This window comes from Ranitomeya imitator, chromosome 5, assembly GCF_032444005.1.
Source record: "Ranitomeya imitator isolate aRanImi1 chromosome 5, aRanImi1.pri, whole genome shotgun sequence".
NCBI lineage: Eukaryota > Metazoa > Chordata > Amphibia > Anura > Dendrobatidae > Ranitomeya > Ranitomeya imitator.
Window position 1 is genome coordinate 360,500,139 of NC_091286.1, and position 144,179 is coordinate 360,644,317.

A 144,179-nucleotide genomic window follows, 5' to 3' on the forward strand; every position below is an offset into this window, starting at 1 on the left:
ATGTCGGTGCGGCCGGGGGTCACACTGGTGTCAGTGCGGCCGGGTATCACAGATGTCGGTGCGGCCGGGGGTCACACTGGTGTCAGTACGGGGATCACACTGGTGACGGTGCGGGGATCACACTGGTGTCGGTGCGGGGATCACACTGATGTCGGTGCGGAGATCACACTGGTGTCGGTGCGGGGATCACACTGATGTCGGTGCGGCTGGGGATCACACTGGTGTCGGTGCGGGGATCACACTGGTGACGGTGCGGGGATCACACTGGTGTCAGTACGGGGATCACACTGGTGACGGTGCGGGGATCACACTGGTGTCGGTGCGGGGATCACACTGATGTCGGTGCGGCTGGGGATCACACTGGTGTCGGTGCGGCTGGGGATCACACTGGTGTCGGTGCGGGGATCACACTGGTGTCGGTGCGGAGATCACACTGGTGTCGGTGCGGGGATCACACTGGTGTCAGTGCGGGGATCACACTGGTGTCAGTGCGGGGATCACACTGGTGTCAGTGCGGGGATCACACTGGTGTCGGTGCGGCTGGGGATCACACTGGTGTCAGTGCGGCCGGGGATCACACTGGTGTCGGTGCGGCCGGGGATCACACTGGTGTCGGTGCGGGGATCACACTGGTGTCGGTGCGGGGATCACACTGGTGTCGGTGCGGGGATCACACTGATGTCGGTACGGGGATCACACTGGTGTCGGTGCGGGAATCACACTGGTGTCAGTACGGGGATCACACTGGTGACGGTGCGGGGATCACACTGGTGTCGGTGCGGGGATCACACTGATGTCGGTGCGGCTGGGGATCACACTGGTGTCGGTGCGGGGATCACACTGGTGTCGGTGCGGGGATCACACTGATGTCGGTACGGGGATCACACTGGTGTCGGTGCGGGGATCACACTGGTGTGATCCTGTGGGGATATGTGACAGTATGGGGGCTGTGACAGTAATATTTTTCCCCAATGCTGCCCAATAGTCGCGTGAGATGAGAGGCGCAGCAGTGTAATGTGAGGACGGAGGATGCGGCGAGCGTCACGTGCAGCTCTCTGGTCTCCTCAGTAGCGGCTCCGCCTGAGGAAGTGGCCCGGAAGGAGAGATCAGCAGGCGCGAGGAGGAGTCTCCGGTGTTTGCACTTTGCTGGCTGCTGCTGACTCAGACATGGGGCTCCTGAGCACAGGACCCGGCTGAGCGGTGGACAGTACCCAGCTGCCGCCGCACCATGAGGACGTGGGGAAGCGACAGCGACGAGGACAGGAGCCCTCTGCTAGGAGAACCGGCGACCGGCAGCATCCAGCGCAGCCCTCCTGCCCGAGGTATGGGGTCAGCTGACTGACACGTGACTGTGTGTACATGTTCATGCAGTGTGTGTATGTATTGTGTGTACGTGTTCATGCAGTGTGTGTATGTATTGTGTGTACGTGTTCATGCAGTGTGTGTATATGTATTGTGTGTACGTGTTCATGCAGTGTGTGTATATGTATTGTGTGTACGTGTTCATGCAGTGTGTGTATGTATTGTGTGTACGTGTTCATGCAGTGTGTGTATGTATTGTGTGTACGTGTTCATGCAGTGTGTGTGTATTGTGTGTACGTGTTCATGCAGTGTGTGTGTATTGTGTGTACGTGTTCATGCAGTGTGTATGTATTGTGTGTGCATGTTCATGCAGTGTGTGTATGTATTGTGTGTACATGTTCATGCAGTGTGTGTATGTATTGTGTGTACGTGTTCATGCAGTGTGTGTATATGTATTGTGTGTACGTGTTCATGCAGTGTGTGTATGTATTGTGTGTACGTGTTCATGCAGTGTGTGTGTATTGTGTGTACGTGTTCATGCAGTGTGTGTGTATTGTGTGTACGTGTTCATGCAGTGTGTATGTATTGTGTGTACGTGTTCATGCAGTGTGTATGTATTGTGTGTACGTGTTCATGCAGTGTGTATGTGTTGTGTGTACGTGTTCATGCAGTGTGTGTGTATGTGTTGTGTGTACGTGTTCATGCAGTGTGTATGTATTGTGTGTACGTGTTCATGCAGTGTGTATATGTGTTGTGTGTACGTGTTCATGCAGTGTGTGCATGTACCAGGGCCAGACACATCATTAGTGCGGGCACGGGGCACCTCCAGGTGGATGTCTGCAGTGGGATGGGCTATTGACCTGTAGCGGGCCCATGTATTGTTCTCGCACAGTGCCTTCTTCTGTCCGCCAGTGACATGTATCCATAAAGTGTGTAATATCTGCTGATTTGCATGTTTGCTCCTGTCACATTGTGTAATTGCTTCCTCATTCTGTAGCTCCCTGGATCCTCCACGTTGGCACTTTGGCTTTTGGGTCACCTGCTGGTCTCCTGGCATAAGTAATGTCATGTGACGACTGATTGGCTGCAGCCATCATGTGACATTGTCTTTGATAGGAGACCGGTGGGAAACATGAAAGCCAATGCAGAGGAGCGGCAGTGATCCAGGGGGCGAGTGCAGGTTTTCTATATTCCTTCCCTAACCTTGGACTATACCGGACACGTTCTCCAGTAGGTGAGACCCCCATTACTCGTGTAGTTTGAGACTTGTTACTGGGTTATGTACCATAACAGCGGGGCGGTCCTTGATGACGTGGAGGTGCTCATGTCTACCCTTCCTCCAGAACCTGCATAGACCACAATAAGAATCTGATTGGTTGCAATGATGGGGTCTTTTTGCGGTAAGGTACAACACAGTGGTCTAAAGAAATGTTGCCCAATCACTTGATTTTGCAGGTGAACAGCTGGCAAATCATCCATGAAACCGTGCGGCAGCCGGTGGTCCGTATGAGGAGCCGATTGTGCCCGCCATTATCGGTAATCAGCACTGTAGCCATTCCTGTGTGTTGGAGGGATGGGCTGCGGACTAATTGGCCTCATTATGGCTTTACTTGGGGAGATACTTTTATGGCTATTAGAATATGGAATTTTGTGCATATTTCTTCAAATCTCAGTATAAAGGTCCATGTATATTGTGCCACACAGTAAAGGTATCTATTTGCTTCATTATGTCCCTTCTGTACAAATCCTGTGTAAACAATGTAGCCTCTTCCATAGCCCGCAGTATTCTGGAGCTTCTCTCCTGTCACTGAATTTCATCAAGAGAGAATCCGACCCACAATCCAGGATTCCAGTAACGATAGGTCAGAATTAGGGTTTTATTTAGAATGCAAGCATCTACTAATCCGACGTGTGAAGAGTGGCGACAGGTCGTTCTCTAGGGTATGTTCACATGCAGCAGTTTTTGTTGCCTTTTTTTTCAGTACCAGCAAAAGCTCCAAGATTCCTGAAATCTCATGCACACACTTGTTGTTTGTTTTTTTTCTGACTGAATTTGAGCACCGCAGCGGTTTTAAAATCTGTAGAATGTCACTTCTTTCAGCGTTTTTGCAGCATTTTTCACCCATAGAAATGTGACATTGCAAAAAATGCAACAAACGGGTCTTGCAGCAATTTTTGCTCCGTTTTGTTTTAAACGTGTACTATAGACAAATCATTCATGTAATCTGCACCGGAAACACAGCAAAGCCAAGAAATCTGTTTTTCGGGGTCGCGTTAAACGTCCCCGCTCTCACAGATCCCCGATCTGCGAGAGCGGGGAACGGACCTCGGGCGCGCCGCGGACGCTGCAAGCAGCGTCCGAGGCGCGCTACAAAAGAACGGCACATCGCTAGCGCGTGCCGAAAATGACACGCGCTAGCAATGCGCTTTAACATTGCGGGCAATGGGAGCGCTAACGGACGCGTTGCACGGCGTTAATTTCGCCGTGCAACACTGTCCGCTAGCGCTCACATTAAAACGCAATGTGAACCTAGCCTTAGGCCGGTTTCAGGCGTCTCTGGTACGTGTAGTGACAAGTGACAGTTTTCTCACGTACCAGAGACACTGACACGTAGACCCATTCAAATGAATGGGTCTATGCACATGTCCGCAAGTTTTCACGGACCGTGTGTAAAACACGGAGACATGTCCGTTTTTTACCGCAATACGTCCCGTACGCGTGCACACGGAGAACCTTGCACACTGTCGTCCATGTGCACGGACGGCCACAGGAGAAACAGCTGTAAACACTGTTCCCCTGCGTGTGGTGCTGAAGCCGGCTGTCATCCGCTCTCCCCTGCTCGGCCGAAAGCAGCGCACGTGTGCCACACGGATGTACCATGTGAGTACACGGACATCTCCGGTACTGGAAATATCTGGACGTGTGAAACCGGCCTCAGGGAAACTGCACTGTGTGAACAAGTATCTCTCCAAATCCTCCATTTTACATAAAAAAAACAGCAAAACCCAAATGCAGAAAACATTTTTCTTTAACATCTTTTTATAGCCATATTCCGATAAAAGACATACTCTGAAGTGCAGCAACAGAAAACAAAATATTCACCCCAACAATGATCGAGTCCTATAGAAGATCCTCGTCCCTTACAAACATGATACAGAGGAGGAAAATAGAGATGCAGTTGGCGGGAAGAATGTATAACACAACACGCCATCTTGATACAACGTTTCGGAGACATGCCCCTACCCCAGGGGACCCAAATCTACATGGATTAGGAAATGTTCACATGGATTTTTTTTTTAAAATATGGATTTTAAAGCAGAACTGCTTCAAAATATGTCAAAAAATTAAAAAAGAATGAGGAAGTGGCTTTTGATGTGGATTAGTTTCAATATTCAACCAAAACAACTAAGGCCAAGTTCAATCGCAGCATTTTTTTCTACAGCAAAAAAAAGACATTGCGTTAGCGCAACCCGCTAGCGCTTAGCGCTAAACGGGTTGCACTAACGCAGTGTGACCCCAGCCTTAGAATGCAGTTGATGGTCTTTACATACCTTTGTGAACACAAAATCTGTGTGTGTGTGTATGTATATATATATATATATATATATATATATATATATATATATATATATATATATATATATATATATATACACACCGTATATACTCGAGTATAAGCCGAGATTTTTGGGCTGAAAGTGCCCCTCTCGGCTTATACTCGAGTCACGGTCTGTGGCAGGGTCGGCGGGTGAGGGGGAGAGGGCGCTGAGGCATACTTACCTAGTCCCAGCGATCCTGGTGCTCCCCCTGCCTGTCACACTGTCTTCGGGTGCCGCAGCTCTTCCCCTGTTCAGCGGTCACATAGGACCGCTCATTAAAGAAATGAATATGGACTCCACTCCCATATGGGTGGAGCGACATATTCATTCCTCTGAGCGGTGCCAGTGACCGCTGACAGGAAGAGCTGCGGCACCCGAAGACCGTGTGACAGGCAGGGGCAGCGTCAGGAGCGCCGGGACTAGGTGAGTATTTTATATTCACCTGTCCGCGTTCCACACGCCGGGCGCCGCTCCATCTTCCCGGCGTCTCTCCGCACTGACTGTGCAGGTCAGAGGGCGCGATGACGCATATAGTGTGCGCGGCGCCCTCTGCCTGATCAGTCAGTGCAGAGAGACGCCGGGACGAGACGCCGGGAGCTGCAAGCAAGAGAGGTGAGTATGGCATTTTTTTTTTTTATTATTGCAGCAGCAGCAATGGCACAGCTTTATATGGAGCATCTATGGGGCAAAAATGAATGGTGCAGAGCACTATATGGCACAGCTATGGGGCAAGAATGAACGGTGCAGAGCACTATATGGCACAGCTATGGGGCAAGAATGAACGGTGCAGAGCACTATATGGCACAGCTATGGGGCAAGAATGAACGGTGCAGAGCACTATATGGCACAGCTATGGGACAAGAATGAATGGTGCAGAGCACTATATGGCACAGCTATGGGACAATAATGAACGGTGCAGAGCACTATATGGCACAGCTATGGGACAAGAATGAACGGTGCAGAGCACTATATGACACAGCTATGGGACAATAATGAACGGTGCAGAGCACTATATGGCACAGCTATGGGACAAGAATGAACGGTGCAGAGCACTATATGGCACAGCTATGGGACAAGAATGAATGGTGCAGAGCACTATATGGCACAGCTATGGGACAAGAATGAATGGTGCAGAGCACTATATGGCACAGCTATGGGGCAAGAATGAACGGTGCAGAGCACTATGTGGCACAGCTATGGGACAAAAATGAACGGTGCAGAGCACTATATGGCACAGCTATGGGACAATAATGAACGGTGCAGAGCACTATATGGCACAGCTATGGGGCAACAATGACTGGTGCAGAGCACTATATGGCACAGCTATGGGGCAAGAATGAACGGTGCAGAGCACTATATGGCACAGCTATGGGACAATAATGAACGGTGCAGAGCACTATGTGGCACAGCTATGGGACAAAAATGAACGGTGCAGAGCACTATATGGCACAGCTATGGGACAATAATGAACGGTGCAGAGCACTATATGGCACAGCTATGGGGCAACAATGACTGGTGCAGAGCACTATATGGCACAGCTGTGGGGCAATAATGAACGGTGCAGAGCACTATATGGCACAGCTATGGGACAATAATGAACGGTGCAGAGCACTATATGGCACAGCTATGGGGCAAGAATGAACGGTGCAGAGCACTATGTGGCACAGCTATGGGACAAAAATGAACGGTGCAGAGCACTATATGGCACAGCTATGGGACAATAATGAACGGTGCAGAGCACTATATGGCACAGCTATGGGGCAATAATGAACGGTGCAGAGCACTATATGGCACAGCTATGGGGCAATAATGAACGGTATGGAGCATCTATTTTTATTTTTGAAATTCACCGGTAGCTGCTGCATTTCCTACCCTAGGCTTATACTCGAGTATGTGTGTGTGTGTATATTATTATTAGATAGGCCATGCCCACAACAAGCAAAAACACTGGGCACAGATCAGTCTTCAGATTTTGCTGAAAAATCTGTGTAAAGCTTATGTAAATACTTATTCAGCTGTGAGCTTTTCTGTGTTTTTCACATATGGCACTCTGTGATGGTCTGTGGCATAGTTCACAATTCCGATTTTTTTTTTTTTTTTTTTTTTTTTTTTTTTTTTCGTTGGACCGAGCGGTCCGCACGAAAGATTGGAGACTCGTCTTATGTTGAGCTGAGTGTTGGATAAAACTCGCCAATGCAAGTGTATAGGACCGTGAAAAAGTCAGATGCTATCTGTGTGCTGTCTTTTCTTCACATACTGATAGAAGCTTGAGAAACCTCCATCAGTTTTTCTTTTTTTTTTTTTTTTTTACTTTTATTCAGTAGTGATGAGCGAACGTCCTCTGGTGTTATCTGAGCATGCTCGGGTGTTATCTGAGTATCTTGGGCGTGCTCGTATATTATGTTCGAGTCCCTGTGGTGCATGATTTGTGGCTGTTAGACAGTCGCAACATGCGGGGATTGCCTGTTTGTTAGGCAATCCCCACATGTCTAACAGCCACAAATCATGCAACTGCAGGGAGTAGAACATATTATACGAGCACGCCCAAGATACTCGGATAAGGGTAGTTTTGAGCTCTGCGGCACACGTAGTTTTGAGCTCTGCGGATTTTTCCGCAGCGGATTTGAGAAATCCTCAGGTAAAAGGCACTGTGTTTTACCTGCGGATTTACTGCTTATTTACTGCAGATTTTATGCGGATATCACCTGCGGTTATACACCTGCGGATTCCTATTATGGAGCAGGTGTAAAGCGCTGCGGAATCCGCACAAAGAATTTACATGCTGCGGAGTGTAACACGCAGCATTTCCGCTCGTTTTTTTCTGCAGCATGTGCACTGCGGATTGCGTTTTCCATAGGTTTACATGGTACTGTAAATTCATGGTAAACTGCTGCAGATCCGCTGTGGATCCGCAGCAAAATCCGCAACATGCTCGGATATCACCAGAGTACAATCACTCATCACCAGGGCCGTATTTGCCACTAGGCACTCGAGGGCACGTGCCTAGGGCGGCGACATGGCAGGAAGCGGCACCTGAGCAAGGATTTTTTTTTTTTAGTCCCGGGTCACAAACGCGACCGACCCGCCCCCCCGCCTCCGAGTCCCACCCACCCTCCTTGAAGACGATACTCACCTGCTCCAGCGATGCTTGGTCTCAGCGTCTGTAGCGCGTCCTGAGTGAGCGGTCATGTGCTACCGCTGATTAAGGTCATGAATATGCGAATATTCATGACCTTAATCAGCGGTACCACATGACCGCTCACTCAGGAAGAAGGCGATGCGGCGGGACAGAGCCAGAGGGATGTCGGCGGCGGGCGTGCGGTGTGTGGGACAGGCAGCTGACAGGTGAATATGGGGGGCGGGGGGATGAAGGAGGAAGGTAAGCCCGGCCGCCTGCGCCATGCAAGATGGCCCAGGAGAAGGAGAAGGGGAGGGGGTGGAGAGATGAGCCATGCATGGGGGGGGGGGGTGCTGGTGTTTATAGCACAGCAGCACTGTGTGAAAATGAAAGCTGAACTCTGATTGGTTGCTATGGGCAACAAAGCCCCATTTTCTCTTTTAGATGCTTTTGATAAATAAGACGCATTGAATTAGTAACCCTGGCGTGTCTCCAATCAGTGCGCCGCTACGTAACGTTAGTGGAGCATGCGCCATAGTGGTGCCTGATGGGCTTCACACACTGTTTCAGTGTTCTTCCCTATTGATATGAGACACGTTGCCCACTTCACAAGTTTCGCCTCCTTTTTCTCACACTACACAAGTTTTAGCAAAAAGTTGGATAAATATGGAGTCCATTGGCCCCGCTGCAAATATGCCCAATATTATGTACCGTAATTTGTTTTATGCAGCAAGTTATTTCTACTCCAGTACATCAAATCCGCAAATTATTGCAATATATACATATCCTATTGTGGACCCCCTATATTTTATTTATGGATATTGTTTAAAATCAATATTCAATACATTTTGCCGACTTTAGCCTGGTCTAAGCACAACCCTACCCGTACCTCTGAAACTGCAGGGGGGCTGAGCAGGGTCCCCTCAAATCAAAGTTTTGGGGCCAATTAATCTAAGCCCCCGTCCGAGTGCGATCCATCATGTGTGGCCATTATACAGTATACACATGTATAATGTGTGGCCATTATACAGTATGGAGCATCATGTGTGGCCCTTATACAGTATGGAGCATCATGTGTGGCCCTTATACAGTATGGAGCATCATGTATGGCCATTATACAGTATGGAGCATCATGTGTGGCCACTATACAGTATGGAACATCATGTGTGGCCATTATACAGTATGGAACATCATGTGTGGCCATTATACAGTATGGAGCGCTATGTGTGGCCATTATACAGTATGGAGCGCTATGTGTAGCCATTATACAGTATGGAGTGCTATGTGTAGCCATTATACAGTATGGAGCACTATGTGGCCATTATACAGTATGGAGCACTGCGTAGCCATTATACAGTATGGAGCACTGCGTGGCCATATTTTTGGGGGCTTTAATGTATATGAAACCGTGTGATCAGCAGTGCTAAATGGGTGTGGTTGGGACTTGGATATGGGTGTGACTAGTTGTGAAATGGGTGTGGTCAACCTTTAGACCTTTTTCCCTTCAAAAGTTGGGAGGTATGGCACCACATTTCCCAGATCACAGCAAGTACCGCAAATCCCATAGGGAATGAATGAGACCAAACACAGTGTTGCCCGTAAGTGATCCATTACGTGGCAGATGCAGAAAAACTGCCCGATCTGCTACAAAAGGCTACTTTCACATCAGCGATTCTTGACAAAGTCACTGCTGATAGTGTCATACTCTCCAATGGGGGAGGCAGCACTAAAAGTGCCTAGGGCAGCAGAAACTCTAAATACGGCCCTGCTCATCACTATCATTCAAGAAAAAACGATGAAAAATTTGACCTATCTCCATTTTTTAAAAATGACACACTGACTAAACTCTGATCAAAAACACTGGTGAAACTTGGACCTTTTTTTAAAAAAAATCCCTGACGTGATTGAGCACGAACAGTGAAGATTAGCAACAGAAATGAATTTGCCGCAGATTTTCAAAGTTTCACAGCAGGTTATTTTCTGTGTTAAAAATTTTAAAAGGAAAAAAAGATATTTGTTCATGTCTCATCTGAAAGGCTGTAAATGGAATCGGCTGTGAGTTTTCCGTGCACAAATCCAAAGTGAATATCCAAATCTACAGCAATCCGGCCACATGTTAAAACAGTATAACGTTGCTTTTACATTTTTGTAAGTTTCACAACCATGTTAACAACTGAAAGCTGCTTAAAAAGGAAATAGTGCAAAGAATAACTAGTAATCAGTTGTGTCAAGTGTGGAGTCTGCTTTCATCAACTGTCCCATAAAGAATGAAGGAGTGCATGCTCCATTTTGTCCCAATCATAAGTGGCTCTTCGGAGCTTCATTCTCGGGATCTGTGGGGGGATCCAGCAGTTGGACCCCCAGTGAACAGGATGATGTTCTCCATGCTATTCATAGGGGATAACTTTCAATCTTGATATAAACCCTTTAATTCGGGTCTTACAGACAACATTACATGCATGCTCATTCAGTGAATCATTGACCTTCGCTAATGATCGGTCGCAGCAGTCTCATCATATTTTTACAATTTCATGTTCTTGGGCTAGCGTGAAATCCTCAACAACTTGAGAACATGGAGCAAAGTGTTCTCTTGCACAAGAACGTTTTAGTGTTTATACAACCCAAAGCAAATAAGATCTGTTCCAAGCAGCAGGGAGGATCTCTACATTTCTATCTTACTTTAGCTGTAATGAGCAACAATTTTTTTTTTTTTTTTTTTACTGGGGTGTAGTATGTAGCCAATCTTCTTCATTAGTAATCATGATAATTACGGCACATAAAACTATATACTGTTCACATCAAGTTTCAGAGGAATTGTTGTTGTTTTTTATAAGGGGGGATATAGCAATTGTGATGGGGTTGTCAGAGTAGGTAGTGGTGAACCCCTTTAAGGCTAAATTACTGTATACAAATATAAATGGCTCTATAAAATAACTATTAAACTCTATATATTGTGCAGTTTACAGATTGACGTTAAATCTCTGTTAGGCCATGTTCACACCATCCTTTTTTTAATGCGGAACCGCCGCGATTTTGCCGCTGCGGGTCCGCAGCTGTTTTCCATGCACCCTATGGAAAAAAGGAATGCTGTGCCCACATTGCGGAAAATCGCGAAAAAAGCCGCGCTGAATAGCCGCGGTAAAAAAGAAGTACCATGTCACTTCTTTTTGCGGAACTGCAGCGGTTCTGCACCCATAGACCTCCATTGTGAGGTCAAACCCGCAGTAAAACCCGCAGATGAAAAAAATATCTGCGGGTTTTCTGCGGTTTGTGGTGCAGAACCACTGCAGTGTGGCTGCCCCCCCCGTGCTCCGACGCCCCCCCCCCCCCGTGCCCTCATCTCCCCCCCTTATACTTACCCGGCCTCCCGGTGTCCGTCCGGCCGTCTTCTCCCTGGGCGCCGCCATCTTGCAAAATGGCAGGCGCATGCGCAGTGCGCCCGCCGGCAGATTCGTTCCAAAGTGCATTTTGATCACTGAGATAGGTTATATCTCAGTGATCAAAATAAAAAAAATAGTAAATGACCCCCCCCCTTTGTCACCCCCATAGGTAGGGACAATAAAAAAATAAAGATTTTTTTTTTTTTTTTTACTACGGTTAGAGTAGGGTTAGGGTATTTTCAGCCATTTTAACCCTAAAAAACTTCCTTTCATGAAATCCCGTCTCCACTATGCGGTAAAACACGGAAGCGGCAGACCGGCGTAAACGGACATGCGGCGCGTCTTTTCAGAACGCAGCATGTTTGTTTACAAAGCGGCGACGCTCCGTCGCCGCGCCATATATTTACCATATCTTTTAAAAAAAATATTTACCATAGACTATCATTAGATGCGATTTTATCGCATCTAATGATTAGTCACATGCGTAGAAACTGCGTTAAAGCAGCTTGCTACGCATGTCTGCCGGCTCACCTCTCCTTCCCCCGGAAGTCCCTCGTCCACTGCAGTTCTCGCAATAACTTATGTTATCGCAAGAACTGCCAAGCACGTGACAGGGACTTATCTCCGGTCACTAGTCTGGTTCTCGCAAACAGCTGATCAGCTGTTTGCGAGAACGCTGTAGTGTAGTTGATTATCTCCGGCGATCATCTACTGGCTCTGCTACATCTAGATGTCAGGCATCCAGATGTAGCAGAGCCGGACTGCTCTACACTGTGTGCACATACAACATACAGCATGCACCATGCAACATACACCATGCAACATGCGACGACATGCAACATGCGATGACATGCTGCAACATGCAACGTGTGACGGCATGCAACATACGACGACATGCGGCAACATGCGACAACATACAACATGCGTCATGCGACTTGCACCGTACAACATGCAACATACACCATACAACACATACATACAGTACATACATACAACATACATATAGACATACAGTACATTAAACATAGAGTACATACTCACCATCACTTGTCACTTTGATCCCCGAAGCCATTGTCGCCTGTAAAAAAAATATTAAAATAATAAACAATATACTTCCTGATCCACAGAAATCCAATTAAAACGAGTGTCCCACGATGATCTCCCATGGAGAGCAGCAGCATCAGCTGATGCGACCGCTCTCCAGGGGCTCCAGGAATACAATGGAGGGTATCCTTCCACAATGTATTCCTCACAATGTGTGTGAGAAAGTTCCCACGCAGCAATTGCCATAAAGTGAGACCAGTGAACTAGAGTAACCTCTCAGTGATGCACTGCAGGAGCCATTGTCTCCTGTCAGTGGAGTCCTATAGAGCAGTGACATCACCCGATGTCACTGTTCTATAGGGGAGATCGTCGTGGGACACTCGTTATTAATTGGACTGCGTCGGACAGGGAGTATACGGTTTATTATTTTACGTTTTTTTGCAGGCGATCGAGTATGGTAAGAATGGTGAAATTAAGAATAATAAAATACTTTTTTCTGGCTGTGTCTTTATTTATTTTTAACACTTTCACTACTCTAGGATTAATAATGGATAGGCATCTTATTGGCGCCTCTCCATTATTAACCCTGCTTAATGTCACCTTACAATAGCAAGGTGACATTAACCCCTTATTACACCATGTCCCACCACTACACAGGAGTGGGAAGAGAGGGGCTAAGTGCCGGAATTGGCGCATCTTACAGATGCGCCATTTCTGGGGCAGCTGTGGGCTGGTATTTGTAGCCAGGGGGAAGGGCAATATCCATGGCCCCTCTCTAGGCTATGAATATCAGCCCGCAGCTGTCTGCATAGCCTTTCTGGCTATTTTAATAGCCAGTAAAGGCTACGCAGACAGCTGCGAGCTGATATTCATAGCCAGGGAGGGGCCATGGGTATTACCCCCTTCCCAGGCTATAAATATTGGCCCCCGGCTGTCGGATTTCCCCCTCTGGCCCAGAAAATTGCGTGAGAGCCCACGACATTTTTTTCCAATTATTTATTTATTTTTTTTTAATTGTTCATTCATAAACATCGGCCTTGCTATTATATATCTACTAGATAGTGGCCCGATTCTAACGCATCGGGTATTCTAGATGTTCTGTCTTCCTCCACGTAGGATGCTGTGTGGATTCCAACATACGGCTAAACCTTCATCCACATCCCAGTAAACAGACTGTGTTGATGCTTAAGTCTTATTTATTAGGGTGATGATAACCAAAACTATAACGTTGAACAACAATGGTGGACAGTATTCATAGTAGATGATCGAATAGTGAATGATGTTGATGTACAAAGTGGATGTTCAGTGAATAATCATAGTGGATGACTGATCATAGTGGATGACTGGTGAAAAACTGTAAAGAATAACAGCATTTCAGTATATGCACATACAGGGTGCAATCACATAAATAACTGGGACATAACAGCAAGAATTATACAGAGTGCATTACACAGTAATTCTAACAGCACTGCCCTATTCTATACAAGATTGCATCTATCTAAATGCAGAGTACACATTAACCTAACTGCAAGCTGCAAAGCACATCTGCCTAACTATATCTGACTATAGGAGCTGCATAAGGCTTAAATACTAACACAAACATAAGATGCATTAAACCTTTATAAACGTACCGAGATCCGTTAGGACAGGGGTAAGAAAGTAAGTGAGACAGGAGCACGTGTGCCTCTCTGCAGATCTGAGGAAAAATGGCTACTGAAGCTTGTCTTCACAAGAAGAATGTGGGCGGAACTAACCCATAAGACATTGCTCTTAGGAGGGAAAGGTTGGTAAATAACATGAAAAGTAGGCAACTGATGACCTCCAGTGGCCACAACTTGAATAACATGATAATTAACTCTGCACATTAAGATGGGCAGAACACTAGAATATGTGTGTACTTTATTTACGAAGTTGTGTTTAAATCCCGCTGCAATATCGGTGATTGGTCGCGGCCGGCCGCGATCAGCAAAGCGTGGTTTAAATCCCGCACCAATTCACGGCCTGACTGCACCTGTTGCTGATTGGTCGCGAGCGGCTGGCGCGACCAATCAGCAACGTGGGATTTCCGTTACAGACAAACAGACCCTTAGACGAATATAGATAGATATAGATATAGATAGATAGATATAGATATATATATATATATATATATATATATATATATATATATATATATATATATATATATATATATATATATATATATATATATATATATATATATATATATATTGTAGCATGGCTAAAGGGTTTGTAGTCGATGGGAGGTATGTGCCACATAAGTGCCTGGTTGCTGTAATGTAGCCCGGAGTATTCCTTTCTTGCACATAATCTTGTATATGTGTTTCAGGACCTGTGGTAATGTCAGACCACATGGCTAATCATGTGATGGGTTACTGGGTGGGGTTAGCTCTTTATAAGACTGGCTAATCCTTTACACAGCAGATATGTGTGGAGGTGAAACCCTCCTGAGTGTGTTACGGCTTCAGGACTGAGCCGGATGAACTGGACACTTGCTTTTCTTTGCCTGAACCAAAGGCCCATTTTGCTTTCTGTTATTTGCCACATGGTTTATGAAGCAATAAACCCAGTGAACTTTAAAGGAACACGCCTCCTGAGTGTCAGCCGTCGCAGCTGAGTGAGTGAAATCCTTACAATTGGTGGTAGACGTGCGAGCAGCGATCCCAGCGGAGACGTGAGTTTATTTTTGAATGTCCTGGGTCAAGGCTGTTGCAAGCCAGCAAGCATTGCCGGAGAAAATGGAGGACCTGCTGAAACACTTGGTCCAGATGCAGTCACAGCAGGAGAAAAGGCAGAGCCAGCAGGAGCAAAGGCAGCAAGAGACCAACAGGCTGTTGATGCAGCAGATACAACAGAGCCAGCAGCAGATACAACAGAGCCAGCAGGAGCAACGGCAGCAGATGCAGCAAAACCAGCAGGAGCAACGGCAGCAGATGCAGCAGAGCCAGCAGGAGCATCAGCAGCAGATGCAGCTTCTGGCAACCGCCATCCAGGGCAAGGCAAGCGCCCCAACCCCAGGTTTGGCTGATGACACCCACGTCCGGAAGACGATAAGACGCGCATTGCAGAAAATGACTCCCGGGGATGATGTTGAGGCCTTCCTGACGGTGTTTGAGAGGGTCGCTGAGAGGGAAAAACTTCCGCCAGAGCAGTGGGCAGAGGTACTTGCGCCATACCTGACGGGAGAACCCCAGAAGGCGTACTATGATTTGACCTTGCAGGATGCCAAAGAGTATCACAAATTGAAAGCCGAGATTCTCGCACGTTTGGGGGTGACACTGACTGTCAGGGCACAGCGAGTTCACTCCTGGGGCTATCACCGGGACAAACCACCTCGTTCCCAAATGTTTGATCTGTTGCACCTGGTCCAGAAATGGCTACAGCCAGAATCCTCTGCGCCTGCACAGATGGTAGAACGGGTGATGATGGATCGGTTTGTCCATTCCCTCCCGAGGCCTATACAGTCTTGGGTTGCCCAGGGTGATCCCCAGAATGCCGACGAGCTGATCGGACTGTTTGAGAGATACCAAGGGTTGGAAGGCTCCTTCGGGAGGCAGCCCATGCCGTACTGGGGGTCCCAGAAGGCAGCTGAGTCCCAAAAAGGGGTGGTGCGTCCAAGGTCACAAAGGGCGGGGGAGGTGGTGCCCAAGGTCCCCACGGGTGATATGATTTGTTGGAAGTGCCACAAGCCAGGACACATAGCTGCCCGTTGTTCCCAAACCACTGAGCAGATGGACTGCAGCATGGGACGCCGTTGTTCATACTATGCGTATCCAGCCTGTAGTGTGAACTCTCCATCCAACGAGGGACCTCAAGCGTGTCCCGTAAAGGTGAACGGTCGAGCAGTAACGGCACTATTAGACTCGGGGAGCCTAGTGACCCTGGTGAGGGCCACTTTTCCTCTCCACCTGCTCCCAGGAAAGAAGGTCGGAGTGCGGTGCATACATGGTGATGCAAAGGACTACCCTATGGCCAGGGTGGACATTGAAACGGCATGTGGCACTGAGTCCCACATAGTCGGCGTGGTTCAGGACTTGTTGCACCCTATAATTATTGGCCGGGATTTCTGTTTGTTTTGGGATTTGTGGGGAAATGGTTCTGAGCTGCCTGGCAGGGAACCAGTGAACCCTGGAAGGGTATCGCCACACCCAGAGGCAGACAGTTTTCCTTTTTGTGTTCTGGTTGGGGATGAGGAGGAAGTATCCCCTACATCTGACATTCTGGAGTTAGAAGTTACCGGTGAAAATTTTGGGACTGCCCAACATAGGGACCCCACTCTGAGGGAAGCCTTTAATAATGTCACAGTTATTGACGGGGTGGTACAGGAGCCGGGGGCAGACACAAGATTTCCCCATTTTCTGTTGAGGGGGGAGTTGTTGTACCGTGTCACGAAAATACGGGAGGAGTTGGTAGAGCAGTTGATAGTGCCGGGTCCGTATAGACGGAAAGTGTTGGACATGGCCCATTCACACATCTTGGGTGGACACCTGGGGGTGGAAAAAACGCAGGAACGGGTTGTGCAGAGGTTCTATTGGCCTGGGTGTCACCGGGAAATAGTGAACTATTGCAGGTCCTGCCCTACATGTCAGCTAACTGCTCCTACTCCTCATTTCCGGAACCCCCTTGTGCCACTGCCCTTTATTGAGGTACCGTTCGAGAGAATTGCCATGGACTTGGTCGGTCCCTTAGTTAAATCAGCTCGGGGCCATCAGTATATATTAGTCATCCTGGACTATGCCACACGCTATCCTGAGGCAATTCCCTTGAGAAATTCTTCCTCAAAAAGCATAGCCCGCGAGTTGGTCCATGTCTTTTCCCGGACAGGTCTGCCAAAGGAGATCCTGACTGACCAGGGTACACCTTTCATGAGCAAGGTGATGAGGGAGTTATGCAAAGCCCTGAAGATCTCCCAGTTGAGGACCTCGGTGTACCATCCCCAGTCAGATGGCCTTGTTGAGAGGTTTAACAAGACACTAAAGAGCATGCTGAGAAAAGCTATAGAGAAAGACGGTAGAGACTGGGATTGTCTCTTACCCTATCTGATGTTTTCCATTCGTGAAGTTCCACAGGCCTCCACAGGGTTCTCACCGTTTGAGCTTCTATATGGCCGACATCCACGAGGACTCCTGGATATAGCCAAGGAAACCTGGGAGGCCGAAGTCACACCCCACAGAAGCGTCATTGAGCATGTGGCCCTGATGCACCAGAGGATTGCAAAGGTGATGCCTATCGTGAAAGAACACCTTCTCCAAGCACAAGAAGCTCAAGCCAGGGTCTACAACCGGTCTGCAAGAGTGAGGCAGTTCAATCCGGGAGACCGAGTTCTTGTGTTAGTTCCAACGGTGGAAAGCAAGTTCTTGGCCAAATGGCAAGGGCCATATGAGGTTGTCGAGAAACTTGGTGAGGTAAATTATAAAATTCACCAACCAGGAAGACGGAAACCATTCCAAGTTTACCATGTCAACCTCATCAAGCCATGGCAAGATAGAGAGCCGACAGCAACTCCGTCATTGTTAAGCAACCCAGAAGGTGAGGTTGGAGCGGTTACTATAGCAGAGACGCTATCAAAGACCCAGAAACAGCAGTGCCGGGAGTTACTCCAGAAAAACAGGGACCTGTTTTCAGAATTGCCAGGATACACGAAGGTCATAGAGCACGAGGTCCTAACAGAGCCACATGTGCGGGTGAATGTGAAACCTTATCGTATTCCTGAGGCTCGTCGAGAAGTTATCTCCAAGGAAGTGGAGCGTATGTTGAGGCTTGGGGTCATTGAGGAATCCAAGAGCGGTTGGTCGAGCCCAATTGTCCTGGTCCCAAAACCTGATGGAGAGTGGAGGTTTTGCAACGACTATCGGAAGTTGAATGAAGTCTCCAAGTTCGACGCTTATCCCATGCCCCGTATTGATGAGCTCATCGAAAGGCTTGGGCACGCCAGATATATATCCACCTTGGATTTGACAAAGGGGTATTGGCAGATCCCCATGGCACAGGAAGCCAAGGAGAAGACGGCCTTTTCGACACCTGATGGATGTTTCCAATATGCCCGGATGCCGTTTGGCCTACAGGGAGCTCCGGCGACCTTCCAGAGGGCTATGGATAGAGTCCTTGCACCCCATAAGGCCTACGCTGCTGCGTACCTAGATGATATCGTCATCTTTAGCCCGGACTGGGAGAGTCATCTGGAGAAAGTCCAAGCGGTGTTGGATGCTATAAGAGAGGCCGGATTTACTATAAACCCGAAGAAGTGCGCCTTGGGTAAAGAAGAAGCTAAGTACCTTGGATACATAGTGGGTCATGGAGAAATAAAACCCCAAATCAATAAAGTGGAGGCAATCCAAACATGGCCAAAACCAGTTTCCAAGAAACAAGTTAAAGCCTTCCTGGGAATCGTGGGATATTACAGGAGGTTCATCCCAAACTTCGCCACGATGGCTGCGCCTCTGACTGACCTGCTAAAAGGGACAAAATCAGTAATGGTTAAGTGGTCCGAAGAAACAGAGTCAGCCTTCCAAGAAATGAAAAACGCTTTGTGTAAGCAACCCGTTCTGATGGCCCCAAACTTCAAGAAAGAGTTTATTCTTCAGACAGATGCCTCAGATGTTGGGGTGGGAGCAGTCCTTTCCCAAGAACTACATGGGGAGGAGCATCCTGTTCTCTATCTGAGTAGGAAGCTGTCCTCATCTGAAAAGAACTACTCAGTCGTTGAGAAGGAGTGCTTGGCCATAAGATGGGCAGTGGACACATTGCGGTACTATCTGCTGGGACGTAAATTTAGACTGGTATCTGACCATGCCCCGCTTAGGTGGATGAGAGAAACGAAAGGAAGAAATGCTAGAGTCACCCGTTGGTTCTTAGCCCTGCAGGACTTCAGTTTCCATGTGGAACATAGGGCCGGAAAGCTGCACGGTAATGCGGATGCCCTATCAAGAATCCCTTGTTTAGTGGGGGAAAGTGCCAAGCCCCACGGCTTTAGGCAGAGGGGGGAGGTATGTAGCATGGCTAAAGGGTTTGTAGTCGATGGGAGGTATGTGCCACATAAGTGCCTGGTTGCTGTAATGTAGCCCGGAGTATTCCTTTCTTGCACATAATCTTGTATATGTGTTTCAGGACCTGTGGTAATGTCAGACCACATGGCTAATCATGTGATGGGTTACTGGGTGGGGTTAGCTCTTTATAAGACTGGCTAATCCTTTACACAGCAGATATGTGTGGAGGTGAAACCCTCCTGAGTGTGTTACGGCTTCAGGACTGAGCCGGATGAACTGGACACTTGCTTTTCTTTGCCTGAACCAAAGGCCCATTTTGCTTTCTGTTATTTGCCACATGGTTTATGAAGCAATAAACCCAGTGAACTTTAAAGGAACACGTCTCCTGAGTGTCAGCCGTCGCAGCTGAGTGAGTGAAATCCTTACAATATATATATGTATATATACATATACACTAGATGGGGGCTCAATTCTAACGCATTGGGTATTCTAGTAGTATATAGCACAGCCACGTAGTATATAGCACAGCCATGTAGTATATAGCACAGTGAGGTAGTAAATAACACAGCCCACGCAGTAGATAACACAGCCCGCGTAGTATCTTACACAGCCCGCGTAGTATCTAACACAGCCCGCGTAGTATCTAACACAGCCCACGTAGTATCTAACACAGCCCACGTAGTATCTAACACAGCCCACGTAGTATCTAACACAGCCCACGTAATATATAGCAATGTGGGCACCATATCCCTGTTAAAAAAAAAGAATTAAAATAAAAAATAGTTCTATACTCACCCTCCGTCGGCCCCCGGATCCAGGCGAGGCGTTTACTGATACTCCTCGCGACGCTCCGATCCCAAGAGTGCATTGCAGTCTCGCAAGATGAGAGACCGCAATGCATGGACCAGTCTCCAGAGCGTCGCGAGGAGCGGGAAAGGCCTCAGCTGGATCCAGGGGCTGACGGAGGGTGAGTATATAATGTTTTTTTTATTATTTTTAACATTAGATCTTTTTACTATTGATGCTGCATAGGCAGCATCAATAGTAAAAAAGTTGGTCACACAGGGTTAATAGCAGCGTTAACGGAGTGCGTTACACCGCGGCATAGCCCGGTCCGTTAACGCTGCCATTAACCCTGTGTGAGCGCTGACTGGAGGGGGCACTGACTGCAGGGGAGTAGGGAGCGGCCATTTCACCGCCAGACTGTGCCCGTTGCTGATTGGTCGTGGCCGTTTTGCAGCGACCAATCAGCGACTTGGGATTTCCGTGACAGACAGACAGAATAAAGATACATAGATATACTAAACATCGGGCTTGGTATTATCTATCTATTATCTATCTATCATCTATCTAGCTATCTATAGATATATCTATCGATAGATATATTTATAGATAATAGATACAATAGATCTATCTATTAACTATCATCTATCTATCTATCATCTGTCTGTGTGTGTAAACATTATTCTTCAATGAAGTATGTAAATGAAGAGGTTGGACAAGAAATGACATCACCGTGGCGCAGTGGTTAGTACTGCAGCCTTGCAGCGCTGGAGTCCTGGCAGAGGCGTAGCTAGGGTTTCAGCTTAGGGGCGGCGAAAAATCTGTGTGGGCCCCTAACGAGGTACCCCTGACTACAGCTACATGGTGCACCCTAATTATGAGCATAGGGGAATATCAGCAGTTGACCGCACTGTGAGTGAAAATACATCTACGGTATACAAAAATAAACACTGATACTATTATATGAGGACCATGTATTGGTAGCCATATATTGGTAGATACCAGTCCTATAGACCATATAAGAGATCACAGCACAGTTATAGATAATAACTTACAGATGACGTTCTTTCTGATGGAATCGTTCACTTTTCTCGTCTTTCCCATCTGGCCCAGACCGACATGACAACTTCTCCACCCAGGACTCGTCTGCAGAAATTATGATGTAAAGGCACAGATGATTGGCCTCGGGGAGACCAAAACATCCAACACCGCGGAGACGCCATCACGTGTTTCTCAACGCAGTGATTCCAGAACACTGCCCCCATCCCTTATGGGAATTATATGCATCTGCAGAAATTATGATGACACATCAGACTTCTCACATTTCCAGCCCTGTCCCCATCTATCCCCAACCTGCACAAACTCCTCATTCTGCTGATACCCCAATACTGAGCCGCTGCTGCCATATGTGTCCTACAGCACCTGCTGTGTGGTACAATAATGGTGCTGCCCCACATAGTAATGCCACCACTGTGCCCCTTACACAGTAATAATGACTCTTTTGTGCTCTCTAGATAATAAAATTCACCCCTAGAAAACATTAATGCCCTGTGCTACTGCCCGTCTACATTTTGTCCCTAAAAAGTAGTAATATCACACATGAAATTTTGATGGTCTCAGTGCTCTGAGTGCCCATATAACAATAATGTTTAAGTTCCCACTTAACATTTAATAATGTCCCCTAAGTAGCCTCCGTGTACAGCTTGACTATACACAGTATGGTGAGCCCACAGCTTTCCTATGCACAGTATAATTCCCCCACAGCTCCCCTATACACAATATTTTGAACCCACAGCCCCCCTACAGACAGCATGATGTCACCACTGCTCCCCTATACACAGTATGATGAGCCCACAGCTTCCCTATACACAGTATAATGCCCCCACAGCTCCCCTATACACAATAGGATGATCCCACAGCTCCCCTATACACAATAGGATGATCCCACAGCTCCCCTATACACAGTATGTCACCACTGCTCCCCTCTACACAGTATGATGAGCCCCACTGCTCCCCTCTACACAGTATGATCAGCCCACAGCTCCCCTATACACAGTACGATGAGCCCACAGCTCCCCTATACACAGTTTTATGCCGACAGAGCAGAGAGAAAGTATAATACCCCCCAGAGCTCACCTATATACAGTATAATGGGCCAACAGCTCACCTATGCACGGTATAATGCCTTCATAGCTCCCCTATACATAGTATGATGGGCCCACAGCTCCTGTATATACAGTATGATGTCCCCCACAATTCCCCTGTACACAGTATAATGAGCTAACTGCTCCCTTATACACAGTATAATGCCCTCACGGCTCCCCTATACACAGTATGGTGTGCTCACGGCACTCTTATACACAGTATGATGTCCATTAGAGTTCCCCTATACATAGAATGATGTCCCCATTGGTCCCCCAAAACACAATATAATAGTTAAGTGTTCTGACACTGTGTGTCTCCTGCACTGAGAGTCACACTGCCAGGAGGAAATTAGCTTTATTCCTCACTGCAGCCTTGGGGGAGGCGCTGGCACGGTTTCAGTCACCGCTCTGAGTATAGAGCAGCAGCTGTAACTGGACCTCTTAGGGTATGTGCAAACATTGCGGATTCCCTACGGATTTACTGCGAATTTTGTTGGTTTTGTGTGGATTTCACCTGCGGTTTTACACCTCCAGACTCCTATTAAGGAATAGGTGTAAAACGCTGCGGAATCCGCACAAAGAATTGACATGCTGCGGAAAATAAACCGCTGCATTTCCACACGGTATTTTCCGCAGCATGTGCACTGCGGATTTTGTTTTCCATAGGTTTACATGGTACTGTTCACCGCATGGAAAACTGCTGCGAATCCACAGCCAAATCCACAATATGTGAACATACCCTTAACGCGCCACTCCAGCAGTCAAATAAAAAAAAATGCTGGAGTGATGCTTAAATGTGATGTAGCTTATGGCTTACCCAACTGGTTAGTATAATAAGCCCCCTAGCGCCCCATCCCAGAGAACATCTATTACATGTGATGGAGTACATATAATCTGGTAACCATCTAATAATCAGCCCCCCAGTGCCCTGTCCCCCTCCCCCACCTAAGCCCCCACAACACCCCATCCTCTCACATTTACCACCCAGGGACTATGACTATAATTTTAATGCATTTTATCCCCACTTACCAAAGACGTTTGCAGCAGGACCAGGAAGTATCTGCGTGAGTGAAATGAAGGTGGGCACTAGGACCCAGCGTGCCTGCCCTGAGCCAGTCCCAGCGTGCAGGCAGAGGGAAGAAACCTGCAGCCTGGGAGAAGCTCCTGAGGTCGGTCAGCACAATACACTGCAGGAGGGAGATTTTGCAACAGGCCACTGTGCTGCCAGCGTGCAGAATCTCCGTCAGGCAGGAGAGAAGGCATTTTGCTGCTCTCCTCCTGTGCTGTATTGTGCCTCATGACGGAAGTGGCAGTGCCGGCTCTCAGTGGGCCCCTTCATGTGACAGGGCCCGGGGCGATGGCCCCCTCTGCCCCCCCAGTAGCTACGCTACTGAGTCCTGGGTTCTAATCCCACCCAGGACAACATCTGCAAAGAGTTTGTATGTTCTCTCCGTGTTTGCGTGGGTTTCCTCTGGGTACTCCGGTTTCCTCCCACATTCCAAAGACCTACTGATAGGATATTTAGATTGTGAGCCCCATCGGGGACGGTGCTGATGTGTGCAAACTGTAAAGCACTGCGGAATATGTTAGCGCTGTATAAAAATAAAGATTATTATTATCACCCTTTTTTTTGTATATATTTTGCATGAAAAATGCAGGTGACCTGCCAGTGACCTCAGGTGCAGATTTGGTGCAGATTTTACCTTCGTCAAATCCTGATGCGATCCTGAACGTGGACACATACCCTTAGGCAACTTCCTTTCCTTTGGCAAAATGGGTCAGAAGAGCGATTTGGCGGGCTCTGAAAAGTCCATAATTGTGAGATGTTTTGCAGAGGGATGTAGCAGTCTTGAAATCGCCAAACTTTTGAAGCGTGATCCCCAAACAATCAAGCGTTTCATGGCAAATAGCAAACAGGGTCGCAAGAAGCGTCTGGGCAAAGAAGGCGCAAAATAACTGCCCATGAATTGAGGAAAATCAAGTGTGAAGCTGCCAAGATGCCATTTGCCACCAGTTTTGCCATATTTCAGAGCTGCAACGTTACTGGAGTCACAAAAAGCACAAGGTGTGCGATACTCAGGGACATGGCCAAGATAAGGAAGGCTGAAAACGACCACCTATGAACAAGAAACATAAGATAAAACGTCAAGACTGGGCCAAGAAATATCTTAAGACTGACTTTTCAAAGGTTTTATGGACTGATGAAATGAGTGACTCTTGATGAGCCAGATGGATGGGCCAGAGGCTGGATCAGTAAAAGGCAGAGAGCTCCACTCCGACTCAGACGCCAGCAAGGTGGAGGTAGGGTACTGGTATGGGCTGGTATCATCAAAGATGAACTTGTGGGACCTTTTCGGGTGGAGGATGGAGTGAAGTGCAACTCCCAGACCTACTGCCAGTTTCTGGAAGACAACTTCTTCAAGCAGTGGTACAGGAAGATGTCGGTGTCGTTCAAGAAAAACATGATTTTCATGCAGGACACTGCTTCATCACATGCCTCCAACTACTCCACAGCGTGGCTGGCCAGTAAAGGTCTCAAAGAAGAAAATATAATGACATGGCACCCTTGTTCACCTGATCTGAACCCCATGGAGAACCTGTGGTCCCTCATGAAATGTGATATCTACAGGGAGGGAAAACAGTCCACCTCTCGAAACAGTGTCTGGGAGGCTGTGGTGGCTGCGGCACGCAATATTGATCATAAACAGATCAAGCAACTGACAGAATCTATGGATGGAAGGCTGCTGAGTGTCATCATAAAGAAAGGTGGCTGTATTGATCACTAATTTTTTGGGGTTTTGTTTTTGCATGTCAGAAATGTTTATTTCTAAATTTTGTGCAGTGCTATTGGTGTACCTGGTGAAAATAAACAGGTGAGATGGGAATATATTTGGTTTCTATTAAGTTGCCTAATAATTCTGCACAGTAATAGTTACCTCCACAAACAGATATCCTCCTAAGATAGCCAAATCTAAAAAAAAAACCCACTCCAACTTCCAAAAATATTAAGCTTTGATATTTGAGTCTTTTGGGTTAATTGAGAACGTAGTTGTTGATCAATAATAAAAATAATCCTCTAAAATACAACTTGCCTAATAATTCTACACGCAGTGTAGTGTTCCGCCTGAGGTTTAAAAATTGTAGATGAATTCTTGGAGGTGTAGATTAAAAAAATGGGGTAATTTCTGGGGGTTTCTGCTGTTTTGGCATGTTAGGGGCTGTTCAAATGTGACATGACATCTGCAATCTATTCCACCCAAAATGGCGCTCCAAAATTGAAATGAATCTCCTTCCCTTCCGAGCCTGTCTGTGCAACCAAACAGTAATGCAGTCAATATTTTCCTGTTGCTCTTGTGAAAATGAATAATATGAGGCCAAAACGACATTTTTGTGGGAAAAATATATAGTTTTATTTACACGGCTCAACGTTATAAAATTCTATGAGGCACATGTGGGTTCAAGGTGCTCAGCACACCTTCAAATAAATTCCTTGAGGAGTGTAGTTTCCAAAATGACATCTCCTGTGGTGGGTTTTCACTGTTTAAGCACCTCAGGGGCTCTGCAAATGTGACTTGGCGTTCGCCGTCTGTTCCAGCCAATTTTGTGTTTCAAAAATCAAACGGCGCTCCTTCACGTCCAAGCCCTGCTGTGCACCCAAACAGTAGTTTTTTACCACATAGGGGATATCGGTGTACTCAGGAGAAATCACTCAACAAATTGTATGGCCCATTTTCTCCTGTTACCCTTGCTAAAGTGAAAAGTTTGAGGCTAAAGTTTAACAACATTTTTGTGGGAAAAGGTAAAATTTTCATTTTTTTCTTCCACATTGCTTTAATTCAGTGACACACCTGAAGGGTTAATAAACTTCTTGAAGGTGGTTTTGAGCACTTTGAGAGGTGCAGTATTTAAAATGTTGTCACTTCTGGGAATTCACATAGCCCCTCAAACCCACTTCAAAGTTGTTTTATTGGAAAAATGAGAAATTGCTGATCAACTTTTAACCCTGGAGATACAGGGACAACAAGCAGGTAGGAAGGTGTATTTAAATGATTGGCCCTGCCATGAAGCCCCGAGTGGCGGAACTTAGTTTGAGCAATCAGTCTGTGCTGACAGTCTTTAAAATTGCTCTTCATCATTCACACATAGAAAAAAGGCAGTTTGTCTCACATTTTCATATCTTTAAACAAACAGTAACTGTCATATTTCATTAACCTTGTAAGATAAACCAGACCTGCCGGTTTCCCTTTTTAATTAGCTTCTCGGTTCCTCTGCAACGTTCAGCCCATTGCTAAGCATTAACTAGTGCGATGAAACCAGTAAAGTATTCAGTTAGCAGATGATGCGCCAATATGATCCTCTGCAAGAGCCAAAAAAGTAAGACAAAATTATTTAATTCTGTGATAATTGTTTATTACATAATAATTCTGAATTAGTTGCGACAGCTTCTCAATCTCGTAGTATATAGCAAAATGCACAGGCAAATCCAGCAGATGGCTCATCTGATGGCTGCGACCCTTAATGGCTCCTGTGTCCTCATATTGATGGGCAGCTTTATGGACGATGCAGTCTTTATGGTTTTATGTTTACTGCTCATTTTATCTGGTCAATAAAATTATTCTTAGCTACTTTTTGAACAGCATTTATTAACAATGCCTGCTTATTTCCTATCTGTAAAAATTCAGACACTTGTGCTGAGTTTACTACGAATATACAGAAATCATTCATATTATATGAAAATGTATATTATTTAAGGACAGGTTTTTAAAAATGATTCTGATTGAAATGTTTAGTGTTTGTGGCTTGATTAAAAATGTATGCCTACCCCTGAATACTCTACGAAAATACACGAGCCTGTTCCAGCAGCCACATGGTCAGTAGTCCATGGCCACCGAACCAGAGCCCTTTGAACCTCCTCTTTCTTGGCGGCATTCCCGGGGACTCTTGTGATTAGTGGACCCGGAATGACGTAATGTGTGCGTCACAATGATGACGTTGTACTGAGCCTACCAATCAGAAGAGGCTTGTCGGAGGAGTTTCACAGGCTTCTGGTTTGGCAGCCACAGACTTGACGTCCTGCAAATCTTTTTTTTTTTTTTTTTTTTAAACACGAAATCCATTTCTAACGAATGACTTCTACTAAGGTAGGTTCTGAGCCTTCTACATATGTTGTATATTGAATTGGATAGCACAGTGTGCAGTACGTTTTCTCCAGTGATGTTCACGGGTAGCCAACATATAAATCCACGCAGGGAATTTGATGTTATGTATTGAAAAAAAACTCAGTGGGTTTTCCCTGTAAACTGTTGCCTCTTATTGCTGTCCCTTTATGAACAGCTTATAAAATATGCACTCCCATGCTCACCACCAGAACACGGGACACCGCAGAAAAATGAGATTATACAAGTAAATTACCGTAGAGAATTCTGATGGGAGGGCCTGTACTATATTCACAGATGGCTGGAATGACCTTTTACAGTAATATTCTGAGCACTGTATCATGGCTGCGTCCCCTATAGGGGTCATCACTGACGTGTATGCGAGTCCACCTTTTCCTCATGCAGTCAGTTACATCCGTGTTTATGACTGCCTTGCATGCTCTCTGTGCACATAACAAGCTATTAGTCTACTAAGCAAACAGAACAGTGAATGTCATCATTAGCTGGGCTGGAAGCCTTACCCTCCTGGCTGCTCGTACACACAATCTCTACCTTTTACTCTCCGTGGCCGTTCACACCAATGATGTCTTGTGTTACAGTGCCGGCATGTTGTTCTGCTCGCTACAACTTGGCAGTACTGGCATTACTGGGCTTCTTCATGTTGTACGCACTACGGGTCAATTTAAGTGTAGCTCTGGTGGATATGGTCAACTCAACATCGAGTGAACGAGTAAACGGAAGTGCCAACGTGTGCCCTGACCATTCAACTGGACCCAGCAAACCGCATAACTCCACGGTAAGAAAACTTCCATTATTACAGTGTACTTTTACTCTTGGGTCAATCACAAAGGAATCTGTGCATGATTTCTGAATTGTGCTTTATTACTTCTGCCTCTTTCTTACTTAAACCCTTTCAGACTCAACCGTTTTTATTTTCTTTAAGTTTTTTTTTCCTTCTCTCCTTTCCAAGAGTTATACCGTAACTTTATTTTCCCATTAAGTCATTTGTGGGTAAAAATTTTTTCCATTTTGAATGACACCATTTATTTTATCATATAATGTACTGAAAATGGGAAGTGATTCCAAATGGGATGGAATTCACAAAAAGGCAGCAATTATGCTGCTGTTTTAAAAACAAAACATTCTCTTTTCTATAAAAAAAAAAAAATAAAAATGACCTGGTGATTTTACTCAGGAGTGTTTCTGGGGTCTTAAAAGTCTTAAAAGATCAGGGGCCGAATGTTGCTGCTAAGCCAGAACTGAACATTACCTACGTACTAAAGCACTCTGTAGTCGTTTTATTAATGGTCTAATATACACACACTGACCAATATTACCTAATACAACTGTACACCTACCACTACATGATGGCTAAATTTACCGTAAGCGAACTGTTAAATAAAAAAAAACATAAAAATCCCCACACTATTAAAAAGATCGATATCGGCCCCCATACAGTGACTATATTGTAGTGAAACACGGTTCATTACTTGAAGGGGGCACTTTGGACATTATAACCTTCAAAACATATGGGACATTATTACTGTCATGTATACAAGCCTTATTACTATTATTTAAAGGTTGGGATAATAATAATTTTATGTAATGTGTTGACTCTATATAAATAAAATGATTTATTATTATTAACCCAATCTTTAAATAATAGTAATAAGACCCGTGTACATGACAGTAATAAAGTCCCATATGCTCTGAATGTTAGAATGTCCCAAGTGCCCCCTTCAAGTAATAAGCGACCCAGGGTGCCCCCTTTAAAGTAACACCCCACCCCCAAAAAAAAAAAAAAAACTAAAGGTGCTCCAATCCAAATAAATAATTCCCTCATTCAAAACAAATAAGGTCCTCTGAGGACCTTATTTGCAAAAGTCCTAATTGGGCCCCTTTCCCAGACAGTAAAAAAGTGGTGGGATCACGGCTTATAAGCAGAGTCACAGAAGGGCATAACTCCCAACTTTTAAAGTCAGAGTCATGTGTAAGGGTATGTGCACACGATGCGGATTTTGCTTTGTATCTGTAGCATTTCCGCAGCTGCGGGTCCACAGCAGTTTCCCATGAGTTTACAGTACAATGTAAACCTATGTGAAACAAAAAAACGCTGTGCACATGCTGCGGAAAAAAACGTACGGAAACGCAGCGGTTTACATTCCGCAGCATGTCACTTCTTTCTGCGGATTGCGCAGCGGTTTTACAACTGCTCCAATAGAAAACCGCAGTTGTAAAACCGCAGTGAAATCCGCAGAAAAAATGCAATAAATCCGCAGCGCTTTTGCACTGCGGATTTATCATATTCGCTGCGGAAAAATCCGCAGTGGACCAGAATACATGTGCACATAGCCTAAGAGCACATATTACCGCCCTCAAACGAATCATCATCAAGGGGTGGCGCTGACATCACTCGTACTGCTTTTAGGGTATGTTTCCACGGGGCCTATTCCTTCAGTATTTACTGCGGCTTGGACGCTGTATACAGCCGCAGCGTCCAATCCGCACGTCCAGATGTTACAGCATAGTTAAGGAGATTTTATGAAATCCCATCTCCGCTATGCGTACAAAAACGCAGGTGGCAAACCTGCATAATCGGACATGCAGCGCGTCTTTATAGACTGCAGCATGTCTATTTATCTTGCGGAGACGCTCAGAGTATGTGCACATGTTGCAGATTTGCCTTCAAAATTTTTTGCACAGAATCTGCACCTCTTGGCGGAACACGCAGGTAAAAATCTGTGCGGATTTGATGCGTTTTTTCATACGGATTTGTATTCGGTTTTATAACCTAAATAAAGATCTATTACTTAAAAAAAATTGTGATGTCATTTCTTTGTCCAACCTCTTATTTCACATACTACATGGAAGAATAGTGTTTACACAGACAGATATAGATAGATAATAGAAAAAATGGTACGTAAATAGTTAAAGAGACACACACACACATACACACAAAATCTGCACGCAATATCTTCAATTTAAAAGAAAAATGTCGTGGGCTCCCGCACAATTTTCTGTGCCAGAGAGGGAAAGCCGACGGCCTGGGACCAATATTTCTAGTCTGGGAATGGGTTAAAACACATGGAGCTTCCGAGCCTATGAATATCAGCCTGGAGCTGTATATTTAGCCTTTACTGGCTATTAAAATAGGGGGACCCCAAGAAAAATGACATGGGGACACCCCTATAATTTATAGTCAGAAAGGCTATGCAGACAGCTGCGGGCTAATTCATAGCCTAAAAAAAGGCCATGGTTATTGGGCTTCCCCCCCGGCTAAAAATACCAGCACCCAGCCTCCCCAGAATTGGCGCATCTGTACACTGTAATTCTGGCACTTAGCCTCTCTCTTCCCACTGCCATATGGGGTAATAAGGGGTTAATGTCACCATTGATTGTAAGGTGACATTAAGCATGGTTAATAATGGAGGTGTCAATAAGACACCTATCCATTATTAATCCTATAGTTATTAATGGGTTAAAAAAAAGACAGCCAGAAAAAAAAGTATTTTAACCCCTTTCTGCCATCGGACGTACTATTCCGTCCATGTGGGGTGGGCCCTAATTCCAAATGACGGAATAGTACATCCAGCGTGATCGGCCGCGCTCATGGGGGGGGGGGGGCGCGGCCGGGTGTCAGCTGCCTATCGCAGCTGACATCCGGTGCTATGTGCCAGGAGCGGTCACGGACCGCCCCGACACATTAACCCCCGGCACACCGCGATCAAACATGATTGCGGTGTGCGGGCGGTATAGGGAAGCATCGCGCATGGAGGGGGCTCCCTGCGGGCTTCCCTGAGACCCCCGCAGCAACGCGATGTGATCTCCTTACCTCCCTCCCTGTAGCAGGCCCGGATCCAAGATGGCCGCGGCATCCGGGTCCTGCAGGGAGGGAGGTGGCTTACCAAGTGCCTGCTCAGAGCAGGCGCTTGGTAAGCCTGCAGTGCTCTAAGTCGGATCACTGATCTGACAGAGTGCTGTGCAAACTGTCAGATCAGTGATCTGTGATGTTCCCCACCTCCCCCCCCCCCCCCCCCCCAGGACAAAGTAAAAAAGTTTTTTAAAAAAATTCCCACATGCGTAAAAAATAAAAATAAAAAAAAATAATTCCTAAATAAAGAAAAGAAAAAAAAATATTATTGCCATAAATACATTTCTTTATCTAAATAAAAAAAAAAACAATAAAAGTACATATATTTAGTATCGTACTGACCCGTCGAATAAAACTGCTTTATCAATTTTACCAAACGCGGAACGGTATAAACGCCTCCCCCAAAAGAAATTCATGAATAGCTGGTTTTTGGTCATTCTGCATCACAAAAATCGGAATAAAAAGCGATCAAAAAATGTCACGTGCCCGAAAATGTTACCAATAAAAACGTCAACTCGTCCCGCAAAAAACAAGACCTCACATGATTCTGTGGACTCAAATATGGAAAAATTATAGCTCTCAAAATGTGGTAACGCAAAAAATATTTTTTGCAATAAAAAGCGTCTTTCAGTGTGTGACGGCTGCCAATCATAAAAATCCGCTAAAAAACCCGCTATAAAAGTAAATCAAACCCCCCTTCATCACCCCCTTAGTTAGGGAAAAATTAAAAAATTAAAAAAATGTATTTCCATTTTCCCGTTAGGGTTGGGGCTAGGGTTAAGGCTACAGTTAGGGTTGGGGCTAAAGTTAGAGTTAGGGTTGGGGCTAAAGTTAGGGTTAGGGTTTGGATTGGACAACAACTTTTGGGGTCCAATTTCTCCTGTTACCCTAAAAATTTAGATCATGTACTCACCGAACTCCCCTGCGGTGTTGTGTGGTTTGAGTCGCTGGCCATGGTTTTGCAAGATAAATTCTGTAAGGAAAAAGTTAAAAAATTATTACATTAACAGAATCCTCAGCCACATAGAAGAAAATAACCTAAAATCCATAAATAAACATTACGACCACAACGAACAGTGCACTCATAGTACAATGCCAACAGAACAAGCGCTGAGCAAACACCGCCATACATTGAAAAAAAAACAATGGCAGAGACGACACAATGGCAGAGTACAGCAAAAACAGAATACAAAAATTCCCAGAAAAGATAACCAAAAAATAAACAGCCACTATGAAAAAAATCAAAAAATAACAAATATACCTTTTTGTTTTAAATAAATAATTTACTAGCTATTGAACCCGTTCTACGCCCGGGTGGCGAGCATTTATATTGTTATATGGTCTCCATCCTGTCATGTGCTGCTCCATCCTGCGTCCCCATCCTGTCATATGCTGCTCCATCCTGCGTCCCCATCCTGTCATGTGCTGCTCCATCCTGCGTCCCCATCCTGTCATGTGCTGCACCCATCCTGCGTCCCCATCCTGTCATGTGCTGCTCCATCCTGCGTCCCCATCCTGTCATGTGCTGCTCCCATCCTGCGCCCCCATTCTGACATGTGCTGCTCCGATCCTGCTCCCCAATTCTGACATGTGCTGCACCCATCCTACGCCTCCATTCTGACGTGCTGCACCCATCCTGCGCCTCCATTCTGACATGTGCTGCACCCATCCTGCGCCTCCATTCTGACATGTGCTGCACCCATCCCGCGCCTCCATTCTGTCATTTGCTGCTCTCATCCTGCGCCCCCATCCTGTCATGTGCTGCTCCCATCCTGCTCCCCCGTTCTGTCATGTGCTGCTTCCATCCTGCACCCCCTGTTCTGTCATGTGCTGCTGCCATCCTGCACCCCCGTTCTGTCATGTGCTGCTCCCATCCTGCGCCACCGTTCTTTAATTTGCTGCTCCCATCCATATGCCCCATACGCTGCTCCATAAAGGTTTATGGCCCCCATAAGATGCTCCATAGTATATGCCCCGTACACTGCTCCATAAAGATTTATGGCCCCCATAAAATGCTCCATAGTATATGCCCTCGTACACTGCTCCATTATGGTTGATGGCCCCATAAGATGCTCCATGGTATATGCCCCCGTACACTGCTCCATTATGGTTTATGGCCCCCATAAGATGCTCCATGGTATATGCCCCCGTACACTGCTCCATAAAGGTTTATGGCCCCCATAAGATGCTCCATGGTATATGCCCCCGTACACTGCTCCATAAAGGTTGATGGCCCCCATAAGATGCTCCATGGTATATGCCCCCGTACACTGCTCCATTATGGTTGATGGCCCCCATAAGATGCTCCATTGTATATGCCCCGTATGCTGCTGCAATATATATATAAAAAAAAAAAAATACCATACTCACCTATCGTTGCTGGGCGTCGAGTGCTGGGGGGCCTGAGCAGGCGGGGACACCGGCGCGCTGTGGGGGTCAGGTGCCGGTATCGCCGCTAGCTCAGGCCCCCGACACTTGCTATATCACCTGGCCCCGTTCCACCGCTGCGCGCCGCCATCTTCCGGGTCCTCTGGCTGTGACTGGTCAGTCAGAGGGCGGCGCGCATTAAGCGCTTCATCGCGCCCTCTGAACTTAACGTCACAGGCAGATGACCGGGACACGGAGACGGAGCCGCACGCAGCGCTGGAACGGGGGACAGGTGAATATAGCCGATACTTACCCTCCTGGCGGTCCCTGCCTCTCCGTTGGAGATCGCGGTGTGCGTTCAATGTTTACGCATACCGCAATCTCCTGGGAGCGTCACTCTGTGGGGTCCAGACTGCGCTTGCGCAGTCTATAAAGGCTTTGGACAGAGTGACGCTCCCAGCATTATATTATAGATTTCCAGAAAAGCCACAAGAAAAGGAAATCCATTATAAACCACCATACTTTACAATTTTCTTAAAAAACAACAAAGCCAAGATAACGCCATTCGGTTACATATAACCCCAGAAATACATCAGAACCTGATAAGAAAAAGAACATTTCTACCCAAAAAAAAACCCCACAGTGGAACAACCACATGCAATACAGAACAACCCATAATTAATTTAAAGCCCCATAAATTCATAGGAAAACAAAAAAAAAAAAATGTGAAAAGAAAAGTCAATCCTGGATAGACCACCATACTTTACAATAAAACCAACAAGGCCGGAGACAATGAAACGCCATCATAACGCCAAACATACATCCGAAACAGATAATAAAAAAACACCAATTTCCATTAATCAACCACAGTATAGCCGGATTAAAGGACAGAACAAACATTAATAAAACCTCCACAACTTGCAATACAAATTTTTTAAAATAAAACACCAAGAAAATGCGCAGAATACATTCTATACTTACATCTCTTGAAAGAAGATGGGAGAGAGCTTTACTGGTGTGTGTCCTATGCTGCAGCCAACTGACAAACAATGCATCAACCTTTATTTTATATATGGGTTGTTTTGTCACTGTCTAGACACCGTCTAGACACTTTATTTTGTTATTTATTTTATTTAACGACGCATTCGTCGCACAACGCACTGCAACGCAAGCACTTGCGTCGCTTGCGTCAATTGGTTTCTATGGGATTTTGAACGACTTGACGACGCAAGAGCGACGCACGCGTTTTTTTTTTTAAATTTTGACGCTACAAAAATGCAACATTTGCCGCCCCGACAGGTGTGGCAAAACGACGCATGCGTCGTAAAACGCATGAAAACGCATGTCCATGCGCCCCCAATGATAAAGATAGGGGCGCATGACGCATGCGTCGAGATGCGTGACGACGCTGCGCCGAAAGGCGCAAATGTGAACGTACCCTTAATAGGACTCGGTATGAATAGTCATTCTTTGCTGACTAAGCGCAAGCACTCAGTGCTTCATGGCAGGGTCAATCATTTAAATACACCTTCCCACTTGCTTATTCTTCCTCAATCTCCACCCCCTCCCCTGTTTAATTGACAGCTCTGGCTTTATAGAAAAAGTTCAGCGCTCAGAAGTGTTGGTGTTTTTTTTTTTTTTTTTTTTTTTGCATGATATTGATTTTTAAAAACAACTTTGTTAATGTCAATGCTTACTTTATTATTTCAATACCTTAAAGGGCAAGAAGTATGAATGGGATGCATATACTCAAGGCTGGATACTTAGTTCCTTCTTCTACGGATACATTCTCACTCAAATCCCTGGTGGATACTTGGCTGGCAGAATTGGTGGCAAACTGTTGCTGGGATTCGGCATTCTGGGCACGGCAGTATTCACTTTACTTACTCCATTAGCTGCGGATTTAGGTGCTGGATACCTTATAGCAGTAAGAGTGCTGGAAGGGCTTGGAGAGGTAAGAGTTTTTGTTTGTTTGTTTTCAGGGGGAATTTTTGTTTTACACCAGAAAATATGAAGCTGTTTTCTAACCAGTGTGAGAGCTTTGTTTTGAATACATGACAGGTCCACCCTTGTGTTAGTGAGGACTCCGTTCACATTGCACACTGATGCATTTCCTTTGTATTCGCGGTATGAGTAGAGGTCACTTGGCTACATGTATGTGATTGTCATGGGTGCGGTCAAGTGCCAACTATATTGTGATCTGCTTCTCTCTGCAGTACACTGACAAGCTAGGTGAGACTAGTCAGCACATGACCCAAAGTGTGCGAATGTCATACGTATGGTCACCCGCTTACTCTGCATTTCACACTATCACAATTCAGCAGTCACACTGGGTCACTAACTGTAGACTTTTCAGCCGAGAAAACTCCTTTAGGCTAAGTGCACACGTTGCAGAATTGCCGCGGAAATTCTGCGCCTCCTGCCGCGGGTATATCTCATGCGGAATTGGCATGCATATTCCCGCAGTAAACTAGCGTTTTGCAAGCATAATTAGCTTGCAGAATGCTAGCGTTTTCAAAGCGATCTGTAGCATCGCTTGGAAAGCTGATTGACAGGTTGGTCACACTTGTCAAACAGTGTTTGACAAGTGTGACCAACTTTTTACTATTGATGCAGCCTATGCCGCATCAATAGTAAAAGATAGAATGTTAAAAATAATTTTAAAAAAATTTAAAAAATGGTTATACTCACCTACCGCAAACAGCCGATCTCCTCAGCGGCTTCCGTTCCTGTAGATGGTGTGTGCAGGACCTTCGATGACGTCGCGGTCACCTGACCGTCGTGGTCATGTGACCACGACGTCATCGCAGGTCATTCACACACCATCTACAGGAACGGAAGCGGCCGCGTGCAGCGCTGAGAGGCAGGAAGACTCCGGGGGCCATCGAAGGTGAGTATATCACGATTTTTTTATTTTAATTCTTCCCGCATGGTGGGCATAGCCCCATGTGGGAAGTAAGCAGATCAATGCATTCCTAAGTGTGCGGAATCCCCGCGATTCCGCAAATTTAATTAACATGCTGCGTTTTTTTCTGGAATGTGAATCCGCTCCGGAAAAAAATGCAGCATGTGCACAAAAAATGCGGATTGCATTCTATTAAATAGGATGCTTAATGTGAGCGTTTTTTTTGCGGTTTTATAGCGTTTTTGTAGCGAAAAAACGCGAAAAATTTGCTATGTGCGCACACAGCCTTAAAGTGAACGATTCAGCTTATACAGGCTGACCAATCCGCTGGCAGCATGTATCGGACAATGGCTGTATGATATCAGCCAGGTAGATTTTAATCCGAAACATTGCATCATACTGTAAAAATACTGTAAAAAGCCACCTGGGACCGAGACCACGCTTAGATTATTCCGATAGGCGGCTTAGCCCACCCACCGCCCTGGATTGACAGGTCGCTGTCTACGTGTGTGTATAGTCCACCACGGCGTTTCAGAGTCAAACATAACTGTCTAAGATCGTACAGCCAGTGTCTGATACCCAATCCTCGGGCATCATGTATCAGCTGACAGGTTCACTTTAAAGGGAGGGAAAAAATATTTAATCCAGATTGAATTTTTATGAAGCGCTCACTTTGTGTTACTGGTCAGAAAGATTATGGCGATGCCAAATAGATATAGATAACTAGATATAGATATCTATATCTGTAGATATAGTTATATACCGTATATACTCGAGGATAAGCCGACCCGAGTATAAGCCGACCCCTCCCCTAATTTGCCACAAAAAACTGGGAAAACTTAATGACTCCAGTGTAAGCCCAGGGTGGAAAATGCAGCAGCTACCGGTAAATGTCAAAAGTAAAAATAGATACCAATACAAGTAAAATTAATTGAGACATCAGTAGGTTAAGTGTTTTTGAATATCCATATTGAATCAGGAGCCCCATATAATGCTCCATAAAGTTCCAGATGGGCCCCATAAGATGCTCCATATTAACCCCTTCCCGACCTTTGACGCATACGCTGCGTCATGAAAGTCGGTGCCATTCCGACCCATGACGCAGCATATGCGTCATGGAAAGATCGCGTCCCTGCAGGCCGGGTGAAAGGGTTAACTCCCATTTCACCCGATCTGCAGGGACAGGGGGAGTGGTAGTTTAGCCCAGGGGGGGTGGCTTCACCCCCTCGTGGCTACGATCGCTCTGATTGGCTGTTGAAAGTGAAACTGCCAATCAGAGCGATTTGTAATATTTCACCTAAAAAACTGGTGAAATATTACAATCCAGCCATGGCCGATGCTGCAGTATCATCGGCCATGGCTGGAAACACTTATGTGCACCCACCCCACTCCTCCGATCGCCCCCCCAGCCCCCCGATCTGTGGTCCGCTCCCCTCCGTCCTGTGCTCCGCTCCCCCGTCCTCCTGTCCGCTTCCCCGTGCACCAATCACACCCCCTGTGCTGCAATCAAACCCCCCCGCACTCCGATCCCCCCCCCGCACACAGCGACCCCCCCCCCGTGCTCCGATCCACCCCCCCCGCACAGCGATCCCTCACCCCGTGCTCCAATCCTCCCCCGTGCTCCAATCCTCCCTCCCGTGTTCCGATCCACCCCCCCCCCATGATCCGATCCACCCCCCCGTGCTCCGACGCCCCCCCCGTGCCCTGATCTCCCCCCCCTTATACTTACCTGGCCGCCCGAGGTCCGTCCGTCTTCTTTCCTGGGCGCCGCCATCTTCCAAAATGGCGGGCGCATGTGCAGTGCGCCCGCCGAATCTGCCGGCCGGCAGATTCGTTCCAGAGTGAATTTTGATCACTGAGATATATCCTATCTCAGTGATCAAAATAAAAAAAATAGTAAATGACCCCCCCCTTTGTCACCCCCATAGATAGGGACAATAAAAAAAATAAAGAATTTTTTTTTTTTCACTAAGGTTGGGGTAAGAACTAGGGTTAGGGTTAGGGGTAGGGTTAGGGGTAGGGTTAGGGGTAGGGGTAGGGGTAGGGTTAGGGCTAGGGTTAGGGCTAGGGTTAGGGGTAGGGGTAGGGTTAGGGCTAGGGTTAGGGTTAGGGGTAGGGTTAGGGCTAGGGTTAGGGTTTCGGTATGTGCACACGTATTCTGGTCCTATGCGGATTTTTCCGCAGCGGATTTGAAAAATCCACAGTGCTAAACCGCTGCCGATTTATCGTGGATTTACCGCGGTTTTTCTGCGCATTTCACTGCGGTTTTACAACTGCGATTTTCTATTGGAGCAGTTCTAAAACCGCTGCGGAATCCGCAGAAAGAAGTGACATGCTGCGGAATGTAAACCGCTGCGTTTCCGTGCAGTTTTTCCGCAGCATGTGTACAGCGATTTTTGGTTCCCATAGGTTCACATTGAACTGTACACTCATGGGAAACTGCTGCGGATCCGCAGCGTTTTCCGCAGCGTGTGCACATACCTTTAGAATTCGGCTATGTGCACACGGTGCGGATTGGCCGCTGCGGATTCGCAGCAGTGTTCCATCGGGTTTACAGTACCATGTAAACATATGGAAAACCAAATCCGCTGTGCCCATGGTGCAGAAAATACCGCGCGGGAACGCTGCGTTGTATTTTCCGCAGCATGCCAATTCTTTGTGCGGATTCCGCAGCGTTTTACACCTGTTCCTCAATAGGAATCCGCAGGTGAAATCCGCACAAAAAACACTGGAAATCCACGGTAAATCCACAGGTAAAACGCAGTGCCTTTTACCCGCGGATTTTTCAAAAATGATGCTGAAAAATCTCATACGAATCCGCAACGTTGGCACATAGCCTTAGAGTTGGGTTGGAATTAGGGTTGTGGTTAGGGTTAGGGGTGTGTTGGGGTTAGGGTTGTGGTTAGGGGTGTGTTGGGGTTAGGGTTGTGATTAGGGTTACGGCTACAGTTGGGATAAGGGTTAGGGGTGTGTTGGAGGTAGAATTGAGGGGTTTCCACTGTTTAGGCACTTCAGGGGGTCTCCAAACGCAACATGGCGCCACCATTGATTCCAGCCAATCTTGTATTCAAAAATTCAAATGGTGCTCCCTCACTTCCGAACCCCGACGTGTGCCCAAACAGTGGTTTACCCCCACATATGGGGTACCAGCATACTCAGGACAAACTGCGCAACAATTACTGGGGTCCAATTTCTCCTGTTACCCTTGAGAAAATAAAAAATTGCTTGCTAAAACATCATTTTTGAGGAAAGAAAAATGATTTTTTATTTTCACGGCCCTGCGTTGTAAACGTCTGTGAAGCACTTGGGGGTTCAAAGTGCTCACCACATATCTAGATAAGTTCCTTGGGGGGTCTAGTTTCCAAAATGGGGTCACTTGTGGGGGGTTTCTACTGTTTAGGCACACCAGGGGCTCTGCAAACGCAATGTGACGCCCGCAGACCATTCCATCAAAGTCTGCATTTCAAAAGTCACTACTTCCCTTCTGAGCCCCCACGTGTGCCCAAACAGTGGTTTACCCCCACACATGGGGTATCAGCGTACTCAGGAGAAACTGGACAACAACTTTTGTGGTCCAATTTCTCCTGTAACCCTTGGGAAAATAAAAAATTCTGGGCTAAAAAATTATTTTTGAGGAAAGAAAACGTATTTATTATTTTCACTGCTCTGTGTTATGAACTTCTGTGAAGCACTTGGGGGTTCAAAGTGCTCACCTCACATCTAGATAAGTTCCTTTCGGGGTCTAGTTTCCAAAATGGGGTCACTTGTGGGGGGTTTCTACTGTTTAGCCACATCAGGGGCTCTGCAAACGCAACGTGACGCCCGCAGAGCATTCCATCAAAGTCTGCATTTCAAAACGTCACTACTTCACTTCCGAGCCCCAGCATGTGCCTAAACAGTGGTTTACCCCCACATATGGGGTATCAGCGTACTCAGGAGAAACTGGACAACAACTTTTGGGGTCAAATTTCTCCTGTTACCCTTGGGAAAATAAAAAATTGCGGGCTAAAATTCATTTTTGAGAAAATAATTTTTGTTTTTTATTTTCATGGCTCTGCGTTATAAACTTCTGTGAAGCACTTGAGGGTTCAAAGTGCTCACTACACATCTAGATTAGTTCCTTTGGGGGTCTAGTTTCCAAAATGGGGTAATTTGTGGGGGATCTCCAATGTTTAGGCACACAGGGGCTCTCCAAACGCGACATGGTGTCCGCTAATGATTGGAGATAATTTTCCATTTAAAAAGCCAAATGGCGTGCCTTCCCTTCTGAGCCCTGCCGTGCGCCCAAACAGTGGTTTACCCCCACATATGGGGTATCTGCATACTCAGGACAAACTGGACAACAACATTTGTGGTCCAATTTCTCCTATTACCATTGGCAAAATAGGAAATTCCAGGCTAAAAAATCATTTTTGAGAAAAGAAAAATTATTTTTTATTTTCATGGCTCTGCATTATAAACTTCTGTGAAGCACCTGGGGGTTTAAAGTGCTCAGTATGCATCTAGATAAGTTCCTTGGGGGGTCTAGTTTCCAAAATGGGGTCACTTGTGGGGGAGCTCCATTGCATAGGCACACAGGGGCTCTCCAAATGCGACATGGTGTCCGCTAACAATTGGAGCTAATTTTCCATTCAAAAAGTTAAAAGGCGCGCCTTCCCTTCCGAGCCCTGCCGTGTGCCCAAACAGTGGTTTACCCCCACATATGAGGTATCGGCGTACTCGGGAGAAATTGCTCAACAAATTTTAGGATCCATTTTATCCTATTGCCCATGTGAAAATGAAAAAATTGAGGCGAAAATAAATTTTTTGTGAAAAAAAAGTACTTTTTCATTTTTACGGATCAATTTGTGAAGCACCTGAGGGTTTAAAGTGCTCACTAGGCATCTAGATAAGTTCCTTGGGGGGTCCAGTTTCCAAAATGGGGTCACTTGTGGGGGAGCTCCAATGTTTAAGCACACAGGGTCTCTCCAAACGCGACATGGTGTCCGCTATCAATGGAGATAATTTTTCATTCAAAAAGTCAAATGGCGCTCCTTCCCTTCCGAGCCTTACCATGTGCCCAAACAGTGGTTTACCCCCACATGTGAAGTATCGGTGTACTCAGGAGAAATTGCCAAACAAATTTTAGGATCCATTTTATCCTGTTGTCCACGTGAAAATGAAAAAATTGAGGCTAAAAGAATTTTTTTGTGAAAAAAAAGTACTTTTTCATTTTTACGGATCAATTTGTGAAGCACCTGGGGGTTTAAAGGGCTCACTATGCATCTAGATAAGTTCCTTGGGGCGTCTAGTTTCCAAAATGGGGTCACTTGTGGGGGAGCTCCAATTTTTAGGCACACGGGGGCTCTCCAAATGTGACATGGTGTCCGCTAAAGAGTGCAGCCAATTTTTCATTCAAAAAGTCAAATGGCGCTCCTTCCCTTCCAAGCCCTGCCGTGCGCCCAAACAGTGGTTTACCCCCACATATGAGGTATCAGCGTACTCAGGACAAATTGGACAACAACGTACGTGGTTCAGTTTCTCCTTTTACCATTGGGAAAATAAAAAAATTGTTGCTGAAAAATCATTTTTGTGACTAAAAAGTTAAATGTTCATTTTTTCCTTCCATGTTGCTTCTGCTGCTGTGAAGCACCTGAAGGGTTAATAAACTTCTTGAATGTGGTTTTGTGCACCTTGAGGGGTGCAGTTTTTAGAATGGTGTCACTTTTGGGTATTTTCAGCCATTTAGACCCCTCAAACTGACTTCAAATGTGAGGTGGTCCCTAAAAAAAATGGTTTTGTAAATTTCGTTGTAAAAATGAGAAATCGCTGGTCAAATTTTAACCCTTATAACTTCCTAGCAAAAAAAAATTTTGTTTCCAAAATTGTGCTGATGTAAAGTAGACGTGTGGGAAATGTTATTTATTAACTATTTTGTGTCACATAACTCTCTGGTTTAACAGAATAAAAATTCAAAATGTGAAAATTGCGAAATTTTCCAAATTTTCGCCAAATTTCCGTTTTTATCTTAAATAAACACAGAATTTATTGACCTAAATTTACCACTAACATGAAGCCCAATATGTCACGAAAAAACAATCTCAGAACCGCTAGGATCCATTGAAGCGTTCCTGAGTTATTACCTCATGAAGTGACACTGGTCAGAATTGCAAAAAACGGCAAGGTCTTTAAGGTCAAAATAGGCTGGGTCATGAAGGGGTTAAAATGTGCCCCATGTCATGCTGCACAAATGTTGATTATGGCCAAATAAGATGCTCCATACAGACATTTTCCCCATATAATGCTCCACAAATGCTGATTATGGCCCTATAAGATGCTCCATAGACACATTTGCCCCGTCTAATGCTTCACAAATGCTGATTATGGCTCCATGAGATGCTTCATATAGATATTTGCCCCATATAATGCTGCACATGGCCCCATAGAGATATTTGCCCCATATAATGCTGCACATGGCCCCATACATATATTTGCGCCATATAATGCTGCACAGGGCCCCATAAGATGCTCCATACAGACATTTGCCCCATATACTGTTGCTGCGATTAAAAAAAAAAAAAAAAAAAAAATGACATACTCACTCACCTCTCAGGCCCCCGACACTTGCTATATTCACCGGTCCGCGTTCCACCGACGGCCGCTGCTGTGTCTTCCCTGTCCTCCGCACTGACGCTCAGGCAGAGGGCGGCGCGCACACTAATCGCGTCACTGCGCCATCTGACCTGAGCGTCACTGCAGAGGACGAGGAAGACACAGCGGCAGCCGTCGGTAGAACGAGGAACGGGTGATTATCGCGCATTGCGTTATACTTACCTGCTGCGGCGCGGTGCAGTCCCTAGTTCTCTGGCGCTGGCAGCTTCTTCCTGTATTGAGTGGTCACATGGTACCGCTCAATACAGTAATGAATATGCAGCTCCACCCCTATGGGAGTGGAGTCGGGTCCATATTCATGTGATGTACCATGTGGCCGCTCACTACAGGAAGAAGCTGCCGGCACCTGGAGAACCAGGGATGTGCAGGGACCGCGCCAGGGCAGGTCAGTATTATTAGACAGCTGCCGCTCCCCTCCCCTGCTGACCCCTGGGTATGATGAGAGGGGCAATTTCAGCCTAAAAAATATATATATGTTTTTGGCAAGGCCAGCTTACCGCTTTGAAGAAACAGGAATATATTCAACCTCTGGTTACAGTTTGCCTGGAAAACGGATTGGGACAAATCCACACATGTAAAGAAAAAACTTTTTGTTTCCCCAGCGATCAGTCCAATGGTGGAGTAAAATATACCTTTTATTTATCCATTAAAAAGTTCCAGATTTCTTCAGTTACAATATTGCATACATTCAATCCCTTCTGGACGACATGTTTCGACACCACATGTCTTCCTCCAGGTTCTGATGCGTTTCCACTGCAGATATGCACTACAAATGTATGTGCAATTTTTTTTTTTTTTTTTTATCTGCAGATTTTCTGCATCTATTGCAAGTCTATGATAAAAAAATCTGCACATAAGAGAGCAAGAGAACCTGCGAGAGAATTTGGTATGTTGCAGAGTTAAAACACGTACCACAGGTCTGTTTCCGCTGAGTAAAAAGAAAAGCACAGAGGCATGAGATTTCTATAAATCCCATCTACTTTGCTGGAACTGTAAAGGCCCCGTCACACATAGCGACGCTGCAGCGATACCGACAACGATCCGGATCGCTGCAACGATCCCGAGGTCCCCGGTAACCAGGGTAAACATCGGGTAACTAAGCGCAGGGCCGCGCTTAGTAACCCGATGTTTACCCTGGTTACCATCCTAAAAAGTAAAAAAACAAACGCTACATACTTACCTTCCGCTGTCTGTCCTCGGCGCTCTGCTTCTCTGGTCTGGCTGTGAGCGCCGGGCAGCCAGAAAGCAGAGCGGTGACGTCACCGCTCTGCTTTCCGGCTGACCGACGCTCACAGCCAGAGCAGGAGGAGAGCAGAGCACAGCGCTGGAGGACAGACAGCGGTAGGTAAGTATGTAGCGTTTGTTTTTTTACTTTTAGGATGGTAACCAGGGTAAACATCGGGTTACTAAGCGCGGCCCTGCGCTTAGTTACCCGATGTTTACCCTGGTTACCATCCAAAAAGTAAAAAAAAAACAAACACTACATACTTACCTACAGCCGTCTGTCCTCCAGCGCTGTGCTCTGCTCTCCTCCTGTACTGGCTGTGAGCGTCGGTCAGCTGGAAAGCAGAGCGGTGACGTCACCGCTCTGCTTTCCGGCCGCTGTGCTCACAGCCAGTACAGGAGGAGAGCAGAGCACAGCGCTGGAGGACAGACAGTGGTAGGTAAGTATGTAGTGTTTGTTTTTTTTTACTTTTAGGATGGTAACCAGGGTAAACATCGGGTTACTAAGCGCGGCCCTGCGCTTAGTAACCCGATGTTTACCCTGGTTACCAGCGAAGACATCGCTGAATCGGCGTCACACACGCCGATTCAGCGATGTCAGCGGGACCTCAACGATCAAAAAATGGCCCAGGCCATTCCGACACGACCAGCGATCTCACCGCAGGGGCCTGATCGCTGCTACGTGTCACACATAGCGAGATCGCTACTGAGATCGCTGTTGCGTCACAAAACTTGTGACTCAGCAGCGATCTCGCTAGCGATCTCGCTATGTGTGATGGGGCCTTAAGACCCTCCATTTCTGACTCCGCAAACATATGCAGCGTCAAAAACTCATCGTGAGCACACAGCCTAAGGGCTTGTCTCTTGTGTGATGTGTTGACATTCTTCATTTTTTGGGTACTGGATGATTTTAGTTTTGAGGGGTGGATGAATGAGATCCAGTGATCTTTAGATTGTGGGCTTCTTTTTCTCTTCCCTCTGTCACCCCTTACCTACACACCTCTATTTCCATGGCTGTGTTTGTCAGTTCTTGCGACTGATTGCAGCGGTGCATAGTCAGTACCTGCTTGATCACTATGACCTGTCATGTAGCCTTAATTTACCAGCACTTATGGGTTGATGCTAATGTTTATCTTGGCAGCAATTTTTTCTTTGTCTCAAACGGCTAAAATCAAGTTTGTATCGCATGTAAAAAAAACAAAAGTGATGTTCTCGGTGAAGAAATAATCTATTTCTAATGTCTTTTCAGGGTGTTACGTTTCCAGCCATGCATGCAATGTGGTCATCCTGGGCGCCACCTCTTGAGCGGAGCAGACTTTTAAGTCTCTCTTATGCAGGCGAGTATGAGAAAACTGATATTCATTAAAGCCACAAACTATTGTATGCCGCAAATCGCTGTTTATTGAATGAAAATATTAATCTACGATTGGTTGATTTAGATTGTGGCTCATGTATGTGAATAGTAAATATAGAACACTGTACAAAGATATATTTTTCCTAAATTGAAACCGCACATTCCAAATGACTGGATATATAGTGACGACTTTGTTTCTCCTAGCTATGATAACAGCTTTCTTCTTGTTTTGTAGGCGCTCAGCTTGGCACAGTGGTATCGCTGCCTCTGTCTGGTTTAATCTGCTATTATATGAACTGGATTTATGTCTTCTACATTTTTGGTAAGTAAGGTATCAATAATGAAAGTGTAAAGAACATAGTAAAGCATCCATATTTAAATAAGTATTTTCTTGCTCACACACAGATTAATATTTAGTGTATTTTTGCAGCTATATGACCATGTTACGACAAATGTGTTGTCTCCAGGCAGTTTGGCTTTAATCACCTTGTAGACAGTTGCGCACAATGGTGATATTTTTTTTTATTCTTAAAAGTGTTCCCTAGATCAGCCATGCGTGACTTGGTGATGAATCTAGCTCCAGAGCCTTATCCGGCATTATCCGCATCGGGTTTCAGCTATATATTATTTCTGACACTTTGCTGCAACAGGTCCGGTTGATGTTCGCACGTATCAAGGACATTTAACCCTTTAGATGTCACGGTTAATAGTGACGGCGGCATCTAGGTGGTTGTGAAGTGATGGTGGATCCCTATTTTCACTCCATCAGTCCTCATGCCCATGGTTGCTTTGTCAATCTGAGGCTACCAGATAGTGTCAAAGCCTGCCAGCTACACTGTTAGACCCCATTTATATCAGTGCCTAACAGGCCTCCTGACAGTGTAAAACTGAAATGTTTAGTATACTGCACTACATATGTATTGTAATGTATTTGACCAGTAAATGTTCAAGACCCAGAGTGGGACAAGTAAAAAAAAAAAAAAAATCAAATAAAATATTTGTAAAAAGAGAAAAATTAAATTTAGGGCGAAAAAAAAAAAACGGAAAATGTTTTGTCAATTCAAACGCTGTTTTTAATATACGGTAATTATAAAATAATTCATATCACCGCTTCTGGAGCAATCCAAATTATAAAACGTTCAAATTATTTCTCCCATACAATGAACACTGTAAAGAGAAAAAAAATCATCCCAAAATGTAGTTTTTTTCATTATATTGACACACACAACATGGAATATCAACTCACCTGGCAAAAAAAATCCTCCTATAGCTTTGTCAGTGGAAAAATAAACGTTTTAGTTAGAGCAAATACATTTTTAAAAAGACGTGGCGCAGGGCCGCGCTTAGTAACCCGATGTTTACCCTGGTTACAATTGTAAATGTAAAAAAAAAAACACTACATACTTACATTCCGGTGTCTGGTCACGTCCCTCGCCTTCAGCTTCCCGCACTGACTGTGCGTGGCGCGCCGGCCGGCCGTAAAGCAGAGCGGTGACGCCACCGCTGTGCTCTGCTTTACGGCCGGCGCTCACAGTCAGTGTGGGAAGCTGAAGGCGAGGGACGTGACCAGACACCGGAATGTAACCAGGGTAAACATCGGGTTACTAAGCTTGGCCCTGCGCTTAGTAACCCGATATTTACCCTGGTTACCAGTGAACACATCGCTGGATCGGTGTCACACACGCCGATTCAGCGATGGCAGCGGGAGATCAGCGACCAAAATAAAGTTCTGATCATTCCCCAGCGACCAACGATCTCCCAGCAGGGGCCTGATCGTTGGTTGCTGTCACGCATAACGATTTCGGTAACGATATCGTTGCTACGTCACAAAAAGCAACAATATCGTTAACGATATCGTTATGTGTGATGGTACCTTTAGACTATGAGAACCAGAACGAGGATCTCATAGACTTAAGAGCTTGTAAGATTAAGAGCAGCCCGCCAATGCTGCCCTTAAAGCGAACCTGTCACCAGGTTTGGCCATTATAAGATACGGCTATCACCTTTCAGGGCTTATCTACAACATTCTGTAATGCTGTAGATAAGCCCCCAATCCAACCTGAAAGATAGGAAAAATAAGTTTCATTATACTCACCCAGGGGGCGGGCCGGACCGATGGGTGTTGCAGGCGCCTCCCTTCTCCTTATGATCGCCGCACTCCTGCTTGCTTCATGGCTCCCCGGCATCGCACTCCTGTGCAGACATACTTCTCTTCCCTGTTGAGGGCAGAGCAAACTACTGCAGTGAGCAGGCGCCGGGAAAGGTCAGAGAGACCCAGCTCCTGCACACTGCAGTTCTTTGCTCTGCCCTCAACAGGGAAGACAAGTACGTCTGTGCAGGGGTGCAATGTCGGGGGGAGGGCAGCATCGCAAAAGGTGGGAGGCGACGGACCCGGACCTGCGACTCCCATCGGACCGGACCACCCCCCGGGTGAGTATAATAAAAGCTATTTTTCTTATCTTTCTGGCCAGATTGGGGGCTTCGCTACAGCATAATAGAATGCTTAAGTCAAAGCCAACAACAAATAAAGTGACATAGTATAAGACCAAATATAGATGATCAATAGTATGTCATATTGTCACTTAAAAATAGGACTCATAGAGGGCCAATCATTGAACAACAAACAAAATCCAAAAAGGACAAAAGATGATCAAAAAGGCAAAAGGTATGGTATAAAAATCAACAACTTTATTAAATACAATCATGTTTTTATAAAAACCAGAGAGGAAAAGTGGGTAAGACCACAGTGCACAAAAACAACAAGAACGAGATGGGTGAACCGCGGCTGTCAATCACATATACACAATATACAAGTAGCCAAAATACATTATATAATTATATAAGATCAATGGCTCCGTTACCCCTATGCATGGCGAAATGGAGTCACTGTGTCAGTCAATAATAATGGCTGAAATACAGACGCGGGCAGAGCAATAGTAACATATTGAGGTATACCTTAATCAAGTAAAGCCCAAGCGCCCGTAATAGCAAAACAGGAGTGCGGGAGGAAGCCAGCGGTCACCACATCACCCCGACGCGCGTTTTGGCGGAGCCTTCGTCAGGGGGCGTGGTGACAATAGAATGCGTGCGGTTTAAAAAGAAGCCCCGACCAATGACCGAAAACCGGAAGTGATGTAATGTGCCAATGCATATCAGTCGATTGGAAAAGTCGCAGTAATAATATAATAATAATAAACATAATCCTTCAAATAGAAGGTATGATAATAACTGCAATATGCGGCGGCCCAAAGACTAATATTGAATCAAGCAAGCTGCTGCGGGAGCGGCGCATGCGCCCTCAAGATCCAAACCCCGCCCGTCGGCGTCCACGTCAAAGAGAGGCGGGGCTGACACAGTGTCTCCATTTCGCCATGCATAGGGGTAACGGAGCCATTGATCTTATATAATTATATAATGTATTTTAGCTACTTGTATATTGTGTATATGTGATTGACAGCCGCGGTTCACCCATCCCGTTCTTGTTGTTTTTGTGCACTGTGGTCTTACCCACTTTTCCTCTCTGGTTTTTATATAAACATGATTGTATTTAATAAAGTTGTTGATTTTTATACCATACCTTTGGCCTTTTTGATCATCTTTTGTCCTTTTTGGGTTTCATAATCGAATGCTGTAGATAAGCCCTGAAAGGCCAACGTGACCTGGTGACAGGTTCGCTTTAAGAGATTGAGCTTGTAGCTTCTGACTTCCGATCAAGTCAGAAGTTGCGGTTACAAGATGATGTTGCACGATCGGAGTGTCGCCTAGGGAAGAGTTGAAGACAGCGGTTGGTAAGTAGTTATACTCGGGTCAAGGAACTTAGATTAAAAGCACGACTCTGACGCAGAAATAAAATAACAAAACCCTGGAGTGGTGCTTTAATTAGTTCTCCCAAAAACTCATAATAAAAAGCGATCGAAGAATGTTATGTATCATATATGGTACCGATATAAACTTATTCCACAAAATGCAAGGCCATCACTGAATACAGATTTTACCCTTGAATTGAGAATGAATGATCAGTTGAGGAGGAGAAAGAAGCAATAAAAGATACATTGCAAAGTTTTATGAAATGGAAATTAAAACAACGATTACTGTTGAACCCCTTTCTAACATATGATATGCTGGCTCGTTGATTTTCACAGGCTTAAGTTCCCTAAGAAGACTAACAAAATAAAACTTAAAAAAAAAGTAACTAGAGAATCTGTTGCACTAAGAAGTCAATAAATATAGGTTTTAAATTTTCAATAAACAAATAATATATAATGACGCATCAATAAATAAAACAATTTACAGATCTGTAGCAGATGTTAGTTGAGTGGTTAGTAAACAGCAACTTTGCAGTTGGTATTGTCCTTGCTGACAATTGCTGATAGCAGTATTGTTTATCAATGCAGTTTCACTTTTGTATGGAAGACTGTAATGAAATAACTTTGGAATATCTTAGGAATGTGATTCTTCCTTTTGTGGCTTCTTTTACAGTTCTTTCACATAAATCTGTATATCTGTTTTTGCTACTTCATCCTCAAATTACTTTGTGGGGCGCTAGTGTATTTATTCTTATAAAAAAAAAAGTATAAAAAAAATAAAACATGCCAAACCTTAAATAACCCGCTTTTTATTTACATCATTAAAAATTAAGGCATTCACATATGGGATATTGCTACATTTTGTAAAAGTCCGCTCTATCAAAATATACTGCTCCAAAAAATAAAGTGAACACTTAAACAACACGTATGAACTTCAAGTCAGTCACACGTCTATAAAATCAATCTGTCCGGTTATGAAGCAACGCTGATTGTGAATCAATGTCTCCTGCTGTTGTGGTGTGGGGAGGTATTTCTTTGGGGTTCCTTATGCATGACTATGTTAGGCCTCACATGGCAGGAGTGTGTCAGCAGTTCCCACATGATGAAGGCATTGATACTATGGACTTGCCCCTCCTGATCCCCAGACCTGAAACCAATCAAGCACATCTGGGACATCATGTCTCATTCCATCCACCAACGCCTCATCTTGAGGCATTTACACTGAAGTTGAATCGGCCTGTAATTTGATTTTCCACTTTGATTTGTTAGTGTCCCCTTTATTTTTTTTGAGCAGTGTATAAAATGAATTATACCAATCAGTAAATGGCATAACGAGAAAAAAAAACAAAAACTCCAGAATTACATTTTTTTAGTCGCCACAATGGTGTAAAAAGAAAGACAAAAAAATCCACTCAGGACACAAAAAAACAGGCCTTCACACAGCTCCATTAACAAAAAATTGAAAACGTATAGCTTTTGGAAAATGACGACACAATAATAAATATATATGCATATTTACTATCGCCATAATCATACTGGTCTGTAGAATCACATTTCTAGGTCATTTTTACAATGTGTATTAAAGAGAAAAAAATTGTGGTATTGCACTTTTTTTTGACTATTTTGCTTCATTTTTTTTTCCGCTTTCCTGTTCATCGCATCATTGAATGAATGGTGTCATTCAAAAGTAAAATTCTTCCTGCAAAAAAACAAAACTTCGCATGGTTATTTAGCCGAAAAAAATAAAAAAAAGGTATTGCCCTTGGAAGAAAAGAGGGGGGAAAAATATGAAAGCTCAGAAAAAGAAAATGTCCTGGTCGGGAAGGAGTTAAGGCTAGCCACACGCCATGAATAATACACTTATTTCATGCATTGTCTTTATTAAATCTCCCATATTGTTGTTAAATATTTCTTTGTTTCTGGTACTTTCTTCTGCATACTTATGCTCCCTTTAAGATCACAAGCATACCGCATATACTCAATACATTTTTTTATTGCTGAAAACGGCCCCCTCGGCTTATACATGAGTCATTGTCCAGAAAGCTGGTGGGGGAGTGAGAGCGGCGGAGCAGCGGCAGGAGCTGGCGGCTGTGGCACAGTAACAGCTGCAGCCGCCGGCTAACAGAAGAAATCAAACCCCCCCCCCTCCTCGCACTGTCGCTGCATCTCCGTCCCCGCGCCGGCAGCTCTTCCTGTGCTCAGCGGTCACATGGTACTGCTCATTAACGTAATGAATATGCATGCATCTCCACTCCCATAGGCATGGAGCGCATACTCATTGCCTCAATGAGCGGTACCACGTGACCGCTGAGCACAGGGAGAGCTTCCTCTCCAGGACAACGGAGATGCAGCGACGGCACAAGGAAGGTGAGGGGTGGGGGTTGTAAGCCATGCGGGACCGGGGGAGCCACACAGAGCAGGACAGGGATAATGGGACAATGCATGTCCGGATTATACTCGAGTCAATAAGCAATAAGCTTACCCAGTTTTCCGTGGCAAAATTAGGTGCCTCGGCTTATACTCAAGTATTCTATCAGCTGATCCATGCTGTCCGAACCACGAGCAGCACCCACTGCGTTATTGCAGCAGCGTTTCAGAGAAAACATGCGTTGCAAATTAGTCTTCTAAACTGACTGACTAGTTTTCCAAAATGCATAATATCCATCCAGGTTTTCAAAGTATGCCTTCTCTGAAATGCCGCCGTGTAAAATATACATGGCTGAAATGATACAGCCAGCGTCCAGTTCAGGCAGCATGAATCCACTGACTGGTTTCGTTTAACACATTTGCCGCTGCCCACTTATATATCTGTAGCTGAGATTATTGTTTCAAAACTGTCTACTGATATATACAGTACATACCCCAATGAATCAAGATTATATGGTATTATATGAACAATATTAGCGTCCTAGGGACTTTACCTCAGCGTCTCAGTAATGTCTGCAGCAGATAGTCGCTGATTGGGGGGCAATAATGATGACAGCGGTCAATGTGTTAAGGCCCGGCACACAGAAATTCCAGCTTTCAGCTGACGGCATGTGTATTAACTCTCTGTTTTTCTCTCTGTGAACAGGGGCTCTAGGTGTTTTATGGTTTATATTGTGGTTATGCATAGTCAGTGACACTCCTCAAACCCATCGCTCAATTTCGGACTCTGAGAAAGAATATATTTTGTCATCCCTCAAACATGAGGTAAGTAGATTTAGGGTCTTTTGTACTTTTTCTATGTTGGTGTTTTGTTAGCTTTATTTGTGGAAAAGATTAAGCTAGTCAGAGACTACATTGTAGTTAGGGGGCCTCACAAATTTGTGTTAAATCATGCCTGTGGGGCCTGGTCTAGCTAAATCATTAAGCTATTTATCAAATTTAGTAATAATGAAATCTGTCTCCTGACTTTTGTTTTCTAGCTCTCTAGGGACACAGATGTACCGATTTGTGCTATGCTGAAATCATTGCCCCTGTGGGCTATAGTTGTAGCTCATTTTTCTTATAATTGGACCTTCTACACTCTCCTGACATTATTGCCTACCTACATGAACGAAATTTTACGTTTTAATGAGCAAGAGGTAAGTCCAGGGTAGGACACCGCTAAACTTTTCACTTTTGAGAACAGACTAATTCATTAACAGATGTTCCCTAAAGTTTGAATGTCTTTGTTTTTCTTGTCCAGGACCTTTCAGGCAGCAGTTACCTGGATTTGGATTTTAGAACAGGAAGGCATTATTATTATTATTAATTTATTTATATAGCACCATTAATTCCATGGTGCTGTACATGTGAAAAGGGGTTACATACAGGGTTATAGATATCGCTAACAGTAAACAAATTTACAGTGACAGACTGGTACAGAGGGTAGAGAACCCTGTCCTTGCGGACTTACATTCTTCAGGATAATGGGGAAGAGACAGGAGGTCGGTGTGCTGCAGTACTGGTGATGGTGAGGTGGCAGCTCGGGTAGTTGGTGGGGCAGCAGCTCGGTTGGTTGGTGGGGCGGCAGCGACGCCGCAGCTTGGGTGGTTGGTGACGTGGCGGCAGCTCGGGTGGTTGGTGACGTGGCGGCAGCTCGGGTGGTTGGTGACGTGGCGGCAGCAGTTCGGGTGGTTGGTGACGTGGCAGCAGCTCGGGTGGTTGGTGACGTGGCAGCAGCTCGGGTGGTTGGTGAGGCAGCAGAATGATTATTGCAGGCTGTAGGCTTTCCTGAAGAGATTGGTTGTCATGTTCTGTCTGAAGGATCAGAAGGTGGTGGATAATCGGACGTGTTGAGGCGTTGAATTCCAGAGGATGGGGGATATTCGGGAGAAATCTTGGAGGCGGTTGCGTGAGGAACGAATAAGTGTGGAGGAGAGTAGGAGGTCTTGGGAGGATCGAAGATTACGTGAGGGAAGATAGTGGGAGATTAGTTCAGAGATATAGGGAGGGGACAGGTTGTGGATGGCTTTGTAGATCAGTGTTAGTAGTTTGAACTGGATTCGTTGGGGAATTGGGAGCCAGTGGAGGGATTTGCAGAGGGTAGAAACGGGAGTAGCAAGGATTAGGCGAGCAGCAGAGTTGAGGACAGACTGGAGTGGTGCAAGGGAGTTAGCAGGGAGGCCACAGAGGAGGGTGTTGCAGTAATCGGGGCGGGAGATGATGAGGGCATGCACAAGAGTTTTATTAGATTGTGGGCTGAGGAAGGAACGGAATCTGGCAATATTTTTGAGTTGGAGGCGACAGAAGGTGGCAAGAGTTTGGACGTGCGGTTTGAAGGACAGGGCAGAATCGAGAGTTACCCCAAGGCAGCGGATTTCAGGTGCGGGAGAGAGCGTGATGCCGTTTACCATAATAGATAGATCAGGTAGGGGGGATACGCGAGATGGGGAAAGATGATGAGTTCGGTTTTGTCTTGAGTTTTAGGAAACGAGAGTTAAAGGAGGATATGTCTGAGGCCGGGATCACACATGCGAGAAACACATCCGTGTCTCGCATGTGAAATCCAAGCTGTGGCACCGGCACTCCAGAGCGGAGCGTGGGGCCGCATAGCAACACACGGAGCCGCACGCTCCACTCCCAAGTGATGGCGCCAGAGCTTGGATCTCACAGACGGACGTGTTTCTCGCATGTGTGATCCTGGCCTGACAGGCACTCTGGGATTCTGGACAGAAGAGAGGCGACATCTGAACCAGAGAGGTAGATCTGAGTGTCGTCCGCATATAGGTGGTACTGGAAGCCATGGGACTTTGAGTTGTCCTAGGCCAAGGGTATAGATGGAAAAAAGTAGAGGCCCTAGGACAGAGCCTTAAGGGACTCCAACAGAGAGGGGGCGGGGTGTGGAGGTAGTGTGGCATATATTGGTGTAGTCAAAAGGCAGTCTCAAATTACTTTATTAAATTAATAATTTTATTTTCCAGTTTTGCACATATTGCGTGAAGAATTTTTGCATGCTGCATATTAACAATTGTAACCTAGCAAAACATGAAACGTATATCTATCGGCAGATGGCTCTGTATTTAAGTAACTAGGACTGCAGAATAGCAGGCATTATTGTTATACAGATCAGATCATATCATGCACATTAATAAAGCTGCCTGTTTTCATGGCTTTTTAAAATTACATTTAACCCCTTTCTGTGCTGCGCCTCATGTTCTCTATGCAGCAGCATGATCGTTAAAGGGGTTCTCTAAGAAATGTACTAAAATAAAATATATACATTTTTCTAAATACCTTTTAAATAGCAAAAAAGACTGCTTTATCTACTGCACCCCACAGGATTCCAGGATGGCAAAATTTGTAAACAAAAGGAGGGCACCATTGAAAAAGTCAGAAATATGGTAGGGATCAATCCTAAAGCGTGTAAAAAGACTTAACAGTTAAACAAAGAGAAAAGAACACGCTACCATGGAGATCACCAAACAATGTAAACAATTAAATACTTTATTCAACTGTGCAAAAAGACTAAAATACCTTAAAAACAATTAAAAACCCAAAAATGTCCCCATTAGATGGATACATCCCCATGGAACCACAAAATAATTATATATCACAACACCATAATGAATAGAGGATCTGATAGATTTATATACAAAGGCAAATAGTCTGGTGATACAATTGTTTATTTTGGCACCTGGTGGGGAGAGTTATTCACAACTAAAACAGTTGGTAAAGCTTATAATACAAAAAAGCCTGTTATTATGGGTTTATTAGTAACCACATACCTATATCCAATATTCAAGATGCCAGGCTGCTGCAATTCAGTATACATGTACAAACAATGCTCAGGTGAGAAGGGTAGATACATTTCAGTTAAATGACCGCCAATATTATGATCATCATAGTACCAGTCATGCATATCATAATAATAAAGTGTAATATGTACCCATATGGCAAGGTGGAAAACAATACAAATTTGTCCGATCCTTGCAAAGAATATAACAGATACTACCTATTGAACATGACCAGCCATGGTAAAAATAGATAAAAGAGGGATTTCCATAGAAGTAGAGGAGACACCATAATGAAGATACAAAAACGGTGAAAGGCACCAGAACAAAACTATTGCAAAAGATACAAGAGGGGTCCACAGGGCTGCAAAGCCCAATGCGTGTCGCCACACACGGCTTCGTCAGGGGCAGAAGTGTAAGTACTAGAGCACCGCTGGGATTAAGTACACGTACCGAGACCAGAGGATTCAGATCAGCTGTGCGAGACACCGGGTTGGCCGGAAATGAGGTAAGTCAGCAACGCCACAATCAGAGAGCACCAATGCGCAGGCGCCGAGCCTGCAATACAGGCTTACACAGAGAACACAAATACGCAAGCGCCGGGTCTGCAGTACGAGCATGCCTGCAAAAAGACGGCGCATGCGTCAGGTGGATAGTCTTCCCCGCTCATAATATTGAATAGGAGTGGTAGCTACCATTGCGCTGCCCTGGACTGTGGTGCTCTCTGATTGTGGCGTTGCTGACTTACCTCATTTCCGGCCAACCCGGCGTCACGTAGGGGAGGAAGCAAAAGATAATACTGACATTACAGCAGGGGACCACAGTGGATTCATTTTGTGAGGTAAAATATTTCACTGACTGCTTTTAAAAAAATATTTTACCTCGCAAAATGTATCCTCTACGATCTCCTGCTGTAATGCCAGTATTGTCTTTTGCTTCCTCCCAGGAGCTGTGGTATGTTTGGTACACGGTCAGACATACAATTTTTAAAATGAACTTTTGTTGGTGGGAAAACCCCTTTAAAAAGCAAATATCAACGCCAACATGGCTCCTCTTAAAAAGGACGCCAATGGCAATAAAAGGAAAGCAGCAAAGGCACAACGTCGAAGACAACAAAGGGCACCTGAGGCTCTTGAAGAGCAACAACATCTCTGGGACAAACACAATGCATTTAAGCGTAGGCGTCAAGCACATGAGTCCCCTGATGCAAAACTCATTAGATTATCACAGGATGCCATTAGGCAACAACAGCGCCACATGCCTGCCCCCATCGTGACATTACCGTCCTCCCGATGCGATCGCATCGGGTCTCCATCTAATAATCACATAAAACAATTGCATGTAGTTGGTGGGTTGTTATGGCAAACAGAGGTGTAACCATGGCTTTGAGGCATAAAATACATAAGCTTTTTAGGCCCTACCAGAGGCATGGTTTAATAGTCTGCACGTCACAGATAGAATAATAATAAAAAATGCATTGCAATACAGAATTATTACTGAATAACATACCAGATATAATAACATCAGTTTTCAAGTTCCCTAGTAGCAACAACAAAAGTTAAAAGTAAAAATAAATTTCTTTATTCCTGGACAAAATACAAATAAACCCAGAGTCCACTACAATAGAAAAAATCTAAAAACGAAGCGCTCATCAAGCTCAAATGACTGAAAAGTTTTGAAAAAACTATGCTGTGACTCTCAGATTATAGAATATGGCAATGCAAAATCACACATACTGTAGATAAGGAACAGAATTAAAGCAGCACTGGTGAATAAAATGTGAGTGCAAGCCCCAGGACAAATACTCAAAAGTTTTGTCTAAGCCAGAAGAGGCAGCACTCCAACATAATTTAAGTGAAAAAAAAAAAAAAAGACTATTCACTAGTGATGAGCGAGTGTGCTCGTTACTCGAGTTTTCCGAGCATGCTCAGGTGTTCTCAGAGTATCTTGGGAGTGCTCGTGGATTATGTTTGCCTCTCCAGAGCTGCATGATTTGCAACTGATAGACAACCTGAACACATGCAGGGATTGCCTGTTTGGTAGGGAATCCCCACATGTATTCAGGCTGTCTAGCAGCTGCAAATCATGCAGCTGCGGGGACTCAAACATAATCTACGAGCACGCCCAAGATACTCGGAGAACTCCCGATCATGCTCGGAAAACTCGAGTAATGAGCACACTCGTTCATCACAAGTATTCATCAATTAATGTTAATACTCAGCTTTTCACCTTCTCATGCAATACTATGCCTTCTTCTTCATGCTTGAAGCCAAAACGTGGAGTATTAACACTAAGGCTTCTTTTACACTTGAAGTGTTTTTTGTGGGCCATGTCGCCGCATTTTTCACGGTCTGCCGCAGTAACGGACCACAAAATACTTGCGGACTGCCGTTTTCCAGGTTTCCAATACTATGGAAAAAGTATTGGGAAAAAGAAAACGGTGTTCCGCAAAATCGGAAGTCACTGTGCACTGCAAAAACAAGCGTCCATTGTTTTTGCGGCCCCATTGATTTTCAATGGGGGCTGAGTCCATAAGCCGTGAAAAAGAGCGAGCTGGCTTGATATTTTTTCACAGCCGTAAATACGGCTCTCACGGCCGTACGGCGCTCTGTGTAATTATTGCAACCCCATAGAAATCTATTGAAGTCGCAAAAAACGGGACGCAAAACCAAGGTAAGTGTAAAAGTCTAATGGGTGAATTCAAATAGTCCGTTTGTTTACTTGAATGGTGTTGGAGTGGTGCTTTTTCTTTGCAGCAGATTAAAACATTGAGTTCTTCGCTTTTTTTAATGTTGTGAGTATGCTTATTGTTTAGGGAATTAAAAATATTAATTTAGCTTTGCAGTAATCACACTGAACTGGAGTATAAATTTAACATATCTTTTGTATCAGAAGGTGAGCAATATGAAAGCTAGACCAAAAAACTGTGGCAAAATTCCTGTTTACTTTCCATCCCTCCCTCTTTAAACAAAACATTGTATGTATCCTAAAATGGTGCCATTAAAAATGAGACATGGGCTGAATGCTTACTACCGTTCTGGACGCAGCATATTTTTGCTACGTCGAAAACGCTGCCTTGTACAGTACAAGCACAGTGGATGGAAAATAGAAAAATCACGTGCCCACTGTGCTTCTTTTTTAAGCAAGACAATTTCTGTTGAGGAGTCGCTGAGTCTTCTCTGCAGAATTTCCCCATAGACTTGCATTAGATGTGGAAAATTCGCAGTTAAAAAAAAAAAACACATGCATTGTAAGTGCGGTTATGAGGTGTAAATAAAAAAAATAAAAAAACTCTTCTAAATAAAGATATCATAGGTACAAGCAAGAAAGTAAACAGGAAGTTGCCCAAAGCAAAGAGTTCAGTAAAGTAATGTCCTTCTCCCTCTTGCATATACACATGCATCCTTTAGCGGCTGTTCTTAACCTAATAAATAATTGTAAAAAATGATGTGGAGTCCCCCCCCCCCCCCCTCCCATTTTTGATAACCAGCCAAGGTAAAGCAGACAGGTGTGGGCTTGTTATCAGGCTGGCAAGGTCCATGGTTATTGGGCCCTTCCCAGCCAAAAAATACCAGCCTGCTGCTACCCCAAAAGTGACGAAGGACATTGGATAAGCCAGTTCTGGTGCTTCAAATCGGCTCTCCCTGATGGACCTGGTGCAGTGGCAATTGGGCTAATGGTTTTATGGAGTTGATATCAGCTGCGTAGTGTCAGCTGGCATCAAGCCCTGGTGTTGGAAATGGAGAGTCATCTATCAGACACCCCCATTACTAACCCAGTAAGTATAAAGATAAAAAAGAACATACGCACATATTAAACTTGAAATTACACTCCTCGACTCTTTCCGTGTTTCACAAATTTATTTAAAAGAAAAAAAAAAAAGCCATGCAGGTCCAACATAGTAAACAAATGGCAGCCTGCAAGACCTAAAAAGAGATGTCTATTTTCAGTAAGCCAGGAGGAATAGACTTATCTACATGTTGACTTTTGAATTCATGCATTTGTTCTTCAGTTGGTCAAGAATCATAAACTGTTGTCATGAGTCTTAAATGTTGATTTTTAATATTTTGAATGGCTAATGTTTGCTTCTTATATCAGCTCCTACAACTTATTGTCTGCTATCTTTGCAAGTCAGTGATGCGGAGTCATTGGACAATAGATGTTTGCTTAATACGTTGAATGACTATTGTATGGGTCCTGTGGCTTGACTTACAAAGGGTTAAAGACTACGCAAATTGATTAGATGGCAGGTTGATCTCATCACCTCTTCCTCTTGACTTCTGGGTGCTAACTTGAAGAACCAGGGCTGTGGAGTCAGAGTTGGTGTCATGGAAATTGAGGAGTTAGAGGTTTGGCTTAGACTCCACAGACCTGTGAAGAACACCAATTGTGAAAAATAAATGGGGGATATTTGCCTCTGTAAGAAGAAACATCCAGACCGCTAGGAGATCCAGACATCCAAAGACCCAGATACGCTTTGCAGAACCACAAGCAGGAACACTCTACAGGATAGCTGCCAGATCATGGCTCCATCACAAGGGACACACATTTGACATACTACAGGATGCCATCTTAGCGGGGACCATGGCCCTAGCTGAAAATACAGATCTGCTCCATTGACAATCATTGAACCATGGATACTTTTGGGCTCATCAGGATTTGGACCCAACAGTCACCTGAGCCCCATGGATACGTTTGGGAAAGCCAGGAATGTGATCTACCAGTCGCCTGGCTCCATGGAGCTGTTTGGAGAAGCCAGGTTGTGACCCTCTGGTCACCTGGCCTTGTACCTTAATGGACTGTCAGCTTCCTAAGCTTGTCGTTGCCTCCTCTCTGTGTGTGTCACAGGTGGGGGTAATCCACCCTGGAAGCTCTGAAGTCACATCTGCTCTTATCCCATTGAGTAAGCGGAAGGGTGAGACTCTGTAATTTTCACCATCTTGGGTATTTTGCTGGGACTGACTGTGTTATTTGCCTGTTTTGTGGTTCAATAAAGTATTGCCACACTGTTTTACCCTGACCCTGTGTCATGCCCGCGGTAAAACAAGAGCGGGCGTTCAATGGGATGATCCTTGGTCCATGTGGTTTCGGCTAGCGGACCCCCATGTCTCCAGAGGGCATAATAAATAAATATTTATTTGGCTTTAACAATTACAAATGTTGACGCTTCTACAAAGTTTTGTACGCTTTGTCTGCTGTTTTTCATGTTTACCTAAACCATCTGATACATATTACGATTCTCGAGCAACATAATTCCAGTTCTGTAGTCACACTTAAGGTACCGTCACACTAAACTATATCGCTAGCGATCCGTGACGTTGCAGCGTCCTGGCTAGCGATATCGTTCAGTTTGACACACAGCAGCGATCAGAATCCTGCTGTGATGTCGTTGGTCGCTGCAGAAAGTCCAGCACTTTATTTCGTCGCTGGACTTCCTGCTGATATCGCTGAATCGGCGTGTGTGATGCAGATTCAGAGATGTCTTCGCTGGTAACCAGGGTAAACATCGGGTTACTAAGCGCAGGGCCGCGCTTAGTAACCCGATGTTTACCCTGGTAACCAGCGTAAAAGTAAAAAACAAACACTACATACTTACCTTCCGCTGTCTGTCCCTCGGCGCTCTGCTTCTCTGCCCTGTGTAAGCACAGCGGCCGGAAAGCAGAGCGGTGACGTCACCGCTGTGCTTTCCGGCCGCTGTGCTTACACAGGGCAGAGAAGCAGAGCGCCGAGGGACAGACAGCGGAAGGTAAGTATGTAGTGTTTGTTTTTTACTTTTACGCTGGTAACCAGGGTAAACATCGGGTTACTAAGCGCGGCCCTGCGCTTAGTAACCCGATGTTTACCCTGGTTACCGGCATAGTTGGTCGCTGGAGAGCTGTCTGTGTGACAGCTCTCCAGCGACCAAACAGCGACGCTGTAGCGATCCGGATCATTGTCGGTATCGCTGCAGCGTCGCTTAGTGTGACGGTACCTTTAGTAATGCTCTGAAGATTGCTCCGATTTGGGTTGTTCAGATAAATTGTCTACAACAAATTGAGTTAATTAATTGTATTTCTTTGTTTACTCCCAGAATGGCTTTCTCTCTGCCCTCCCTTACTTTGGATGTTGGCTTTGTATGATCCTTACTGGTTATGTTGCAGATCTCATGAGGGAAAGGTTGAATTTCTCAACAGTTGTCGTCCGCAAGATATTTAACACTGTGGGTAAGTTCTGTGCAATTGTTCAGGTTAAATGAGGATTATGTTAGGATTCTGTAGTGCGTTTTTTAATCCCAGCAATCACATGATTGTTGGGTAACAGATCAGATAGATAAAATAAAAGATGTGTATTCATCAAATTATTTCTTAGCTTGCGTATTTCAAATCCGCTGTGATTTTTACCCCTTATTATTTTCTATTAGAACAGGGGCTGTCATATTAGTTACGAGTTCTGCTTGATGAAGATAAAGCACCAGGCTGGGTCTCTGGTTCTAGTATCAAAATGGTATTCTTGGAAAAGTGGTCTCCAGCACCATAACGCTTACACCTTATTATGACATAAGGTTTGAATTGTAGTCAGAAGGCGCTAATAGAGGCGCATTAGTGAAACAATCGCATAGCTTACACATTTCAGATACACTATGAGCCTTACTCCTACTAGTATGCCCAAAAACGCTTCTTGCATATAAATAATAGCTGGCGCTTTTTCATCCATTTTAAAATGCTGGACTTGTGGTCCAGAATGGGATTTCATAGGTCTTTGTTACTAAGTGTTACCATGTGGCACACAGATATTAGCAGCTGTTTTTTCCCTAGCATTGTCATATCCTAACCCTGTCTGACCAACAATGCCTTCTCATTTGTAGGAATGATTGGTCCTGCGGTCTTCCTGTTGGCGGCCGGTTACACGGGTTGTGATTATACTTTAGCTGTTGTATTTCTTACACTATCGACCACACTTGGAGGATTCAGCATGTCTGGATATAATATTAATCATTTAGACATCGCACCATCGTAAGTACTGTAACTTGGATGTGGTTTTCTAACTAGGAATCTTGCGTATTAAAACGAGCAATTCACAAAGTAATATAAATTGAGTGTGCACAAACTATAATCCTACTCAGAAGTATAAAATGTATAATCTTTATTAAAGTCGTTTAAAATACATATTATATCATATCCAAGTATTAAAAAAAAAAAAAATGCAGGCATCAATTGGTAAGTTTATTACAAAAGTGTAAAATAGGGGCTCAATGTCATTAATAAGTATTACAACTATATACACTGCTCAAAAAAATTAAGGGAGCACTAAAATACCACATCCTAGATATCACTGAATTAAATGTTCCATTTGCAAATCTTTATTCATTACATAGTAGAATGTGTTGAGAACAGTAATACATAAAAATGATCGCTGTAAACCAAAATTAATATCCCATGGAGGTATAGATTTGGAATGGTACTCAAAATCAAAGGGGAAAATCAAATTACAGGCTGAACCAACTTTAGTGGAAATGCCTCAAGACAAGGTTATGATGCTCGATAGTGTGTGTGGCCTTCATGTGCCTGTATGACCTCCCTACAATGCTTACGCATGGTCCTGATGAAGCTGCAGATGTTCTGCTGAGGGATCTCCGCCCAGACCTGGATTTAAAGCATCAGTCAACTCCTAGACAGTCTGTGGTACAACGTGGCTTTGGTAGATGGAACGAGACATGATGTCCCAGATGTGCTCGATAGGATTCTGGTCTGGGGAACAGGTGGGCCAGTCCATAGCATCAGTGCATTCATCATGCAGGAACTGCTGACAGACTTCAGCCCAATGAGGCCTAGTATTGTCATGCATCTGTAGGAACCTAGGGCTTACTGTACCTGCATATGGTCTCACAGTGCGTCTGAGGATCTCATCCCGGTACCTAATGTCAGTTAGCGTACTTCTGGCTAGCACATGAAGGGCTGTGCTTCCTTCCAAAGAGGTGCCTCCCCACACGATTACTGACCCTCTGCAAAACCGGTCATGCTGGATATGTTGCAGACACATGTGCTTAGTGTGAACCTTCTCTCATCCGTGATGAACACAGGTTGCCATTGTTAAATCTGCCATTCTTTGTGGTCTCTGGCAAATGCCAATCACCCTGCTTGGTATTAGGCTGTAAGCACAACACCCATGTGTGGATGTTGGGGCCTCGCACCTCCCCTGGAGGTTATTTTTCAGGACTCTGGCAATGTTACTTCTGTTCCTCCTTGCACAAAGGAGGAGGTAGCAGTCCTGCTGGTAGGCTGTTGCCTTCCTACAGCCCCCTCCATGTCTCCTGGTGTACTGGCCGGTCTCCTGGTATCCTCTCCATGCTCTGGACACTGTGCTGACAGACACTGCTTCACCTCTTGCCACAGCTCACATTGATGTGCCATCCTTGATGAGCTGCACTATCTGACCAACCTCTGCGGGTTGTACTGTAGACACCGCCTCATGTTACTGAACATACCTCCAGGGTTGTGAGCAATGACAAAATACAAATGTGACCAAAACAGACAAACAGGATGAGAACAGAGAAATTGTCTGTCACTACCTGCAGAACCACTCCTTTTATAGGGGTTGTCTTGCGAATTGCCTATCATTTTTACTTGTTGTATGGTCCATTTGCAGAACAGCAAGAGAAATTGATTCACAATCAGTGTTGCTTCATAACTGGACAAGTTGATTTCACAGAACTGTGATTGACTTGGATATCAAATCTTTGTAGAGGATGAAGATGGCACACCTAAGGATGAAGCAATACCAGCAAGCAAAAAAGAAAAGGGCACACAGCAACAAGTGACAGCAAAAAGTACAGCCAAGAAGCAACGAAGAGTGGTGGTGGTGGGAGACTCACTACTGAGAGGCACAGAAGCAGCCATCTGCAGACCGGACATAACTGCAAGAGAAGTATGCTGCCTTCCAGGTGCGATGATCAAGTATGTGACCGATAGGATACCAAAGCTCTTCAGCTCCAAGGACGTCCACCCATTTCTTCTGATACATGTTGGCACCAATGACACGGCAAGGAAGGACCTACCGACAATCTGCAAAGACTTTGAAGAGTTGGGGAAGAAAGTAAAGGAACTGGATGCACAGGTAGTTTTTTCTTCTATCCTTCCAGTAGACGGGCATGGCACCAGGAGATGGAACAGGATCCTTGATGCAAACAACTGGCTAAGACGATGGTGCAGACAACAAGGATTCGGATTCCTGGACCACGGTGTGAATTACTTGTACGATGGACTCCTCGCCAGAGACAGACTACACCTCAACAAACCTGGGAAACACACATTCGCCAGAAGACTCGCTACACTCATCAGGAGGGCGTTAAACTAGAAGAAGAGGGGACGGGAAGAAAAACATTAGACTTGAACAAAGAAGACCCAGGAAAACATACTCAGAAGGGAGGTAAGAACATTTCTAAAACAATCCACAGTGAGGAGATTGGAACAAAACAAAATCCTCTAAACTGCATGCTCGCAAACGCCAGAAGCCTGACAAACAAGATGGAAGAACTAGAAGCAGAAATATCTACAGGTAACTTTGACATAGTGGGAATAACCGAGACATGGTTAGATGAAAGCTATGACTGGGCAGTTAACTTACAGGGTTACTGTCTGTTTAGAAAGGATCGTAAAAATCGGAGAGGAGGAGGGGTTTGTCTCTATGTAAAGTCTTGTCTAAAGTCCACTTTAAGGGAGGATATTAGCGAAGGAAATGAGGATGTCGAGTCCATATGGGTCGAAATTCATGGAGGGAAAAATGGTAACAAAATTCTCATTGGGGTCTGTTACAAACCCCCAAATATAACAGAAACCATGGAAAGTCTACTTCTAAAGCAGATAGATGAAGCTGCAACTCATAATGAGGTCCTGGTTATGGGGGACTTTAACTACCCGGATATTAACTGGGAAACAGAAACCTGTGAAACCCATAAAGGCAACAGGTTTCTGCTAATAACCAAGAAAAATTATCTTTCACAATTGGTGCAGAATCCAACCAGAGGAGCAGCACTTTTAGACCTAATACTATCTAATAAACCTGACAGAATAACAAATCTGCAGGTGGTCGGGCAGCTAGGAAATAGCGACCACAATATTGTACAGTTTCACCTGTCTTTCACTAGGGGGACTTGTCAGGGAGTCACAAAAACACTGAACTTTAGGAAGGCAAAGTTTGACCAGCTTAGAGATGCCCTTAATCTGGTAGACTGGGACAATATCCTCAGAAATGAGAATACAGATAATAAATGGGAAATGTTTAAGAACATCCTAAATAGGCAGTGTAAGCGGTTTATACTTTGTGGGAATAAAAGGACTAGAAATAGGAAAAACCCAATGTGGCTAAACAAAGAAGTAAGACAGGCAATTAACAGTAAAAAGAAAGCATTTGCACTACTAAAGCAGGATGGCACCATTGAAGCTCTAAAAAACTATAGGGAGGAAAATACTTTATCTAAAAAACTAATTAAAGCTGCCAAAAAGGAAACAGAGAAGCACATTGCTAAGGAGAGTAAAACTAATCCCAAACTGTTCTTCAACTATATCAATAGTAAAAGAATAAAAACTGAAAATGTAGGCCCCTTAAAAAATAGTGAGGAAAGAATGGTTGTAGATGACGAGGAAAAAGCTAACATATTAAACACCTTCTTCTCCACGGTATTCACGGTGGAAAATGAAATGCTAGGTGAAATCCCAAGAAACAATGAAAACCCTATATTAAGGGTCACCAATCTAACCCAAGAAGAGGTGCGAAACCGGCTAAATAAGATTAAAATAGATAAATCTCCGGGTCCGGATGGCATACACCCACGAGTACTAAGAGAACTATGTAATGTAATAGATAAACCATTATTTCTTATTTTTAGGGACTCTATAGCGACAGGGTCTGTTCCGCAGGACTGGCGCATAGCAAATGTGGTGCCAATATTCAAAAAGGGCTCTAAAAGTGAACCTGGAAATTATAGGCCAGTAAGTCTAACCTCTATTGTTGGTAAAATATTTGAAGGGTTTCTGAGGGATGTTATTCTGGATTATCTCAATGAGAATAACTGTTTAACTCCATATCAGCATGGGTTTATGAGAAATCGCTCCTGTCAAACCAATCTAATCAGTTTTTATGAAGAGGTAAGCTATAGGCTGGACCACGGTGAGTCATTGGACGTGGTATATCTCGATTTTTCCAAAGCGTTTGATACCGTGCCGCACAAGAGGTTGGTACACAAAATGAGAATGCTTGGTCTGGGGGAAAATGTGTGTAAATGGGTTAGTAACTGGCTTAGTGATAGAAAGCAGTGGGTGGTTATAAATGGTATAGTCTCTAACTGGGTCGCTGTGACCAGTGGGGTACCGCAGGGGTCGGTATTGGGACCTGTTCTCTTCAACATATTCATTAATGATCTGGTAGAAGGTTTACACAGTAAAATATCGATATTTGCAGATGATACAAAACTATGTAAAGCAGTTAATACAAGAGAAGATAGTATTCTGCTACAGATGGATCTGGATAAGTTGGAAACTTGGGCTGAAAGGTGGCAGATGAGGTTTAACAATGATAAATGTAAGGTTATACACATGGGAAGAAGGAATCAATATCACCATTACACACTGAACGGGAAACCACTGGGTAAATCTGACAGGGAGAAGGACTTGGGGATCCTAGTTAATGATAAACTTACCTGGAGCAGCCAGTGCCAGGCAGCAGCTGCCAAGGCAAACAGGATCATGGGGTGCATTAAAAGAGGTCTGGATACACATGATGAGAGCATTATACTGCCTCTGTACAAATCCCTAGTTAGACTGCACATGGAGTACTGTGTCCAGTTTTGGGCACCGGTGCTCAGGAAGGATATAATGGAACTAGAGAGAGTACAAAGGAGGGCAACAAAATTAATAAAGGGGATGGGAGAACTACAATACCCAGATAGATTAGCGAAATTAGGATTATTTAGTCTAGAAAAAAGACGACTGAGGGGCGATCTAATAACCATGTATAAGTATATAAGGGGACAATACAAATATCTCGCTGAGGATCTGTTTATACCAAGGAAGGTGACGGGCACAAGGGGGCATTCTTTGCGTCTGGAGGAGAGAAGGTTTTTCCACCAACATAGAAGAGGATTCTTTACTGTTAGGGCAGTGAGAATCTGGAATTGCTTGCCTGAGGAGGTGGTGATGGCGAACTCAGTCGAGGGGTTCAAGAGAAGCCTGGATGTCTTCCTGGAGCAGAACAATATTGTATCATACAATTATTAGGTTCTGTAGAAGGACGTAGATCTGGGGATTTATTATGATGGAATATAGGCTGAACTGGATGGACAAATGTCTTTTTTCGGCCTTACTAACTATGAATTACATTGTGTTGTTTAAGTGTTTCCTTTATTTTTTTTTAAGCAATGCATATAAACCTATTGTATATAATAGGCCTAGTTCCACCCATTAGCAATGCATGTGCAAAAATTTACATGTATACATGATAGTATAGCAAGTAGAACATGATTACAGATGTAAATAATTAATCGTAATGCTGTGGGCGTGCATAATTTGAACAACACAGACTGATTTGTGACTAAAAAGATAAAAAGCGCACCCCTATAACTAAAATAAAAGGTATGTGAAGCATTCCCCTACTGATAAAGTGTTATTTAAACATAATACTGGGAGCTTTTATTTTAGAAAACCATGTACGTGATGCACATTGCAATAATAACAAAACAGTGGGGCCAGTTTAACCCCTTCCCGACCCATGACGCCACGTAGGCGTCATGAAAGTCGGTGCCAATCTGACCCATGACGCCTATGTGGCGTCATGGAAAGATCGCGTCCCTGCAGATCGGGTGAAAGGGTTAACTCCCATTTCACCCGATCTGCAGGGACAGGGGGAGTGGTAGTTTAGCCCAGGGGGGGTGGCTTCACCCCCTCGTGGCTACGATCGCTCTGATTGGCTGTTGAAAGTGAAACTGCCAATCAGAGCGATTTGTAATATTTCACCTATTATAACTGGTGAAATATTACAATCCAGCCATGGCCGATGCTGAAATATCATCGGCCATGGCTGGAAATACTAATGTGCCCCCACCCCACCGATCGCCCCCCCAGCCCCCCGATCTGGCCGGTACACTGCTCCGGCTCCCCTCCGTCCAGTGCTCCGCTCCCCCCCCCGTGCTCTTGTCCGCTCCCCCCGTGCTCCAATCACCCCCCCCCCCCGTGCTCCAATCACCCCCCCTGCACTCCGATCCACACACCCCGGTGCTCCGTTCCACCCCCCACCCCCCGTGCTCCATTCCAGCCCCCCCGTGCTCCGTTCCAGCCCCCCCCGTGCTCCGTTCCACGCCCCCCGTGCTCCGTTCCACCCCTCCCGCGCTCCGATTCCCCCCCGTGCTCCGATCCCCCCCCCCCGTGGTCCACCCCACCCCATCATACTTACCGATCCAGCCGGGGTCCCGTCCGTCTTCTCCCTGGGCGCCGCCATCTTCCAAAATGGCGGGCGCATGCGCAGTGCGCCCGCCGAATCTGCCGGCCGGCAGATTCGTTCCAAAGTGCATTTTGATCACTGAGATAGATTATATCTCAGTGATCAAAATAAAAAAAATAATAAATGACCCCCCCCCCCCCCCCCCTTTGTCACCCCCATAGGTAGGGACAATAAAAAAATAAAGAAATTTTTTTTTCCACTAATGTTAGAATAGGGTTAGGGGTAGGGTTAGGGTTAGGGGTAGGGTTAGGGCTAGGGTTAGGGCTAGGGTTAGGGTTAGGGTTTCGGTATGTGCACACGTATTCTGGTCCTCTGCGGATTTTTCCGCTGCGGATTTGATAAATCCGCAGTGCTAAACTGCTGCGGATTTATGGCGGATTTACCGCGTTTTTTTCTGCGCATTTCACTGCGGTTTTACAACTGCGATTTTCTATTGGAGCAGTTGTAAAACCGCTGCGGAATCCGCACAAAGAAGTGACATGCTGCGGAATGTAAACCGCTGCGTTTCCGTGCAGTTTTTCCGCAGCATGTGTACAGCGATTTTTGTTTCCCGTAGGTTTACATTGAACTGTAAACTCATGGGAAACTGCTGCGGATCCGCAGCGTTTTCCGCAGCGTGTGCACATACCTTTAGAATTAGGCTATGTGCACACTGTGCGGATTTGGCTGCGGATTGGCCGCTGCGGATTCGCAGCAGTGTTCCATCAGGTTTACAGTACCATGTAAACATATGAAAAACCAAATCCGCTGTGCCCATGGTGCGGAAAATACCGCGCGGAAACGCTGCGTTGTATTTTCCGCAGCATGTCAATTCTTTGTGCGGATTCCGCAGCGTTTTACACCTGTTCCTCAATAGGAATCCGCAGGTGAAATCCGCACAAAAAACACTGGAAATCCGCGGAAAATCCGCAGGTAAAACGCAGTGCCTTTTACCCGCGCATTTTTCAAAAATGGTGCGGAAATATCTCACACGAATCCGCAACGTGGGCACATAGCCTTAGGGTTAGGGTTGGAATTAGGGTTGTGGTTAGGGGTGTGTTGGGGTTAGGGGTGTGTTGCGGTTAGGGTTGTGATTAGGGTTATGGCTACAGTTGGGATTAGGGTTAGGGGTGTGTTGGGGTTAGTGTTGGAGGTAGAATTGAGGGGTTACCACTGTTTAGGCACATCAGGGGTCTCCAAACGCAACATGGTGCCACCATTGATTCCAGCCAATCTCGTATTCAAAAAGTCAAATGGTGCTCCCTCACTTCCGAGCACTGACGTGTGCCCAAACAGTGGTTTACCCCCACATATGGGGTACCAGCATACTCAGGACAAACTGCGCAACAATTACTGGGGTCCAATTTCTCCTGTTACCCTTGTGAATCTAAAAAAATGCTTGCTAAAACATAATTTTTGAGGAAAGAAAAATGATTTTTTATTTTCACGGCTCTGCGTTGTAAACGTCTGTGAAGCACTTGGGGGTTCAAAGTGCTCACCACATATCTAGATAAGTTCCTTGGGGGGTCTAGTTTCTAAAATGGGGTCACTTGTGGGGGTTTCTACTATTTAGGCACACCAGGGGCTCTGCAAACGCAACGTGACACCCGCAGACCATTCCATCAAAGTCTGCATTTCAAAAGTCACTACTTCCCTTCTGAGCCCCGGCATGTGCCCAAACAGTAGTTTACTCCCACATATGGGGTATCACCGTACTCAGGAGAAACTGGACAACAAATATTGGGGTCAAATTTCTCCTGTTACCCTTGGGAAAATTAAAAAATTCTGGGCTAAATAATTATTTTTGAGGAAAGAAAACGTATTTATTATTTTCACGGCTCTGCATTATAAACTTCTATGAAGCGCTTGGGGGTTCAAAGTGCTCACCACACATCTAGATAAGTTCCTTTCGGGGTCTAGTTTCCAAAATGGGGTCACTTGTGGGGGGTTTCTACTGTTAAGCCACATCAGAGGCTCTGCAAACGCAACGCATGTGCCCAAACAGTGGTTGACCCCCACATATGGGGTATCAGCGTACTCAGGAGAAACTGGACAACAACTTTTGGGGTCAAATTTCTCCTGTTACCCTTGGGAAAATAAAAAATTGCAGGCTAAAAGATCATTTTTGAGAAAATATTTTTTTTTTTTTTTTTTTCATGGCTCTGCGTTATAAACTTCTGTGAAGCACTTGGGGGTTCAAAGTCCTCACCGCACATCTAGATTAGTTCCTTTGGGGGTCTAGTTTCCAAAATGGTGTCATTTTTGGGGGATCTCCAATGTTTAGGCACACAGGGGCTCTCCAAACGTGACATGGTGTCCGCTAATGATTGGAGCTAACTTTCCATTTAAAAAGCCAAATGGCGTGCCATCCCTTCCGAGCCCTGCCGTGCGCCCAAACAGTGGTTTACCCCCACATATGGGGTATCAGCGTACTCAGGACAAACTGGACAACAATATTTGGGGTCCAATTTCTCCTATTATCCTTGGCAAAATAGGAAATTCCAGGCTAAAAAATCATTTTTGAGGAAAGAAAAATTATTTTTTATTTTCATGGCTCTGTGTTATAAACTTCTGTGAAGCACCTGGGGGTTTAAAGTGCTCAATATGCATCTAGATAAGTTCCTTGGGGGGGTCTAGTTTCCAAAATGGGGTCACTTGTGGGGGAGCGCCAATGTTTAGGCACACAGGAGCTATCCAAACGCGACATGGTGTCCGCTAACGATGGAAATAATTTTTCATTCAAAATGTCAAATGGCGCTCCTTCCTTTCCGAGCCTTACCATGTGCCTAAACAGTGGTTTTCCCCCATATGTGAGGTATTGGTGTACTCAGGAGAAATTGCTCAACACATTTTAGGATCCATTTTATCCTGTTGCCCATGTGAAAATGAAAAAATTGAGGCTAAAAGAATTTTTTTGTGAAAAAAAAAAGTACTTTTTCATTTTTACGGATCAATTTGTGAAGCACCTGGGGGTTCAAAGTGCTCACTATCCATCTAGATAAGTTCCTTCGGGCGTCTAGTTTCCAAAATGGGGTCACTTGTGGGGGAGCTCCAATTTTTAGGCACACGGGGGCTCTCCAAACGTGACATGGTGTCCGCTAAAGAGTGGAGCCAATTTTTGATTCAAAAAGTCAAATGGCGCTCCTTCCCTTCCAAGCCCTGTCGGGCGCCCAAACAGTGGTTTACCCCCACATATGAGGTATCAGCGTACTCAGGACAAATTGGACAACAACTTTCGTGGTTCAGTTTCTCCTTTTACCATTGGGAAAATAAAAAAATTGTTGCTAAAAGATAATTTTTGTGACTGAAAAGTTAAATGTTCATTTTTTCCTTCCATGTTGCTTCTGCTGCTGTGAAGCACCTGAAGGGTTAATAAACTTCTTGAATGTGGTTTTGAATACCTTGAGGGGTGCAGTTTTTAGAATGGTGTCACTTTTGGGTATTTTCAGCCATATAGACCCCTCAAACTGACTTCAAATGTGAGGTGGTCCCTAAAAAAAATGGTTTTGTAAATTTCGTTGTAAAAATGACAAATCGCTGGTCAAATTTTAACCCTTATAACTTCCTAACAAAAAAAAATTTTGTTTCCAAAATTGTGCTGATGTAAAGTAAACATGTGGGAAATGTTATTTATTAACTATTTTGTGTCACATATCTCTCTGGTTTAACAGAATAAAAATTCAAAATGTGAAAATTGCGAAATTTTCAAAATTTTCGCCAACTTTCCGTTTTTATCACAAATAAACGCAGAATTTATTGACCTAAATTTACCACTAACATGAAGCCCAATATGTCACGAAAAAACAATCTCAGAACTGCTAGGATCCATTGAAGCGTTCCTGAGTTATTACCTCATAAAGGGACACTGGTCAGAATTGCAAAAAACGGCAAGGTCTTTAAGGTCAAAATAGGCTGGGTCATGAAGGGGTTAATAACTAAAATCAACATGACTGGTTCTATTTAAGCATCAGTGATCAGAGCTAGCTCCAGTCACTACTGTTACAGGCAGATGCTGGATGCATAACCCTGCCGACATCTACCATATTTGGTGCGGGATTTGCTTCAATAACTTGTACTTTACTTAGGACATAGAACTTAATTTTATGTGGGAAAGGTGTTATTCTGTAAGTCGCCATTTGATGGTGGTCAGATTTATTAAAACTGTCTACACGGAACAATATCTTTATCTATAGCAATAAACCATAGTACAGCTTTCGTTTTGCCCAAGCGGTTTGAAAAAAAAAAAGAAAGCAGACAGTTTGCATTCATGAGGCGAGATGACTACAATATTATCCAAAAAATTGTCACTTAAGCAATGATATGATAGTCATCTTAAGACCCCCATACACAATCGATTAAAGTTGTTTGATCCTGCCAAAATTGGGGATTGGCTAACCTTCTATTAACCTGTTAATGACATATGATGTATATAGTACCAGCTCCCTGCCTTTGATGCAGGATCGCAAGCTGATCCCGCATTTTGGCTGCTGGCAGCTGTTAATCTGTCAAATGCCGGTCAATCTGTGACCGCAGCATTTACAGCTCACCGGCAAAGGGCATACAATTCTATACGCCCATGATGTGATCTCGGGTCACCAATGGGTTGCCATGACAGCCTTGTGTCTATTGAAGACCCCCTGTGACTGTCATGACAGTATTAGAAAGTGATTTTTCCTACATACAGTAATACTGTGGCGCTGCTATACACAGTACAGGTGATCAAATGATCGCAGGTTCAAGTCCTCTAAGGAGACTAAGGGTATGTTTCCACGTTCAGGAAACGCTGCGTGTTTGACTCTGCGTTCAGCCGCAGCGTCAAACACGCAGCGTCCAGATGTTACAGCATAATGGAGGGGATTTCATGAAATCCCGTCTCCACTATGCATTAAAAGACGCATGTGGCAGACCCGCGGAAACAGACATGCGGCACGTCTTTTAAGAACGCAGCAAGTCTGTTTACAATGCTGAAACAACGCAAGAACAACGCAGGTGACCTGCCAGTGACCTCAGGGGCAGATTTGGTCAGGATTTTACCTGCGTAAAGTCCTGACCAAATCCTGATGAAATCCTGAACGTGGACACATACCTTTACAAATATAGTGAAAAGTAAAAAAAAGTTATGAAAAAATTCAAATCTCCCCCTTTTCCCCCATTAAAAATTAAGAAATAAAAAAACATGCACACTTGATATCGCTGCGTTCTTAAGTGCAGCCTATCTATAATACAAAATCCATTTTTCCAATAGATAAATGCTGCAGCAAGAAAATAATTGCAGTTTTTCGGATGCAACAACAACAAAAAAACATTTTAATAAGTGGCAATTAAAACATTCATATTGACCCCCAAAATAGCAATAAAAACATAGGCTTAGGGTGCAAAAAAACCCAAGCCCTCACACAGCTCCATATCCACAAAATGTAATACATTACAGATTTCGGAAAATGGGGTCACAAACGTTTGTTCTTTTACAAATCTCTTGACTTTATTATCACCACTTGAAAACAAAAGCTGTGCATGCTTTGGTATCTTTGTAATCGGACTGACTTGGAGAAACATGTTGTCTGGTCATTTTTACTGTAAAATGAATGCTGTAAATTAGCAAAAAGCGCAATTCCACAATTTATTTTTTTTGCCACACTTGGAATATTTTTCCATTTTCTCCATACAACACATGATAAAATTGATGGTGTCATTCAAATTTACAACTTGTCCCGCAAGAAACAAGCCCTCAAGCGGCTATGTCGACAAAAAAAAAAGTTAATGGCTCAGGGAAGAAAAGGATTGACTTGTTTTGTATATAAGCACCTTTTCCTTTTCTTCTCGGGCAATAAGCCACTTCCAGAGCTGTCTGGCAGCGATTTTCTCCTCCCTCCGCACAGAAAACACATGAACGCTCAGCTAAGCTGAACAACTATCTTTGATGCATGGCCAGATGTAATTTACCTCCTTAAATTGTTTGTACAAAGACCGTAAACTAACTTATTTGTTATATGAAGCACAATCTTTAATGTCTTTTTAATTGGCTGCCAATTTCTGATATCCGCTGTCGGCTTGATTTTGTGTCCTTTCTTGATTTACAGTTTTGCTGGTCTTTTACTTGGAATCACAAACACATTTGCTACAATTCCTGGAATGGTTGGGCCAGTCATTGCCAAATCATTAACTCATGAAGTAAGTATATTAGAAAATATTTATTTAAAATGAGCCACGCGTGGAATCCACTTCTTAGTTTCCATATGGACAGTTCCATCTATTATGAGCTGTAGTCTTTTCTAGTTTTGTTGCTATTCCCCCCTTCCTACAGCTTCGAGTATGTTCAAAATCCATGGAAAAAACCTGGTGTGAAGGGGATCTGCTTGAAAATCCACATAAAATATTTTAGCGTACATACCCTTAAAGGGGACTATTTTGAAGTGTTGATTACTTTTAAGCAACAAGAACTCTAAGGGGGCTTTTACACTGATCAACTTGCAGCCATTAAACGACCACTGATTGGCTACATAGACGCCGATAAGTGGTTAATTAAGAGCCTGTTTAAATAGGCCAACTGCACTAACACTCACACAGAACGATCATTAATGAGATCGTTCTCTGCACATAGAACACCATGTTCTCGGCAGCAAAGGTCGGAACAATGCGCTGTCGAGGAATGATTGTTTGTAAGCCAACTTAAAAATTTCACCAACTGAATGATCATTAATCAGGTGTTTGGTAGGCTGTTTAGACTGGCTAATTATGGGGAAACGAGCGTTACTAGGAATGCTCACATTTGAAGATCAGCCAATGTAAATGTGCACCTGAGCAGTATACACACACAAAGAAAAGGGTAAGATATCAGGAAAGACTTCGGCCTGAAGTTTATTTATGGGTCAAAGCTGACTTAATCTAAGGTAATCAGAGAGGCATTTATTTGCTGTAACGCATCATGGAGAGCAAAGGTTTTGTATTGTGCGTCTTGGTGGAAAGAAATCCTTGACCTTTAGCATATAGTTAGAAAGGAATATGAATACCAATAGTTCACATGTTTTTCTAATCTGTCATCCCAATCCGGTTATTAAGCCAGTGTTATAATGTGTATATATTAGTTGACTTGTTGTCTTTTTACAGAACACTGTGGAACAATGGCAAATCGTCTTTTACATCGCAGCTGGCATTAATACTTTTGGAGCCATCTTCTTTGCAGCATTTGCCAGTGGTTCAGTTCAAGACTGGGCAATAAGGACTAATAAAGCACAAGGAAGCTAATGATGGCCTGCGTCAATGCTGGTTGCCTCAAAAGGCCTTACTTTGTGTTTTTTTTTTTTTTTTTATCATTGTCCCAGACAAAAGCCTATTTAGCTATAAACAAAATGTAAAAGACTTGGAAGTGTCTACGTGCTTGTCCTAAAATGGTGCTACATATGAATGTGGAAAAGGGAATCTGATACTGTGCAGCACAAGAAGCCTCTTACCTCACGTTTGGTTTAGAGTTCTGTTTATTATGGTAGTGTCTTAGGCGGCCTTTCAGCAATGCATTCCGTAGGGTAGTTATTTTATTTGTAGAAGTGCCTTATGAAGTATCATTAAAAAATACTGTACTACCTGAAGCTCTGTAATGAATTTCAGAAATAAAGGGAATCTGCTACCTGCTTGCAATTCAATGTTGCTTTGGGAAAACCTCTTTTTTTTTTTTTTTTTTTATACTATTGCAATTTCTATGCTACACTTTGGGCTAAAAGAATCGTGCTTCCAACATAGTCGTACCAAAGACCATCACAACAGAGAGTATTGCAATTATATAAATACAATGTGCATACACTACATTTGCATACATTTTGATGAGGTGCACCATATCAAATTGGCGGTCTTTATAACGAATCCCATACGTTACGTAAGTGACTCTGTATGTTATCCACTCATAGCACCTTATAGATTGCCTAATTTTTGCACTATATGCACTTTTTAGTGTTTTTTCTTACACTTGATTGATCATTAATGTATGCACATTGTATGCACTCTTCATGTATAAAAAAGCGTCTTTTTGCTTTTAGTTTATAGCACTTTTCACTCATATGCTATATAGGGTGCTTGTTACGATATATATGCAGGCCTTACGGGTATAATATATGATATGCCTGCCATGTGATATAATTTGATGTGTGCACAAACAGATTTTTAAGTATATACATATTAATATTATCTTGATTTTATATGTTTTATTCTGTATATTTATGGTTTGATATTTCACCACTAAATAAATAAACATTAATATAATTGCAATACTCTCTGTTGTGATGGTCTTTGGTATGACTATGTTGGAAGCACGATTCTTTTAGCCCTTTGTGGTGTTATCACCACACTATTGGCACATTTGGTGATTTCCTGGTATTGTAACATGATCATGTAATAATAATATTACTATATATATCAGTGATTTTATATGATGCCTTGGCATCACTAGTGTGTTTTACTAATTATGCTACACTTTGGAAGACTCGTAAGGCTTGTTTACGCTGACCGACTCATGGCCATAGATGACTGCTGTTCAGCTACAAATGTATGCGGCAGATCATTTGCCAGCTTTTAACCTATCTAAATATATATATATATATATATATATATATATATATATATATATATATATATATATATATATATATATATATATATATATATATATATATATACACATATATATATATATATATATATATATATATATATATATATATATACACATATATATATATATATATATATACAGTACAGACCAAAAGTTTGGACACACCTTCTCATTTAAAGCTTTTTCTGTATTTTCATGACTATGAAAATTGTAAATTCACACTGAAGGCATCAAAACTATGAATTAACACACGTGGAGTTATATACTTAACAAAAAAGTGTTAGACAACTGAAATTCTGTCTTATATTCTAGGTTCTTCAAAGTAGCCACCTTTTGCTTTGATGACTGCTTTGCACACTCTTGGCATTCTCTTAAAATAAAATAAAATAATCTTTATTTTTATATAGCGCTAACATATTCCGCAGCGCTTTACAGTTTGCACACATTATCATCACTGTCCCCGTTGGGGCTCACAATCTAAATTCCCTATCAGTATGTCTTGATGAGCTTCAAGAGCTAGTCACCGGGAATGGTCTTCCAACACTCTTGAAGGAGTTCCCAGAGATGCTTAGCACTTGGCCCTTTTGCCTTCACTGTGCGGTCCAGCTCACCCAAAACCATCTCGATTGGGTTCAGGTCTGGTGACTTTGGAGGCCAGGTCATCTGGCGTAGCACTCCATCACTCTCCTTCTTGGTGAAATAGCCCTTACACAGCTTGGACGTGTGTTTGGGGTCATTGTCCTGTTAAAAAATAAATGATGGTCCAACTAAACGCAAACCGGGTGGAATAGCATGCCGCTGCAAGATGCTGTGGTAGTTCAGTAAGCCTTCAATTTTGAATAAATCCCCACCAGTGTCACCAGCAAAGCACCCCCACACCATCTCACCTCCTCCTCCATGCTTCACGGTGGGAACCAGGCATGTAGAGTCCATCCGTTCACCTTTTGTGAGTCACACAAAGACACGGTGATTGGAACCAAAGATTTCCAATTTGGTCTCATCAGACGAAAGCACAGATTTCCACTGGTCTAATGTCCATTCCTTGTGTTCTTTAGCCCAAACAAGTCTCTTCTGCTTGTTGCCTGTCCTTAGCAGTTGTTTCCAAGCAGCTATTTTACCATGAAGGCCTGCTGCACAAAGTCTCCTCTTAACAGTTGTTGTAGAGATGTGTCTGTTGCTAGAACAAGTGTGTAGTATTGACCTGGTCTCTAATCTGAGCTGCTGTTAACCTGTGATTTCTGAGGCTGGTGACTCGGATAAACGTATCCTCAGAAGCAGAGGTGACACTTGGTCTTCCATTCCTGGGGTGGTCCTCATGTCAGCCAGTTTCTTTGTAGCGCTTGATGGTTTTTGCCACTGCACTGGGGACACTTTCAAAGTTTTCTCAATTTTTTTCGGACTGACTGACCTTCATTTCTTAAAGTAATGATGGCCACTCATTTTTCTTTACTTAGCTGCTTTTTTCTTGCCATAATACAAATTCTAACAGTCTATTCAGTAGGACTATCAGCTGTGTATCCACAAGACTTCTGCTCAACACAACTGATGGTCCCAACCCCATTTATAAGGCAAGAAATCCCACTTATTAAACCTGACAGGGCACACCTGTGAAGTGAAAACCATTCCGGTGACTACCTCTTGAAGCTCATCAAGAGAATGCCAAGAGTGTGCAAAGCAGTCATCAAAGCAAAAGGTGGCTACTTTGAAGAACCTAGAATATAAGACATATTTTTAGTTGTTTCACACTTTTTTGTTAAGTATATAATTCACATGTGTTAATTCATAGTTTTGATGCCTTCAGTGTGAATGTACAATTTTCATAGTCATGAAAATACAGAAAAATCTTTAAATGAGAAGGTGTGTCCAAACTTTTGGTCTGTACTATATATATATATATATATATATATATATATATATATATATATATACACAGTGCGATTTTAACATGAGCTTTTACATACAGAGAACTGCTGTATGTAAAAGCTCATGTTAAAATCGCATTGCGATCGGATATCAGTCGCAATGCACTCTGATGTAAATCGGATGCAAGTTGTGAAAATCGCATTGTACTCGCATGATACTCACATAGCACTCATCTGTTTTTTTTGGTCTGGAAATCGGAAATTTTTTTTCTCACATATGGGTATGAGCCCTTACACTGCGAGTGGTGCTCCGGTTCCTGAAGGCATCAAGGCTCACTCCACCAGAGCCGTGGCTATCTCCTTGGCAGAGAAATCGGAGGTATCAATTGATCATATTTGTAAGGCTGGTCCTCACCATCTACCTTCTTTAGGCACTACAGACTGAATCTGTCCTCCTCTGCTGACTTAACCTTGGGAGTGCTGTCATGGGTGAAGAGAAAACACTAAGATTACTTATCGGTATCTGGTTTTGAAGAAGCCATGACAGAAATCGTATATTCCCCCCCCCCCCCCCTTTTTCTCACCATATGGGTATGCACTATATTTATTTCAGTAGGTTTCCTGTCCTTGCTGGGCGGATCCATCTGTCAGATGTGCTGTTATGGGTTCTGGAAAAAATGGCTACCGGTAAATAACCTTAAAACCTACAAGAGAAAAAAGTAAATGAAAGCCCAGATGTAACTAAGTAAAAAAGCAAATGTGCATTTAAATAAAACAGAGTTTTTAGTAATACTGTTTTTTGATCAAAAAATAGCACAAAAGCCATCCCACCTCGTCACGGTAACTCTGATTGGGACAGTCCTAAACTATCTAATATTAAAACCTTACCATGTGTCAATGTTGACCTCAGTGTGAATAAGGGCAGACGAAAGGACTGAGCCCAAACAGTGAAACACTAGACTGGGGAAGCCTTATATAGTCTCTAGCTCAGAAACAGGGAGGCCACACCCCGGGTTGCACAGAATACAACAATACAGAAATAACCTTGGTGTTTTCAGATCCTCAGAGAGTGCCTTGCCAAGAGGTGCCATGTTGAACATACAGTGACCAGTATGAAGAACATGTGAGATCGAAATGGATAAGCAAGGGGGAGGTGTGTGTCTATATGTAAAATCATCCTTAAAACCCATCCTGCGTGATAATATAGGTGAATCTAATGAAAATGTAGAATCCCTGTGGGTGGAGATAAGGGGAGAGGGAAAAAATAATAAATTACCGATAGGGGTTTGTTATAAATCTCCAAAAATAATGGAAGCATCGGAGAATATCCTCGTAAAGCAAATAGATGAAGCTGCGACTCAAGGAGAAGTCATTATTATGGGGGACTTCAACTACCCTGAAATAGATTGGGGAACAGAAGCCTGCAGTTCCAGCAAAGGTAATCGGTTTCTGACAATTATGAGAGACAATTACCTTTCACAACTGGTTCAGGACCCAACAAGAAGGGGGGCACTGCTAGACTTAATATTAACCAACAGGCCAGACCGCATAGCAAATATAAGGGTTGGGGGTCACTTGGGGAATAGTGATCAGATCAAAAAATAATACGTTTTCATGTATCCTTTAATAAGATGTGTAGTAGAGGGGTTACAAGGACACTAAACTTCAGGAGGGCAAATTTCCAAAGGATGAGAGAGGATCTTGGTGCAATTAACTGGGACGATATCCTGAGACATAAAAATACACAAAGAAAATGGGAGACGTTTATTGGCGTCCTGAATAGGACCTGTGCACAGTATATACCGTATGGGAATAAACATACTAGAAATAGGAGGAAACAAATATGGCTAAATAGAGCTGTAAGGGGTGCAATAAGTGACAAAAAGAAAGCATTTAGAGAATTAAAGGAAGTAGGTAGTGATGAGGCATTAAATAAATATAGAAAATTAAATATATTCTGTAAAAAGCAAATCAAGGCAGCAAAGATTGAGACCGAGAGACTCATTGCCAGAGAGATTAAAAATAATCCCAAAATATTCTTTAACTACCTAAATAGTAAGACACTAAAAAATGATAGTGTTGGCCCCCTTAACCCCTTCCCGACCCATGACGCCACGTAGGCGTCATGAAAGTCTGTGCCAATCCGACCCATGACGCCTATGTGGCGTCATGGAAAGATCGCGTCCCTGCAGATCGGGTGAAAGGGTTAACTCCCATTTCACCCGATCTGCAGGGACAGGGGGAGTGATAGTTTAGCCCAGGGGGGTGCCTTCACCCCCCCCGTGGCTACGATCGCTCTGATTGGCAGTTTCACTTTCAACAGCCAATCAGCGATTTGTAATATTTCACCTATTATAACTGGTGAAATATTACAATCCAGCCATGGCCGATGCTGCAATATCATCGGCCATGGCTGGAAACACTAATGTGCCCCCACCCCACCAATTGCCCCCACAGCCCTCCGATCTGTCCAGTACACTGCTCCGGCTCCCCTCCGTCCTGTGCTCCGCTCCCCCCGTGCTCTTGTCCGCTCCCCCCGTGCTCCAATCGCCCTCCCCCGTGCTCCAACCACCCCCCCTGCACTCCAATCCACCCCCCTGCAGTCCGATCCACCCCCCCTGCAGTCCGATCCACCCCCCCTGCAGTCCGATCCACCCCCCGATGCTCCAATGCACCCCCCCGTGCTCCGTTCCACCCCTCCCGTGCTCCGATCCACCCCCCATGCTCCGATCCCCCCCCCCCCCCGTGCTCCCCCCCACCCCATCATACTTACCGATCCTGCCGGGGTCCGTCCGTCTTCTTCCTGGGCGCCGCCATCTTCCAAAATGGCGGGCGCATGCCGGCCGGCAGATTCGTTCCAAAGTGCATTTTGATCACTGAGATAGATTATATCTCAGTGATCAAAATAAAAAAAATAATAAATGACCCCCCTTTCCTTTGTCACCCCCATAGGTAGGGACAAGAAAAAAATAAAGAATTTTTTTTTTCCACTAATGTTAGAATAGGGGTAGGGTCAGGGGTAGGGTTAGGGCTAGGGTTACAGCAATTTTTGTTTCCCATAGGTTTACATTGAACTGTAAACTCATGGGAAACTGCTGCGAATCCGCCCCGTTTTCCGCAGCGTGTGCACATACCTTTAGAATTAGGCTATGTGCACACGGTGCGGATTTGGCTGCAGATCCGCAGCGGATTGGCCGCTGCGGATTCGCAGCAGTGTTCCATCAGGTTTACAGTACCATGGAAAACCAAATCCGCTGTGCCAATGGTGCGGAAAATACCGCGCGGAAACGCGCAGCATGTCAATTCTTTGTGCGGATTCCGCAGCGTTTTACACCTGTTCCTCAATAGGAATCCGCAGGTGAAATCCGCACAAAAAACACTGGAAATCCGCGGAAAATCCGCAGGTAAAACGCAGTGCCTTTTACCCGCGGATTTTTCAAAAATGATGCTGAAACATCTCACACGAATCCGCAACGTGGGCACATAGCCTTAGGGTTAGGGTTGGAATTAGGGTTGTGGTTAGGGTTGTGATTAGGGTTATGGCTACAGTTGGGATTAGGGTTAGGGGTGTGTTGGGATTAGTGTTGGAGGTAGAATTGAGGGGTTACCACTGTTTAGGCACATCAGGGGTCTCCAAACGCAACATGGCGCCACCATTGATTCCAGCCAATCTCGTATTCAAAAAGTCAAATGGTGCTCCCTCAATTCCGAGCCCCGACGTGTGCCCAAACAGTGGTTTACCCCCACATATTGGGTACCAGCATACTCAGGATAAACTGCGCAACAATTACTGGGGTCCAATTTCTCCTGTTACCCTTGTGAAAATAAAAAAATGCTTGCTAAAACATAATTTTTGAGGAAAGAAAAATGATTTTTTATTTTCACGGCTCTGCGTTGTAAACGTCTGTGAAGCACTTGGGGGTTCAAAGTGCTCACCACATATCTAGATAAGTTCCTTTGGGGGTCTAGTTTCTAAAATGGGGTCACTTGTGGGGGGTTTCTACTGTTTAGGCACACCAGGGGCTCTGCAAACGCAACGTGACGCCCGCAGACCATTTCATCAAAGTCTGCATTTCAAAAGTCACTACTTCCCTTCTGAGCCCCGACGTGTGCCCAAACAGTGGTTTACCTCCACACATGGGGTATCAGCGTACTCAGGAGAAACTGGACAACAACTTTTGGGGTCCAATTTCTCCTGATATATTTGGGGGATCTCTGGGTACCATATATTTTTATTCCTGCGGTTTTGTTATTAAATTTTTTATATATAGTTGAGAGTAATATGTTTTTTTAAAATTATTCTTTGATATATGTATTGCCAGTATATTTAATAAAGGCATATTATTGATCCTTATGTTGTGGTAATCTCTGGTGATTTCCTGTCTTGTGGTGGTTTGGTGATTTGGTTCTCCTTTATCAGTGGTTTCCACTGAAGCTCTCACAGTGCACTTTGATTTTACAAGAAATATTACGTCATATTTTCTCCTATTCAGGTTCTGATCTATGGTGTTTTTAGGTGCTTACTGTGTTTTTTAATTTAATTATTTTTGAGGAAAAAAAACGTATTTATTATTTTCACGGCTCTGCATTATAAACTTCTGTGAAGAACTTGGGGGTTCAAAGTGCTCACCACACATCTATATAAGTTCCTTTCGGGGTCTAGTTTCCAAAATGGGGTCACTTGTGGGGGGTTTCTACTGTTAAGCCACATCAGGGGCTCTGCAAACGCAACGTGACGCCCACAGAGCATTCCATCAAAGTCTGCATTTCAAAACGTCACTACTTCACTTCCGAGCCCCCGGCATGTGCCCAAACAGTGGTTTACCCCCACATATGGGGTATCTGCGTACTCAGGAGAAACTGGACAACAACTTTTGGGGTCAAATTTCTCCTGTTACCCTTGGGAAAATAAAAAAATGCAGGCTAAAAGATCATTTTTGAGAAAATATTTTTATTTTTTTATTTTCATGGCTCTGCGTTATAAACTTCTGTGAAGCACTTGGGGTTCAAAGTCCTCACCACACATCTAGATTAGTTCCTTTGGGGGTCTAGTTTCCAAAATGGGGTCATTTCTGGGGGATCTCCAATGTTTAGGCACACAGGGGCTCTCCAAACGTGACATGGTGTCCGCTAATGATTGGAGCTAATTTTCCATTTAAAAAGCCAAATGGCATGCCTTCCCTTCCGAGCCCTGCCGTGCGCCCAAACAGTGGTTTACCCCCACATATGGGGTATCAGCGTACTCAGGACAAACTGGACAACAACATTTGGGGTCCAATTTCTCCTATTACCCTTGGCAAAATAGGAAATTCCAGGCTAAAAAATCATTTTTGAGGAAAGAAAAATTATTTTTTATTTTCATGGCTCTGCGTTATAAACTTCTGTGAAGCACCTGGGGGTTTAAAGTGCTCAATATGCATCTAGATAAGTTCCTTGGGGGGTCTAGTTTCCAAAATGGGGTCACTTGTGGGGAAGCTCCAATGTTTAGGCACACGGGCTCTCCAAACGCGATATGGTGTCCGCTAACAATTGGAGCTAATTTTCCATTCAAAAAGTCAAATGGCGCGCCTTCCCTTCCGAGCCCTGCCGAGTGCCCAAACAGTGGTTTACCCCCACATATGAGGTATCGTCGTACTCGGGAGAAATTGCCCAACAAATTTTATGATCCATTTTATCCTATTGCCCATGTGAAAATGAAAAAATTGAGGCGAAAATAATTTTTTTGTGAAAAAGTACTTTTTCATTTTTACAGATCAATTTGTGAAGCACCTGAGGGTTTAAAGTGCTCACTAGGCATCTAGATAAGATCCTTGGGGGGTCTAGTTTCCAAAATGGGGTCACTTGTGGGCGAGCACCAATGTTTAGGCACACAGGGGCTCTCCAAACGCGACATGGTGTCCGCTAACGATGGAGATAATTTTTCATTCAAAAAGTCAAATGGCGCTCCTTCCCTTCCGAGCCTTACCATGTGCCCAAACAGTGGTTCACCCCCACATGTGAGGTATTGGTGTACTCAGGAGAAATTGCCCAACAAATTTTAGGATCCATTTTATCCTGTTGCCCATGTGAAAATGAAAAAATTGAGGCTAAAAGAATTTTTTTGTGAAAAAAAAGTACTTTTTCATTTTTACGGATCAATTTGTGAAGCACCTGGGGGTCCAAAGTGCTCACTGTGCATCTAGATAAGTTCCTTGGGGCGTCTAGTTTCCAAAATGGGGTCACTTGTGGGGGAGCTCCAATTTTTAGGCACACGGGGGCTCTCCAAACGTGACATGGTGTCCGCTAAAGAGTGGAGCCAATTTTTCATTCAAAAAGTCAAATGGCGCTCCTTCCCTTCCAAGCCCTGCCGTGCGCCCAAACAGTGGTTTACCCCAACATATGAGGTATCAGCGTACTCAGGGCAAATTGGACAACAACTTTCGTGGTTCAGTTTCTCCTTTTACCATTGGGAAAATAAAAAAATTGTTGCCAAAAGATAATTTTTGTGACTAAAAAGTTAAATGTTCATTTTTTCCTTCCATGTTGCTTCTGCTGCTGTGAAGCACCTGAAGGGTTAATAAACTTCTTGAATGTGGTTTTGAGTACCTTGAGGGGTGCAGTTTTTAGAATGGTGTCACTTTTGGGTATTTTCAGCCATATAGACCCCTCAAACTGACTTCAAATGTGAGGTGGTCCCTAAAAAAAATGGTTTTGTAAATTTCGTTGTAAAAATGAGAAATCGCTGGTCAAATTTTAACCTTTATAACTTCCTAGCAAAAAAAAATTTTGTTTCCAAAATTGTGCTGATGTAAAGTATACATGTGGGAAATGTTATTTATTAACTATTTTGTGTCACATAACTCTCTGGTTTAACAGAATAGAAATTCAAAATGTGAAAATTGCGAAATTTTCAAAATTTTCGCCAAATTTCCGTTTTTATCACAAATAAACGCAGAATTTATTGACCTAAATTTACCACTAACATGAAGCCCAATATGTCACGAAAAAACAATCTCAGAACCGCTAGGATCCGTTGAAGCGTTCCTTAGTTATTACCTCATAAAGGGACACTGGTCAGAATTGCAAAAAACGGCAAGGTCTTTAAGGTCAAAATAGGCTGGGTCATGAAGGGGTTAAAAATAGTCTGGGTGAAATGGTGGATAAGGATGAGGAAAAGGCCAATCTGCTAAATGACTTTCTTTCATCAGTATTTACACAAGAAAATTCCATGGCAGACAATATGATCAGTGATAACAAAAATTTCCCATTAAATGTCACCTGCTTAACCCCTTACCGGCATCGGACGTACTATACCGTCCGATGCCGGCTCCCCTGCTTTGATGCAGGGCTCCGCGGTGAGCCCGCACCAAAGCCGGGACATGTCAGCTGTTTTGAACAGCTGACATGTGCCCGTAATAGGCGCGGGCAGAATCGCGATCTGCCCGCACCTATTAACTAGTTAAATGCCGCTGTCAAACACAGACAGCGGCATTTAACTACCGCTTCCGGCCGGGCGGCCGGAAATGACGTCATCGCCGACCCCCGTCACATGATCGGGGGTCGGCGATGCTTGTGAATGGTAACCATAGAGGTCCTTGAGACCTCTATGGTTACTGATTGCCCGTCGCTGTGAGCGCCACCCTGTGGTCGGCGCTCACAGCACACGTGCAATTCTGCTACATAGCAGCGATCAGCAGATCGCTGCTATGTAGCAGAGCCGATCGTGCTATGCCTGCTTCTAGCCTCTCATGGAGGCTATTGAAGCATGGCAAAAGTTAAAAAAAAAATGTGAAAAAAATAAAAAAAACAAAAGTTTAAATCGCCCCAATCAAAATAAATCAATAAAAAAAATATCAAATCTACGCATATTTGGTATGGCCGCGCTCAGAATCGCCCGATCTATCAATTAAAAAAAAGTATTAACCTGATCGCTAAACAGCGTAGCGGGAAAAAAATTCGAAACTCCAGAATTACGTTTTTTTGGTCGCCGCGACATTGCATTAAAATGCAATAACGGGCGATCAAAAGAACGTATCTGCACCGAAATCCTATCATTAAAAACGTCATCTTGGCACGCAAAAAATAAGCCCTCAACCGACCCCAGATGATGAAAAATGGAGACGCTACGAGTATTGGAAAATGGCGCAATTTTTTTTTTTTTTTTTTAGCAAAGTTTGGAATTTTTTTTCACCACTTAGATAAAAAATAACCTAGTCATGTTTGGTGTCTATGAACTCGTAATGACCTGGAGAATCATAATGGCAGGTCAGTTTTAGCATTTAGTGAACCTAGCAAAAAAGCCAAACAAAAAACCAATGTGGGATTGCACTTTTTTTGCAATTTCACCGCACTTGGAATTTTTTTCCCGTTTTCTAGTACACGACATGCTAAAACCAATGATGTCGTTCAAAAGTACAACTCGTCCCGCAAAAAATAAGCCCTCACATGGCCAAATTGACAGAAAAATAAAAAAGTTATGGCTCTGGGAAGGAGGGGAGCGAAAAACGAACACGGAAAAACGAAAAATCCCCCGGTCATGAAGGGGTTAACCCAGCAGGAAGTACGGCGGCATCTAAAAATCACTAAAATTGACAAATCTCCGGGCCCGGATGGGATACACCCCCGAGTACCGCAGGAAATAAGTACAGTCATTGATAGACCATTATTTTTAATCTTCAAAGACTCCATTACAAGAGGGTCTGTACCACCGGACTGGCGTATAGCAAATCTGGTGCCAATATTCAAAAAGGGGACAAACTGAACTCGGAAATTATAGGCCAGTAAGCTTAACCTCTACTGTGGGTAAAATCCTGGAGGGCATTCTAAGGGATGCCATACTGGAGTATCTGAAGAGGAATAACCTCATGACATGATTTTTAGAAAACACCAGTGATTGTCTTACCGCTGTCTCTAACATCATGTCCTCCCTCTATCTGAACTAAACCTGTCAAAAACTGAACTCCTCGTGTTCTCTCCCTCTACTAACCCACCTTTGCCTGACATTGCCATCTCCGTGTGCGGTTCCACCATTACTCCAAAGCAACATGCCCGCTGCCTTGGGGTCATCCTTGATTCTGACCTTTCATTCACCCCCTACATCCGATCACTGGCTCGCTCTTCTTACCTGCATCTCAAAAACATTTCTAGAATTCGCCCTTTTCTTACTTTCGACTCTGCAAAAACTCTTACTGTTTCACTTATTCATTCTCGTCTGGACTATTGTAACTCTCTACTAATCTGCCTCCCTCTTGCAAAACTCTCCCCGCTCCAATCTGTCCTGAATGCTGCAGCCAGGATCATATTCCTCACCAACCGTTACACCGATGCCTCTACCCTGTGCCAGTCATTACACTGGCTACCCATCCACTCCAGAATCCAGTACAAAACTACTACCCTCATCCACAAAGCACTCCATGGCTCAGCACCACCCTACATCTCCTCCCTGGTCTCAGTCTACCACCCTACCCGTGCCCTCCGCTCCGCTAATGACCTCAGGTTAGCATCCTCAATAATCAGAACCTCCCACTCCCGTCTCCAAGACTTTACACGTGCTGCGCCGATTTTTTGGAATGCACTACCTAGGTTAATACGATTAATCCCCAATCCCCACAGTTTTAAGCGTACCCTAAAAACTCATTTGTTCAGACTGGCCTACCGCCTCAATGCATTAACCTAACGATCCCTGTGGGGCCTATTTATAATAAATAAAAAAAAAAAAAAAGACAAAAAGGTTCCTCGCATCATGTTCTCATACACTTTATGCAGTATTAGCCCTCTGTGTCTGTACTGCTACATACTGGTTCATGCAGCTTTACATGAACACCTGAGCCTTACACTATAGCTGGTCCGAATAACTAAAGCAATTGTTACCATCCACCTCTCGTGTCTCCCCTTTTCCCCATAGTTTGTAAGCTTGCGAGCAGGGCCCTCACTCCTCCTGGTATCTGTTTTGAACTGTATTTCTGTTATGCTGTAATGTCTATTGTCTGTACAAGTCCCCTCTATAACTTGTAAAGCGCTGCGGAATATGTTGGCGCTATATAAATAAAAATTATTATTATTATTATTATGACCCAATATCAACATGGGTTTACTAGTGACTGTTCCTGTCATACTAATCTCATCAATTTCTATGAAGTGGTAAGTTCCGGACTAGACCAAGGGAACCCAGTGGACGTATTGTATAGGGACTTTTCAAAAGCTTTTGATACGGTGCCACACAAAAGGTTGATACATAAAATGTGAATAATGGGGATAGGGGAAAATGTAAGTGGGTTGAGAGCTGGCTCAGGGATAGGAAACAAAGGGTGGTTATTAATGGAGCACACTTGGACTGGGTCACAGTTAGCAGTGGGGTACCACAGGGGTCAGTATTGGGCCCTCTTCTTTTTACCATATTAATGACCTTGTAGGGGGCATACAGAGTAGAATTTCAATATTTGCAGATGACACTAAAATCTGCAGGGTAATCAATACAGGGGAGGACAATTTTATATTACAGGATGATTTATGTAAACTAGAAGCTCGTGCTGATAAATGGCAAATGAGCTTTAATGGGGATAAATGTAAGGTCATGCACTTGGGTACAAGTAATAAGATGTATAACTATGTGCTTAATTCTAAAACTCTGGGCAAACCGTCAATGAAAAAGACCTGGGTGTATGGGTGGATGACAAACTCGCATTTAGTGGCCAGTGTCAGGCAGCTGCTACAAAGACAAAATAATGGGATGCATTAAAAGAGGCATAGATGCACATGAGGAGAACATAATTTTACCTCTATACAAGTCACTAGTTCGACCACACTTAGAATACTGTTATGTTTGCTAATGACAGGTGTTATGAAGGCAATCCAGAAACACAGTGTGCTTAGCGATCAGAGCGCACACAGTGATCTGACAAATACCCAAAAATACAAGAACGAGCTCTGAGACGTGGAAACTCTGTAGACTGCACACCTGATCCTATCCTAAACACAACTAAAAGCGGCTGTGGATTGCGCCTAACAACTACCTAGGCAACTCGGCACAGCCTAAGAAACTAGCTAGCCTGAAGATAGAAAAATAGGCCTGACTTGCCCCAGAGAAATTCCCCAAAGGAAAAGGCAGCCCCCCACATATAATGACTGTGAGTAAGATGAAAAGACAAAACGTAGGGATGAAATAGATTCAGCAAAGTGGGGCCCGATATTCTAGGACAGAGCGAGGACAGTAAAGCGAACTTTGCAGTCTACAAAAAACCCTAAAGCAAAACCACGCAAAGGGGGCAAAAAAAACCCACCGTGCCGAACTAACGGCACGGCGGTACACCCTTTGCGTCTCAGAGCTTCCAGCAAAACAAAAGACAAGCTGGACAGAAAAAAAGCAACAAAAAAGCAAAAAGCACTTAGCTATACAGAGCAGCAGGTCACAGGAACAATCAGGAGAAGCTCAGATCCAACACTGAAACATTGACAAGGAGCAAGGATAGCAGCATCAGGCGGAGTTAAGTAATGAAGCAGTTAACGAGCTCACCAGAACACCTGAGGGAGGAAGCTCAGAAGCTGCAGTACCACTTGTGACCACAGGAGTGAATTCAGCCACAGAATTCACAACAGTACCCCCCCCTTGAGGAGGGGTCACCGAACCCTCACCAGAGCCCCCAGGCCGACCAGGATGAGCCGCATGAAAGGCACGAACAAGATCGGAAGCATGAACATCAGAGGCAAAAACCCAGGAATTATCTTCCTGAGCATAACCCTTCCATTTAACCAGATACTGGAGTCTCCGTCTAGAAACACGAGAATCCAAAATCTTCTCCACAATATACTCCAATTCCCCCTCCACCAAAACCGGGGCAGGAGGCTCAACAGATGGAACCATAGGTGCCACGTATCTCCGCAACAACGACCTATGGAATACATTATGTATGGAAAAGGAGTCTGGGAGGGTCAAACGAAAAGACACAGGATTGAGAACCTCAGAAATCCTATACGGACCAATAAAACGAGGTTTAAATTTAGGAGAGGAAACCTTCATAGGAATATGACGAGAAGATAACCAAACCAGATCCCCAACACGAAGTCGGGGACCCACACGGCGTCTGCGATTAGCGAAAAGTTGAGCTTTCTCCTGGGACAAGATCAAATTGTCCACTACCTGAGTCCAGATCTGCTGCAACCTATCCACCACAGAATCCACACCAGGACAGTCCGAAGACTCAACCTGTCCTGAAGAGAAACGAGGATGGAACCCAGAATTGCAAAAAAATGGAGAAACCAAGGTAGCCGAGCTGGCCCGATTATTAAGGGCGAACTCAGCCAACGGCAAAAAGGACACCCAATCATCCTGGTCTGCAGAAACAAAACATCTCAGATATGTTTCCAAGGTCTGATTGGTTCGTTCGGTCTGGCCATTAGTCTGAGGATGGAAAGCCGAGGAAAAGGATAGGTCAATGCCCATCCTACCACAAAAGGCTCGCCAAAACCTTGAAACAAACTGGGAACCTCTGTCAGAAACAATATTCTCAGGAATGCCATGCAACCGAACCACATGCTGAAAGAACAAAGGTACCAAATCAGAGGAGGAAGGCAATTTAGCCAAGGGCACCAGATGGCCCATTTTAGAAAAGCGATCACAGACCACCCAAATGACTGACATCTTTTGAGAAACGGGAAGGTCAGAAATGAAATCCATCGAAATATGTGTCCAAGGCCTCTTTGGGACCGGCAAGGGCAAAAGCAACCCACTGGCACGAGAACAGCAGGGCTTAGCCCGAGCACAAATCCCACAGGACTGCACAAAAGTACGTACATCCCGTGACAGAGATGGCCACCAGAAGGATCTAGCCACTAACTCTCTGGTACCAAAGATTCCAGGATGACCAGCCAACACCGAACAATGAAGTTCAGAGATAAGTTTATTAGTCCACCTATCAGGGACGAACAGTTTCTCTGCTGGACAACGATCAGGTTTATTCGCCTGAAATTTTTGCAGCACCCGCCGCAAATCAGGGGAGATGGCAGACACAATGACTCCTTCCTTGAGGATACCCGCTGGCTCAGATAAACCCGGAGAGTCGGGCACAAAACTCCTAGACAGAGCATCCGCCTTCACATTTTTAGAGCCCGGAAGGTACGAAATCACAAAGTCGAAGCGGGCAAAAAATAACGACCAACGGGCCTGTCTAGGATTCAAGCGCTTGGCAGACTCGAGATAAGTCAAGTTCTTATGATCAGTCAATACCACCACGCGATGCTTAGCTCCTTCAAGCCAATGACGCCACTCCTCGAATGCCCACTTCATGGCCAGCAACTCTCGATTGCCCACATCATAATTACGCTCAGCGGGCGAAAACTTCCTGGAAAAGAAAGCACATGGTTTCATCACTGAGCAATCAGAACCTCTCTGTGACAAAACCGCCCCTGCTCCAATCTCAGAAGCATCAACCTCGACCTGGAACGGAAGAGAAACATCTGGCTGACACAACACAGGGGCAGAACAAAAACGACGCTTCAACTCCTGAAAAGCTTCCACAGCAGCAGAAGACCAATTAACCAAATCGGCACCCTTCTTGGTCAAATCGGTCAATGGTTTGGCAATGCTAGAAAAATTACAGATGAAGCGACGATAAAAATTAGCAAAGCCCAGGAACTTTTGCAGACTTTTCAGAGATGTCGGCTGAATCCAATCCTGGATGGCTTGGACCTTAACTGGATCCATCTCGATAGTAGAAGGGGTAAAGATGAACCCCAAAAATGAAACTTTCTGCACACCGAAGAGACACTTTGATCCCTTCACAAACAAAGAGTTAGCACGCAGGACCTGAAAAACCATTCTGACCTGCTTCACATGAGACTCCCAATCATCTGAGAAGATCAAAATGTCATCCAAGTAAACAATCAGGAATTTATCCAGATACTCACGGAAGATGTCATGCATAAAAGACTGAAACACAGATGGAGCATTGGCAAGTCCGAACGGCATCACTAGATACTCAAAATGACCCTCGGGCGTATTGAATGCAGTTTTCCATTCATCTCCTTGCCTGATTCTCACCAGATTATACGCACCACGAAGATCTATCTTAGTGAACCAACTAGCCCCCTTAATCCGAGCAAACAAGTCAGATAACAATGGCAAGGGATACTGAAATTTAACAGTGATCTTATTAAGAAGGCGGTAATCAATACACGGTCTCAGCGAACCATCCTTCTTGGCTACAAAGAAGAACCCTGCTCCCAGTGGTGATGACGATGGGCGAATATGTCCCTTCTCCAGGGATTCCTTCACATAACTGCGCATAGCGGCGTGTTCGGGCACGGATAAATTAAATAATCGACCTTTAGGGAATTTACTACCAGGAATCAAATTGATAGCACAATCACAATCCCTATGCGGAGGTAGAGCATCGGACTTGGGCTCTTCAAATACATCCTGATAATCAGACAAGAACTCTGGGACCTCAGAAGGGGTGGATGACGAAATCGACAAAAATGGAACATCACCATGTACCCCCTGACAACCCCAGCTGGATACCGACATGGAATTCCAATCCAATACTGGATTATGGGTTTGTAGCCATGGCAACCCCAACACGACCACATCATGCAGATTATGCAACACCAGAAAGCGAATAACTTCCTGATGTGCAGGAGCCATGCACATGGTCAGCTGGGCCCAGTATTGAGGTTTATTCTTGGCCAAAAGTGTAGCATCAATTCCTCTCAATGGAATAGGACACCGCAAAGGCTCCAAGAAAAACCCACAACGTTTAGCATAATCCAAATCCATCAGATTCAGGGCAGCGCCCGAATCCACAAACGCCATGACAGAAAACGACGACAAAGAGCATATCAAGGTAATGGACAGAAGGAATTTGGACTGTACAGTACCAATGACGGCAGACCTAGCGGACCGCTTAGTGCGCTTAGGACAATCAGAAATAGCATGAGTGGAATCACCACAGTAGAAACACAGACCATTCAGACGTCTGTATTCCTGCCGTTCAACTCTAGTCATAGTCCTATCGCACTGCATAGGCTCAGGTTTAACCTCAGGCAGTACCGCCAAATGGTGCACAGATTTACGCTCGCGCAAGCGTCGACCGATCTGAATGGCCAAAGACAAAGACTCATTCAAACCAGCAGGCATAGGAAATCCCACCATGACATCCTTAAGAGCCTCAGAGAGACCCTTTCTGAACAAAGCTGCCAGCGCAGATTCATTCCACTGAGTGAGTACTGACCATTTCCTAAATTTCTGACAATATACTTCTATATCATCCTGACCCTGGCACAAAGCCAGCAAATTTTTCTCAGCCTGATCCACTGAATTAGGCTCATCGTACAGCAATCCGAGCGCCAGGAAAAACGCATCGACACTACTCAACGCAGGGTCTCCTGGCGCAAGAGAAAATGCCCAGTCTTGAGGGTCGCCGCGCAAAAAAGAAATAATAATCAAAACCTGTTGAATAGGATTACCAGAAGAATGAGGTTTCAAGGCCAGAAATAGCTTACAATTATTTTTGAAACTTAGAAACTTAGTTCTATCTCCAAAAAACAAATCAGGAATAGGAATTCTTGGTTCTAACATAGATTTCTGATCAATAGTATCTTGAATTTTTTGTACATTTATAACGAGATTATCCATTGAAGAGCACAGACCCTGAATATCCATGTCCACACCTGTGTCCAGAATCACCCAAATTTCTAGGGGAAAAAAAAAAGTGAACACAGAGCAGAAAAAAAAAAAAAAAATGATGTCAGAACTTTCTTTCCCTCTATTGAGAATCATTAGTTTGGCTCCTTGTACTGTTATGTTTGCTAATGACAGGTGTTATGAAGGCAATCCAGAAACACAGTGTGCTTAGCGATCAGAGCGCACACAGTGATCTGACAAATACCCAAAAATACAAGAACGAGCTCTGAGACGTGGAAACTCTGTAGACTGCACACCTGATCCTATCCTAAACACAACTAAAAGCGGCTGTGGATTGCGCCTAACAACTACCTAGGCAACTCGGCACAGCCTAAGAAACTAGCTAGCCTGAAGATAGAAAAATAGGCCTAACTTGCCCCAGAGAAATTCCCCAAAGGAAAAGGCAGCCCCCCACATATAATGACTGTGAGTAAGATGAAAAGACAAAACGTAGGGATGAAATAGATTCAGCAAAGTGGGGCCCGATATTCTAGGACAGAGCGAGGACAGTAAAGCGAACTTTGCAGTCTACAAAAAACCCTAAAGCAAAACCACGCAAAGGGGGCAAAAAAAAACCCACCGTGCCGAACTAACGGCACGGCGGTACACCCTTTGCGTCTCAGAGCTTCCAGCAAAACAAAAGACAAGCTGGACAGAAAAAAAGCAACAAAAAAGCAAAAAGCACTTAGCTATACAGAGCAGCAGGTCACAGGAACAATCAGGAGAAGCTCAGATCCAACACTGAAACATTGACAAGGAGCAAGGATAGCAGCATCAGGCGGAGTTAAGTAATGAAGCAGTTAACGAGCTCACCAGAACACCTGAGGGAGGAAGCTCAGAAGCTGCAGTACCACTTGTGACCACAGGAGTGAATTCAGCCACAGAATTCACAACAGAATACTGTGCACAGTTCTGGTCTCCGGTGTATAAAAAAGACATAACTGAACTAGAGCGGGTGCAGAGAAGAGCGACCAAGGTTATTAGAGGACTGGGGGGTCTGCAATACCAAGATAGGTCATTACACTTAAGGCTATTTAGTTTGGAAAAACGAAGGCTAAGGGGTGATCTTATTTTAATGTATAAATATATGAGGGGACAGTACAAAGACCTTTCTGATGATCTTTTTAATCATAGACCTTAGACAGGGACAAGGGGGCATCCTCTACGTCTGGAGGAAAGAAGGTTTAAGCATAATAGCAGACGCGGATTCTTTACTGTAAGAGCAGTGAGACTATGGAACTCTCTGTTGTATGATGTTGTGATGAGTGATTCATTACTTAAATTTAAGAGGGGACTGGATACCTTTCTGGAAAAGTATAATGTTACAGGGTATATATACTAGATTCCTTGATAGGGCGTTGATCCAGGGAACTAGTCTGATTGCCGTATGTGGAGTCGGGAAGGAATTTTTTTCCCCAATGTGGAGCTTACTCTTTGCCACATGGGTTTTTTTTGCTTTCCTCTGGATCAACATGTTAGGGCATGTTAGGTTAGGCTATGGGTTGAACTAGATGGACTTAAAGTCTTCCTTCAACCTTAATAACTATGTTACTATGTTAAATGTAACACACCTGCTCCCCATTCACACCTGCGACCTTTTTTTCACCAATGAGTCACATGACCCCAAGAAAGTAAAATGGCTAATTGGGCACAATTTGGACATTTTCACTTAGGGCAAGACCATACAAGAAAGCCTGCAAACAGTTTGCTAAAGACAAGCAGATTAAGGACATGGCTTACTGAAACCACATCCTGTGGTCTGATGAGACTAAGAAACTTTATTTGGTTCAGATGGTGAGGAGTACAAAAACAATTTGGCTGCTGTCACACTAGCAGTATTTGGTCAGTATTTTACATCAGTATTTGTAAGCCAAAACCAGGAGTGGAACAATCAGAGGAAAAGTATAATAGAAACATATGCACCACTTCTGCATTTATCACCCACTCCTGGTTTTGACTTACAAATACTGAAGTAAAATACCGTATTTTTCGGACTAAAAGACGCACTTTTTCCCCCCCAAAAAAGGGGGGAAAACGGGGGGTGCGTCTAATAGTCGCAATGCAGGCTTACCTAGGTGGCAGAGGTCCGGTGGCAGAGGTGCGGTTGCGGGGATGTGGCGGCAGAGGAGGCGCAGTAAGCGGGGTCCCTTTCCCCGGTATGGTGATGCAGCAGGCCCGGTATGCAGCAGAGCCGGGTGAATCCTCTTGTTATCGGTGGTGGCGGCCATTTTCCGGAGGCCACGCGTGCGCAGATGGAGCGCTCTGCTTCCCGGGGCTTCAGGAAAATGGCCGCCGCGATCTCCATCTGCGCACGCGCGGCCTCCAGCGGCCATTTTCCTGAAGCCCCGGGAGCAGAGCGCTTCATCTGCACATGCGCGGCCTCAGGAAGATGGCCGCGCCCACCGATAACAAGAGGATTCACCCGGCTCTGCTGCATACCGGGCCTGCTGCATCACCATACCGGGGAAAGGGACCCCGCTTACTGCGCCTCCTCTGCCGCCACCCCCCCGCCACCGCACCTCTGCCACAGGACCTCTGCCACCGCACCTCTGCCACCTAGGTAAGCCTGCATGGTAAGCCAGGGACCCCTCTCACGCCATACCTCTCACTGCACCTCCTGATCCCAGCACCTCCTGATCCCAGCACCTCCTGATCCCAGCACCTTCTCGTCCCAGCACCTTCTCATCCCAGCACCTCCTCATCCCAGCATCACCCCACCTCTGCCGACACCTTGCCTCCTGTGACCCTGCTCTGCCACCGCCATCCCTCAGGTAAGATACTGTAAATTCGGACAATAAGACGGACCCCCATGTTATAAAAAATCTTTTTTTCTGCAATTTTCACCCCAAATTTGGGGTGCGTCTTATGGTCCGGTGCGTCTTATAGTCCGAAAAATACGGTACTGGCCAAATACTGCTAGTGTGACGGCAGCCTTATAGTCAATCAAGGAGTAGGGGTATGTTTGCACGTGCCGGATTACATCAGGATTTCCTGCGGATTGGACTCTGCGTATAGTGCAGCGTTCGACCCGCAGCTGGCAGATGTTACAGCATAGTGGAGGGGATTTTATGAAATCCCGTCTCCACTATGTATGCACGGCTGCATCCGGCGGCCCTGCATTTACGGACATGCGGCGCGTCTTTATAGACTGCTGCATGTCTATCTTGTGGAGACGATTTCAGCGGCAATCTGTGAAGCTTTAGTGAACTCCATGCCCAAGAGAGATAAGGTAGTGCCTGACAATAATGGTGACCACTAGTGATGAGCGAATATACTCGTTGCTCGGGTTTTCCTGAGCACGCTCGGGTGACCTCTGAGTATTTGACTGCTCAGAGATTTAGTTTTCATCGCCGCAGCTGAATGATTTACAGCTACTTGCCAGCTTGATTACATGTGGGGATATCCTAGCAACCAGGCAACTCCCACATGTACTCAGCCTGGCTAATAGCTGTAAATCATTCAGCTGCGGCGATGAAAACTAAATCTCCGAGCACTAACAAATACTCGGAGGACACCCGAGCGTGCTCAGGAAAACCCGAGCAACGAGTATACTCGCTCATCACTAGTGACCACGCAAAATATTGATACTTTGGGCACAATTTGGTTATTTTCACTTAGGGGTGTTGCCAGTGGTTTAGGCCGGTTTCACATTAGTGTATCTGTGTGCAGTGTATGATCGTCATGCGTATATATCTTTAACATGGCGTACGCATGGACATGCGTCTGCATGCGTTTGCATGCAGATGCGTACGCATGTGTCGTTTCCAGTGTGCGGCGGTGTTCGGCAAACTCAACATGTTGCATTTTTTTAGGCATCAAATATTGCACAATCATGCGTATGAGTGCGTAAAAAAAAAAAGCATTACTGTCTATGGGAACACATTGGTACGCCAGGACATGCATATGCAGGCTTTCGATACACGTGTACTTCAGACTGCGCATGTCCAGGAAATGATTCCACCCTGCACATAAACAACGCAAGCGCATGCCAAAACGCATGCACACGCAGCATTTGTTTTTTTAGCATCATGCGTAAGATGATGCGGAGGTGTAAGCGTGCGTTTCGGCATGCGTTTGCGCATGCAGATGATACGCTGCACACAGAAATGCTAATGTAAACCTAGTCTTAGACATTAATGGCTGTGTGCTGATTGTTTTATTTTTAGAGGGAACACCAAGTTACACTGTTATACAAGCTGTACATTGACTACATTGTATCAAAGTGTCATATCTCCCGATGGACACCGGGTCCTGACCCGTCTCGCTTCCAGTCTGCAGCAGCGTCTGCAGCCGCGTCTCTGACCAGGGACTTATATTTTCTAAGGGATCTCCCTGGAGTCTATTACGCTCATTGAAGCATTCCTTCATTTGTCCAGATACCACCTAGTACGTAACTGACGAAGGCCAGACCAGGCCGAAACGTTTTTTCGTACTACGAAATAAAAATCACCAGTTGAGTGCCGGGTTCTTCTTATCTATATGTACACGGTTTGGGAACCTACCCGTGCACCTGAGTAGCAGTGCCCACGTCTTTTGACTCACAATATCTTCAGTGTTGTCCCATAAAAAGGTGTAATAAAATATGTACAAAAATGTCAGGGGTGTACTCACTTTTCTGATATACTGTAGTTCTGGTAGAAAGATGACATTCTGACCAGGCACCACAAGATGGCACTGTTAGTCAGACTTATATATACAAACATATATTTATACATGCACAACACATAGTGCCTTCTATGTTGAATTTGTGATGGTTGGAGTTATGTACACCTCTAAAAGAAACTCCAAAATTATCCTCTATGCATAAGTGACCATAAAGCAAAAGAGAAGAACTCCAAGGAAAAAAAAAAGCTTTACACACGGCCAAATAACCAATTAAAATATAGATAATTTTATTAAATATATAGAATAAAAACAAGGTAAAATGTGAGAAAGAATACCACTGCTACATACAAATAGGTGGGTACACCCGGAAAAGTAGTTACCCTTGCAAACGGGTCTCCCTGGTATAGATAAATTCAGCTAACACAAGCAGTAAATGACAATAACCAGAATGCATATGTATGCATATATTCCTTACTAGCTATTGAACCCGTTCTACACCCGGGTGGCGAGCATTTATATTGGTATATGGTCTCCATCCTGGTATGTACTGCTTCCATCCTGCGCCCTAATCTTGTCATGTGCTGCTGCTATCTTGCACACCCTTTCTGACATGTGCAGCCCCCCATCCTGTTTTGTGCGCCTCCATCTTGTCATGTGCTACTCTTTCTGTGCCTTCATCCTGTCATGTGCTCCCATCCTGTGCCCCAATCCTGTCATGTGGTGCCCCCATCCTGCACCCCATGCTGTCATGTGCTGCTCCCATCCTGTGCCCCCATTCTGGTATGTGCTGCCCCCATCTGGTATGTGCTACTCCCATCCTGTGCCCCCATCCTGTCATGTGGTGCTCTCATCCTACGCCCCATCCTGTCATGTGTTCCCATCCTACTCCCCTATCCTGTCATGCTGCTCCCATCCTGCGCCCCCATTCTGTCATGTGCTGCTCCCATCCTGTGCCCCCATTCTGGTATGTGCTGCCCCCCCCCCATCATTCTGGTATGTGCTGCCCCATCCTGTCATGTGGTGCTCCCATCCTACGCCCCTATCCTGTCATGCTGCTCCCATCCTGCACTCCCATTCTGTCATGGGCTGCTCCCATCCTGCACCCCCCGTTCTGTCATGTGCTGCTCCCATCCTGCGCCCCCATTCTGTCATGGGCTGCTCCCATCCTGCGCCCCCATTCTGTCATGTGCTGCACTCATTCTGCGCCCCATTTCTGTCATGTGCTGCTCCCCCCCCCCCCCCCCATTCTGTCATGTGTAGTAAAAGGTCACTGGCTTGCTGCGCTGATGTATTATATATATATATATATATATATATATATATATATATATATTCAGTAGAAAGTGGCTGTATTGCTCCGTTGATGTATTCTATATATAGATTCAGTATAAAAATGGCGCCGGAAAGCGCGGACTGCGCAGGCGCCGATTCCGGCACCACAAACCTAATCCCCGGATGCGTAACTTACAAAATGGCACCTGAAGTGCGCTATACGCATGCGCCATTTCCAACAGAGGATTCATGTCCCAGCCTCCGGCCCAAAGAGACCTCGCGGCAATACCAGATACGTAAGTTGTTGTGCCAGAGATTTTGGTAAGCGTTCAGTGCTTACGCATACCGCGATCTCCTGGGCCACAATCCTCATCCCCGGATGCGTAACGATGTGGAGTCCAGACTGCGCAGGCGCGACGCTTGCGCAGTCTATAAAGGCTTCGGACATAGTGACGCTCCTAGCATTATATTTTAGATGTTAGTACAATACTTGTCAAGCATACATACATTCCATTGTGCAAATATCGCAATTGGAATGCCATCTCAAGGGGAAAGGGAGATTCCCTCAGTATGTAAAAATGCAAACAGGCAATTAGAGGAGCCAGCCACAGCAAATACACCATGCAATGTAAAAGCAAAGTTGCAACAGTAAGATAGTATAGGCTTATAGATTCATCAGACGTCCCTTTGTACACCTGATTGCTGTTTATTACCGCAGCCGCCAATGCTGTGAGAAATGTTTACGCCATTGCCCTGGAAATGGGATCACATGAGTCAGTGGAGAGGAAGTGGTTTAACGTCACTTCCGATTTTCGTGTTACCACGTGGTCATCGCTACGAGGTAATCATGTAAGGTGACCAAGTGAGGGTAAGATACGACACTTCCTGGTGCCGACGCAATGCAGTTGTGATGGTGCGCTATCATGATCGGAGAACAAATAATTCTGTGACGTCATTTCCTTGATATAGGGTAGTGTCGCCCATAGTATTCGTATACCGGAATACTGTCCAAGCGCCGGAGTTGATTTTCATCGCAGCTGTCATAGCATCCGATGGAAGGAGATCCTACTAATAACCCATATAGTACAAACATAATTTAGGGATTCTGTACAGGATCTCCTTATCCTGCTATAAGGACAGGATTGGAATCTTATACCTGCAACATAGTAGAACCAAAAATTTATGAATATACTGTATACATTAAATACTTTACCTAAACCACCAGCTTCATTTAATCCAGGATACTCTGAGTCACAGAATGAGTGAATGGGTAAATCAAGCAATGTGTATGTTATGTAGATAGTAAAAAAATCAAAATGTGGGTGCAATGAACAGTGCCGATCAGGCAATCATAAAGTGATAAAGGTGTGCAAATAACTCACAAGGCAAGGTCTTTGTTTATAAGAAGTTTTTCACCAATAGATAAGTGTAAACTAAAATCTAAAAAAAAACTGCCACAAATAAAAATGTAACAGTTAAATGAGCTAACAGCAGCTGCCTAAAAATGTAATATAAATGCTTATACCCAAAAATAACAAATTCCACCATAAATAGTGGCTTAGTGCACTTGTCACATCAGAAACATAGATTACTAAGAAAGTACTGTTATCTGTCAAAAGATAAAGTGCATTAGTGTTATATCCACAGATCATTTAATCAAGCCATAATGCTTTTCCTAGTCCTGGTTATGTGAGGAGTTTTTCAAACAGCAAACTGTTCTACAGGTCCTTCTCAAAAAATTAGCATATAGTGTTAAATTTCATTATTTACCATAATGTAATGATTACAATTAAACTTTCATATATTATAGATTCATTATCCACCAACTGAAATTTGTCACGTCTTTTATTGTTTTAATACTGATGATTTTGGCATACAACTCCTGATAACCCAAAAAACCTGTCTCAATAAATTAGCATATTTCACCCATCCAATCAAATAAAAGTGTTTTTTAATAACAAACAAAAAAACCAACAAATAATAATGTTCAGTTATGCACTCAATACTTGGTCGGGAATCCTTTGGCAGAAATGACTGCTTCAATGCGGCGTGGCATGGAGGCAATCAGCCTGTGACACTGCTGAGATGTTATGGAGGCCCAGGATGCTTCAATAGCGGCCTTAAGCTCATCCAGAGTGTTGGGTCTTGCGTCTCTCAACTTTCTCTTCACAATATCCCACAGATTCTCTATGGGGTTCAGGTCAGGAGAGTTGGCAAGCCAATTGAGCACAGTAATACCATGGTCAGTAAACCATTTACCAGTGGTTTTGGCACTGTGAGCAGGTGCCAGGTCGTGCTGAAAAATGAAATCTTCATCTCCATTAAGCATTTCAGCCGATGGAAGCATGAAGTGCTCCAAAATCTCCTGATAGCTAGCTGTATTGACCCTGCCCTTGATGAAACACAGTGGACCAACACCAGCAGCTGACATGGCACCCCACACCATCACTGACTGTGGGTACTTGACACTGGACTTCAGGCATTTTGGCATTTCCTTCTCCCCAGTCTTCCTCCAGACTCTGGCACCTTGATTTCCGAATGACATGCAAAATTTGCTTTCATCAGAAAAAAGTACTTGGGACCACTTAGCAACAGTCCAGTGCTGCTTCTCTGTAGCTCAAAAGTGGCTTTACCTGGGGAATGCGGCACCTGTAGCCCATTTCCTGCATACGCCTGTGCACGGTGGCTCTGGATGTTTCCACACCAGACTCAGTCCACTGCTTCCTCAGGTTCCCCAAGGTCTGGAATCGGTCCTTCTCCACAATCTTCCTCAGGGTCCGGTCTCCTCTTCTCGTTGTACAGCGTTTTCTGCCACATTGTTTCCTTCCAACAGACTTACCATTGAGGTGCCTTGATACAGCACTCTGGGAACAGCCTATTTGTTGAGAAATTTCTTTCTGGGTCTTACCCTCTTGCTTGAGGGTGTCAATGATGGCCTTCTTGTCATCTGTCAGGTCGCTAGTCTTACCCATGATGGGGGTTTTGAGTAATGAACCAGGCAGGGAGTTTATAAAAGCCTCAGGTATCTTTTGCATGTGTTTAGAGTTAATTAGTTGATTCAGAAGATTAGGGTAATAGGTCGTTTAGAGAACCTTTTCTTGATATGCTAATTTATTGAGACAGGTTTTTTGGGTTATCAGGAGTTGTATGCCAAAATCATCAGTATTAAAACAATAAAAGACCTGACAAATTTCAGTTGGTGGATAATGAATCTATAATATACGAAAGTTTAATTGTAATCATTACATTATGGTAAATAATGAAATTTAACACTATATGCTAATTTTTTGAGAAGGACCTGTATAATGGGAATGATGTTCCAGCAATATCGGGTAAGAGGAACCGGAGAAGGAGGGACATCCTATATGTAAAAGTAATTATGTAAAAGTAAAACCACAAAAATATAAAACATAAACCTGCATAAAAAGAGTCGGTCCAGAAGTCAACAGCAAAAATTACCTGCTCAGGAACAATTTCGCAAAAATGCTAACCCATAAAGAAGGGGGATCTTATTATTGGAGTAGCTTATATGGACAAAAAGGGGCACATAACTGTTCTGTTTGATGAATCCTGTCATAAATCACACTCTGTGAGTATCTCCAGGCTCTTTATTCACATCATGTCTCAACCTCCATTACATGAATTCCGAGTACAACAACATCCAACAAGTTCCAAACAAAGAATATAGAACACACATAAAAGTAGTGAGACCCCTAGAGGCCACGTGAACATATAACATATTGCTACATCCTTTCTCTTTTAACTAGAGGAACAATAAAAGATACTAAACTAATGTATACTATGACAAAGTTAGAAATTAACCTAGTATGTCCAGTTAGATATAATCTTTGAGGTGCGCCGGCTTTTTGCTAATTCTGCCAGCTCTGGTAATATAAGATGTGTCACTTTCTACATCTGGTACATCTGGTAGTTCTTCTGATATTGTCTGTCTCTGGCCAGAGTCCTCACCCTGATGGTCAGCTGTCACTGTTGGTGCCTGACTTGTACTTGCTGCCTCGTTGTCTTGGGTGTCTGGATACTGTTCAAAAGGCCATGAATCATCTCTTTCTTGCGTTTTCCTCAAATATCTTCGATTCCTCCTTAGTCTTCTTCCGTCGTCTGTTAGAATTTCGTAAGACCGAGGTCCCAGTTTCTGGACAACCTTTGCCTTTTGCCAGTGTTTGTCAAATGTGGTGCTTGGCTGCAGCCGAATGTTGTCATTTCTCTGGAGCTCAGGCAGATCCTTTGCAGATTTATTGTAATTGAAAGCTTGCCTAGCTTGATTCTTCTGTAATTTAGCTTCGATGTTTCCCAGCAGCTTTGGCTCTAACAGATGACACGCAGTTGGTACTAGTGTCTTTGTACGCCTACTCATGAGCCTCTGTGCCGGACTGCTGTCTAGGCCTTGGGTGGGTGTGTTTCTATGATCCAGTATAGACAGAAAACATCAGCACCCGCCTGGTTTGCTTTCTGCATGAGTCTTTTGGCCGTTTTTACTGCTGACTCTGCTTTCCCATTACTCTGAGGATATCTTGGAGAAGACGTCTGGTGTTCAAATTCCCATTTCTTACTGAAAGTTTTGAATTCTTCCGACGTAAACTGTGCCGCATTGTCAGAGAAAACGATATCTGGAATGCCATACCTGGCAAAATGGGCCTTGAGTTTTTTTAATCACTGTTCTCGCCCTTGTGTCCTGCACCAAATCAACCTCCCAGAAGTTAGAGAAATAGTCCACTGTAATCAGGTATTCTTTGTCATTCCATGTGAACAAGTCTGTTCCTATTTTTGACCAAGGCCTATGTGGAATTTCATGAGGTTGCAATGTCTCCTTTGGTTGCTTATCATTGCAGGATGCACATATTTCACATTGTGCTATGTAATTTTTTATGTGGTCATTCATTCCTGGCCAATAAACTGATTCTCGTGCACGACGTAGGCATCCTTCCATGCCTAAGTGAGAAGAGTGCAATGTCTTCAATATGCCTCTTCTGAGAACTTCAGGTATAACAGCCCTGTCTCCTTTAAAGATGATTCCTTGCTGCACTGACAATTCATCTCTTATGTGGAAGAATGGTGAGACTTCCCTCTGAGCATGCTGCTTGTATTTTGGCCAGCCCTGCAAGATGACAATTTTTAAACTCTGGAGACTTTTATCCTTCTCTGTAAAAGTCTGGATTTGCTTGACCTTTTCTTTTGACACTGCAAGGTAGTTACACATATTGATGGTTTCAATGTCTTCCTCCTCATCATTTGTGATAGGAAGGTAAGCTCTGCTTAGCGTATCTGCAATCAGTAAGTCTCTTCCTGGACAGTACCCGATGTCAACATCATATTTCTGAAGTCGCAACAGCATGCGCTGTAGTCTCTTTGGGGCATTTAGTAATGGTTTCTTTGTAATGCTCTCCAATGGTTTGTGATCCGACTGCACTGTTACCCGTCGACCATAGGTGTACTGGTGAAACTTCTCCATCCCAAATACCACAGCCAGTAGTTCCTTCTCAATCTGCGCATATCCCTGTTCTGTTGTTGTAAGGGCTCTGCTTGCAAATGTAATTGGCTGTTTGTTCTGCATTAATGTGGCTCCAAGGCCTTTTTCCGAAGCATCACATTGTACCACCACTTCTCGATCTGGATCGAAATACTTTAGGGTTGCTGTATCTGCAATGGCATTCTTTACTGCTCGGAAAGCAGTCTCCTGGCTTTCTGTCCATTCCCAGCGCACATCTTTGTGGGTTAGCTGTCTCAGTGGCTCACACATGTCTGACAGATGTCTGCAAAATTTTGAGAGATTATTCACCATGCCCAAAAATCGTTGTACTCCAGAAACATTAGTAGGGGTAGGCAAATCTTGTATTGCTCTCACCTTTTCAGGATCCACTTTGACCCCAGTTAATAATAATAATAATAATAATAATCTTTATTTATATAGCGCCAACATATTCCGCAGCGCTTTACAGTTTCAAACACAAAAGTCATAAGTAACAACGTTAACAATACGATAATTAAAGCAAAATAAGACGACCCTGCTCGTGAGAGCTTACAATCTACAATACCAGTTGAAGTCAGTCGATGACCAATATAGGCCACTTCTGTCATTTTTAATTTGAATTTGTCCAAATTCAGCTTTATGTTTTTTTCTCTGCATCTGTCCAAAAATTGTATCATCTTCTGATCGTGATCCTTGATTGCAGATTCCATATTTTCACCTTCTCCCACTACTAGGATATCATCCGCTATTGTCTTCACTCCAGTAAGTCCTTCCAAAGCCTGCATCAATTTCTGCTGGAATATCTCTGGAGCAGGTTTTAGTCCCATGGGCATTTTCAGCCATTTAAAGCGTCCAAATGGTGAAGAAAATGTTGTCAATAAACTTGAATCTTCAGTCAGGGCCACATGCCAGAATCCATTTTTTACATCACATACAGAAAATATTTTAGCCTTTGATAAATCTGGTAGAACATCATCTAATGTTGGCATTGGGTAATGATTTCGTTTCAACGCCTTGTTGAGTGGCTTAGGATCAATACATATTCTTAACTTGCCCGATGGTTTCTGCACTATGACAAAACTGCTGATCCAATCTGTGCTCTTATGGACTGGTGCTATCATGCCTATTCTCTGTAGATCTTGCAGTTCTACTTTCAGCGGTTGCATTAAAGCTACAGGCACTCTTCTTGTAGGTAATCTGGTGGGCTGCACTGTGTTGTCAATTTCTAGCCTATATTTACCTTCAAAGCATCCATCACCTTCAAATACATCAGCATACTCTGCTTTTATTTTCTGCATGTCCAAGTTGTGCTCTGCATTTAGTTTTGGATTTTGTATATCCTGGGCAACTTCAACAGACATAATGTTCTGAGACTGTACTTTTATTAAGTCCATTGCCTGAACTGCTTTTACTCCTAGTAATGGTACATGGTTACCACCCCGTAACACGGTAAAATCAACTCTATAACTCTTTCTGTTACATGGGTTTCGTATTTTTAGCTTACATGTCCCCATTGGTTTCAGAACACTTTTGTTGTACATCACCAGTACCTTGTCAGTTGGCTCAATAGAAACCTGTTTGTTTAGCAGATCAAATGAAATTACATTGCAGCTTGCTCCACAATCCAGCTGAAATCTAATGGGCTTCTCATCCAACAAGAATGTTGCATAAAGCTGCTTGGCATCCTTCACTACTGACTGCCCGACTACATTGACTTTCTCTGTTGTAGACTGCATTTGTAGCCATGTAATGTCCTCTGCACTGTCAGTGTCTGGTGTCACAGTGTGGAGCTGTCTGTACTGTTTGCCTCTTCCTTGCCTGCAGACAGCAGAGGAATGATTCTTCTTGTCACATGACCTCCAGGTTTCCCCATCTCATTCTTCTTTGGGTCACAGTGTTTATCAAATGCCTGCACAATGTCTGCTAGGAGGAGGTTGTCTGTGTCTGGGAGCAAGGTGTGGGCTAATTCTCTGCCATTTTCCCCAATTAGGTAATAAAACAGCTTTACTTTCCGTTTGTCATCAGTGGGGCCCACAGTCAGATCCACATACAGTGTAAACTCTTCCTTCCAATGTCTCCAAGTCTGGGACAGATTACATGAAGTGACATCCAGTCTCTGAGGGGGCTTCAGACCAGTCTCCATTTTTTCTGTACTGTCAGGGAATCTGTACTTACAGTTGCAGTGATCTGTGCAGTTCCAGCCTCATATAAGCTCTAAGAATTTGCAGGTTCTGTGCCCGGCTGCCACCATGTTCTGTTTGATGAATCCTGTCATAAATCACACTCTGTGAGTATCTCCAGGCTCTTTATTCACATCATGTCTCAACCTCCATTACATGAATTCCGAGTACAACAACATCCAACAAGTTCCAAACAAAGAATATAGAACACACATAAAAGTAGTGAGACCCCTAGAGGCCACATGAACATATAACATATTGCTACAATAACTATTATGGTAATTCAGTCCACAAGGTACTATAATATTTAGCTTGTATAACCATTTTGTTTCTTTTTGTGACAGTAGACATTTCCAATTTGCCCCCCCCCCCCCTCCTTCCCCCGGAGGCCAATAAAGACTCTATCAATGCCTTTAACCGCTAACCCTGTGGGATCACAATTATGTGTTAGTCCAAAATGACATTGGATAGGTTTGAGTTTCTGAGGGTCCGCTTTCAAATCAGCTTCTACTATGTCCCTCGAATTGAGCACGTCGGATGCTTGGACAGGCTCGACTCGAATAGTGAGCATAATGGAAGTAAATGGCAAGCTTGAGCATTTTTCTGGAGGACTGAAAAATTCTCTCTGTGTGTGTCTGCCTATACCGCTCCCTCCCTAGAATTTTTAAAGCACCAGCTGTCATCTCTTATCTCAGTAACAGGAAAGCCTGTATGCATTGATAGATTTTATCCCTGAATAGAAAGTGAAAGGTCAAGTCCAGTAGAAAAAAAAGCAAATTTCTCTAATAAGATATATTACAAAGTTGCTTATTTTCATGTGTGCTATGTTTTATTTCATAAAAATGATGGTTACTCGTTAAAGGGAAACTGTCAGGTCACCCGTGCCCCCCAAACAATCCAGCAGTTACGTCTGCATATGTAGACCCATTACTTAACAGTCTCTTTATTACATTACATACTTTTTCTAAAGATCTGTTTATGTATTTCTAAATACGGCGAATAAGCCTCCTTACCTTGACAAGCCAGCTGGTATGTCACTCTCCATAAGGAGAAACGTTACCCCTTAGACCCCAGTCCAGAGCCTCTCACCTAGCCAAATCAGTTCTCATGCTTCACACTGACAAGGGCCAACAGCCCGAAACACCGTGTCTGCGAATTGAGATACTGATTTGGCTTTTATCCTAAGTCATATTGCACGACTCGTTAAAGGGTTGATTGTAATTTGTAGGATCGCTACTCCCAACAGGTGGCGCTATAGAGTTTAAGTCCTCTTTTTCTCAGAAGAGGCAATTTGCATATTGTATTTCTAAAGTCTGTTTATGATATGTAATTGACTAGTCGATGAGGTGTTGGTGTCCCTAGACTAGTTGGCCCACTAAGCATGTTATTACTCCCCTGTGGCATGATAACATAACTTAAAAGCACCAGAGACATCACAATCGCTATACTTACCTCCCGTATGCGAGTGGCTTCTTTCCCGTTCATCATTGAATCCGAAACGCGTTGGTTTTGTGGACTCACTGGTTTGCCAATAATAACAGATTTTGAGGATTTGTAAATAAATGTGAAATTTTAAACTTACCTCACCTGTCATCGCTGGAGAAATCTTTTCTATTTTTATATTAAATTTATGGGATCAAATAACAAAAAATTGTCATGTGCATATGTATTCTCCCCTTTTGCTATGAAGTCACATGCTTAGTGAAAGGAAGTCCACCTGTGTGCAATCTAAGTGTCACATGGTCTGTCAGTATATACACACATTTTCTGAAAGTCCACAGAGGCTGCAACATCATTAAGCAAGAGGCACCACTAACCAAACACCATGAAGACCAGGGAGATCTCCAAACAAGTCACGGACAAAGTAATTGAGAAGTCCAAGTCAGAGTTGGGTTATAACAAAGTATTCCATTATCTGATGATCTGCCCCCCAGCACCTTCAAATCCATTATCATCAAATGGAAAGAACATGCTACCACAACAAACGTGCCAAGAGAGGGCCGGCCACCAAAATCTCAGCCTGGGCAATTAGGTGGACGCAAGCAACATTCTATCGGTTTTATAACAAAATGGATCGAATGCTTGCGCATAAATTAAAACATAAAGAATGACTAAATTCTGTCTTCTCTATAAAAGATTAACAGTCCCAAACTACTACTTTCCCAACAAAATCTATAAAACATTCCAAAACTACTACCAAAAATTGTACACTGATAGTACGAATTCCTCTTTCCCTAAACTAGATTACTTTTTGTCCAATATCCCTCTACCTTCATTAACCCCGACTTTCGCTGCAACATTACATTCTCCTATTTCTGAGGAAGAAATTAGTTCCACCATCAATCATCTAAAAATTGGGAAAGCCCCAGGTCCCGATGGACTGACTTTATTATATTATAAAAAATATTTGAATATCCTAACTAAACATATTCAAGCATACTGCAACAATATGTTAAAGAGTCAGGCAATGCCACCAGAATTCTATACAGAGCATATAGCCATTATTCCAAAGCCAAAAAGGGATCCTTCACTTAGGCTGGGTTCACACTGCGTTGTGTGAACCCGTTTAACAGACTACGTTACACCGCGGCATAACACGGTGTAGCGCAGTCCGTTAACGCCGCCATTACTTGCAATGGGCGTGCGCAAGCGATATGCCGTCATTGAGTGACGGACCCGAGACGCGGGCTGCAGCATTTCCGGGTCCGTCACTGCTACCGCAGATGGAGCTAGCAGATGCTCCATCTGCGCTAGCGCAGTGCCAAAGTCGGCACTTGCGTTAGTGCAGTCCGTTTAACAGATTTGTTGAACGGACTGCACAACGCAAGTGTGAACCTAGCCTTACAAAGCATTATAGGCCCCTATCTCTTTTAAATTTGGATCTTAAAATTTTCTCTTCTGCTATAGCCGATAATAAATGTCTACCTAACCTTATTCACAAAGATCAGGTTGGATTTATTCCTACAAGACAAGCTCCAGATAATACTCGCAAGAATCTCAACCTTATTCACACAGCAAATAAACATAAAACTCCCCTGATTTTGTTAGCCTTAGATATAGAGAAGGCATTTGACACAGTCATATGGCCTTATATGTTTAACATTATGCACAGAATGGGGATTCCACAACAGTTAATTGACTCACTTAAACTTCTCTACAATAACCCGGTGGCTTATCTAAAGTTATCGTCGACTTCTCCTGAACCAATAGTTATTGGTAGGGGAACTAGACAGGGGTGCCCTTTATCTCCTGCCTTGTTGGCTATGGTTATGGAGCTATTGGCTCAAAAGATACGTTTACACCCAGACATCGCGGGCCAAACTATAGGTAAACATGAGTATAAGGTCAGCTTGTTTGCTGATGATCTCCTACTATCATTAACAAACCCCCATGTATCCCTAACCTTATTAATACTCTTAAACACTTCGAGGAAATTTCTGGACTAAGGGTTAATGTTGATAAATCAGAGATAATGTTTCTGAATACCTCCTCCACAGTCCAAAACTCAATTTTAGGTAATTTCCAATTCTGACACGCAAAGCAATATATCACCTATTTAGGAATCAACCTTACATCATCCAAAACGACTTTATTCAAGCATAACTATACCCCTCTGCTACAAAAATTAACACAAATCCTATCAAAATGGTCCTCACCATCTCTTTCCTTCTTAGGAAAAGTTCACTCGGTAAAAATGGTAACATTACCCCAATTATTTACCCCTATATTTATTCCAATCTCTGCCAATTCCAATACCTCTAATGACATTTAAAACTATAAATTCACAAATATTCCGCTTTATTTCGAACAATAAAAAAATCACATATTTCTCAACAAACCTTGTTCAGTCACAAGCGACAAGTAGGAGTTTCACTACCAAACTTTGCACTCTATTATAAGGCGGCTCAGATCGCTCAGTTGGCAGCAGTGAACACTGAGCAACAAGCACCTATCTGGCCACAAATTAGAAAATTCCCATATAGCTCCTTGTTCCTTAGAAAGTCTGATTTGGGCCACTGGGCCTCAACCAAAAGATTTGGCTATACACTCGCCATATACATCCCACTCATTGCGAGTTTGGAGAGCCAACAGATTCCAATTCTCATTACAATCTCAACCCTCTCCACTTTTAGAACTATTCGAGAATCCCATGTTTCCTCCAGGTGTGACATCAAGGAATCACACATGGTGGAAACAAAATAGGTTATCTAATCTACAACGATTAACTACTCACTTTAAATTAATGTCAAAGCAAGAGTTCATCACAAAGTATCAAGTACCTAGGTCTGAAGATTTCAGATTAGAGCAAATTTTTCACTTCTTGCTAACTTTAATAACAAACTCACCAAATTCAAAACCTACAAACTATGAACTGAAGTGTCTACAGTATATGATCCATTGGGAAATGGCCTCATATCTCAATTGTACTCTATATTCAATCAATCTAGAGAGGGCACAAAACTAAAAGCTATGGAACAATGGGAAGAAGACTTACAAATCTCCTTACATCCCAAAGATGGTATAAATGTTATGAATATATATTTAAAGGAAGTAACCAAGCATCGCTCACTGTACCATCTCATAAAATGTTCCATAGAATCCACTATGTTCCTAGCTTCCTGCACAACATTTATCATGCAATTCCTAATAATTGTTTTAGGGGATGTACTGATGTAGGAGATACACTTCACATATGGTGGACATGCCCAATTGTGATATCTCTCTGGAAAGATGTCGTAAAAATAATCAACACAGTTCTAAATAGAGAATTGCTTTTGACACCGACAATATTACTCCTAGGTGACATACCAACCAATGCCAATAATAAAACTTGTCGTCTTATTGACTTTATTACTATGGCAACTAGAAACCACATAGCTGGACAATGGAAAACTAACACGCTGTCAATAACTCAGGTGAAAAAACAAATTCATTTAATAATGTTGTATGAAAAAGTCGAAGCCACTAGATGGAACTCTTTCAAAACTTTTCGTAATATATGGGATCCTTGGATCCAGGCACAAAATGACGATGACCTGTCTAGAATAATATCTTTATCCATGTAATACATGAATATAGCATTCCTGATCGATGGACATAACTTTTGAATCATATGTTCTGTTAATCCACATCAACTTATCTCTTATTATTAACACTTAATGTTATATATTCTCCCCTTTTCCTTCCCCTTTCCCATTAAGCCCAAAACAGTTAAGTTAAAACTGTTAGTTTTCGGTTCTATATCAATAAGAATATAAATTCAAGGATAATGTATTTCTCTTTTCTTACTCTGTCATATATTTCCTCCTGCGAGGGGATCCTTGCACTTTTATATCAGTGTTTTTCATGTCAAATGATACTTTTTTTTTCAAATAAAATTGTTGAAACTAAAATCTCAGCCCAGACAAGGATGGCATTAATCAGAGAGGCAGCACAGAGACAAAAGGTAACCCTGAAGGGGCTGCAGAGTATAAGTACTATTTATCCATATGACCACAATAAGCCGAACACTCCATTGAGGTGGCCTTTATGGAAAAGTGGACATAAACAAGCATTTACTTAGAAAAATTTTAAGGCTCGTTTTGAGATTGCCAAAAGACATGTGGGAAACTCCCCAAATGTATGGAGGAAGGAGCTGTGGTCAGGTTTTGGACAACTTTTTGGCCACTAAGGTAAACGCTATGTCTGGCACCAAACCAATAAAGCTCATCTTCCCAAGAACACCATCCCCACAGTACAACATGGTGGTGGCAGCATCAGGCTGTGGGATGTTTTTTGGCAGGAGAGACATGGAAAATAGTCCGAGTCAAGGAGTACATGGATGGGGCGATAGACAGGGATATTCTTGAGCAAAACTATTTCAGTCTGTCAGTAATTTGAGACTAAGACAGAGGTTCCTTCCTATAAGACAATGACCCAAACCATACCGCTAAAGCAACACTCATGTGGTTTAAGGGGAAACATGTAAATGTTTTGGAGTGGCGTAGTCAAATCCCAGACCTTATTCCAATTTACATACTGTGGTCAGACTTGAAAGATTGCTGTTCACTAGAGGAAACCATCTAACTTGAAGGAGGAGCAGTTTTGTCTTGAGGAATAGGCAAAAATCCAAGTAGCAAGATGTGGAAAGCTCATAGAGACTTATCCAAAGTGACTTGCAGCTGTAACTGCCGAAAAAGATGCTCTGTAAAGTACTGATTTTAGGTGGTAATAATTAGTTATGCACACTGAAGTTTTCAGTTATTTTGTCCTATTTCTTGTTTATTTGATTCACAAAAAATGTCCACAGTTGTAGGCATGAACTGATGCAAACCCTCAAAAAAACACAAAAACAGTGAAATTCCAGGTTGCGAGGTAGCAATACATGGTAAATGCTAAGGGGGGCATTTAAGTCAATTTACTGTTTTATTACTGTAAACTAAAGGTGCATTAACATAGAGACGATTGTAGTTAATACGTTTTCCTAGGAACATGCCACTAAACTCTTGACAAACAATCAAAACTCTAATTTGTCTAATGAAATGATCTATTGCTTTGCACAAAAGATAATCGTTCTCGGTAGCATATCGATCAGTATAAATAGAGCAGTGACAGCTTATGTGCATAGATTGACGTATTACTGATCATTCAGTGTATGACTGAAGTGGGGTCAGCTTATCTAAACAGGCTATTAAGCAACCGCCGACTGGCAAAGATGTAGGCAGCCATTAAACACCGCTTTATGGAATGTAAATGGACCTAGCTGTATACATATGATGACTGATAGCCAAGCACTCATTGGGCCATCAGCTTTCTCTCCTGATTCCACTGTACACAAATGGCCAAACCTTCACCTGTGAATTGCCTTATCCTTATCTCTTCTGACATCATTCGTTGGGAGGCTTTCATATAAATTAGACTGTTGGCCAATCAGAGCGTTCAGCTGGCTTTAGACCGTATTAAATTACACCAGATTTACAGTAGTGTTCAAAATAATAGCAGTCCAATATGACTAACCAGATTAATCACTGTTTTTGGTATAAATTATATTACCACATATCAAACAATTTACCAGTTGGTGCAGTAGATCCGAAGTAAACCATTGTTCAGAAGAACAGCGCATTTTGATTAAAAAGTTGATTGGAGAGGGTACTACTTATAAAAAAGTTCAGACAATGATAGACTGTTCAGCTAAAACGATCTCCAATGCTTTAATATTGAAAGCCAAACTAGAGAGACGTGGAAGAAAATGGAAGACTACCATTCGAATGATGGAAGAATAGCCAGAATGGCAAAGCCAATGGCTCAGCCAATGATCAGCTCCAAAATGATCAAAGACTGGTCATTTTACTATACATTATACTCCATTATACTCCAGTCCTCACGGACCCCAACAGGTCATGGTTTCAGGATTTCCATAGTGCTGCAGAAGTGAGAGAACTGATACTTCCATCACCTGTGCAATACTAAGGAAATCCTGAAAACATGACCAGTTGGGGTCCATGAGGACTGGAGTTTTGGAAACACTGATATAGAGGGTATTTTAGGGGCCATCATACAGTGTGGGATATATAATGTGGAGCCTTTGTACAGTGTGTGGGCCATCATAGTGTTAGAGCCATCAAACATTTTGGGGGCTTATAAGGGGACAGTAAACTGTGAGGGATACTGTAAAGTGAGGGGGCATTATACTGTGTATAAGAGAGCATTATACTGTGTATAGGGGAGCTATACTGGGGGGGGAGACTTGAGACATTATTAAATATTAAGTAGACACATATTGTTATAGGGGAATTCCGGTTATTGTGCCTGTCAAAGGGGCACACATTATTACTTTCTAGGGGGCAAAATGTGGGCACTGTTCTCTAAGGGCACGTGCACTAGGGGATTACTATATTCTAGAATTTGTGTTACTATCTAGAAGGCACACAGAACACACCGCAGGTGCAGTAATAAGGACATACGGCAGCAGAGGCTCAGTATCGGGGTATCAGGTGCAGTAATAGGGACACATATGGCAGCAGCATCTCAGTATTGGGGTATCAGGGGCAGTAATAGGGACACATACGGCAGCAGCATCTCAGTATTGGGGTATCAGGTGCAGTAATAGGGACACATACGGCAGCAGCGGCTCAGTATCGGGGTATCAGGTGCAGTAATAGGGACACATACGGCAGCAGCATCTCAGTATTGGGGTATCAGGTGCAGTAATAGGGACACATACAGCAGCGGCTCAGTATTGGAATATCAGGTGCAGTAATAGGGACACATACGGCAGCAGCGGCTCAGTATTGGGGTATCAGGTGCAGTAATAGGGACACATACGGCAGCAGCGGCTCAGTATCGGGGTATCAGGTGCAGTAATAGGGACACATACGGCAGCAGCATCTCAGTATTGGGGTATCGGGCAGTAATAGGGACACATACGGCAGCAGCATCTCAGTATTGGGGTATCAGGTGTAGTAATAGGGACACATACTGCAGCGGCTCAGTATTGGGGTATCAGGGGCAGTAATAGGGACACATAGGGCAGCAGCATCTCAGTATTGGGGTATCAGGTGCAGTAATAGGGACATATACGGCAGCAGCGGCTCAGTATCGGGGTATCAGGTGCAGTAATAGGGACACATACGGCAGCAGCATCTCAGTATTGGGGTATCAGGTGCAGTAATAGGGACACATACAGCAGCGGCTCAGTATTGGGATATCAGGTGCAGTAATAGGGACACATACGGCAGCAGCGGCTCAGTATTGGGGTATCAGGTGCAGTAATAGGGACACATACGGCAGCAGCGGCTCAGTATCGGGGTATCAGGTGCAGTAATAGGCACACATACGGCAGCAGCATCTCAGTATTGGGGTATCAGGTGCAGTAATAGGGACACATACTGCAGCGGCTCAGTATTGGGGTATCGGGCAGTAATAGGGACTCATACTACAGTGGCTCAGTATTGGGATATCAGGTGCAATAATAGGGACACATATGACAGCAGCGGCTCAGTATTGGGGTATCAGGTGCAGTAATAGGGACACATACGGCAGCAGCGGCTCAGTATTGGGGTATCAGGTGCAGTAATAGGGACACATACAGCAGCAGCATCTCAGTATTGGGGTATCGGGCAGTAATAGGGACACATACGGCAGCAGTGGCTCAGTATTGGGGTATCAGCAGGATAAGGAGTTTGTGCAGTTTGAGAATAGACGGGGCGGTGCAGGAAATGTGAACTTGCCTTTGTTGTAATCTCTGCAGCTTAATCCTGGCTGGAGAAGTTGTCATGTCAGTCTGAGCCAGATGGAAAAGACTGGAAAAGTGAACGACTCCACCAGAAAGAACATCAGCGGTAAGACACCATCTTTAACTGTAAATTCTGCAGGACTGGTATCTACGACTATATGACCACCATATGGCGGTAAAATCAGTGTTGGTCATTGTATAGAGATCTTTTTTAGAAATAGCTCTGACATCTGCTGAGGTTCCCCTATACCTAAAATTAGGGTGCTCCACCATAGTTGTAATCAAAGGTACCTTGTTACGACGAGCCCACTCAGAAGTTTCGCCCTCCCTCCCCCCCCCCCCCCCCCCCCCCGTAACCAAAACCTTAGTTACGCCTCTGATGCAGAGGTTTGGACCTGATTTCTACTGGAGAGTAGGGCCCTTTAAAAGCTGTGTAGTCCCAGTTTGTTCATTTTGATATATTTGTAGGTTTAGTTTGTGGCTGCTTATTGTTTTGGGCAGCCACCGACCGACAGGTGATAGCTACACATAAGAGGTTAAACATCTTTTTACATTGAGATAGAATAGCACACAGGCGCTGTAAGATCTATTCAGAACACACTTGTACTGCTAAATCGATTGCCAGTTGTGAAACAGTACTGCAACGCTGTGTGCGGAAAACAAGAACCCTCTGTGACGGTAAGCCTCTGCAGTTGTTATTCCTAGGACCCTCCTCTAGGATCTCATCAAGTATGTTTCTAAATGTAATTTTACAAACTCACCACTTGTTCCTCTGTGAGAAGTCAATGTTTGGGCAGCGCTGTCAAAGAGACTATTTAGTGTGTATTGGAAAGTGCAATGAATGATGCTTTAAAGCAATATTACATGGTAAATCACAGCCTTGTTACACTGAGAGCAGTCTAACCTGGTAACTTTATAAGGGTGGTAGGAAGGAGACACACATGGATTTATTGCCTTTCTTTCAGTAAATTGGTCAATCAATCAGTTAATTATTGATTTTTCCATAGAAACCTAGGGAGCATCTCTTAAGAAGGGATATCAGTTTATTTTAAAATTGATGGACTATAGATATCAGATTGGTGGGGATCAGACTTTCGCCCGGCATTGGTTAACTGTTTGAAGTGGTCTTAGTATTTGTCAATGTGCTGCAATTAGAGCTGAGCAGATCGATTTGAGGGGGATCGATTTGAAGTTGAATTTCCTGAAATTCACAGACCAAAAAAAACCTGGCGCCATTTTCAACACTACTGAAGACTCGGAGAGTGGGCTAATGGTATAAGACACAGTCAGAAGTGGGTCACCATATTGCCCTTCAGTTATTACTTCACATAGTCTAGTGTGACTAAACAGGGGGGGGCTACGATTGAAGTGATATACAGTTATACTGGTAGGTTCTGTATCTATAAAGTCGCTCAGTGTGATTTAGTTTTTTTTATCTGAGATATACTGCCATTACAACACCTCGAAAACATCCTGTTTTTTAATTCTTTCCACAATGCAAAAAGGAGGGTAGTATTAAAGGGACTCTGTCACCTGAATTTGGCGGGACTGGTTTTGGGTCATATGGGCGGAGTTTTCGGGTGTTTGATTCACCCTTTCCTTACCCGCTGGCTGCATGCTGGCTGCAATATTGGATTGAAGTTCATTCTCTGTCCTCCATAGTACACGCCTCCGCAAAGCAATCTTGCCTTGCGCAGGCGTGTACTATGGAGGACAGAGAATGAACTTCAATCCAATATTGCAGCCAGCATGCAGCCAGCGGGTAAGGAAAGGGTGAATCAAACACCCGAAAACTCCGCCCATATGACCCAAAACCAGTCCCGCCAAATTCAGGTGACAGGTTCCCTTTAAGCCCCACTGTTATTTTTATTTTTGCAACTGGAACAAAATCCAGAATCCAAGGCTGTCACAGAAATTATGCTTCCTAGATTGTAAAATGAGCAAGCTGGGATTTTTTGTTTGTTTGTTTGTTTGTTTTCTATTATATCCTAAAAAAAGGATCATCATAATCCAGAAACGTAAACCCAACTGTCTACTTCACAAAGTGTGTCTGTAAGGCTACTTTCACAATAGCGTTAACTGCAATCCGTCACAATGCGTCGTTTTGCAGAAAAAACGCATCCTGCAAAAGTGCTTGCAGGATGCGTTTTTTCCCCATAGACTTGTATTGACGACGGATTGCCACACGTCGCATCCGTCGTGCGATGGATGCGTCGTGCTTTGGCGGACCGTCGGGAGCAAAAAACGCTACATGTAACGTTTTTTGCTCCTGATGGATCGCTTTTTCCGATCGCACATGCGCGGCCGGAACTCCGCCCCCACTTCCCCGCACCTCACAATGGGGCAGCGGATGCGCCGGAGAAATGCATCCGCTGCCTCCGTTGTGCAGTGCGTTAAACGCTAGCGTCGGAATCTCTGCCCGACGCATTGCGAAGGGGAGATTCCGACGCTTGTGTGAAAGTAGCATAAGGCGTCACAGAGACTGTTTTATACCCCAGGCACGTCCCTTCCCGTTTAAACGTTGCTAAATGTGGCTAATTGTATATGTTTTAATATGCTACTATATATACACATTAGGAGGAGGTACCGTGCGCACAACTATATAGGAAGGTGCATGGGTAGGTTCCCACACCGTAAGCATATATTAAATAAACCCAGCACTCATCTTATGTGATCAAACTGAATTTAATATGATTCACTGTAGTGCAAAACATTTCGGTCTTGACCTCAGACCTTCATCAGTTACAGTGTATATGAGTACAGACTCGCTTGTGGGAGTCAGTAGATCACAAAGCTATAGTTACCTCAAAGCTGCTATTAGGAACGGAGTAGAATGACGAAGAAAGGTTGGCCTCTGTGCAGAGAAATGTGCAGCATGCTAGCGGCGGAGACCGCATCCATGACTGCCACAGCGGCATGCTGCACATTTCTCTGCACAGAGGCCAACCTTTCTTCATCATTCTACTCCGTTCCTAATAGCAGCTTCGAGGTAACTATAGTTTTGTGATCTACTGACTCCCACAAGCGAGTCTGTACTCATATACACTGTAACTGATGAAGGTCTGAGGTCAAGACCGAAACCTTTTGCACTACAGTAAATCATATTAAATTCAGTTTGATCACATAAGATGAGTGCTGGGTTTATTTAATATATACTATATATATACATGACGTGTGAGTAGGGTAAGTGCAATACCTCAAGGTGGACACAAGATGGGGTACATTAGTGTACATAGTTTACATAGGAGGCGTCACTGTGGGATAAGATAGTGAGCATTTCCTGTATTTAGAGAGTAGGGTCTGGGAGATCAGACAAGCCAGAATGGCCAGGGTGCCCAAGTCGTCCTGTAGGGCTTTATTGCGCAGGACAGAGCAGTGACTCCATAATGTTTTAAGGCTATGTGCACACGTTGCGGATTAGGCTTAAGAATTTCTTGTGCGGATTCTGCCTCTTTTGGCAGAAAACGCATCTGTGGATTTGTCGCGTTTATTGTGCGGTTCCGCAGCGTTTTTAGTGCGTTTTTGCTGCGGCTTTCTTGCGGATTTGCAGTGTTTTTTACCCCTGCGGTTTCCTATAATGGAATGGGTACAAAAACGCTGCAGATTCACAAAAAAGAAGTGACATGCTACGTCTTTTAACCCCTTCATGACCCAGCCTATTTTGACCTTAATGACCTGGCAGTTTTTTGCAATTCTGACCAGTGTCCCTTTATGAGGTAATAACTCAGGAACGCTTCAACGGATCCTAGCAGTTCTGAGATTGTTTTTTCGTGACATATTGGGCTTCATGTTAGTGGTAAATTTAGGTCAATAAATTCTGCGTTTATTTGTGATAAAAACGGAAATTTGGTGAAAATTTTGAAAATTCTGCAATTTTCACATTTTGAATTTTTATTCTGTTAAACCAGAGTTATGTGGCACAAAATAGTTAATAAATAACATTTCCCACATGTCTACTTTACATCAGCACAATTTTGGAAACATTTTTTTTTGCTAGGAAGTTATAAGGGTTAAAATTTGACCAGCGATTTCTCATTTTTACAACGAAATTTACAAAATAATTTTTTTTAGGGACCACCTCACATTTGAAGTCAGTTTGAGGGGTCTATATGGCTGAAAATACCCAAAAGTGACACCATTCTAAAAACTGCACCCCTCAAGGTGCACAAAACCACATTCAAGAAGTTTATTAACCCTTCAGGTGCTTCACAGCAGCAGAAGCAACATGGAAGGAAAAAAATTAACATTTAAATTTTTAGTCACAAAAATGATCTTTTAGCAACAATTTTTTTATTTTCCCAATGGTAAAAGGAGAAACTGAACCACGAAAATTGTTTTCCAATTTGTCCTGAGTACGCTGATACCTCATATGTGGGGGTAAACCACTGTTTGGGCGCACGGCAGGGCTTGGAAGGGAAGGAGCGCCATTTGACTTTTTGAATGAAAAATAATCTCCATCGTTAGCGGACACCATGTCGCGTTTGAAGAGCCCCTGTGTGCCTAAACATTGGAGCTCCCCCACAAGTGACCCCATTTTGGAAACTGGACCCCCCAAGGAACTTATCTAGATGCCTAGTGAGCACTTTAAACCCTCAGGTGCTTCACAAATTGATCCGTAAAAATGAAAAAGTACTTTTTTTTCACAAAAAAATTTTTTTCGCCTCAATTTTTTCATTTTCACAAGGGCAATAGGATAAAATGGATCCTAAAATTTGTTGGGCAGTTTCTCCCGAGTACGCCGATACCTCATATGTGGGGGTAAACCACTGTTTGGGCACACGGCAGGGCTCGGAAGGGAAGGCGTGCCATTTGACTTTTTGAATGGAAAATTAGCTCCAATTGTTAGCGGACACCATGTCGCGTTTGGAGAGCCCCTGTGTGCCTAAACATTAGAGCTCCCCCACAAGTGACCCCATTTTGGAAACTAGACCCCCCAAGGAACTTATCTAGATGCATATTGAGCACTTTAAACCCCCATGTGCTTCACAGAAGTTTATAACGCAGAGCCATGAAAATAAAAAATAATTTTTCTTTCATGAAAAATTATTTTTTAGCCTGGAATTTCCTATTTTGTCAAGGGTAATAGGAGAAATTGGACCCCAAATTTTGTTGTGCAGATTATCCTGAGTACGCTGATACCCCATATGTGGGGGTAAACCACTGTTTGGGCGCACGGCAGGGCTCAGAAGGGAAGGCACGCCATTTGGCTTTTTAAATGGAAAATTAGCTCCAATCATTAGCGGACACCATGTCGCGTTTGGAGAGCCCCTGTGTGCCTAAACATTGCAGATCCCCCACAAATGACCCCATTTTGGAAACTAGACCCCCAAAGGAACTAATCTAGATGTGTGGTGAGCACTTTGAACCCCCAAGTGCTTCACAGAAGTTTATAACGCAGAGCCATAAAAATAAAAAACTATTTTTCTTTTCTCAAAAATGATTTTTTATCCCCGCAATTTTTTATTTTCCCAAGGGAAATAGGAGAAATTTGACCCCAAAAGTTGTTGTCCAGTTTCTCCTGAGTACGCTGATACCCCATATGTGGGGTGTAAACCACTGTTTGGGCACACGTCGGGGTTTGGAAGGGAAGTAGTGATGTTTTGAAATGCAGACTTTGATGGAATGCTCTGTGGGCGTCACGTTGTGTTTGCAGAGCCCCTGATGTGGCTAAACAGTAGAAACCCCCCACAAGTGACCCCATTTTGGAAACTAGACCCCCAAAGGAACTTATCTAGATGTGTGGTGAGCACTTTTAACCCCCAAGTGCTTCACAGATATTTATAACGCAGAGCAGTGAAAATAATAAATACATTTTCTTTCCTCAAAAATAATTTTTTAGCCCAGAATTTTTTAATTTTCCCAAGGGTAACAGGAGAAATTTGACCCCAATTGTTATTGTCCAGTTTCTCGTGAGTACGGTGATACCCCATATGTGGGGGTAAACCACTGTTTGGGCACATGCCGGGGCTCGGAAATGAAGTAGTGACGTTTTGAAATGCAGACTTTGATGGAATGCTCTGCGGGCGTCACGTTGCGTTTGCAGAGACCCTGATGTGGCTAAACAGTAGAAACCCCCTACAAGTGACCACATTTTAGAAACTAGACCCCGAAAGGAACTTATCTAGATGTGTGGTGAGCACTTTGAACCCCCAAGTGCTTCACAGAAGTTTATAACGCAGAGCCGTGAAAATAATAAATACGTTTTCTTTCCTCAAAAATAATTTTTTAGCCCAGAATTTTTTATTTTCCCAAGGGTTACAGGAGAAATTGGACCCCAAAAGTTGTTGTCCAGTTTCTCCTGAGTACGCCAATACCCCATGTGTGGGGGTAAACCACTGTTTGGGCACACGTCGGGGCTCAGAAGGGAAGTAGTGACTTTTGAAATGCAGACTTTGATGGAATGGTCTGCGGGCGTCACATTGCGTTTGCAGAGCCCCTGGTGTGCCTAAACAGTAGAAACCCCGCACAAATGACCCCATTTTGTAAACTAGACCCCCCAAGGAACTTATCTAGATATGTGGTGAGCACTTTGAACCCCCAAGTGCTTCACAGACGTTTACAACGCAGAGCCGTGAAAATAAAAAATCATTTTTCTTTCCTCAAAAATTATGTTTTAGCAAGCAATTTTTTATATTCACAAGGGTAACAGGAGAAATTGGACCCCAATAATTGTTGTGCAGTTTGTCCTGAGTATGCTGGTACCCCATATGTGGGGGTAAACCACTGTTTGGGCACACGTCGGGGCTCGGAAGTGAGGGAGCACCATTTGACTTTTTGAATACAAGATTGGCTGGAATCAATGGTGGCGCCATGTTGCGTTTGGAGACCCCTGATGTGCCGTAACAGTGGAAACCCCTCAATTCTACCTCCAACACTAACCCCAACACACCCCTAACCCTAATCCCAACTGTAGCCATAACACTAATCACAACCCTAACCCCAACACACCCGTAACCCTAATCACACCCCTAACCACAACCCTAACCCTAACCCTAAGGCTATGTGCCCACGTTGCGGATTCGTGTGAGATTTTTCAGCACCATTTTTGAAAAATCCATGGGTAAAAGGCACTGCATTTTACCTGTGGATTTACCACGGATTTCCAGTGTTTTTTGTGCGGATTTCACCTGCGGATTCCTATTGAGGAACAGGTGTAAAACGCTGCGGAATCTGCACAAAGAATTGACATGCTGTGGAAAATACAACGCAGCGTTTCCGCGCGGTATTTTCCGCACCATGGGCACAGCGGATTTGGTTTTTCCATAAGTTTACTTGGTACTGTAAACCTGATGGAACACTGCTGCGAATCCGCAGCAGCCAATCCGCTGCAGATCCTCAGCCAAATCCGCACATAGCTTAATTCTAAAGGTATGTGCACACACTGCGGAAAACGCTGTGGATCCGCAGCAGTTTCCCATGAGTTGTAAACCTATGGGAAACAAAAATCGCTGTACACATGCTGCAGAAAAACTGCACGGAAACGCAGGGGTTTACATTCCGCAGCATGTCACTTCTTTCTGCAGATTCCGCAGTGGTTTTACAACTGCTCCAATAGTAAACTGCAGTTGTAAAACCGCATCGAAATGCGCAGAAAAACCACGGTAAATCCGCGATAAATCCGCAGCGGTTTAGCACTGTGGATTTATCAAATCCGCTGCGGAAAAATCCGCAGAGGACCAGAATACGTGTGCACATACCGAAACCCTAACCCTAACCCTAACCCTAGTTCTTACCCCAACCTTAGTGAAAGAATAAAAAATTTCTTTATTTTATTATTGTCCCTACCTATGGGGGTGACAAAGGGGGGGGAGGGTCATTTAGTATTTTTTTTATTTTGATCACTGTGATAGGTCACAGTGATCAAAATGCACTTGAAACGAATCTGCCGGCCGGCAGATTCGGCGGGCGCACTGCGCATGCGCCCGCCATTTTGGAAGATGGCGGCGCCCAGGAAAGAAGACGGGAGGCTCGGTAAGTATGATGGGGTGGGGGGGATCATGGGGGGGTGGATCGGAGCATGGGGGGGGTGGATCGGAGCGCGGGGGTGGATCGGAGCACAGGGGGGTGGATCGGAGCACGGGGGGGGTGGATCGGAGCACCGGGGGTGGATTGGAGCACCGGGGGGTGGATCGGAGTGCAGGGGGGTGGTTGGAGCACGGGGGTGGGATTGGAGCACGGGGGTGAGCAGACAAGAGCACGGGGGGAGCGGAGCTGTGTACCGGAGTGATCGGAGGACTGGGGGGGGGGATCGGTGGCGGTGGGGGGGTGCAGACCAGTGTTTCCAGCCATGGCCGATGATATTGCAGCATCGGCCATGGCTGGATTGTAATATTTCACCAGTTTTAATAGGTGAAATATTACAAATCGCTCTGGTTGGCAGTTTCACTTTCAACAGCCAATCAGAGCGATTGTAGCCACGGGGGGGTGAAGCCACCCCCCCTGGGCTGTACTACCACCCCCCCTGTTAACCCTTTCACCCGATCTGCAGGGACGCGATCATTCTGTGACACAGCATATGCGTCACAGGTCGGATTGGCACCGGCTTTCATGACGCATACGCTGTGTCACAGGTCGGGAAGGGGTTAAACAGCAGCGTTTCCGCAGCGGATTTTCCGCAAAGTGTGCACAGCATTTTTTTCTCATTGATTTACATTGCACTGTAAATCATTTGCGGATCTGCAGCATTTCTGCACTGCAAAAAACGCTGCGGATCCACAGAGAGTCCGCAACATGTGCACATACCCTAAGTGAGAAGCCCAGAAGGATCCTGGGCATCAGGCAAGTGAGACAGTGGGACTTTTTTTCTGTGTGAAGCGGGTGGCCAGGGCGCGCTTGAGCAAACATCTATGCGGGCCATGACTACAACCCCGGCAGACACTCACATGTCCATAGAGAAAAACATTTTTTTGCACACTTTGTTGTAGTAGTCCATTATTAGCCCCGCTCACACATTTTGAATACAAGGACCTATTGCACATGCTTGCTTTTGAGCCATGAATAGTCCTAGCTTGTTTTGTACCTTCCATGTTTTTTTTTATTCTTTTAAATAAAGGTCACATTTTAGTTTTTGAGTACCTGCATACCTATTTTAATTGTCCAATCTATCAACCATACAACGTACACCCCTCATGATCATTATGCATGCTGCTGCCACAATTTCAATTCTGGTTGTGTACCTACATAAAGCTACTTCGCAACGTAAAATTTTGGGTCAGCGTTTGTCAGAGGCATTTAACGGTTAACAGCCGCGGGAGGATCGTTAAATGCATCTGACAAACTCTGACAGTGGCATTTAACATGCGCTTCTGGCAAGCATGCTGGAGATCTGCCCATCGGTGACCCCCCTCTTGTGATCGCGGGTCACCAATGGGTTGGCATGACCTCCTGTAGACCTCTATGGTTGTCACTGCAGGTGGTTGGCGTTCATAGCAAGTGAGTAATTCTGTTACATACAGGTGATCTGATCATCGCCTGTATGCAGCAGAGGCGATCAGGTTATGGGAGCTTCTAGTCTCCCATGGAGACTATTGAAGCATGCAAAAAGTAAAAAAAAATGTTTTTAAAAATGTTAAAAAAATTAAAAAATATAAAAGTTGCTCAAATAATCCCCCTTTCGCCCCATTCAAAAGAAAACAAAAACAAAAAATACAACATACACATATTTGGTATCGACGGGTTCAGAATCGCCAGATCTATCAATAAAAAAAAATGGATTAACTCGATCACTAAAAGGCGTAGCCGTTCAGTGGTATCATTAAAAATGTCAGCTTGGCATGCAAAAAATAAGCCCTTACCCAACCCGAGATCACGAAAAATGGAGGCGCTATGGGTATTGGAAAATGTCCCAATTTTTTTTTTTAAACAAAGTTTGGAATTTTTTTTCAAAACAGCTGACATGTGCCAGAAAAGATGTGGGCTCACCGCCGGAGCCCACATCAAAGAGAGGGTGTCTGACATCAGCGTACTGTTATGCCCGATGTCGGAAAGGGGTTAAATTGTCAAGTTGAAGACACACACCACACCAATTTTATGGGAACACTGTTGTTGAATTATCCTTTTTGTTCTTCATGTGAACCCTGCCTAGAATTTCTGGTTGATTTCTGGTTGATTTCATATTTTCCAGGGTTGGCTAAATGTGGAAACCAAATTTTAGACACAAAATAAACATTATATTTGTGGCAAAAATGTAAGTTGAATGAAAAGGTGTCGAGGGAAATGGTAGCACTGGAGAGGGGCTATTAACATAAGGTCTCTGCACCTAGTCTTATACTTTTAGAAAAAAACTGAAATGAAAAATTGTTTCTTATATTTCTATTTGGATCTTCATTGCCTAACAGCAATGCAGATAAACCTCATTTGGTTCATGTTTTTTTCTTTTTCCGGGTCGCAAGACCCATGGATCTGCAGCAGCTGATTTCATGCGTATTCATGGTTGTGTGTTACATAACCTTATCATGTTAGCATATCTTTAATTTGCATAATGCATAATTTCTGGTTGATTTCATATTTTCCAGGGTTGGCTAACTGCAGAAGCAAAATTTTGGACACAAATTAAACATTATATTTGTGTCAAAAATGTAAGTTGAACTAAAATATGTCATGGGTGATGTACATGGTAGAGTGATAGAAAAACAAACTCATATTACAATAAATAAAAACAAAAATGGGTTGGCACAAAGTGTTCCAAACAGGTATCTGCAGCAACACAGAGGACAATACTACTAGATTGTCAAACAGAAATGGATAGAAACAAGTACATAGTGTGCGCAAAAGTCCTGGTGAAATTTTAATATAAATGTAGCAGCTATAAACAACTACTAAATGAGACAAACTGGTAAATCACATATAATAAAATACAAAGCGGGTCTCAAAAGGAAGCTAAAAGGCTCTGAAGTATATAAAATTGGAGCAACTGTTGTGCTCCTGACGAAGGAGACCGTGTTCTCCGAAATGCGTTGGAATTGGTCCTCATTGTGCATCGTACATCACCAGTCACGTGACTGCCTACGTCTGCCTACGTCATGTAAGGTCCTATTCCTACGGACTACAATCACGAGCATAATCACACTCCTACGCTGGCGGTCAGCAGGCTCAGGAAGCGTGTGTCACCGGCTGGGACCGCGCTCCTGTAAGGTATATTTTTTCTTTCCTCTTGTTTTTTTCGGCTACTATAAAGAAGAACTTAGACTGGCGAACTTCAACGCCTAAAGAGGTAAACCACCTGTAAGGTACTCTATGCATCAATCGCTCCATACTGTACGTGCTGTGGAGCCATTCAGCCAATTCTTGGGACTTGTCTGTTATCTATTTGTGATCTCTGATTATATGATGGTTTACAACAGTTGCTCCAATTTTACATACTATGGAGCCTTTTAGCTTCCTTTTGAGACCCGCTTTGTATTTTATTATATGTGATTTACCAGTCTTATTTAGTAGTTGCTTACAGCTGCGACATTTATATTAAAATTTCACCAGGTGCTTTTGCGCACACTATGTACTTGCTTCTATTCATATTATAAAAAAATGCAAAAGTATTCACCCCCTTGGCCTTTTTCATGTTTTGCTACCTCTCAACCTGGAATTTTACTGGTTTCTTTAAGGGTTTGCGTCAATTCAAGCAAAGCATATGCCTACAACTGTGAACATTAGGTTTTCTTTTTATGTGTGAAACAAATAGTACAAAATAACTGAAAATTACAGTGTGCATAACTATTCACCCTCTATAAACAGTACTTGGTAGAGCCTCCTTTTGCGGCAAATACAGCTGCAAGTTGCTTTGGATAAGTCTTTATGAGTTTTCAACATCTTCCCAATGGTATTTTTGCCCATTTCTCAAGGCAAAACTGCTCCAGCTCCTTCAAGTTGAATGGTTTTCTCTGGTGAACAGTAATCTTCATGTCCGACCACAGCAGCTCAGTTAGATTAAGGTCTGGGCTTTAACTAGGCCACACCAAAACATTTACATGTTTCATTTTAAACCACTTGAGTGTTACTTTAGCAGTATCCTTTGGGCAGGGCAGGACGGCCATCTGGTAATTCTGGCAAATGCCAGAAGGGCCTGTCTGGTTATGGGCTGCCTTGTCTGCTACGTTGTTAACAGAATCAGTGTTCTCAATACACCCATACTGTTAACAGTTGTGATGGAGCACAAAGTCGCTGACTCTGTCACTTACCCCAGCACACCACAGGCATTATTAGAAATACTGGTCTGGTAGTAAGTCTTGCTTTCCTCCATCCAGGGTAATTTTAGTAATATATCCCCATCTGGTGCTTGGAAACGGTGACAACATAGGCCTGTGTGATTGCAAATGCCAGGGCTGAATTTCAGTCCCAGTTCGTACCTGCCTTTGGGTCATTGTCTTGTTGGAAGGTGAACCTCCATCACAGTTTTAAATTACTGACACTCTGAAACAAGTTTTGCTCAAGAATATCCCTGTATTTCGCACCATCCATCTTCACCTTGACTCGTATCATTTTTTCCTATCCCTGCTGTCAAAAAAACATCACCTCAGTAAAACATGGTGGTGGCAGCATCATGCTGTAGGGGGTGGTGTTCTTAGGGTGAGGAGATTTATTGATTAGGAGCCAGACATGGCGTTTACTTTCACACTTCCGTCGTTTGGGCTACGTTGCAATGCGTCGTTTTGGAGAAAAAACACATCCTGCAAAGTTGCCCGCAGGATGCGTTTTTTCTCAATAGACTTGCATTAGCGATGCATTGCGACGTATGGCCACACGTCACATCCGTTGTGCGACTGATGCGTCGTGTTTCAACATAACTTTTTTTGTGCAACGTGTCCGCCATTATTGAGCGCGCATGCGCTGCCGAAACTCCGCCCCCTCCTCCCCGCTTATCACAATGGGTAGCGGATGCGTTGTAAAACTGCATCCACTGCCCACTTTTAGGGGCTTCATAGCAAAAGGAGTGAATATACTGTGTGTATATATATATATATATATATATATATATACCGTATATACTCGAGTATAAGCCGATCCGAGTATAAGCCGACCCCCCTAATTTTGCCACAAAAAAACTGGGAAAATTTATTGACTTGAGTATAAGCCTAGGGTAAGAAATGCAGCAGCTACCGGTGAATTTCAAAAATAAAAATAGATGCTCCATTCCGTTCATTATTGCCCCATAAGATGCTCCATATAAAGCTGTGCCACATATAATTCTCCATATCGTTCATTGTTGCCCCATAGATGCTCCATATAAAGCTGTGCCACATATAATGCTCTGCACCGTTCATTATGGCCCCATAGATGCTCCATATAAAGCTGTGCCCCATATAAAATGCTCTGCACCGTTCATTATGGCCCCATAGATGCTCCATAGAAAGCTGTGCCATATATAATGCTCTGCACCATTCATTATGGCCCCATAGATGTTCCTCATAAAGCTGTGCCATATATAATGCTCTGCACCATTCATTATGGCCCCATAGATGCTCCATATAAAGCTGTGCCATATATAATGCTCTGCACCGTTCATTATGGCCCCATAGATGCTCCATATAAAGCTGTGCCACATATAATGCTCTGCACCGTTCATTATGGCCCCATAGATGCTCCATATAAAGCTGTACCCCATATAGAATGCTCTGTACCGTTCATTATGGCCCCATAGATGCTCCATAGAAAGCTGTGCCATATATAATGCTCTGCACCATTCATTATGGCCCCATAGATGCTCCATATAAAGCTGTGCCATATATAATGCTCTGCACCGTTCATTATGGCCCCATAGATGCTCCATATAAAGCTGTGCCACATATAATGCTCTGCACCGTTCATTATGGCCCTATAGATGCTCCATATAAAGCTGTGCCATATATAATGCTCTGCACCATTCATTATGGCCCCATAGATGCTCCATATAAAGCTGTGCCATATAGAATGCTCTGCACCGTTGATTATGGCCCCATAGATGCTCCATAGAAAGCTGTGCCCCATATAGAATGCTCTGCACCGTTCATTATGGCCCCATAGATGCTCCATAGAAAGCTGTGCCCCATATAGAATGCTCTGCACCATTCTTTATTGCCCGAATATTTACCTGCTCCTCGTGCGGCTCCGTCTCCAGCACTGACGCTCAGCAGAGGGCGCGCACTGACTACGTCACCGCACCCTCTGATCTGAGCGTCACTGCCAGAGGACGCTGGAGACGGAGACGCACCGGAACGAGGAGCAGGTAAATATCGCGCAGCGCTCCCCTCCCCGTATACTTACCTGCTCCCGGCGCGGTCCCTGCAGTCCATGCTTCTCCGGCGCTGCATCTTCCTGTATTGAACGGTCACAGTTACCGATCATTACAGCAATGGGAGGTGGAGCCGCATATTCATGACTGTAATGAGCGGTACCATGTGACCGCTCAGCTTAGGAAGAATCTGCAGCGCTGGGGAAGCAGGGACGTGCAGGGACCGCGCCGGGAGTAGGTAAGTATAACTAGACAGCCCCCGCTGGATGAAAACCTCTTTTCGAGTGCTCTGGACCTTCGACTTGCAACAAGACAAGACCCTAAGCACACAGCTAAAATAACAAAGGAGTGGCTTCAGAACAAATCTGTGACCATTCTTGACTGGCCCAGCCAGAGCCTGACCTAAACCCTTTGGAGCATCTCTGGAGAGACCTGAAAATGGCTGTCCACCAACGTTCTCCATCCAACCTGACGGAACTGGAGAGGATCTGCGAGGAAGAATGCCAGAGGATCCCTAAATCCATGTGTGAAAAACTTATTGCATCATTCCCAAGAAGCAGGGCCGGCTCCAGGTTTTTGAGGGCCCCGGGCGAAAGAGTCTCAGTGGGCCCCCCCTTTACACACAACCCGATTCATGATCGCATATAAACACAGCCATGTAGTATATAACACTGCCCACGTAGTATATAGCAGCCCACGTAGCATATAGCAGCCCACGTAGTATATAGCAGCGCAGCCCACATAGTATATAGCAGCGCCACTCACTCATGCACTGGTAGGACTAGGAGCTCCTCCTGAATCTGCCTCATAAGTTCAGCAGCACGGCAGCCAGCCAGGGGCGGAGATCAGAGCAGAGAACGTGCTCTCTCCCCCCACAAACAATGTCACGCTGGCTGCCTTCTCTTAACCCCTATGTGTGCCTGCCTGGCTGCACTCACTGAGTGATAAGATGCTTGTGTCAGAGCTGGCACATAGGGGTTAAGAGAACGCAGCCAGCAGTGACTTTGTAGGCGGAGAGAGCATGTTATCTCCTGCTCTGCACTCCCAGCTGTATCTATCACAGCATGAGTGGGCCCCCCTCTCTCCCCAGGGCCCCGGCATTTGCCCGCTGTGCCAGGTGCTGACGCCGGCCCTGCCAAGAAGGCTGATGGCTGAACTAGCTCAAAAGGGAGGTCTGAGTACTTATGACCATGTGATATTTCAGTTTTTCATTTTTAATACATTTGCAAAAATTACTACATTTCTGTATTTTTTCAGGCCAGATGGAGTGCATAGAGTACATTAATGAGAAAAAAATGAACTTTTTTGAATTTACCAAATGGCCACAATGAAACAATGAGTGAAAACATTAAAGGGGTCTGAATAATATCCATACCCACTGTATAAGCTTGAGGAATTGGTTTGTAACTTTACAACTCACTAGAATTCAACGCTGTATATGTTGTATCATCGGTATGACCAGCGTAAAGCAGTGATGGACTATGTCCTGCAGCAGTCAACCTGGAGCATGGGTTACTGAGATCCAACATTAGAACCTGATGAGGGATGTGTGAGGCCTACTAAGTCCTTTGAAGAGGAAACAAAATTTGTCAGTAGGGACATGTGTGGAATCACCAATGTATGCCTCCTTATTTTTATCCTGGAAAAACAGCTGAATGAAATAGGGGATGGAAAAAAAAACAAGGGAATAGGCTGACAGTGAAAATGATGCTGATGATGCTGGCAATGTCAACCAACTGTGTCCAGCTGGCTTTGTACTGATGCACTGCAGAGCCAGTCATCAGAGCCAGGGTCTGGTTATAGCCACCACTCACTATGTACTGAGCAGTGACAGAAGCCAAGCCGGCCATGCCTTATTGGCCGAATTTAAGATATCTTCCTGAGGGCTGGCGGTGGTACAGCTCGGTCACAGAAGGCATGGTCCCTTCCTCAGGAAGCCTGCGGCGGCAGAAGTGGAGCAATGCTGCAGTCCCGGGGTGCGATCCAGTGTCGGCAGTGAATCAGAGCATGGAGTAGGGTCCTTTCCTCAGGATGCCGGCGGCAGAAATATGGCGACACCGCAGCCCGGTGTTCAAGGCGAGCAGAGCCGAGTGCATCACCGGGTTCCCTTTGGCCATCTTCCTGAACCCGTGTGCTGCCAGAGGCTTCAGGAAAATGGCCACAGGAGGCTGCGTGTGCGCAGATTGACATCTCGGCGCCACATTTCTGCTGGCGGCATCCTGAGGAAGCAACCCTGCTCAGGTGCACTCCGCACCGCCCACCGCCACAGCATCGCCCCACCTCTGCCACCGCCGATTCCGCTCCTACACCACTGCTGCAACCCCCCCAGTAAGCCTGCGTTCGCACTATAAGATGCACCCCCCATTTTCCTCCCAAGTTTTTTGGGGAAAAAGTGCTTCTTACAGTCCAAAAAATATGGTAATTTGATTTTCGGACGAACCGCTCATATCTAGCTGCAAACCCTTGTTTAGATCAAATTTTTTACTAGATTGTACTGGTACTAGTTGTGCTAGTGAAGAGGCTGCAGCGCTCCCTATCAGTCTCAGAGAGGGACTGTTATAGATAATCTTCTGTCTCATTTAGAAGTATATGATGGAGACTGATAGTACATAATTTACTAAAGATGCGTTGGTGTGTTGAGTTGGTGTCATATCTGTCAGAATGGCATTAGCGTCACACCTAAATTCATCTTCCAGTACACATTTTCGTTATCTGAACCATGATGGCAGTGTCTACCATGTTTCCAAACTCTCTTTATTATTATTATTATTATAATTTATTGTTATAGCGCCATTTATTCCATGGTGCTTTACATGTGAGGAGCGGTATACATAGTAAAAACATGTACAATAATCTTAAACAATACAAGTCATAACTGGTACAGGAGGAGTGAGGACCCTGCCCGCGAAGGCTCACAATCTACAAGGGATGGGTGAGAATACAGTAGGTGAGGATAGAGCTGGTCATGCAGCGATTTGGTCGATTGGTGGTCACTGCAGGTTGTAGGCTTGTCTAAAGAGATGGGTCTTCAGGTTCTTTTTGAAGGTTTCGATGGTAGGCGAGAGTCTGATGTGTTGTGGTAGAGGGTTCCAGAGTAGGGGTGATACGTGAGAGAAATCTTGTATACGATTGTGGGAAGAGGAGATAAGAGGGGAGTAGAGAAGGAGATCTTGTGAGGATCGGGGGTTGCGTGTAGGTAAGTACCGGGAGACGAGGTCACAGATGTATGGAGGAGACAGGTTTTGGATGGCTTTGTACGTCATGGTTAGGGTTTTGTACTGGAGTCTCTGGGCCATGGGGAGCCAGTGAAGGGATTGACAGAGGGGAGAGGCTGGGGAATAGCGGGGGGACAGGTGGAATAGTCGGGCAGCAGAGTTTAGAATAGATTGGAGTGATGCGAGAGTGTTAGAGGGGAGGCCACAGAGCAGGAGGTTACAGTAGTCAAGGCGAGAGATGATGAGGGCATGGACTAGGGTTGTTGCAGATTCTTGGTTGAGGAATGAACGGAATCGTGAAATATTGTTGAGTTGAAGTCGGCAGGAAGTGGAAAGGGCTTGGATATGTGGTTTGAAGAGAGATCAGCGTCAAGGATTACCCCGAGGCAGCGAGCTTGTGGGACTGGGGAGAGTGGGCAGCCATTTTCTGTAATGGATAGGTTCGTTGGGGGGGTCGCGTGAGATGGGGGAAAGATGATGAATTCTGTTTTGTCCATGTTAAGTTTCAGAAATCTAGCAGAGAAGAAGGATGAAATAGTGGACAGACATTGAGGGATTCTGGTTAGAAGGGAGGTGATATCTGGTCCAGAGATGTAGATCTGTGTGTCATCAGCATAGAGGTGATACTGAAAGCCATGAGGTTCTATGAGCTGTCCCAGGCCAAAGCTGTAAATTGAGAAGAGCAGGGGCCCAAGGACTGAACCTTGTGGGACTCCGACAGATAGGGGGCAAGGTGAGGAGGTGGTGTGTGAGTGGGAGACGCTGAATGTCCGGTCTGTTAGGTATGATGAGATCCAGGATAGGGCCAAGTCTGTGATGCCAAGGGATGAGAGGGTCTGTAGTAATAGGGAATGGACAACTGTGTCAAAGGCAGCCGACAGGTCGAGGAGGAGGAGGACAGAGTAGTGTCGCTTGCTCTTGGCGGTTAAGAGGTCATTGGTGACCTTAGTTAGGGCAGTTTCAGTGTAATGGTGTGACCGGAAGCCAGATTGTAAGCGGTCAAAGAGGGAGCAAGAAGAGAGATGGGAGGACAGTTCAAGGTAAACGTGTTGTTCCAGTAGTTTGGAGGCATAAGGGAGAAGTGATATAGGGCGATAGCTAGATACAGAGGATGGGTCAAGAGAGGGCTTTTTGAGGATAGGTGTGATGGAGGCATGTTTAAAACTTGAGGGGAAAACACCAGTTGTTAGTGATAGGTTGAAGAGATGGGTTAGGGTTGGGATGAAGACTGTGGTGAGGTTTGGGATGAGGTGGGATGGGAGCGGGTCAAGTGCACAGGTGGTGAGATGTGATTTTGAGAGTAGAGTGGAGAGTTGATCTTCTGTAATGGTGGAGAAGTTGGTTTTGGGGGTGGAGGGCTGGGAAGTCAGGAGGAAGGGCTCTGGGGGTTGTTGACCAAAACTGTCTCTGTTGCTATCAATCTTCTGCTTGAAAAATGAGGCAAAGTCTTCAGCGGAGATAAGTGGGGAGGGAGGAGGTGCTGGGGACGGAGGAGAGAATTGAAGGTGTTGAGTAACTGTTTAGGGTTGTGAGACAGGGAGGATATGAGAGATGAGAAGTAGGTTTGTTTAGCTGTGGCGAGTGTGGTCTTGAAAGTAGAGAGGGACTGTTTGAATGCGATGAAGTGCTCGTTGGAGTGGGATCTTTTCCATCTGTGCTCAGCAGCCCTGGAAGCTCGCCTCAGTTCTTTGGTCATGCTGGTGTGCCAGGGCTGTCTGTTTATTTTGCGAGCTTTGGTATGTGTAAGTGGGGCAGCAGGTTCCAAAGCTACAGCTATTGTGGTGTTATATGTGGTGTCTTTAGACATAACTTCCCTGTCGTGCTTCATCATAATCATTCGATCATTTCTTCTTTCATTCAGGCTATTAATTGCCTAGTAAAAGAAAAATGTCACTACTTTTGGCATGTTGCAGCTCCATTCATAACTTGCTATAACCTTTCACACAGATCATTGAATACTTATAATGTAGGCGATAATATCCACAGCTTGTCAACTGGCAAAACACCTCAGTCAGATGGTCATCATTTGTCACTGGCATTTTGCACTGGCAAAAGATATGTGCACCGCTAGCCAAGTGTCTGAGTAGATATTAACTGCTGAGGGGAACACATTAAGGTCTAGTTCATTCATGAATGTAGTGTCATTACCAGTGGCGTAACTTGAAACTCATGGGCCCTAATGCGAATGCTCCAATGGGGCCCCCAAATATATTAAATCTTTAATAGCAATAGTCTTTTTCTATAGGCCAAATGGACTTTTAGGGCCCCCTAGGCTCCAGGGCCCGGGTGCAATTGCAACCCCTGCACCTGTTGTAGTTACACCTCTTTTCATTACACTATTTTGTTCCAATGTTCTAAAACATTAAATATTCTATAAAAATATTTATTGCTACTTGGCTCCAGAAAACTGTATGATGTAGAAAGAATTGACTCATAAAAAATGCTCTGAAATTAGAGTGTGAAATAAGAAGGACAAGTAAAATAGCATGGTTTTCATGGACTTGGGGTCTGATTCAGAACTGTATTTGCACCTGGTTTTTTTTGTTGGAGTTTTTAGTGTTTTGCACTTTTTTTGTCTGCGCCATTTTCTTCTTTCCATTTACAGCTATTTTTTAAGTCTATTTTTTTAGTTCACAACTTTTCAAAAATTAATTTGTTAACCTTTTTGCAATTTGTCACAAATGTGCTCAAGTCCGACACTGTTGTGATTTGATGAACGCCAGATATTTTGGTGAGAATTTGGCATCAATTGTGAAACATAAGACTTTTTGCCCCAAAAAGTCACAAAAAATGCTAAAGACCATTTTTCACTTTGTGCAAAATTCATGAACCATGTGCACCATTTTGAAGAATTTTTCACAAAAAAATACAATGACAACTACAAGGAAAAAAAGTGACTTAAAACGAACCACATTTGCGGACACCACTATATGGTTCCCACTGCAGATGTCGTGGGCAAGACTGTGCTTGCCCATCCTTAGGACATAACACCATATCAGGACCAGGGTGCATACTGACACCAAAGAACTTGGCATCTTGGCTTTAATAGTTAAAATTATATCATGAAATTTGCTACTCATGGAACAGACAAGAACCTTCCAGAATGTGATGGAAAGAGAAAAATTTATGTCATAGACCCTATGAAAGTTGATTTGAAATGTAAAAGAGAGACCACACACAATATCCAAAGAGCTTTGTTGATGACTTCAGGGATTCAAATCATAGCATACTCTACACAAACAGATGAAACAAAATTAGGGCTCTATGGCAATGCATACCAGTAATCTATATATATAATCGTCTAAGGGTCACTTCCATCTGTTTGTCTGTCTGTAACGGAAGTCCCGCGTCGCTGATTGGTGCGGTCAGCAGGCTTAGTCCGACCGTGTAACATATGGGCCTCGGAATTCTGGGAGTCGTAGTTTGCTTACCCTCATAGGCCATGTAGTATTCTGCATTTTAACTACATTTCCCAGAGGCAGGGAGTACAGTGTGCAGAGAAAACAGAGAAGTGTCTGCATGGCTGCTATAGGGCAATAATGGTCTCCCTCTATGTTGCGGCTGTTTATGGTGGTCTTTGGCGGCTGGCACATGGCACTGAGGTAACTGGGCAGCGGAGTCTTGGAATAAGCCCCTGAGGCAGTGGACCCTCATCGTGTACCCACTGAGCAGCCTGCAGGTGAAGCTGCCATGTAATGTGCAGGTAAGACCCCAGGACCCGCTCACCTATCCGGACGCGGACCGGGTGTTCGTCATGGTGAGCGGGTGTCTTCCCTTCTCCCTGCAGAAGACACTGAGGCTCTGTATCTGTACTGAAGGTCCCTGCTGCGACCCAATGTCTGAGCTGAGGCTGGAAACACACAGCGAGGCTCAGAGTCCAGGAGGTCCAAGTGGGTGATAGGCGACCGCAGAGTACGGTGTGCAGGGTACGATGGGCAAAGTTCGGTGTGCAGGGTACGGTGGGAAAGGTACGGTGGGCAAAGTGCTGTGTGCAGGGTATGGTGTGCAGGGTACGGTGGGCAAGGTGCGGTGGGCAGGGTACGGTGGGCAGGGTACAGTGTGCCATTTCACGAGGATCTCATCTCCTGATGGTCCTACATGATAGGCTCTAGGAGAACTGATCTATGACTACAGCAGCAGTTGGCATCAATGTGGCTGTTTTTCTCATCTCCCTTTAGCACATTTGTGCCTGTCTGATGTTTTTGTGACCAGATGTACAATGTTAGTAAAAGAGGATTATTTTTAGGATATGCCGTGTGTATCAGATGGGTAAAGGCCATACCGCTGTGGTGTAAGGATGAGCAGATTCTCTCCAATCACCCTGGGAAATTTGGTGAATCAAATGTGCAGTGTTATTCTCCGAGGTCCAGTGCTATATATATTCTGTACACCCCTCACCTGCCGCCGTGGTCACAGAGGTTAGTAGGGTGATGGTGCCCTGGGGTCACACTATGATTACACTGAGGCTGCTATATAGTGTGATCGCTTTACATGCGGACTGTACTGTGGTTTGCGGTACGGGTTTCTCTAGAAACGACAGGCGCAGTCCAGCCGCAAATTAGCGCTGTATTTGAACCAAGCTTCGCTGATCAGCCAGCCGGGCGCGACCAATCAGCGATATATGCGTGAAATTTAACCCCCACTCACAGCGCAACGTACATACATACATACATATTCTAGAATACCCGATGCGTTAGAATCGGGCCACCATCTAGTATGTTTATAGATGGCAACATTACCCAACATTAAGCCTATAGAGAAACTGCACCATATCTACAGTGAAACAAAACGGAGGATCCATAATGCTGTTGAGCTGCTTCTTGCCTCCTAGACTTCAAGCCTTAATGATGCTATGGGGTTATTATAAAGGTATTTCTCAAGTTTTGGGACGCCAGCGAACCACAATGAGAGCTATTGTACACAAATGGCGAAAACATAGAACAGTGTTGAACCTTTCCAGGAGTGGCAGGCTGATTAAACTACAGCAAAAGCACAGTGATGACTCATCCAAGAGGTCACAAAAGACCCTACAACAACATCCAAACAACTGCAGGCCTCACTTGCCTCAGTTAAGGTCAGTGTTCATGACTCCACTATAAGAAATAGACTAGGAAAAAATGGCCTGCATGACAGAGTTTCAAGACGAAAACCACTGCTGAGCAATAAGAATATAAAGGCTTGTCTCAGTTTTGCCAGAAAACATCTTGATGATCCCCAAAACATTTGGAAGAATACTCTATGGACTGAGGAGAGAAAAGTTGAACTTTATGGAAGGTGTATGTCCCATTACATCTGCAATAGAAGTAACACCGTGTTTCAGAAAAGGAACATCATACCAAAAGTAAAATATGTTGGTGGTAGTGTGATGGTCTGGGGCTGTTTTTCTACTTCAGGACCTGGAAGACTTTCTGTGGTAAATGAAACCATGAATTCTGCTGTCTACCAAAAAAATCCTGAAAAAGGATGTCCAGCCATCTGTTTGTGACGTCATGCTGAAGCGTACCTGGGTTATGCAGCAGGACAATGATTAAAAACACACCAGCTAGTCCACCTCTGTATGGCTTAAGAAAAACAAAATTGAGACTTTGGAGTGAACTAGTCAAAGTCCTGACCTTAATGTGATTACAATGCTGTGGCATAACCTTAACCCCTTTCTGACATCGGACGTACTATCCCGTCGAGGTGGGGTGGGCCCCTATGACCACCGACGGGATAGTACATCCAGTGCGATCGGCGGCGCTCACGGGGGGAACGCGGCCGATCGCGGCCGGATGTCAGCTGCCTATCGCAGCTGACATCCGGCACTATGTGCCAGGAGCGGTCACGGACCACTCCCGGCACATTAACCCCTGGCACACCGCGATCAAACATGATCGCGATGTGCCGGCGGTGCAGGGAAGCATCGCGCAGGGAGGGGGCTCCCTGCAGGCTTCCCTGAGCCCCCCGCAGCAACGCGATGTGATCGCGTTGCTGCGAGGGTCTGCTCACCTCCCTCCCTGCTCCAGGCCCGGATCCAAGATGGCCGCGGCATCCGGGTCCTGCAGGGAGGGAGGTGGCTTCACAGAGCCTGCTCAGAGCAGGCACTGTGAAGCCTGCAGTGCTGTAAGTAAGATCAGTGATCTAACAGAGTGCTATGCAAACTGTCAGATCATTAATCTGTAATGTCCCCCCCCTGGGGCAAAGTAAAAAAAAAAATTTCCAAATGTGTAAAAAAAAAAAAAAAAATATTCCTAAATAAAGAAAAAAAAAATATATTATTCCCATAAATACATTTCTTTATCTAAATGAAAAAAAAAAAACAATAAAAGTACACATATGTAGTATCGCCACGTCCGTAACGGCCCAACCTATAAAACTGGCCCACTAGTTAACCCCTTCAGTAAACACCGTAAGAAAAAAAAAAAAAACGAGGCAAAAAACAACGCTTTATTATCATACCGCCAAACAAAAAGTGGAATAACACGCGATCAAAAAGACAGATATAAATAAACATGGTACCACTGAAAACTTCATCTTGTCCCGCAAAAAACGAGCTGCCATACAGCATCATCAGCAAAAAAATAAAAAAGTTATAGTCCTGAAAATAAAGCGATGCAAAAATATTTTTTCTATAAAATAGTTTTTATCGTATAAAAGTGCCAAAACATAAAAAAATGATATAAATGAGGTGTCGCTGTAATCGTACTGACCCGAAGAATAAAACTGCTTTATCAATTTTACCAAATGCGGAACGGTATAAACGCCTCCCCCAAAAGAAATTCATGAATAGCTGGTTTTTGGTCATTCTGCCTCACAAAAATCGGAATAAAAAGCGATCAAAAAATGTCACGTGCCCGAAAATGTTACAAATAAAAACATCAACTCGTCCCGCAAAAAACAAGACCTCACATGACTCTGTGGACCAAAATATGGAAAAATTATAGCTCTCAAAATGTGGTAACGCAAAAAATATTTTTTGCAATAAAAAGCGTCTTTCAGTGTGTGACAGCTGCCAATCATAAAAATCCGCTAAAAAACCCGCTATAAAAGAAAATCAACCCCCCCTTCATCACCCCCTTAGTTAGGGAAAAATTAAAAAAATATATTTATTTCCATTTTCCCATGGAAAATAGCTAGGGTTAGGGTTAGGGCTAGGGTTAGGGTTAGGGCTAGGGTTAGGGCTAGGGTTAGGGCTAGGGTTAGGGTTAGGGTTAGGGCTAGGGTTAGGGCTAGGGTTAGGGTTAGGGCTAGGGTTAGGGCTAGGGTTAGGGTTAGGGCTAGGGTTAGGGCTAGGGTTAGGGCTAGGGTTAGGGTTAGGGCTACAGTTTGGGTTGGGGCTAAAGTTAGGGTTGGGGCTAAAGTTACAGTTAGGGTTTAGATTACATTTACAGTTGGGAATAGGGCTGGGATTAGGGTTAGGGGTGTGTCAGGGTTAGAGGTGTGGTTAGGGTTACTGTTGGGATTAGGGTTAGGGGTGTGTTTGGATTAGGGTTTCAGTTATAATTGGGGGGTTTCCACTGTTTAGGCACATCAGGGTCTCTCCAAATGCGACATGGCGTCCGATCTCAATTCCAGCCAATTCAGCGTTGAAAAAGTAAAACAGTGCTTCTTCCCTTCCGAGCTCTCCCGTGTGCCCAAACAGGGGTTTACCCCAACATATGGGGTATTAGCGTACTCAGGACAAATAGGACAGCAACTTTTGGGGTCCAATTTCTTCTGTTACCCTTGGGAAAATACAAAACTGGGGGCTAAAAAATTATTTTTGTGGGGAAAAAATAGATTTTTTATTTTCACGGCTCTGCGTTATAAACTGTAGTGAAACACTTGGGGGTTCAAAGTTCTCACAGCACATCTAGATAAGTTCCCTGGGGGTCTAGTTTCCAATATGGGGTCACTTGTGGGGGGTTTCTACTGTTTAGGTACATTAGGGGTTCTGCAAACGCAATGTGACGCCTGCAGACCATTCCATCTAAGTTTGCATTCCAAATGGCACTCCTTCCCTTCCGAGCCCTCCCATGCGCCCAAACGGTGGTTCCCCCCCGCATATGGGGTATCAGTGTACTCAGGGCAAATTGGACAACAACTTTTGGGGTCGAATTTCTCCTCTTACCCTCGGGAAAATACAAAACTGGGGGCTAAAAAAAATTTTTTAGGGAAAGTTTTTTTTTTACATTTTCACGGCTCTGCGTTACAAACTGTAGTGAAACACTTGGGGATTCAAAGCTCTCATAACATATCTAGATGAGTTCCTTAGGGGGTCTAGTTTCCAAAATGGTGTCACTTGTGGGGGGTTTCTACTGTTTAGGTACATTAGGGGCTCTGCAAACGCAATGTGACACCTGCAGACCATTCCATCTAAGTCTGCATTCAAATGGCACTCCTTCCCTTCCAAGCCCTCCCATGCGCCCAAACAGTGGTTCCCCCCACATATGGTGTATCATCGCACTCAGGACAAATTGGGCAACAAATTTTGGGGTCCAATTTCTCCTGTTACCCTCGGGAAAATACAAAACTGGGGGCTAAAAAAATAATTTTTGTGGGAAAAA

General features: G+C 44.2%; 1 protein-coding gene across 2 annotated transcripts; it reads left to right on the forward strand.

Annotated features, from left to right (window-relative positions):
• Window positions 1-1,094: 1,094 nt before the first annotated feature.
• SLC17A5 (solute carrier family 17 member 5) lies at window positions 1,095-76,982 on the forward strand. 2 transcript variants are annotated; one of them, XM_069726557.1, is made up of 11 exons: window positions 1,095-1,322; window positions 28,134-28,330; window positions 35,493-35,726; window positions 45,802-45,889; window positions 46,142-46,228; window positions 52,786-52,904; window positions 53,120-53,278; window positions 61,980-62,112; window positions 62,754-62,901; window positions 75,439-75,529; window positions 76,466-76,982. In XM_069726557.1, exons 1-11 carry the CDS (start codon window positions 1,229-1,231, stop codon window positions 76,601-76,603), a joined length of 1,488 nt encoding a protein of 495 aa, XP_069582658.1. In that variant the 5' UTR covers window positions 1,095-1,228; the 3' UTR covers window positions 76,604-76,982. The 2 variants fall into 2 exon arrangements, with proteins under 2 accessions (XP_069582658.1, XP_069582659.1); XM_069726558.1 differs by lacking the exon at window positions 1,095-1,322 and adding an exon at window positions 26,654-26,752.
• The last annotated feature ends 67,197 nt before the right edge of the window (window positions 76,983-144,179 follow it).

Excerpts from the sequence above, each read along its gene's own strand:
- SLC17A5 (XM_069726557.1), top strand. The coding sequence starts at position 1,229 with ATGAGGACGTGGGGAAGCGACAGCGACGAGGACAGGAGCCCTCTGCTA. Across the intron at positions 1,323-28,133 it reads GCGCAGCCCTCCTGCCCGAG|TGCCGGCATGTTGTTCTGCT; the intron begins GTATGGGGTCAG and ends CTTGTGTTACAG. Across the intron at positions 45,890-46,141 it reads TTTAAGTCTCTCTTATGCAG|GCGCTCAGCTTGGCACAGTG; the intron begins GCGAGTATGAGA and ends CTTGTTTTGTAG.